This window comes from Bubalus bubalis, chromosome 19 (assembly GCF_019923935.1).
Source record: "Bubalus bubalis isolate 160015118507 breed Murrah chromosome 19, NDDB_SH_1, whole genome shotgun sequence".
Classification (NCBI taxonomy): Eukaryota; Metazoa; Chordata; class Mammalia; order Artiodactyla; family Bovidae; genus Bubalus; species Bubalus bubalis.
In genome coordinates, this window is record NC_059175.1 from 33,465,347 (window position 1) to 33,609,525 (window position 144,179).

The 144,179-nt window shown below is 39.4% G+C and overlaps 3 protein-coding genes across 9 annotated transcripts; 2 read left to right on the forward strand and 1 right to left on the reverse strand.

The window, feature by feature from the left end:
* Positions 1 to 12,273: 12,273 nt before the first annotated feature.
* Positions 12,274 to 40,918, forward strand: PRKAA1 (protein kinase AMP-activated catalytic subunit alpha 1). 5 transcript variants are annotated; one of them, XM_044932556.2, is made up of 10 exons: positions 12,297 to 12,430; positions 13,646 to 13,801; positions 23,167 to 23,308; positions 24,979 to 25,072; positions 29,094 to 29,238; positions 31,422 to 31,509; positions 33,504 to 33,728; positions 35,676 to 36,162; positions 36,273 to 36,399; positions 37,935 to 40,918. In XM_044932556.2, the coding sequence occupies exons 4-10, from the start codon at positions 25,013 to 25,015 to the stop codon at positions 38,177 to 38,179; spliced, it is 1,377 nt and encodes a 458-aa protein (XP_044788491.1). In that variant the 5' UTR covers positions 12,297 to 12,430; positions 13,646 to 13,801; positions 23,167 to 23,308; positions 24,979 to 25,012; the 3' UTR covers positions 38,180 to 40,918. The 5 variants fall into 5 exon arrangements, with proteins under 5 accessions (XP_006053899.1, XP_044788491.1, XP_006053901.1 ...); XM_006053839.4 differs by having other exon boundaries at positions 13,646 to 13,777; XM_006053838.4 differs by having other exon boundaries at positions 13,646 to 13,769.
* A 5,229-nt stretch (positions 40,919 to 46,147) lies between these two features.
* Positions 46,148 to 73,853, forward strand: TTC33 (tetratricopeptide repeat domain 33). Of its 3 annotated transcripts, none has more exons than XM_006053841.3 (5): positions 46,148 to 46,295; positions 49,392 to 49,613; positions 65,129 to 65,210; positions 66,877 to 67,008; positions 69,991 to 73,853. In XM_006053841.3, the coding sequence occupies exons 2-5, from the start codon at positions 49,393 to 49,395 to the stop codon at positions 70,342 to 70,344; spliced, it is 789 nt and encodes a 262-aa protein (XP_006053903.1). In that variant the 5' UTR covers positions 46,148 to 46,295; position 49,392; the 3' UTR covers positions 70,345 to 73,853. The 3 variants fall into 3 exon arrangements, with proteins under 3 accessions (XP_006053903.1, XP_006053904.1, XP_006053902.1); XM_006053842.3 differs by lacking the exon at positions 46,148 to 46,295 and adding an exon at positions 46,300 to 46,364; XM_006053840.3 differs by lacking the exon at positions 46,148 to 46,295 and adding an exon at positions 46,302 to 46,490.
* Positions 73,854 to 85,055: 11,202 nt separating this feature from the next.
* On the reverse strand, positions 85,056 to 98,198 carry PTGER4 (prostaglandin E receptor 4). Its single transcript, XM_006053843.3, has 3 exons — positions 97,628 to 98,198; positions 96,243 to 97,170; positions 85,056 to 86,987 (listed from the first exon to the last, which is right to left on the reverse strand). Exons 2-3 carry the CDS (start codon positions 97,125 to 97,127, stop codon positions 86,394 to 86,396), a joined length of 1,479 nt encoding a protein of 492 aa, XP_006053905.1. The 5' UTR covers positions 97,128 to 97,170; positions 97,628 to 98,198; the 3' UTR covers positions 85,056 to 86,393.
* Positions 98,199 to 144,179: the final 45,981 nt, after the last annotated feature.

The window sequence follows — 144,179 nt, forward strand, 5'->3', positions numbered from 1 at the left end:
TAGCTCCTATAAGTTAGAGCAGGTGGAAGAGGTGACTGAGGAGGAAGCAAATGGATACCAGGTGATAAATGGTACTGTTTTAGAAACATCACCGTCTTGGGCAAATGGGAGGAGGGAAGGCTTGTCAGTAAATGGTTCATCCAGCTCAGAGTGGAAAGTGTAGAGAGCAGAAACTGTTCATGGTCCCTGTGTTGTAGGGCAGCAGCCCTAAGAGAAGTAGCTCCCCAGGGCAGGAGAGACAGGAAGCCTCAGAGGGAAGTACTGTCCAATTAGGGATGACTCTGGAGAGAAGCCTCTGGGAACATGCGCCTCTGAGGGAGCACAGCATGGTGCTCTGCGTTTCAAGTTGCAAGAGGCTTGAGATGGTGTAATTAAATTTCCTTATTTTAGAGAGGAACAAACTAAGGCACAGATTTATTGTAGATATATATATATATATTTCTTTGCTAATAAGGATTCTGACAACAGTGAGTGTTGGAATGCAGTGCTTTAAATATTACATTGTACAATGTAAGGTTCCTTTTGTAGAAATTTGTCTATTAAATAGAACTCTAATTCATCTATAGCCTAGATGTGGAAACAGTGCTAATCATACATTATATAGTACAGAGATCTAAGATACCATTCACATTCATGACTTTAGCACTGGATTCTCTAAAGATAATAGCAAGCCATTTTCTGGTCATCTGAGAGCAAATCTGCCCTTTTCTGATTCCTCCTCTCCTCCCAAGAAAGTGTTATGAGAATATACTATGGAGTAAAATCCTCAATAGTTTAAAATTTTTGAACAGTTTTAAATTTTGAGTAAATTTCATATTCAGATACAGCTCTTCAAACCTGCATAGGTGAACTCTAGGCAGATTTTATCACACTGTGCCTTCTGGTATTTTTCAATTACTTGGCATTTAGATCAGTTATAAAATTTAGTTGTAGATGCAAGCATCAGATCATATCAGTCGCTCAGTCGTGACTGACTCTTTGCGACCCCATGAATCGCAGCACGCCAGGCCTCCCTATTCATCACCAACTCCTGGAGTTCACTGAGACTCGTCCATCGAGTCAGTGATGCCATCCAGCCATCTCATCCTCTGTTGTCCCCTTCTCCTCCTGCCCCCAATCCCTCCCAGCATCAGAGTCTTTTCCAATGAGTCAACTCTTTGCATGAGGTGGCCAAAGTACTGGAGTTTCAGCTTTAGCATCATTCCTTCCAGAGAAATCCCAGGGCTGATCTCCTTCAGAGTGGACTGGTTGGATCTCCTTGCAGTCCAAGGGACTCTCAACAGTCTTCTCCAACACCACAGTTCAAAAGCATCAATTCTTCGGTGCTCAGCCTTCTTCACAGTCCAACTCTCACATCCATACATGACCACAGGAAAAACCATAGCCTTGACTAGACGAACCTTTGTTGGCAAAGTAATGTCTCTGCTTTTGAATATGCTATCTAGGTTGGTCATAACTTTCCTTCCAAGGATTAAGCGTCTTTTAATTTCATGGCTGCAGTCACCATCTGTAGTGATTTTGGAGCCCAGAAAAATAAAGTCTGACACTGTTTCCACTGTTTCCCCATCTATTTCCCATGAAGTGATGGGACCGGATGCCATGATCTTCATTTTCTGAATGTTGAGCTTTAAGCCAACTTGATGCAAGCATAGACAGGAATTTAGTATTTGCAAAATAAAAACCAGCTACTGCTCAAAACATGGTAATTATGTATAAATACCAGAAATAACAGGAATACAAGCATCCAATTAAAATAGCTGGTATATCAGTGATGGCTCAATGAAGAGACAGAAATCACATGGTAAACTTGAACAGGAAAAGATTAAGGGATTAAGGTAATAAGGGACTGGTAAGGAAAAACTGAAGTGAACTCTATAGGAAGAACAGAAAGAAGCAGCAGTCACTTCCCCTAGAGCTGAGAGAAAGCGCCCAAGGAAGAGGTGGCCTCAACCCCCGCAGTTGAGAGCCAGATGTTGGAGAAGGTGCAGCATAGTTCACTGGATATTGAAGTGTCTTGTTTCTGGAACTTGACGGGAAGCCACCAGAGGCATGATGCTGGGGAAGTCATTCCTGAGGATGTGCCTTGCCTAACAATGTTTTGAAGCTGCCTGAAGGGAAAGCTTCTGGAAAGCCTTTTGTAAAAGTCAACTATAATGTACATAATCCAATAAGTCACTTAGAGCATTCTCCATATTAAAACTTCAGAGTCAAGTAATCTAGAAGCATTTCAATGAAAACAAAATATACTAGAGTTAGGGCTTCTCTGATGGCTCAGACGGTAAAGAATCTGCCTGTAATGCAGGAGACCTGGGTTCGATCCCTGGTTCAGGAAGATCCCCTGGACAAGGGAAAGGCTACCCACTCCAGTATTCTTGTTTGGAAAATTACATGGACAGCGGAGCCTGGCAGACTACAGTCCATGGAGTTACTAGAGTTAGAACAAATTCCTAATATAAAAAACTCCCAATCCCAAATAAAATCAACATAATTTTTTAAATTAAACACTATACATTTCCTGATGTACTTGAATTTAATTGTATTTCATTTTACATAAAATAATAGATATAAATAATATGAGAATTAGTAATTTCACATAATCACATGTAAGAAATAATATTCCTTACTAAAAAATAATCAGGTCTTTAACTTACGTAATTCATTAGTTATTAAAGAATCCACCAAAGCATATAACAGCTCAGTTCTTTAGAGTATATCCTCAATACATTTAACATAACTTAGTAAATCTCTAGCATATTAAGATTCTTTTAGAAAGTATAAAATATCTCAAAATATTTGGGGACCTCCCTGGTGGTCCAGTGGTTAAGAATCTGCCTTCCAATGCAGGGGACGAAGGATTGATTCCTGGTCTGGGAACTAAGATCCCACATGCCTTGGAGCAACTAAGCCCCCGGGACACAACTAGAGAGAGATCCAAGGGCTGCAAAGAAAGATCATGTGTGTCACAACTAAGACCTTGATGCAGCCAAATTAAGTATTTTAAAAGTATCTCAAAATATTTGAAGAAAAATATTTTAAGATAGAGACCAATATACATTTTAAAAATGGTTTATATTTTCCTGTTTCAAAAGCATTTAAGGGTGACAAAAAAGATACAGATGAACCTTAGTGGAAATTGCTAAGGGAAAGAGCCAGTTTGAAAATACTACATGCTGTATGAGTCCAATTACATGATATTCTGAAACAGACAAAATTACAGACAGGAAAAAGAATGGTTGAATATGTGAAGCAACAGGACAATTTTTAGGGTACTGAAACTATCTGTATGATATGGTAATAGTGGATACAAAAAAAATAGGGGATACATGACACTCTTAAAACCCACAAAAATTTATAGCACAGAGTGAATCTTTTTTTAAAAAAATATTTATGGACTACACTGGGCTTCCTTGCTCACGACTTTCTCCAGTTGCAGAAAGCAGGGCTACTCTTCACTGAGATGCACAGGCTTCTCATTCTGGCACTTCTCTCGTTGCAGAGCATGGGCTCTAGGGTGCGCAGGCTTAGTTGTCCTGCTGCATGTGGGATCTTCCCAGAGCAGGGATCAAACCCGTGTCCCCTGCATTGGCAGGCAGACTCTTTTTCGGCTGTGCTAGGTCTTCGCTGCTGCACAGGCTTTCTCTAGTTGCAGAGAGCGGAGGCCACTCTGTCTGCAGTGCATGAGCTGCTGCTTATGGTGGCTTCTCCTGTTGCAGAACACAGGCTGTAGGGCACATGGGCTTCAGTAATTGCAGCGCGCAGGCTTAGGAGTTGCAGCTCCCGGGCTCTGGAGCACGGGCTCAATAGTCATGGCACATGGGCTTAGTTGCCCTGCAGCATGTGAGATATTCCCAGTTCAAGGATGGAACCTGTGTCTCCTGCCTTAGCAGGCAGATTCTTAACCACTGGACCACCTGGGAAGTCTCAGAGTGAATCTTAATTATGCAAATTTATTTGGGAAGTTGTAGTATATGGCCTAATATTAAGGCTCAATATTATGTGTTGCCTTAATAGTTATGTTTATTACCTGGTAAAACTGGAAGGGCCTAGAATGGCTTAACTGTATGTCCTTCTCCTCAGTCTTCCCATAAATTAGTTCCTCTAGCTAAATCTCTAGTTTTCCTTATTGAAGGGACCAGGCACAGTCAGTGCTAGTCCCTGAGAAGTGGGTTTCAGTTCCCTGCCAACTATTCAACCATATTCTTAACATTCAAATCAAATAATCATATTCTTTACAGGAACCGGGGGCACTGTGCCCTCTTGGTACTACAAATCTGTCTTCCATAGCCTCTGGTTGCTGCTTCTCTTCTTGAGTGTGACTTCCCTGTGGCCCTGAGTGGTATTGTGGTGTCCATGGCTACAAGTATATGTGACCACAGACTGATGTTGATATCATTTGTCCTGTGTCAGGAATTGCTTGCCTACTCCTATAGCCTTAGGGAGGGAACTCCTCTCTCACCAACAGAGTGAATAGGAGGCAATTAATAGGGGGACCTGAGGATGGACTGCAGATTGTGACAACATAATCTATGTGTATTATACACATATGAAATTACCTCACTGAAGAGGGTGGAAGAAATAGGTGATTATCTAAGGAAATGGTAAAGAGCAAAATTACCATCTGGAAGGGACTTCCCTGGTGCTCCAGGGGCTAAGACTTGAAAAGGAGTGAAGCCTATAAAACTAAAGACAAAAGGAACTGCACACAAGCACTGGATTCAAATTGATAAAATTGTTATCCACAGGGGTAAGGTTAATAATTCTGATACTTCCATAAATGTAAACTCAAACTGAGCAGTTAGGTAAATGGATATTAGAAAATGAAAGCTAGGTTTCTTAGTGTTGGAGCAGGAGTTTACAGATAAGCAAAGGGAAAGGCTAGAATAATCTATGCAGCAACAAATTAAGAGTTGTTTGTATGGATTAGTATGAAGTCAGGTTTAGCTTAATGTAGATAGGGGTGATTCTACACAGAGAAATAGAGATATGGGTATATTTATTAGTTAGAATACACACATATATTTATTTGCTCTGTCAGCTGAGAGAGTCTCAGTTCAGTCACTCAGTCGTGTTCGACTCTTTGCTACCCCATGGACTGTAGCACGCCAGGCCTCCCTGTCCATCACCTACTCCGGGAATTTACCCAAACTCTAGAAGCAATTATACTCCAAACAGCAAATTTTGGTTTCTAGTATCACTCTCCGATAAAAGTAACAAGGACACCTTCGAGAAATGACTGATCCTAGGACCAGGACAGGACAAGTTGAGTAGCTTGTAGTGTCAGAAAGTGACAAAAAAAGAATAAAAACTACATTAATGGAGGCATATCAAAGGGATACAGGAGCCAACTCAAAGGGCACCTAATGACCAAAGCTGGAACAATCTGCGCAATGAAATGAAGGTGTATCAGATTATAACTTGGTGTATAAAAAATAAATATTCATGAGTCCATACTGCTATAAGCAAATGAAACATCCTCCCCACCCCACAAAATGCATGCTTAGCTGGCCTGTGAGCTGCTGCCAAAAAGCTAGGGTCTGGTAACCACAGGGTCCTTGTTTCCTGGGACATCTCTCCAGCTGTTCTCTTTCTCTGCCTTTCCACTTAAATTCTGAATCAATTTTTTAAGAATAATGTTTTGAAGGAGACCAAATTACTAGTACAAATAGCCCAATTATTAGCCTATTCAAGGCATCCACATGTCATCAACCCCTTTTATTACCAAACTTCATAAAAACAAATCTTAACAGTGACCAGAAACAGTCCAATGATTTCTCTCTCTGATAGTCTCAGCTGATCCAAGGGCACAGTTTAGATGATCAGCCTACTCTTCATGCAATGATCCAAGGCCATTATTTCCCTTAACTGATAAGAACAGGGCAGCAAACAGTTTGGAGTTACATTGTTTTGGTGAATGACTATTCTTTGTGCCACTGATCATGGACAGATCCACATGCCTGATACTCAGTAAATCAACTGAGCGGTGGGGAGGGTTGACATCTTCTTATTAAAAGTAAGGAACCCATCCAGGACTAAGCAAGCACAGTTACCTAGAGATAGACCGAGGGGGTCCTTGTGAACAGTGCTGATTTTCTCTAGAAAACAGCTCTGGGCCTATTTCAACACGGGTGATTGAACGTTAAAATTCATCATCATGTGGGGTTGCAAACATTTTAACCTAAAAATATTTCAAACCAGGAATTGGGAATCATCTACCCTAGATAAACAGAGGGACAATTATCCACAAACAAATTTTAATCACTCTAATTTCCTGGAGAACATCTAACTTTATGACTATTTTTTCCCTATTTCTTTCATAGGCTCATATTGCTTCTGGGTCTTCTTAAGTATTCATGTTTTCTAAGTAAATGTCCTGTCCTTGGGTCCCTTAACTCCACAACTTGGGGAGATCGCACCCAAATTCCCTGCCCTACTATGCCATTTGTTTGATGAGGACACCCAATCTGTATCTCTAGACTGACCTTTCTTTGGGCTAGTGAACCTGTATTACCAGTATATTTCTGGATTCCTTTTGTGACTGTCTCTCAGATGCCTTGATGTTATAGACAGAATTTATTATTTCTGTGGAACCTCCATTCCCCACCCTCCTACAGACCTCTCCAGAAACCTGGGAGGTTAGTGTGGACTCTCTGTATCTTGCTAATTTCATATCTAAATAGGTCTTGAGTTTTTCCTTTACATATATGGTGCCTGTGTCATTTCTTCACTAGATGATTGCAAGTCTCTTGTTTTACCACACTTTCGTCTCGCTCTTCTGCAATCTATCCTCCGTACTAATGGCAGAGTCAAAAACATTTTTTTTCTAACAGTTGATTTTTTTTCTAATACATGCTTGAGGTTTAAATCCAAAACATTATACAAGAGTACTAGGGCAGAGTTTACACTTTGCACCTGACTCTAAGTCACCCAGTTTGCCTTCCCAAAGGCACCCAAAGCTATCAATTCCTTTGGTAAAGAATGTGTTTATTTCTCAAATGCATCTACTTTGAGACTTCCTGGTGGTCCAGTGGTTGGGACTCAGCACTTCCATTGCAGGCGGCAGGAGAACTAAGATCCTGAATGGCACGCTGTGCAGCCAAAAATAAATAAAATGCATCTACGTCACATCTTCCCTTGGCTCACCACTGTCTGTAAGAAAATGGTGACATTGAGAAGCACAATCCCTCAGGATTTTGTCCTATTTCTCATTCCTTTCAGCCATTCCCTCTATCAATCCAAATTTTGTCCCCTGTAAACATTTTTCTTCTCTAAAAAGTCTAAGGCTTCCTTCCCTCTGTGATTTTGCATATCCTGTTTCTCCCACCAGGGTTGCCTTCTCCAAGTTCTTTCATCCCCATGCCATCCTTTTTTTTTGAGTACAGAGTACCACCTCTTAATACTTCTCTAAATATATTCAAGTTCAAAAGACTGAACCTCCACAGATAAAGGTTATACCCTCCTCTCATGAAGCCCTTTTAGGACCATATATATGTGTGTGTATCTATATATGTGTGTGTGTGTGTGTGTGTGTATATATATATATATATATATAATTATAGCACCTATCACACTGCTTGGCCATGTTAAAAGCAGTACTGTAGGTTCCTTTGTTTTCTGAGTCCTCAGAGTCAATTTGCATAATACCTAGTTGTTGTTTAACAGATAATGAATATTAGTTACAATGTAACTGCAACTAAGGAAATATTAGGCTGCATTACTAGCAAAGTACTTAAAATTTTTAGTTCTGGCCACCATGTATACAGATAGACACTAAGGAAGAGTACTATCTCTCTGACAGTATAGTGTAAAATGTATTAAGAAGAGGTGGAAAGAATATACAGAAGAACTATCCAAAAAAGATCTTCATGACCCAGATAACCATGATGGTGTGATCACTCACCTAGAGCCAGACATCCTGGAATGAGAAGTCAAGTGGGCCTTGCCTTAGGAAGCATCACTATGAACAAAGCTAGTGGAGGTGATGGAATTCCAGTTGAGCTATTTCAAATCCTAAAAGATGATGCAGTGAAAGTGCTGCACTCAGTATTCCAGCAAATTTGGAAAACTCAGCAGTGGCCACAGGACTGGAAAAGGTCAGTTTTCATTCCAATCCCAAAGAAAGGCAATGCCAAAGAATGTTCAAACTACAGTACAATTGCACTCATCTCACATGCTAGCAAAGTAATGCTCAAAATTCTCCAAGTCAGGCTTCAACAGTACGTGAACCATGAACTTCCAGATGTTCAAACTGGTTTTAGAAAAGGCAAAAGAACCAGAGATCAAATTGCCAACATCCACTGGATCATCGAAAAAGCAAAAGAGTTCCAGAAAAACATCTACTTTTGCTTTACTGACTACGCCAAAGCCTTTGCATAGATCACAACAAACTGTGGGGAATTCTTTAAGAGATGGAAATATCAGACCATCTTACCTGCTTCCTGAGTAATCTGTATGCAGGTCAAGAAGCAACAGTTAGAACTGGACATGGAACAACAGACTGGTTCCAAATCAGGAAAGGAGTACATCAAGGCTGTATATTGTCACCCTGCTTATTTAACTTATATGCAGAGTACATCATGCTAAATACCAGGCTGAATGAAGTGCAGCTGGAATCAAGATTGCTGGGAGAAATATCAATAACCTCAGATATGCAGATGACACCACCGTTATGGCAGAAAGCGAAGAAGTAAAGAGCCTCTTGATGAAAGTGAAAAAGGAGAATGAAAAAGTTGGCTTAAAACTCAACATTCAGAAAACAAAGATCATGGCATTTGGTCCCATCACTTCATGGCAAATAGAATGGGTAAACAATAGAAACAGTGACAGACTTTATTTTTGGGGGGCTCCAAAATCACTGCAGATGGTGACTGTAGTCATGAAATTAAAAGACGTTTGCTCCTTGGAAGAAAAGCTATGACAAACCTAAATAGCATATTAAAAAGCAGAGACATCAATTTGCCAACAAAGGTCTGTCTAGTCAAAGCTATGGTTTTCCAGTAGTCATGTATGGATGTGAGAGTTGGACTATAAAGAAAGCTGAGCGCCGAAGAATTGATGCTTTTGAACTGTGGTGTTGGAGAAGACTCTTGAGAGTCCCCTGGACTGCAAGAAGATCCAGCCAGTCCATCCTAAAGGAAATGAGTCCTGAATATTCATTGGAAGGACTGATGCTAAAGGTGAAACTCCAATACTTTGGCCACCTGATGTTAAGAACCAACTCATTTGAAAAGACTCTGATGCTGGGAGGGATTGGAGGCAGGAGGTGAAGGGGACGACAGAGGATGAGATGGTTGGATGGCATCACCAACACGATGGACATGAGTTTGAGCAGGCTCCAGGACTTGGTGATGGACGGGGAAGCCTGGCATGCTGCCGTCAATGGGGTGGCAAAGAGTCAGATACGACTGAATGACTGAACTGAACTGAACGCTGTAATGGCCTTAAGAAGAAATGACTAGGAGGATACAGAGCTCCCTTAGAATCTGAAGGACTAAAGAGGAAGCATCTGACAACTAACTAGTGAGTTTTCCCATGAGACCCAAGATTCTCCACCACAGTTCATCTTCATCATTGCTGAAATGTATTGTAACTTATTTGCATTAATAGAAGTGGAAGAACTGAAGTTTGAAAACAATTTACTTCCCTCCCTCTTCTTAAACTAGGCTGGATTCTAGGTTACTTCTACAAAGTCACTCCTGCCCACTTATATTCCAATATACTTTGTTGAGATAGGGGTACAACTGATGGGTCTGGAAGCTGGGCATAAGTCCCAGTTTACCTTATCTTCACTTCCACCCTGGAAGAAAGATGAGCTTGTGAATATTATTTATTGTGAGGTTGGGAGGATACAGAGAACTGCCCTCCTAGACTATAAGCTAGTCCAGAGTAGGGACCATGACTTTTCATTTTGTGTCTACCCAGTGTCTAGGTGGAAGGAAATGTGACAAAAACTTTTAAAAAGGACTGAAGGAAACAGAAAAACCAAGGGAATAAAGGAAGTTTATTATTTACTTTCTTAGAAACTGCTGACTTAATTTGGTTTTTAACTCAGATAAGGGGGGGGGGGGAACATCAAGAATAGCTGTTTAAAGACTGTGGGAGAGTGGATGAGTTCTAAGTTCCTATTCAATTCTTTGATCTATGATTATCAGTTTTATTTACCTATGGCACCCCACTCTAGTACTCTTGCCTGGAAAATCCCATGGACGGAGGAGCCTGGTAGGCTGCAGTCCATGGGGTCGCTAAGAGACGGACACGACTGAGCTGAGCGACTTCACTTTCACTTTCACTTGCATGCATTGGAGGAGGAAATGGCAACCTACTCCAGTGTTCTTGCCTGGAGAATCCCAGGGATGGCGGGGCCTGATGGGCTGCCGTCTATGGGGTCGCACAGAGTCGGACACGACTGAAGCAACTTAGCAGCAGCAGCAACAATACGTTTAAGTGATTAATGGCATTTAATGAATATGTATTAAATAGAATCATAATCTAAAATAACACCATGGCAGAAATGAACTGATGTTTCTGCTAAAAATTGAACTGGTAGTTTTATGAAGACACTGGTAACAGGTTTGCAAAATGCAGCTTCAGACTGCTGCCCTGCTGGATGCTCTGTGGCTTAAATGGCCTGGTACAGGTACCTTGCAATTTTTTTCCTTTCAGAGCAAAAGAAATCACAGAACCTTGCTGGGCTAACTTCTAGACAAAACTCAAATTTAAAGTAATTTATTGGGGGTGGATTAAAGGGTTTTTTGTTGTTGTTGTTTTGTTTTAGTTTTTCCCTAAGAGAATCCAGAGAGCTATTTCTGTTTTGTAGAGATCACAAAAGCCAGAGCTGCAGAAACTCAAAATTCAAACAGATAAAGGTGAAGAAAGGAGAGAGGAAACATTACAACAATAACCTATGCTTGCCTCCCAGTATGTCAGTAATGAAAGATTTCTTAACTTTTTGGCTCTTCAAACTATACTGCAGTCAATACTACAGTAGGAACTGACTTATCCAAGATTAGTTGTTAATGTCTTCTGATTATTTGATGTAGTTCTAAGCTCAAAGGCTTTTTTGCCTCCTCTGCAGTACCTTGCTTGGAACAAAGCTGTGCTTAATGCACATTACCTTGATTTCACCAAGTATATAAAAACCAGAACAGTTGAGTAACTTTTATTGGGAAGGAAAAATAACATTTTTAGTCTTTTTTTTTTTTTACATGATTTTCATGAAGAGGCCAACTCTTTGCCCATTGATACCTATCCAAATGCTATGACACGGCAAAACTGAGATCACATAAACTGGTTTGTTTGCCCGTTTAATTTTGCCCACGATGCAGGAATATAATTGGGTAACACCCTTAAAATCCTACTGCAAGTAAGCATACTTTCTCTACTCCCCCTGTGATATGCCATGAACCCATTTGTATAGACTTTTACTCACTGAAAGTACAATAAATATTTGTCGATTGATTTGGTTGATGCAACTGTAAGCCTTGTTTTCAGTTCAAAGTCTTCATTTTACTGATGATCTAAAAATACTAACTCCTGTACATCCAATGTCTGGATAATGTCCTGCTTCTCGAACACACACCCATTCACCCTTTACCCCAACCCGCTCTTCGCAACGGAGCTTGTTGTGGGGAGGACGTTTCAGGAGGGTATTCAGCAGGAGGAAAGACCGACAGCGCTACAGGAGCTGTCGAGGTGCTCGATAGCAGCTTTCCGGCTCAAAAAAGAGCAGCGCGTGCGGGGGGTGGGGTGGAGAAAGAGGAAACTTCATCAAAGATACAAGTGACAACTCCCAGTGGCGTCTAGCTAGATTCCGATCCGAAGCGGAAAAATGAAAAGGTTAGAAAATACTGGCAAGGTGGTATCTCCAGCCATATTTAAATTCACGCTGTACTAGTAACAACCTTACCCAAGCAAGCCCATCTTGCCTCTTGGAGTCGGGAGAGGGGCCCCCACGAGTCCGGAGTAATAACTAGGGGAGCCTACTGTCTGCGTAGACTTCGCCAGAGGAAAGGAGCCGAGGGGTCCGGCCCTCCTCGGCAATCCAGGAAACACCCTCCCGCGCGCAGGTGGGCGGGCGCCCCTGGCCACGCGGAGGCAGAGCGAGGAGAAGGGGTACCGGTGGCCCTCCCAGCGACCCCCGCCAGTCCCGCCAGGGGGAGCGTCTGCGCCCGACGGCCGGCGGCTGGGACCCGGCGGGCGGTGCAGGGCGGCGGCTCGGCGGCGCGGCTCCCCTCCCGCGTCCCCACCCCCTCCCCGCCCGCCCCCGGCGCGGCCCTGCCCGCCCCCTCCGCCCCCTCCCGCGGCGCCATGCGCAGACTCAGTTCCTGGAGAAAGATGGCGACAGCCGAGAAGCAGAAACACGACGGACGGGTGAAGATCGGTCACTACATCCTGGGGGATACGCTGGGGGTCGGGACCTTCGGCAAAGTGAAGGGTGAGGACCCCCGGGGCAAGGCTCGGCCCCCCGCCCAGGATCCAGGAGATTTCCGCCTTTCGCACCTCTTCATCCTCCCCCGCCCCTTGCGTTCCTGGTCTCCCGGGCTCCGCAGCCCCTGTCCTGCTCCGGCGCGAGCAGAACCCGAGGCCGCCGCGGGACTGCGGCGCAGCCCCCCGCCCGCTGTCCGCGGCGGGTGGGGGTGAGGTGCGGACTGGTCGCCATGGCGACGGTGCGGCGGCTGGAGGGGCTTGTACGTGAGAGGGGCGGGGATGCGGAGGTGCTAACTTTCCCAGGCCCGACAGTCGCGGGCAGCGCTGAGTGCTCCCTTTGCTGGGTCCGGGCGCTGGGGTCTCGGCGGGGAACACGGGAGAGGCGGCCTCCTATTCGACCCGGCTGTGGTTCCTCGGATCAGGGCCAGCCCATCGCCTCCCTGGCCGTCCTCGGCACTGTCCGTATTTCTGTCCTCTTCAGGAGACTGTTGGCTTACCTGCCCTAGCTGGCTGACAGGTGTGAAATGTGTACGCCCCCGAAGTAAGGTTGCTTTGGAGGTAGTTCACAGAATTTATTAAAAAAAAAAAAAAAAAAAGGCCGTCTCGTCGGAAAGAATCACTGATTCTTTTTTTCGCAGCGGTTAATGATTATAAATTGGTCCTATATGTATTTGCGATCTATGGTTTATGGTCTGAATGCACACCCGGTGTCCTCAGTGTTTCTTAATTACCAAACCCGGTAGGCAGATTTTTCCTCCGGATAGTGTTTATTCATTGATGCAATTCGCTTCCGTTTATTTTCACAAGATATTTATATTTTAATGAGTAGTTTAATGTTCATCTGAATTTTTTTTTTTTTTCTTTTTTGAAGAAAAGTGGAATCGCTTTTTCTTGTGTTTCAGTACTGTATTCTGGAAATAACAAACTTGCCCTTCAAGTCACCAGTTCTGGCACAAAGAGTTTAATTGCAAATTTTGTGAGGCATAAATATTTTTTCTTTGAAATAGTTGACTCTGCTATTAGGAATGTAGAGGAAGGAAGTATGGAACTGATAAAAATTATTATTCATTGGCTTTGAATAAAGAATAGCCTGTGACTTGCATATAATAAGCTCTTGGTAAATATTTGAAAGAGAAAATAGTTTGTGAAAGTCTGTACAGTGAATTAACTAACCGAGCCTTGCTCTATCGGAGCTAAATAAACATTTTCTGATTTTATCTAGGGATGGAAGAGGAGAGCCCTTTCTTCTCTTGCTCTTCCTGAGTCATAGAACTGGAAAATTGCTGTATAGCCCACAGGGAAGCAACTGCCTAAACCTTCTTAAGAAAATCAGCAAGGCCAACAATGTAAGAAAGTAAGAAGCAAATGCCAGAATAGGGTAATTACAGCTATTAGGGTGGGTTTGTTTTGGGGGCCAGTAAGATGTTTCTGTGCTTTTGAAGTTACTTATTTTTGACGATGTTGTTTCTTTACTTGTTAGCCATTACAGACTGCTTTCAGTTTGTAAATACTGAAGTACTCACTATTGCCCCCCAAATAGTAATGACAGCTTTGTTGCCTTCACTCCACCCAGGGTTCTGCTTGGATTAGCGTGCTCATTGTTCTCCTAATTCAGACCTGAGTAGAGTCAGGTCTCACGTTCTTATGTGCTAGGTGGCTTTTGGCAAGGTAGATGGTAGATAGGAAAGCCAGAGGATATTCCTCATTTCCTGGGTTTGATCTGTGATGTGGTAGTGACATGAATCCCTCCAGTGACTGCTATTCCTTAACCTTCACTCCCCACACCTGCCTCTCTTGAAATAACACACGCTGTCAGAGTCAACCATCTCTCCAAATATAGAAAGGCCAGTGTTAGTCAGAGGATCATAGGTTTCATGGATCGGGTTCCTTTGTTCATAAATACATTAACTGATGGTGGTCAAAGTCTTCAATCACAGCCTTTTTAAAGTTGTTAAAACAGTTGAAATGCTTCCTGCCCCCAAATAATAGAAAATTCAACACAGCCCAGCCAAGAACATCTTTTCTGTGGTTGTGTCCAGGGCGAGGAAGCCCCAGCATCGCCCTCAAGAGTCTTACTGGCTCAGTCAGTCCATCTGGCCAGGATTATTATGTGCTAATTGGTTTAGGCTTGTGTTCCTATAGGGCAGATGGCATTACCCTTGAAGGAAGAGCGCCCCCTCTCCGACGTATGGGTGGGAGGGCATCTTCTGAAGTACTTGACTAGTATGGGGAGATAGGGTAGACACCTGCACAGAAACGGGGTTTTTTTTTGGAAGAGAGAAAGGGGGACCTAGATGCTTGGTGAACATGCATAAATAACCACTATAGTGATGACATGTTAACTTACGGTAGCCAAGAATTTGACCGGAATTCTTACAAATTATATGATTAGCCACATATTTCAAAGGAGGCAGTTTGGAGGAGATAGAGCTTTTTAGTCATACACACTGGTAAATTTAACATAGAAAGAGAGTCTAATAAAAGATGTGATATCATATCATTCCCAATATGATATTCTTATAGGAAACTTATTGAGGGGATGGGGAGGACTGCAGATTCATAGGCATTATTTTGTTTCTTGTTAAGGTTTAAAAAATCCTTTGGTAACTTAATGGGAACATTTTGAGGGGAAACTTTAGACAACTAGGGTTAGTTTGGAATTATGCTTGAATTATTGTTTCCAAGATACCTTTTTTCCACCCCCTTGATTGTCGAGGGGTTGGTCTCCACTCCCTTGTGGGTCTACTCCCCTTTCCTCCCAGGAAGAACATTTATAAAAGCATGGATGAATAGAGTTATTATTGCAGTAAATATAAGTGGAAGTTTTTGCTCATTTTCTAAGAGAAGATACTTCTTCAGTAGGATGGGTAATCTTTCCCAAATGAGTTTTTATACATATAATCTGTTTATTAAGTTGATGAGTATTTTATACATGAAACTGAAAGTTTAGGTAAATAGGTGACTTCTCTTTGAAGTTATTAAAAAAAAAAAGTTATTTAAAAACTTTTAAGTAAAAAAGTCTAGATATGAATTAGAGCTATATATACCAGTATGGGTGAATCTCAAGTATATAAGGTTAGGCCACAAAAACAGAAGAAGTTGAAGAATATGTCCAGTCATGTTATTCATATAAAATTTAAAAACATGAAAAAAGACTCATACATTGCTGACAGGAGTACAAATCGGTACCACCTCTACAGAATATGACAGTATTTCTAAAACTAACCCAGCAATTCAGCTTCTAGGAATTTATCCTGTAGGTATATGGAATAATGAGTTATTCATTGCCATATTGTTTGTCAGTACAAAAGACTGGAAGTAACCTTGCTAGCAGGACAATAGTTAAATTATGGTTTACCCATACAGTGGTATATACCTTGGAAACATTAAGAAAAAAAAAAAAAAAAAAGGAAGACTTCATATAATATAGGGAACAATTTCCAAGGTGTATTTTTAAGAGAGAAAAAAAATAAAGATAATCAACAAAGTGTATAGCATACCTGCCATTTGTGTATAAAGAGCAGGGGCAAATTAAAGTATCTGAGTGTAACCATGTGCATCTGTATACAGTGTTTCTTTAAAGACACACATGAAACTGTGTTTCAGTAGAAACAACATTACACATGTTCAGGGGAGGGGAACTAGGTTGTAGGAGGACATGTCACTGTATATCTTTTTATATTTTTGAATCTGCATGAATTCATTATGAATTCAAAAGAATATATAAATTGTTTGTGAAAATAAACATATGAAAAAATTGTTACTATATCATCATATATGTGGGAAAAACAAACCACATTCAAGATAATGGTAACCTCTAGGGAGAAGGAAAGGAGGAAGGAATCTGGGAGGAGTCAGACTGGGCTTCAGTTGCATCTTTAATGTTTATTGCTTAAGTGGCTATTGGGTGGAACATGGGTGTTTGCTTTGCCTTTTGGGATGCCTGAAATGTTTTGTTAAGAAAAGGTACCTTTCTCAAATTTCCACCTATAGTTTTAAAATTCATCCCTCTCCAGCCAGAATTCAGTTATTTCACTGATACTTTTAGCAGTGAGGGGTTTTTTTTTTTGTTTTTCAATTTTAGAGTGAAAATGAAATGGTTGGGTGATTAGAATATCTTTAGTAGACATTTCTATCTTTGTGGCAACTCTTTATCAGTGTTTAAAATTCTCTCTTTCAACGTATGATCTTACTTTACTTGAGGATTACATATCTGATTAGAAGAGCATGTTTACAGAGTTCTACAGTTAGACAAAGTTCCTTTTAGAAAGCAGTAACAGGTTGTTAGCTAATGTTTAGTTGACTCATCTGTTGCTGTTGTTGTGAGGGAGATAGTGTGAATTGTGGTAACCTTTGCTGTGAGTGACTCAGGTCTTCCATGGCAGAAATACCTGTCTTCCATTTCACCCAAAAGCCACATCTTGCTATTACTGTAAAACAGTGACGTCTGAAGAGTAAAGTTTTAAGCTTTGGACCAAGGGAGAAATATTTCAGAAGTGCATATATCCTTGACAAAGTCCATGTACTGCACTGATTGACTTATGGAGCAGCAGTTAATTTGGCTGCAACTGAGTTTAGTCACTGGAGAATCTTTAGCTTAGTTTTGAGGAAACAGTTCAGATTTTGATATTGTTGTCAAGGCTTCTTTCCCTTCACAGTGCACACTGATGGTGCTGTACAGTGGATAGGTCCCAGACTTGGAATTCTTCCAACTAGAAGACCTGTTCTGCCTTGATCACTTAATAACTTTATTTCAATGAGTTAATCTCTCAGAGCCTCATATTACCTGGATCATAGGTTTATTGTGAAAACCCACAGCCTTGACTAGATGGACCTTTGTTGACAAAGTAATATCTCTGCTTTTTTTATGTTGTCTAGGTTGGTCATAACTTTCCTTCTAAGGATTAAGTGCCTTTTTATTTCATGGCTGCAGTCACCATCTGCAGTGAGGCTCAAATGTGATCTTGTGTTTCCTAAGCTATAATAAAATAACTATATTTTCAAAAGTATTATGCTACTGAAATTCTAATATTGAACTATGTTGGCAGTGGGTTCAAGGCAGATATCGTTGTTCCTATAAGTAAGGAAAGCATAACATATTAATCATATGATGGCTGGAAAATTAGCGAGATTTTGCTGGGAAGAAAAAGGGAAAAAAATAATAGGAGATACTGCCTTCTCTTAAAAAGAAAACATTTGGAGTCCTCAGTGTTCAAGTTCAGTTCAGTCACTTAGTCGTATCCGACTATTTGTGACCCCATGGACTGCAGCATGTCAGGCCTCCCTGTCGATCACCAACTCCCAGAGTTCACCCAAACTCAAGTCCATGAGTCGGTGATGCCATCCAACCATCTTATCCTCTGTTGTCCCCTTCTCCTCCTGCCCTCAATCTTTCCCAGCATCAGGGTCTTTTCCAATGTGTGAGCTCTTCACATCAGATGGCCAAAGTATTGGAGTTTCAGCTTCAGCATCTGTCCTTCCAATGAACACCCAGGACTGATCTCCTTTAAGATGGACTGGTTGGATATCCTTGCAGTCCAAGGGACTCTCAAGAGTCTTCTCTAACACCACAGTTCAAAAGCATCAGTTCTTCGGCACTCAGCTTTCTTTACAGTCCAACTCTCGCATCCATACATGACTACTGGAAAAATCATAGCCTTGACTAGATGGACCTTTGTTGACAAAGTAATGTCTCTGCTTTTTTTATGCTGTCTAGGTTGGTCATAACTTTCCTTCTAAGGATTAAGTGCCTTTTTATTTCATGGCTGCAGTCACCATCTGCAGTGATTTTGCAGCTGCTGTTTCCACTATTTCCCCATTTATTTGCCATGTAGTGATGGGACCAGATGAGATGTCTGGATGGCATCACTGACTCGATGGACTTGAGTCTCAGTGAACTCCAGGAGTTGGTGATGGACAGGGAGGCCTGGCGTGCTGCAATTCATGTGGTCGCAAAGAGTCGGACACGACGGACACGACTGAGCGACTGATCTGATCTGATCTGATCTGATGGGACCAGATGCCACGATCTTAGTTTTCTGAATGTTGAACTTTAAGCCAACTTTTTCATTCTTCTCTTTCTCAGTGTTGGGACATTGTTTTCAAACCTTGGAGGAAAAAACCTGTATCCAGTTAAGACTGGGAAATACCAGATTAAACACTTGATGGGTTTCTTTCCAGTAGGGCTCTATCAGTGTTACTGTGTTAATATGCATAATAAGTTTCTAAAAAGGAGAGGAGACATCCTTTCCGAGACCACTTGATTTTGAAATCTTTTCCCATGAAGAGTCTCCAGTCCTAGTGTTTTGTAAAGCATACTTCAGAAAATTTATTCTAATAATTTTAGCTTTATGATTTTTCTAGCCCATTGAAAATTAGAATTCCTGAAATTAGAACATTGGAGAAGAGGCTGTGAATTGACTCCTGATAGACCGTGAAGGATGAAACACAACTTCAAAAAGTAGAAAACCCTAGGATCTGGCACATAATAGCCTGGAAGTAAGAAGTGCTATCTAGAGAAGTAACTCCCATGATGTCCCTGTGGTTCCCTGTCATCATGTGTTCCATTTAAGAATGCTTGGACACATGTAGTGCAGTTCAGAAAAATCTGTTTTCAAAAAAGATTACTTTTGTTAACTTGTTGATTTTGATGTGACTATCATAAACCTAGGGATTCCCATGTGGCTTGTGGTAGAGAATCTGCCTGAAATGCAAGAGACTCAGGGAATGCGGGTTTGATCCCTGGGTTGAGAAGATCCCTTAGAGGAGGAAATGGCAACCCACTCCATTTCTTGCCTAGAGAATCCCCATGGAGAGAGGAGCCTGGTGGGCTACAGTCCGTGGGGTTGCAAAGAGTCGGGCATGACTGAGCGACTAAACACAACAGAGCACACGTCCTAAACCTGTCAGTTTCTTAGGGCTGTGGTAACAGTACCACAAAGCTGGGTGACTTAAAACAAGTTATTTTGGAGTTCTGGAGGCCAGAAGTCCTGAAAGCAAGGGTTTAGTAGAGGCGCACTCCCTCTGAAGGCTTTAGGGGAGAAGCTTTCTTCCTCTTCCAGCCTCTGGTGACTCCTGGTGTTCCTTGGCACGTAGAAGCAAAACTCCAGTCTCTGCCTGTCTTCACGTGGTCACCTCTGTGTGTGCGTGCCTGTGTTCTCTCCTTTTCTTATAAGGACACCAGTCATTAGATATAGAGCCCACCCTAAATCTAGGATGATTTTATCCTGAGATCCTTAACTAACTATACCCCCCAAAACCCTGGTTTCAAATAAGATCCCATTCTGTGGTGATGGTAGATGTGAATTTGTGGGGAAGAGGGGACACTCTTTAACCCAGTACACTTGCATTATATTTTATGTGCTTTTATTTATTTATTTGGCTGCAGTGCATTGCTCGCAGGATCTTAATTCCCTGACCAGGGATCAAACCCAGGCCCAGCAGTGAAAGCCCTGAGTCCTAACAGCTGGATCGCTGGGGAATTCCCTATGTGCTTAGTTTTATGCTCTTCATTTCTGTCTTATGATGCAGTCACCCCTCAGAATACCTGAGGGGTTGTTTCTAGGAGCCCCCGAGGATCCCAAAAGGCCCAGATGTTCAAGTCCTTTTTATTAAGTGACATAGTATAGTGGGCCCTCCATACCCTCAGGTTCTACATCTAGGGATAAGGGGGCTAAATGTTTATCTGCTGAAAAAAATTCTAGTATTAGTGGACTCTTGCAGTTCAAACCCGAGTTGTTCAAGGATCAGTTGTAGATTTTTGAGTAACTTTTAAACAGATTTAATAGAATGAATAAAATATCTTTTTTGGTCTCTTGTTATAAAACATTAAAATTGATAAGCAGGTTTTTACTGCATGTGCATGTATTCTTAGTTGCTCTGCTGCTGCCGCTAAGTCGCTTCAGTTGTGTCCGACCTGAACCCCGTGCGATCCCAGAGACAGCAGCCCACCAGGCTCCCCCATCCCTGGGATTCTCTAGGCAAGAACACTGGAGTGGGTTGCCATTTCCTTTTCCAATGCACGAAAGTGAAAAGTCAAAGTGAAGTCGCTCAGTTGTGTCCAACTCTTAGTGACCCCATGGACTGCAGCCCACCAGGTCCTCCGTCCATGGGATTTTCCTTAGTGGTGTCCAATTCTTTGTGACCCCATGAACTGTATCCTGTCAGCCTCCTCTGTCCAAGGAATTTTCCAGGCAAGAATACTGGAGTGGATTGCCAGTTTTCTACTTGAGGGGATCTTCCCAACCCAGGGATTGAACTTGCGTCTCCTGCATTAACAGACAGATTTTTTTTTTTTTTACCTCTGAGCCACCTGCGAAGCCTATTAGAGTGGATTTATTTTCTCATACAGGAGAAAGGTCATAGTAGCAAGTGCCTGGCACATAGTGGGTGCAGGTACTCAATAACTATTTCTTAAATAAATGAATGAAGTTTTAGAGTAAGTCTTATTAGTTTGGAGAATTCAGTCTGTTATTCTTTTCAAAATTATAAGACTATGAATCAAGGGTTCCTCTTACATGTTCAACTTCTATATCTTTTATTAAAAGGATATTTATTTAGTATTATTATATATGTAATATTCTTTTGAAGATCATCTTTTAAAAAATAATCACATTTCACATACCATTTTTGGAAAAAGGACAAGTTTTTGAGACAGACATGGGTTCCTATTTTTGTTTTGTCAGTCACTAGCTATGTAACTTTGGGCAAGTTATTTCATCTTGGTTATTTCATCTTCCTGTACCTCAGTTACTTGTAAAGTGTTGCTAATAGTGCTAGTCTTCCAGGCTTGGGAGAGTTAGAGGCAGTATGTTTGGGTATAACGTGGGTATGTCATGAATATTAACTACTGAGTTGTATACTTAATTATGTTATGTATTATAAATCAACTAGATTTATATTTTTTTAAAATCGTAATCACTTAAAAAATATGATTTCAAATTAAGTCAGATAAACCTATTTTTACCTCTGTGCTCTTCTGTGACTGAATAAGTGTTTCTATAGTTTTTGGGTAGTAGGTGAAATCTTACTATGCGTATATACATCTAGCAATATCATGTTGAAAATTAACCAAAGTCAGGAAATGGGTTGAACTTTGGAAGCTAGGAATCTCTGGTGTTGACGGGAGGGGGGATGGAGCAGGTTAGTGAGATTGAAGCTTATGGGGATAGAAGCCAGGTGCATAGAAATTACAGCTATTTGAAAAACAAATGATAGTGTTAGTTGCTCAATTGTGTCCGACTCTGTGACCCCTTGGACTGTAGCCTGCCAGGCTCCTCTGTCCATGGAATTCTCCAGTCAGGAATACTAGGGTGGGGAGCGATTCCCTTCTCCAGGGGATCTTCCTGATCCCACCCAGGGATCGAACCCCAGGTCTCCTGCATTGCAGGCAGATGTCTCAGCCACCAGGGAAGCTATTGTTTAGTACTTATTGTGGACCTGGAAAAAGGCATTGTACTGAATCTAACTATAAAAGGGACAAATCAAAAAGCGGAGATAAAATTGGCTATACAGGGTTAATCAGAAACTTTAGGACTGGTTAGCTAGGAACGGGGGAGACATTTGGGAGCAATGGAAAATAACCTTAAATAGTAATAGTCATCGTTTTTTCATGAAGAAATTACTGTGCTGGGCATGATGGAAAGTGCTTTACAAGCCCTACTTCATGTCACCCTATGGGGTATGCGGTATTGTTATTTTGACTACAAAGTTGAAATAATTTAACTTGTTCAAGTCAAAGTTTAGTAACTAGAGAGCTTTCCACATGGCTGTTGCTTCAGACTTTGCTTCATTAACTTACTGGGAGTCATCTTTTTCTCCTATATTGGACCCCTTCTTAACTGAATACCATCTTGGCTTACTTCTTGATTTTGTTGGAATATAAATTCTCCACTGGACCCTTAGAAAAGACTTTGCCACTATTAAAAAATGTCTAAATTCTGTTATAACCATTGATTATCTGGGTATAATATTCAAAATTGAAAGGCAATTGCTTAAATTTTTTTCTTATTTTTAAAAATAGAAACTACATGCTCATGAACCAAAATTTAAAAGGTTCAAGGGTTTATAGAGAAAGTGTGTCTAACATGAGGGAGGTTTTTGGAATGAGGAAACTGTCCTGTATCTGATTATAACAGCGATGACACCAATTTCCACGTGTTACAATCCATAGAACTGCACACTGAAAGAGAAAAGCCCAGTTTGTATGTGTGACAGATTAAAAAGTGCAAAGTAAATTAAGAGAATTTAAAAGTATAAAAAGATAGAGAACAATAAAGAAGTTGCTTTCTTTCTCTCTGCCTTGGCCCTCCAACTTTCCTTTCTGGAAAAAACCACAGTAGTTTCTTATGTGTCTTCCCACTTGAAAGTGAAAGTATTAGTTATTCAGTCATGTCTGACTCTTTGCAACCCATGGACTCTAATCTGCCAAACTCCTCTGACTATGGACTTCTCCAGGCAAGAATTCTGGAGTGGGTAGCCATTCCCTTCTCCAGGGGATCTTCCCAACCCAGGGATTGAGCCTGAGTCTCCTACATTGTGGGCAGATTCTTTACTATCTGAGCCACAAGGGAAGCCCATACTTAATCACTCTTAAACACTCAGGGGTAAATCAGGCAGAATTGGAAGGAACTTGGACTTGCTTAAGTATTTTTGGAGAATGCTAAGATTTCTACTCTTAGAATAGTTCTAAATATGTTATTAACCAAACCTGGCACTAATTTATTAAAATTATTTCTCCTACAGTTGGCAAACATGAATTGACTGGGCATAAAGTTGCTGTGAAGATACTGAATCGGCAGAAGATTCGAAGCCTTGATGTAGTAGGAAAAATCCGCAGAGAAATTCAGAACCTCAAGCTTTTCAGGCATCCTCATATAATTAAACTGTAAGATCTGATTATATTAAATATAGTCATATCATTTTTCCATCATTTTTGTTAACCTACTTAATCTGACAAGTGAGAAAAATGAGTGATATTTCTTCAGTTTATTCCTGAGAGTTTTAGAAGTTCTTCCTATTCATGTATTTATCTAACCCCATTCATGGTCACTTACGCCTGAGTCCACATTTTGTCCTTGTGTTTATCAGCTGTTATATTTCTTACTTTCTGAGCTGATGCCCTTTTGATAGATGACTTTCAGTGCCCCCCTAATGCTATAGAACCAACAATGATTCACAAAACAAAAACTCCTGACCCCCAAATTTCCATGTGATATCAGTTAGCCTCACTAGAGACAACACAGTAGAAATTGTCCCTCACTCCCCTACACTGGTTCTATCTGATAAAACAAATAATAAATAGAATTTTAGAAATCCAGATTTCAAAAGGCAGTAGTACTACTGTTGTTTTACAGTTGCCAGTTGTAGGGTCTACAGATAACTTATTTACTGCTCGGCTTTATTATGCAGACTATAAATTAAAACCGTGTAGGCTTTTGTATTGAACTGGCTGACTCAAAATTTGTTTCACTCTCACCTCTTCTAATCTGTTGAAGTACCATAGTTTTAAATACCATCTTTGTGCCAACAGCCCTTAAGTATACATCTCCTGCTTTGAAACCCATTCCCTGGATTTCAGACTCCTATTCCTGCTATATTTTACATCTCCATTTGGGTGTCCACGAGGCACGTGAAACTCGGTATGGGTAAACCTGAACTCTTTATTACCCTCTTACATCTTCCACAGTTTTTACCATCTCAGGTGATAATCTGGTTTCTGAGGGCAGAAACTTAGGAACTATCCTTAACTTTACTATTTCTCTCACTTCCCAACCTCCATTCCATCTCTTCCTGCAAAAGTATATCTAGGATCTGATTCCAGTTCCTTCATTGTCATCAACCCGGTGTGGGCCCCTTCATTTCTCTCATGGACTACTGCAATAGCCACCTGCTTCTACCCTACTGCCCAGTCAGTTCTTCACATTGCCACCGTCAGCCAAAGTTATTACCCTTCTAACCGGCCAGGCCACTTGACTGCTTTGCTTAAAACCTTCATTAGCTGTCTCTCTGCCAGAGAATAAAAGCCACAGCCTCATCATGGCTTTGTAAGGTTCTGTGTCCTCTGGTACCAGTTGCCTCTTTGACCCCACATCCTGTCTTCTCTCTCCCAGCTTACTCAGCTCTAGCCTTCCTACTATTGCTCAGCCATGCCAGGCAGGCTTCCCCCTGCGGGCCTTTGCACTTGCTCTTCCCTCTGCTTGGTTCACCTTCTTGGTAATGGCATAGTTTGTTCCCTGATTTGCATTAGGCTCTGTTACATGTTACTTTATCAGAGAGGCCTTCCTTGAACACCCTGTATGAAAGATTTCCTTCCCTTAGTTTGCTTTATTTCTCTTCATAACATGTTCTACCACCTGAGATATTGCTTTTTTATTTAGTGTCTGTTTCCTGGCTCCTGGAAAATAAACTCCGTGAGAGCAGAGAATCTGTTTTGTTCACTGCAGTTTTCCCAGCTTCTAGCACAGTGCCTGGTGTATTATAGACACTTAGTAGATATTTATTGAGTGAATGAATATACATGTTTTAATACTGGTAGATAATGTTTTCTCTCACCAGGTACCAGGTCATCAGTACACCATCTGATATTTTCATGGTGATGGAATATGTCTCAGGAGGAGAGCTATTTGATTATATCTGTAAAAATGGAAGGGTAAGCAGTTCTGATTTAATCCTGTATATATTTTGTAACTCCCCTTATCCTTTATGAGCATCAGAATATTAGAAAGCAATTCTGTTAAGAGTTCTATTTAATAACCAGTCCCCTTAGTCACATATTTGCCTAGAATCATAGACTTGTTAGAGCTAGGAAGGATCTTAAAGGTTATATCCTTAGCCTACTTACACATATATGGAAACTGAGACAGATTTTTTTTTTTGCTCAAGGTCACTTGATTTATCAGTAATAGGATTAGATTGAGACCCTAGAACTCAGGATCTTCAGACTTAGCTTCTGGGGAATATGAATACTTGTAATATATATCTTAAAGTATGTATTAATCCTTAAAAAACATATTATTTAATACTTAGAAATCTGGGCCTTGCTAGTCAACCCCTGCTGCTGCTGCTAAGTCGCTTCAGTTGTGTCCGACTCTGTGCAACCCCAGAGACGGCAGCCCACCAGGCTCCTCTGTCCCTGGGATTCTCCAGGCAAGAACACTGGAGTGGGTTCCCATTTCCTTCTCCAGTAGTCAACCCCTAGCCACATTTAAATTGCATTCATTTTTGGTTTCAGAAATCTAATGTACCTGGAGTAGTAAAAACAGGCTCCATTAAGGAGGTAGGAATTAGACTTAAAGAATTTAGAGTTGGAAGGAACTTTAGAAGACATTTTGAACAGTATCTTAAGTTACAGATACAAAAACAGAACATTGCCCCTACCATACTTTTTCTCATACCCAGAGTATGTGGTATGCAAAAACCTCTTCTGGAGGAGCCTCATCAAGCACTGAGAAGCCAATTGTTTTCCCTCCCAATCTAAAGTTCTTTATATCATTCATTCATTTGTTCTGCGTAGCATATCTGTTCACTTTCATCAAAATCAAAATCATTAACCAAGTTAATTTTGATTTTACCATTTCTTAACATGATTCATTTCAATTTCAAGTCTTTCACTTGTCTTTTTCACCCCCTGCTTCCTCCACCAACCCCCTGCCCCCATCCCTGGCACCAATGTTCTGCCTAAAAAATGGGAAAAGACACAAGTTGAATTGGTGTCTTGCCTTCTTATCTTTTCCATTTTTCATGTCCTGATCATTTTGCTTTACATTATGGGAACTGTGCTCAATTTTACCCATTGCATATTAAAATTCCAGCTGTCATTTTTTATTTCTTGTTTTCTGAAGTCATCTTTCTTTAAATAGCCTATTTTTTTGTTCCACAGAGATAATAAACATCTGTTTGAGGATGCCAATTTCCTTAAAATTTTTTTTCTTTTCTTTCCTTCATTGCTTCTGTACCTTCTGTGTTCCCTGCTTTTTTCTGTTCATTTTATTGGTGTTTGTCTTTTGTGCATGACCCTTGCTTAGATATCTGGTGATTGTGGGTTGTCCACTCATATTTGAGAGTGAAATTCTAAATGCCAAGGTCTGGAGGGTGGAATTTATTAATTGATGGATCTTCCCATCGGTTGAATGGGTAGGGACCTGTCGTTTACTAGGGAACACCAAATGTCAATAATAAACAATATTTTTTCCTTGCTGAGATAGTTGCTCCAGAAGAAATCTTCCAGTTGCCTTGAGGGTGTGAGCTTAGCTGCCAGGGCTTTGTGAGCTAAATGGGGAAAGGTCCAGAAGGCTCACTGATTCCTATGCTGACTTTCATTTAAGCCCCATATTCTCCATGTGGTGCCTCATTCCTGCTCTAGTGTCCTTGAGGAGCAGGGCTGGTTTAGCCTTCAGTTCAGTTGAGTTCAGTTCAGTCGCTCAGTCGTGTCCCTCTTTGTAACCCCATGAATTGCAGCACTCCAGGCCTCCCTGTCCATTACCAACTCCCTGAGTTCACTCAAACTCATGTCCATTGAGGCAGTGATGCCATCCAGCCATACATCATCCTCTGGCATCCCCTTCTCCTCCTGTGCCCAATCCCTCCAAGCATCAGAGTCTTTTCCAGTGAGTCAACTCTTCGCATGAGGTGGCCAAAGTATTGGAGTTTCAGCTTTAGCATCAGTCCTTCCAAAGAACACCCAGGACTGATCTCCTTTAGAATGGACTGGTTGGATCTCCTTGCAGTCCCAGGGACTCTCAAGAGTCTTCTCCAACACCACAGTTCAAAAGCATCAATTCTTCAGCACTCAGCTTTCCTTACTAAAGAGTAAATCATGGCTCTTATTCCCCAGTAAGGGTGGCGAGCTTAAAATTTCTTTCTTCAATCAGCTGTCCTGTTTTCAGTCCATTTCTCACTTATACCATCAGAAATTCCCAACACTTCTAATATCTAAGCCCTTCAAGAAGTCTGTGTGCAGATGAGTTTATCATTGAGTTCCACCCCTAGAGGCTTAGGTTTCAGCTTTCTATGGTTAGCCAAATCTTTATCGCTGTTCATCTACCGTCTTGCTTAGTGACTCCCCTCAATTACTGCCGTCTCTTCTCTTGCTCTTTTGTCTTTATATGCTGTCATCTTAGTGATGTTCCATCATGTTTAAATGGAAATATGCTTTCACTTTTCTAGTCTTTCTTTATAGACTTCCCCTCCTTGATCCTTTGTACTGTATTTATTAATATAGTATTGAATACAATTTTCATTTTTGTAGCCTAGTTATTTTACTGCTTGTATTTTGTTTACTCCGTTAATTTTCTTCTCTTTCACATTTAGAACACATTGTTCTTTTCATTTAGTATATTTATATATGGAGTTGTATTAGAAAATGAACTTATATTTCTTCTAGAAGTAAATTAGATTGCTAATCATTATTACCTGCTCTTGAGGAAGGGTATCTCTTATCTCTTTGATAGTTTTGGTTTTGCTTTCAAAAGAATTTACTGGTTCATCTTCCAGATTATCTATTACCATTTAAGGTATAGGAACCTGGTTTTAGAATGCTAATTTGTGACCTGTGTTAAAGAACTGCATGTTAGTGTCCTTTACCTAGAGGATTAATAGCTTATTTATTAAATATGACTTCTTGGGAGCAGGCATATCCAAGTAATGGTTTTCACTTATGGAAAAAAAATCATAAAATAAGAAAATGTGGATAAATGGAAAGAGAAGTTTTTAAAAAATATTTTTAAAAATGTAGTACAGCATAAGATATAATTTTTTCAGTAAGTGGAGTAAAGATAAATGCTATTATATTTTATAAAGGCTTCCCTGCTGGCTCAGCTAGTAAAGAATCTGCCTGCGATGCAGGAGACCTGGGTTTGATCCCTGGGTTGGGAGGATGTCCTAGAGAGGGAACAGCTACCCGCTCCACTATTCTGGCCTGGAGAATTCCAGGGACTGTATATGGTCCATGGGGTCGCAAAGAGGCAGACACTGAGCAACCTTCACTTTCACTCTATTTTATAAAACAAACGAATTAGGGTTTTTCTTTTTTTTTTTTTAATTAAAATACCTTTTATTTCAGAAGCTAGGATAACATGGTTGCTTGCTAATTCATTAACGATGCTTAAATGTTGCTTTCTCATATGGTTCAAACCAGTATTCCCCACCCCAACATAATTCTCTGTGCCTTTGTCCTGCTTTGTTTTTCTCCAGAACACTCTTATTCTTTTTATTTATGTGTCTATTGTCTTTAACTAGATTAGGGCCTCTTTTTATCATTGCTATATCACGAATGTCTAAAACAGTGCATGGCACATTGAAGGTATTCAAAAAATATTTTTTTAAAGAATCAGAGTAAGTATTTGTAATTTATAGGAGAAAACATGCCCAGTTTCAAGTAAAAATTGAAATTATTCGCAATAGCACATGATATTTAGATGAGAACAAGCTATTAGAGTATAGTCATGAGAGTGATAATATGAGAAAATTGAGTTACCAATTTGAGTTCTAAGATCCTCCTAGCATTTCTGTTTTGTGCGGCCTGTACCAGCTCCCCATTTGAAAAGCATCTCATGAGTGAGGTTCATTGGGAAGGTTCTTGCATTTTCACAGTTTTATAGGCTAGAGAATTATAGATAGACTACTTTCTTTTGAAAGATACACCTTTAAGTTGCCTCTCTGCTTTTTCTTAGCTGGATGAAAAAGAAAGTCGACGACTGTTCCAACAAATCCTTTCTGGTGTGGATTACTGTCACAGGCATATGGTGGTCCACAGAGATTTGAAACCTGAAAACGTCCTGCTTGATGCACACATGAATGCAAAGATAGCTGATTTTGGTAAGGAGATTTTTATGGTTTCATATATTCATTTAACAGACATCAGTAGGTTTCTTCAGGTAACTTGAATATAATCAATTGAATATCCCAAAGTAGTATATCCTCACTGTTAGTCTAGGAGCATATGAAAAGGAGTAAAAATAAGGAATTCTCTTTTCATAGCTTTATGTCTTTAAAACTGACTTTTATTACATTAGGCAGACAATTTAAATTGGCAGCATTAGCGACATCATCTGAAAAAAGACCATTATTTGTGAAGGAGAAGTTAGCAACCTATTTCCATGTGTTCTTTTGATCAACTATGGAGCAAGAGGAAAGAGACTGGGATGAAGTTACTCGGACTTTGAAAGCCAGAAGGCAAACTATGTGAACAAAATTATTTTTAAAAAATGAAAGTAAAGTATTTAAATGATAGAAAAGCATAATTTCAGCTTGAGGAAAATGTAATAAATTTGTTTTCCTATATAAATTGCCATTGATATTAAACCTAAGATAAAAATGAATCTCTGCAACTTTCTCTTGCTTAGTTTCAGTTCAGATCAGAGGAGATGCTTATAAATTTTATTTTCTTCAGTTTTGTATATATGATCTATTTTAGAGATTCACTAAATAGTTCGCAACAGCTCTGAGCTACTGAGATTTTTTTAAATAACTGGCTAAATTATTTGACTTCCTTATTCTTTAGTTGTCATTATTTTTATTCATTGTATTTTTGAGGAAGCAGAGTTTTCTTTTTTTGGCTGCACCTGTGATTTCCAAAATCACTGCAGATGGTGACTGCAGCCATGAAATTAAAAGATGCTTACTCCTTGGAAGGAAAGTTATGACCAACCTAGACAGCATATTAAAAAGCAGAGACATTACTTTGCCAACAAAGGTCCATCTAGTCAAGGCTATGGTTTTTCCAGTAGTCATGTATGGATGTGAGAGTTGGACTATAAAGAAAGCTGAGCGCCGAAGAATTGATGCTTTTGAACTGTGGTGTTGGAGAAGACTCTTGAGAGTCCCTTGGACTGCAAGGAGATCCAACCAGCCCATCCTAAAGGAGATCAGTCCTGGGTGTTCATTGGAAGGACTGATGTTGAAGCTGAAACTCCAATATTTTGGCCACCTAATGTGAAGAGCTGACTCATTTGAAAAGACCCTGATGTTGGGAAAGATTGAAGGCAGGAGGAGAAGGGATGATAGAGGATAAGATGGTTAGATGGCATCACCAACTCAATGGACATGAATTTGGGTAAACTCCGGGAGTTGGTGATGGACAGAGAGGCCTGGTGTGCTGTGGTTCATGGGGTCGCAAATAGTCGGACACGACTGAGCAACTGAACTGAGCTGAACTGAACTGTGATTTGTGGGATCTTAGTTTCCTGACCAGGAATTGAACCTGAGCCATAGCAGTGAAAGCGCTGAGTCCTAACTACTGGACTGCTAGGGAATTCCTGAGTTTTTTATTTTTGTAGTAGAACTATGAAGGAACTTGGATATTAAAAATTACTATTTTTTTTTTTTAAGAATCAGATCAGGGGTTAATAGAAACTTTGAATTTTAATTCTAGTCTACATTTTTTTCCCTAGTAATTTCTTTATTAATAAAACATGTCATTTTTTTTAAAAGTTTTTTATTTTATATTAGAGTATAGTCAATTGACAATATTGTGATAGTTTCAAGTGGACAGCAAAGGGACTCAGCCACACATATACATGTATCCATTCTACCCCAAACTCCCTTCTCATTCAGCTACCACATGACACTGAGCAGAGTTCCCTATGCTGCAGTAGGATCTGTTGGTTATCCATTATAAATATAGCAAGAGCATACATGTTGCTCTCAAACTCCCTATCTCTACCCACTCTTCTACCCCACCTGGCAACCATAAGTTTGTTGTCTAAGTCTGTGAATCTCAAACTTGCCCAGTTTATTCTAATAAGCAAAATCACTAATAGCTTAATATGTATTCACTGAACTCCTGACCTTGCACTAACTTAACTGTTGAAACAGATTACAAGTTTTATGGCATAAAGGCACAATATTTGGGAACAATAAAGGATGTAGGATTCTGTTGAAAGAAAGAACAAAATGATGATTTATCACTTTAATGCAAACTCAGTTTTATTGTTTAATGGAATTTTGTTTTTATTTTTGTCCTTGGGAAATCTTGAGCGGTGAATTTTGTGCATTTTCAGGTCTTTCAAACATGATGTCAGATGGTGAATTTTTAAGAACAAGTTGTGGCTCACCCAACTATGCTGCACCAGAAGTAATTTCAGGAAGGTAGTGTTTGACACCTCCTCCCTGCCCAGTATATCTGTAATCATATTTTTCTCCTGGACTTCGTTAGTCTATAGTATAATACTCAATTCTAGTGAAAGAAATTTAAAGCTTATTCTTTTCTCATCCAAAAAGTGTTCTATTATAAGAATAAAACATTATAAGTGAATAAGGATTAAGAACTCCATTTATAAAGGGGGATATTGGTTTGCAAGTTAATATAATATTAGTTAAATGAGAGTACTCTCATTTTTTTCCCTGGTGGAAGAAATTGAAGGCTTAAAAACTAGCAAGTTTAAAAGTAAGACATTAAAAACTTGACTAATGCAGAAATATCTAGTAGTAAGAAATGGTTTACTATTTGCTTAGATGAGGAATTAAAAGTGTAATGTGTAGCTTTAATTTTTCAAATTAGCTTTAGCTTTTATGATAAGGTACTTTGGGGAATTGGACTGAAATATTGATAAAATCTTCACATTTCATTTATTTTTAATTTTCATTCTTTAAATCTTCTAGAGACTGAAATAAGAATTCTAGTCTCTCAGTTTATTTATACTAACTACCAGCATTAAGAACACGAAGATCTTAGTATAAGGCAGCTTTTTGAATAGTTTAGATGACAGTAAAATTTACTTTTTTGAAGAGGAATTGTTCTTCATTATACTACTGAAATAGAAAACAGAAGCTAAAGTTTGTTTACTAGTTTTTATAATTAACTTTTAATAACTTTTCATTCAAACCTCATTTCTTTGTTTGAATGTCTTACATCCTGATTTAGAATGCAGAAATGTTGTAGTATTTTCTTTCTATTTTCATAAGCCAGATAGCCTAGACTACTCAGAGAAATTATGTTTGTGTTAAGGCATGGATATGAGTAAGGCAAAAATATCTAATTTTAGATTTATCAAGGTTCATCATTATCTTTTTATATTAGCAGGTAAATGTTAAAATTATTTCATGTGGGCTGTGTAAATTATTTGGGGAAGAAGACAAGTCAGGACCTGGATACTGGGGGCGTTGTTAATTAACTAAACAAAAAGATATGTAATTGTGCATATATATATAATGGGCCGTTACTGAAGTCTGTTTTCCCAGTTTGGATAAGGTCTTTCTGTGTGGTCTAGATGTATGGAAACCTTTACTTTCAAAACAGTATTTATTAGTCAGTTCAATAATTTATTTGACCAATTTAAAGAAACCCTTTCACTGAAGCCAGACTTTGAATGGGTTACCTAATTAGTCTGCAGCTAGTTATGTCAGTAGGGCTTCTCTACTGGCTCAGCGGTAAAGAATCCACCTGCTATGCAGGAGACCTGAGTTCGATCTTTGGGTCAGGAAGATCCCTTGGAGTAGGAAATGGTAACCCAGTCCAGTATTCTTGCCTGGGGAATTCCATGGACAGAGGAGCCTGACGGGCTACAGTCCATTGGGTCGCAGAAGAGTTGGACACGACTTAGTGACTAAATAACAACAACAGTTAAGTCAGCAGGCTATAGAACAATGCAAATAAGAGTTTAAAGTCCTCTGCAAATCAGTTAGCTGGGCTTCATTCCACAGCTTCAGGCCCCTTTTACCTTGGTATAAGGTCTTGGGTAATTGGGGAGAGTGGGTTTATAGTCCATCACTATAGAACATTCCCAGTTTAGGAAAGATCACTTAATCTGTAACCAAAAAACAGTGGTTTTAAATTCCGTAATGATATGTTTGTTCAAAGTTTGGCCCTATTAGTTGGATATCATGAGGACAATTGTAAGGTAGTAAGGAGAAAATTTTAGCTATAGTCTGTAACTTTAAAAAAATTCTTAATTTTTGTTTCCCAAGATACTACTGATAGAATTAGTGCAGAATCTCTATGTGTAGTACATAGCAGTGACTTATAGAAACCATATTCTGACTAATAATTCTTTATAAAATACCTGTATTTAAAATGTATGATTAATTAATTGACTCTTAAGTTACTAATGATTGTTTAACCCAGTTGGTATTTCCTGTTGCAGATTGTATGCTGGTCCAGAGGTAGATATATGGAGCAGTGGGGTTATTCTGTATGCTTTATTATGTGGAACCCTTCCGTTTGATGATGATCACGTGCCAACTCTTTTTAAGAAGATATGTGATGGGATCTTTTATACCCCTCAATATTTAAATCCTTCTGTGATTAGCCTTTTGAAACATATGCTGCAGGTGGATCCCATGAAGAGAGCCACAATCAAAGATATCAGGTGATAAAGCAATCTGATTGTCAGATCTAACATTATCAGTCATATAAGTCAAGTGAAAGAGAAATTTGCAGAACAGTTTGTACAATGCAATCCCGTTTTTATATTAAAAATAGTGTATAGACTCAAACTTATTTTATCTTGATATTTAAAAATACTAAACTGGCTACCATTGGAAGTAAGATTAGGAGGAGGAAAGGCTTTCACTTTTTGCTTATGCTTCTTTATTTGTTTTGAAATTGTAACTGTGAACATTATATTACTTTTTAAATTAAAAAAAAAAAAGATGTAATGAAAAATAAAAAGGACCCTAGTTGGGTATTAGATTTGGTAGTGATTCTTTAAGATTTTCTGTACTATGCTTCATGTTTGACTATTACACATTCTCATACTTTTTCATAATAAATTTGGATGTTGCTGTTTGAGTTCTCATCTTACAAGTTACTGTATTTTTTCCTTTTGTACATCTCAAGGAATGAGAAAATTTTAATTCAGTCAATGACATGTTTGTTTTTGTAGTAGTATACATTGAATTACATATGAAATTACTGTTTTATAAGTAGAAAAGTCTACCAATATTGCCAGTTTCATGTGGTTCAACCTAATAGTTTGAATAAGGCAAAAGTGATGATGACAGATCTCAAATTTGAGCGGGTCACTTCTGATGACTATAACACTGCAAACTTTGCTTCTTCTACCATTGTTTTTCTTTCCTTTTTTCGTTAATGGAAATTTCTCTTTTGGTCTTCTAATGGCTATATAGAACATTTCTCTGAGATGGAAGGAGAAGGATGAAAGAAATCAGATGTGTATCTGGGACTAGTAAAGAAAAAAATATTACGGCAATGAAGAAGAAAGTGCATATGTAGAACTTAAAGTTTGATTGCTAAAATAGATAAACAATAAGGACCTACGTTATAAGCACAGGGGACCCTATTCAATACTGTGTAATGACCTATATGGGGAAGGAGTCTAAGAAAGAGTGGATATATGTGTAACTGACTCACTGTGCTGTACAGCAGGAAGTAACACAGCGTTGTAAACCAACTATACTCCAGTAAAAATAAAGCTTAATTCCTTTCCATTTAGTCCATATTCTGCAGACTGAAAAAGAGAATGAATGGCAGGTCATGACTTTACTACTAGAGAAGGACTGATCCATCTCTAAAATTTATATTTTAGAATATCTTAGTTAGAGGTGGTTTTTCTTGTGTTTTACATATTTTTTTCCAATTTAAATGAAATATGTGACAATTGGAAAAGATTTAGAAAACACCAAAAACATTAGAGAATTTAAATGATCTTTAATTCCAATATCCAGAAGATAATCTTTGTTCTTTGGGGTGTTTCCTCTCAATATTTTTAGTTTTAGCATATTTTTATATAATTCAAGTCAAAAAAATCCCTTTATATATATGAAATTAGGAAATCCTCAGTTCCTTCATTAATATAAGGGGATATTATTATTATCTTATTGGAGTTGTTTGAAAATGAGGTGAGATAACAGATATGAAGCGTTCAGCCTAAAATCTACCACATAGTAAGCATTCGATGAGTGAAAGCTGTCTATTTTTGTTATATATTTTTTTCACTTAACATTATATCCCAAGAGGAAGCCACAGACTAATTTTGTTCTTTTCTGAGCTGGAAATAAGATGGTCTTTACCATTAGCATGTCATTGCCATTTGTTCCAAAAATTTAAAGTTTAGGCACTTCTTCCTGGTTGCTTCAGCAGTGTTGTCTCCCTTTTACTATCAAAGTAAGGCTGGAGCATTTCTGTTATACAGTGAAACATGAGCCAAAAGAGAAAAATCTGTTTAAAAAAAATGATGACACAGTATGAATATAAATATAAATGATAAAACTGTATGAGTATAAATTCCCCCAAACAGTTACTTTCAGTCTCATCTCTCCTCCAAACCCTTCTGACAGCTACCATTTTCTCTCAGGGAACATGAATGGTTTAAACAGGACCTTCCAAAATATCTCTTTCCTGAGGATCCATCATATAGCTCAACCATGATTGATGATGAAGCCTTAAAAGAAGTATGTGAAAAATTTGAATGCTCAGAGGAGGAGGTTCTCAGCTGCCTTTATAACAGAAATCACCAGGACCCTTTGGCAGTTGCCTACCACCTTATAATAGATAACAGGAGGATAATGAACGAGGCCAAAGATTTTTACTTGGCAACAAGCCCACCAGATTCATTTCTCGACGATCACCACTTGACCCGGCCCCATCCTGAAAGAGTACCATTCTTGGTTGCTGAAACTCCCAGGGCGCGCCATACCCTCGATGAATTAAATCCACAGAAATCCAAACACCAAGGTGTAAGGAAAGCAAAATGGCATTTGGGAATTAGAAGTCAAAGTCGGCCAAATGATATCATGGCAGAAGTTTGTAGAGCAATTAAACAACTGGATTATGAATGGAAGGTAAGAAAGAAAGAGCATTCTGAATATTAGCACATTTGACAAACCTGTAGTCTATCATGTTTTATAGAAGAATTCCTTTTCACTTTGTTTTTGTCCATACCACGCGCTAGGTTGTAAACCCGTATTATTTGCGTGTTCGGAGGAAGAATCCTGTGACAAGTACATACTCCAAAATGAGTCTGCAGTTATACCAAGTGGATAGTAGAACGTATTTATTGGATTTCCGAAGTATTGATGGTATGTACACACAGAACAACGTAGATAACATATTAGACCTTGTTACTTAATTTGGCATTTTAGTAAATCTTTGAGTCTTTTGAAGCTTCTTGAATTGTACCTTGTAATTCAATAGCAAAAGAACATAAAAGCACCTTTTAGATTTGAATATTTGAGAATCTAGGAAATAGTTTATTGTCCTTTTAAGACTATCTTCTAAAATCCTTAAAGCCTTATACAGCTTTATCCTAAAGTGATAGTTTGTTACATTTTTGTTTCTTGTAGTTCATTTTGGTAAGATGAAATGCTTTATTTAGAATAAATGTTGACTTTGCTGTTAAAGTCAATAGCATTAAACTTAAAAAATATCTGATATTTAATAAAATTAAGTACAGCACAGTGCTTCCCTGGTGGCTCAGAGGTAAAGAATCCACCTGCCAATGCAGGGTTATTTCCCTGGGTCAGGAAGATCCCTTGGAGAAGGAAATGGCAACCCCCTCCAGCATTCTTGCCTGGGAAATCCCATGGACAGAGAAGCCTGCTGGGCTACAGTCCATGGGGTCACAAAGAGTTGGATGTGACTAAGCATGCATGCACACAGCTGTGTATATATAAATGTTCTCTCACAAACAGAATCTTTACCTAAGTAGATGTATTTATGGCTATTCTTCATTGGCCAAGTCAATTAAGATATGTTGCCACTTTTGTTCACTTATGAGATTTACCCATGGCTTTGTCTTTATAAACTCAAAGATAGTACCTATAGTATCAGAAAAGACACAGCTTTAAGCTATGATATGTTGGCCAAACCTGTTTGTCTGTTTATGTCCAGATGGTAGTAACAATGCAGTTTGAGATACAGAATGGGTTTAACTTTTTTTCCATTGTATTTGGATTAAATTTGTCACCTTAGGTTTATTAGTACTAGGGTTTACCAACTGAATGACCACTTACTGTTTTTATGTTGTATTCCTAATTTTAGTTTTTCCTTGATTTTTTTCATTGGAATTGTTGCTCTTTTATAAGATCTTAAATATGAAGACAAAGTAAGAGCACTGAGATGAGCGTTAGTAGACTTAATTTCAAGATTTACCTCTCTGTTCACTTGTTACCTTAAGTCACTTGTTAAGCAAGCCACTTAACTGTTAGGGCTTTATGCTTTCTTATCAATAAAGCAATGAGTTAGATGAGATGATTTCCAAGATTCAAATTTTAAGTGCATTTATTTTATTATTGTAATATAGAAAGGTTGACTTTTGTTGCTAGTGAATGATGTTTATTAAGCCTCATTATTAGTTCATTGAGCTCTTAATCCTGGATTGCAAGACTGATGAGTAGCCAAATATGTACGCAATCTTAATAAGTCATCAGGGGACTACATTACTGTGTGTAAAAGAGGCAAGTGGCATAACACAGATTCATTGCCTCTGTTATAGGGAGTATTCAAAACAAACATGCTCTTGATAGCTGGTCTCACTTAAGCAAATTGAATACTGTTAAAATTTTGGGAAGAGTGTCATGGATTAGAATAAATTGAATTTTTTTTTTTTACCCAGATGAAATTACTGAAGCCAAATCAGGGACTGCTACGCCACAGAGATCGGGCTCAGTTAGCAACTATCGAGCTTGCCAAAGGAATGATTCAGATGCTGAGGCTCAAGGAAAATCCTCAGAAGCTTCTCTTACCTCATCTGTAACCTCACTTGACTCTTCTCCTGTTGAATTAACTCCAAGACCTGGAAGTCACACAATAGAATTTTTTGAGATGTGCGCGAATCTAATTAAAATTCTTGCACAGTAAACCTAAAACTTTGCTTATTTCTTTGATAGCAATAAGCATGCATAATAAATCATAGCCAAATGCTTCCATGTATAATCAAGTTATACGTAATTATAACTGAGGGTTGGCCTTTTGGAATGCAGTTTGCACAGAGGTTGAAACATGATTAATAGTTAAAAGCATAATGTGCAAAAATGAATTAAGACAATTTTGTTCATTGTTCAGTAGGCATATAGAATAATATACTATGCGCAATGAATTATAGGTCTCTCAGGCTCACTTGATTTTTTTGGCTATTTTATATTTAGTGTATACAGGGCTTTGTAGAATATTAATTTACCATAAAGGCCTTCATATGTTAATTACATGTTGATGTGTTATATATTTGCTTCAAAGATTTATTCAATAAATATTTGCCTAGAGACTTCCCTGGCAGTCCAGTGGTTAAGACTCTGTGCTTCCAACATAGGGAGGTGCAGGTTCGATCCCTGGTGGGGGAACTCAGATCCCTCATGCCGTGTGGTACGGCCAAAAAGGGAATAAAGAAATAAATATTTGACTAGAATCCCCAGAGACTTGTAGAGGTGATTTTGTTTTCTGGGCTCCTTAATTTAGCAAGTATTTTCAACATTAGGGACAGCCTGGATGATTCTTCCATATCCTCTCCTTAATATTCTATAGTATATGGTAAGTCACATTAAAGATACCTGACACAGTTAAATTTTTTTCTTTTAGTTTGGTAAGTGCAAAAACATACAGAACTTATATATTCAGATACTCCAGGCACTAATTTTAATTCTGCAATTTGCCCCACTATATTCTGTATATAAATTGCTCTTTTTGTCACAAGAGCTGCATTGCATATACTGTAAATAAATCATTGGTTGGTTTGACATTTGACAGAGTCCTCCTAATCATGTCGGTCAGTATTAAATGTATGCAGGAATGTCTGGTCATTCAATCATGTACCTTTTAAATTGATTCAGTGCATAGGACATGTCTTACAAACTATTAACTGCTTAAACAGGATTTTTTTCTCCTAAATTTCAATATGGCCATTTTTTAGAAGAAAAATTGAAAGGCTGTAAGATGATCACGTGTGTTATCTACCACTTAGATTCAATACTTGTTAACATTTTGCCATATTTATCTATATATCTGTATGTAGATACAGTTATATATATATGTGTGTATATGTATGTGTGTATATATGCTTTTTTCCCCTGAACAATTTGGACATTGCAGATAGACTCATCACTCCTCAAAACTTAAAGCATCTCCTAAAAAATAATGACATTCTCCTAAAAAACCATAATACTATTCTCTAATGCCATCTAATCATGCATATTTAGATTTCCCTTATTGTCATACAAATTTATTTCAAACCAGGCTCCAACTAAAGTTTACACATTGCATTTGGTTGTCTCTTAGCTATCACCTTATTGTTTTGATAAAATATGGAACAAATCAGTTCTAACTAGTCACATTTGCTTTGGATTTTCATTACTTAAAGTAGCATTATGGGAACTTCCCAAAGTTGCTTAATCCTCCTAAGAACTCAGATTTATAATTTCTTTTTCTTGCTCTTAGTGTAATGCATTACATACTAGGTGTAAGAAAAAATTTAGCCACCTCAGATAAAATTTGTGTCATGTGTATGCTAATAAAAAAATACTGTGTCATTCATAATTGCCTTATATTTTAACTTGAAAGTTTTTTTGGTATTCTCTTTCCATTGCAACAGAACTCTTCCCCCCCACCCCCCACCCCCCTTTTAAGACTCTTGGTATTATAGTATTGTTTTTGGCACCTATGTAACTTGATAATAATGCTCTCAAATGTCATGATAGCTTGTATAGTTGTAGATGTAGCTCCAGCATCCCTAGAAACATGCACTGAATTCAGGAGAAAACCTTGCTTCCTTCTGTCCAGGGCTTATTCTATTCAACTTAGAATCGGAAAGCTGTATAAAATTATAGGAGTTCCATTTAAATATAAGTTCAAACTGTATTTATAACTTGTATGTGGCCCTCTGTTTTGGAGATACTGACTTCACGTAGGCTCTCTTAAGTGCAGCATTATATTCCTAATGTTAAGAACAGAAGACTGTATTTTTAAAGCTACCGATTTGTATATAGAGCTAAGACGTAATGTCTCTGACCTGTTGTGGGGAGTGGGGAACAAAAAGAGGAACCAATTAAATAGGACCTTCTAAAAATTGTTAATTTTGTAAACGGCTTCTTTTTAAGTTATTGTGATTTAAGTTACTGAGTTTTATTTTGGATACTTAAATATTGCACTTGTACAAATAACATGATAAATACACAGACTATTGCAAGTAGGTTCTTTTTAAGCTGGGATATTTGAAATGACAACTTTTGGTTGAGAATGTCAAGGTTTCATCACAGTTTCCACAAATTTACTGTTGTTTGCAAATTCATACTAATTGAAGATGTAAGAGAGTCAATGCAAATGATTTTTAATCTTTTTTTATTATCTTTTCAGCAATTTATATTTTTTGTGATTTTATGCAACCACATTTTTACTTTGTCTTGACAACTGAAAGATGTAAGGCTTTTGCCAGAAATGTACTGTACACAGTTTTAAATAACAGATTTTACTGATATGTAAAATTTTTGCCATTAAAATAAATGATTTCTCACTGAGAGGAACTTTTCTACCAGGTTGGGGGACTGGGGAGCTTAATATATCTAATTTAAGGTAATGTCACTGAAATAAACTCGGTTGCTTTTACTTTGATTATATTTTTTCTTTGGATGGCTTTGTAGTTTTTCAGAGTTTTAAATCATTTTATACAGAAAATCCTGACCTCTCACCCTGCCACCTACCCCCACCTCCCCTTTTGGCCTTTCAGTGATACCATTCACACTGACTATGGGTGGACTATGGGTGGATGGAGAACTCCATGCACCTTTGGAATGAAAGAAAAAAATATGCTTTAAATCTTTTCCCCTTAACTCCTTCCGAGTCCCCCCATCCGTAACAGAAATCCTATTTTCATTGTGAGTTTTCTTCACTAGATGAATCAAAGCCTACATACAACATAACTATAAATTGGTAGTATGGTAGAAATCAATCTTTGTGGTACAAGATTTTTGAGGCTTGTTCACGTTTGTCTTGACCAGGGTATACTTAAGGATACAATTTCAAATACTTTGACTTGGAAAATGGATAATAAAAAATATGATTTTTCATTGGTTTACAATGTGGTTAACTTCTGAGAAAACTATGTGGGAAAAAAAAAAGTTACTTGTTATGGCCAACCATCTGTGTACCTTTTAAACAGTGTGCCTAAATATAAAGTATAGTGCTTGAGCAGATTTTGGCACTTGAATGTTATAATTTTTGTTTCATCTAAATTAGTGAGCTTTTGTTTAATCTAAAAATTAAACACCTGAACAAAATATTAAGTTATATATAACGGAAGAGCAGTTACCTTTGGCTGCTAACATTGGATTTGGTTAGAATTCCACTACTGTTAGAATTCAATCAGTAAAAAATCTTATATCCCATATAGCATTGTTGGCTTGTGTTAGATTGTCGACATTCTGAATCTTTAAAATAACTTGATAATTGAACAACAGAAAACAGTCCTAAAGAGTGTTATGAACAATACATGGGTTGTTCTTTTAGGGAACTTATAAATTAGATGTTTACCCTGACTGAACAAAATTGTACGAGAAATTCTCTTGCCTGAAAAATCAATATTTATTGAACTGTTCTATTGTAAAAAGATTGTTCATTTATTGTGAATGACAATAAATGTTAACTATGACAAATTTAGAGGATTTCCAACAACTTGGAAGATGATCATGTTGTCTATATAGGCAGCATGGGAAATTATTAAATATATCAATAGATGCATTACCATAGAGCAAAGTAAGTAGGGAAGTGGTGGGGGTTTTGAGAGGTTTGATACAGACTCCTAGAAAGGTGTACAGCTTCAAGCACCATTGACTTATTCACTCTGCAAACTATATCTTCTTGTATATCTTCTACTATGAACCAAGCACTATGAATGTGACCATAAGGCATAAATCCTGCTCTGAGTCCCTAGATACGTACATTTTAAAGATATTTATAGAGGTCTACCATATGCAGAAAAGTGCTCAAATCAAGTATTTCCCTTGATGAATTTTCAGTGTTTTAGGTTTGCAATGAACATGGCCATGTAAACCTCTACCCAGATGAAGAAACACTGCCACCTCTATGCTATGCTATGCTAAGTCACTTCAGTCGTGTCCGACTCTGTGTGACCCCATACACGGCAGCCACCAAGCTCCCCCGTCCCTGGGGTTCTCCAGGCAAGAACACTGGAGTGGGTTGCCATTTCCTTCTCCAATGCATGAAAGTGAAAAGTGAAGTGAAGTCGCTCAGTCGTGTCCGACTCTTAGCGACCCCATGCACTGCAGCCTACCAGGCTCCTCCGTCCATGGGATTTTCCAGGCAAGAGTGCTGGAGTGGGGTGCCATTGCCACCACTATAGTAGTATCTTTTTATTAATACCAGAAGTGATATAATAAGTGATATACTATCACTTCTGCTATATCCTTGAGGCAACAGAGAACAATCCTGGTATGATGTGGGAAGTAACTACACAAGAGTGTGAGTGCAAGGGGTAGGGCTCATAGGTGGCTATCTTGGAGGTTGGCTACCACGATTGCGTACTGATTATTTTGAAAAAAACTGGTTCACTTCCGCAGTTCTCATAAATGTTGGAAACATCTAATCCAACAATAAAAAAGAAAATCACATTTGATACCACCACTGGTCTCATCAGAAAAGTCTGGGGACTTCCCTGACAGTCTAGAGGAAAAGACTGTGCTTCCACTGCAGGGATTGTGGGTGCATTCCTTGGTTGGGAACTAAGACCCCACATGCCCTGCAGTGTGGCCAAAAAAAAAAAAAAAAAAGTCTGGAAGCACCAGGAAGCTGGCAAGATAATTATGGCAAATACAAGTATTCCAAAATGGTTTGTTGTTGTTTAGTCACTAAGTTGTGTCCGACTCTGTGACTCCATGGATATAAAATTTTGCAATAACGAGCTCATGGAAAACCACTCCAGGTTTTCTTTTTGCCGACTGTATAGAGCTTCTCCATTGTCCACTGCAAACAATACAATCAATCTGATTTCGGTATTGACCATTTGGTGTTGTCCACACATAGAGTCATCTCTTGTGCAAAGGAGTGTGCGCTATGACCAGTGTGCTCTCTTGAAAAAACGGTTAGCCTTTGCCCTGCTTCATTTTGTACTCCAAGGTCAAACTTGGCTGTTACTCCAGCTATCTCTTGCTTAAATTCTTGAATTTTATTTTTGGCAACACTGTCAATTGTTTTCCTTGATGTAGCAGGTGCCTTTCCTTCATTTTCAAACTGTTTGTCAGACCCAAGCCTGGATAATCAGCAGGTGTGTCAGTTCTTCTAAGTAAAAGTTGTATTCCACAAAAAAGTTTGTTTATAATGTAATCTCACAAGTGTTTTTATAATGTAATCTCACAGAGCTTTTATCTTGAGACATCATACTTCAATATAGAGTAAAAGTACTTTGTACCTCCCATTTTTGTCACACAGAATACTAAAAAGAAATGTGTATACTCAGGGTTAATAAATTGATTTTTACTGCTTCTTCAAGGACACTCAGTGACTGAATCTTCTTTTTCTTACAATGAATGTGTACTGAGGAGAGAATACAATGACCACTAGTACAGCTTGGTATCACCACCTTGATTTGTACTGAGGTCCCAGTGGTTTTAGCCACCATTGCTTTTCTATTCTTACTGCAAATGTCGACATTATGAAAAAGGTAAATGATGTCATGATAGTATGAAAATATAGATTTGTTTTTAAATTTACTTATTTGGCTGCATTGGGGTCTCTGTTGCAGCAAGTAAGATCTTCATTTCCTCATGTGGTATCTGTCGTCGTCACGCTTGCACTCCAGAGCAGGCAGGCTTCAGTCGTGCAGTGCACAGACTCTGTGGTGTGCGGGTTTAGTTGCTTTGTGGCATGACAGATTTTTAGTTTCCCAATCAGGTATGGAACCTGTGTCCCCTGCATTTCAAGGCATATTCTAACCCATAGAGAAGTCCCCCAAATACTTCTGACTCTGAAAGGATCTTGAGGACCCTCAGGGGTCTGAGGCTCATCTTTGGAGAATCATTGTTTCCCATCAGTGGTTCTCAATGAAGCAGAGGAGGGGGACCCATCTTCCTTCCAGGGACTTTGGGCAACTTCTGGAGACATTTTTGGTTGTCACCACTGGTGGGGTGGTTCAGTTCAGTTCAGTTCAGTTCAGTCGCTCAGTCATGTCCGACTCTTTGCGACCCCATGAATCGCAGCACGCCAGGCCTCCCTGTCCATCCCCAACTCCCGGAGTTCACTCAAACTCACGTCCATCGAGTCAGTGATGCCATCCAGCCATCTCATCCTCTGTCGTCCCCTTCTCCTCCTGCCCCCAATCCCTCCCAGCATCAGAGTCTTTTCCAATGAGTCAACTTTTTGCATGAGGTGGCCAAAGTATTGGAGTTTCAGCTTTAGCATCATTCCTTCCAAAGAAATTCCAGGGTTGATCTCCTTTAGAATGGACTGGTTGGATCTCCTTGCAGTCCAAGGGACTCTCAACAGTCTTCTCCAACACCACAGTTAAAAGGCACCAATTCTTCGGTGCTCAGCTTTCTTCACAGTCCAACTCTCATATCCATACATGACCACTGGAAAAACCATAGCCTTGACTAGACGGACCTTTGTTGGCAAAGTAATGTCTCTGCTTTTGAGTATGCTATCTAGGTTGGTCATAACTTTCCTTTCAAGCAGTAAGCGTCTTTTAAATTTCATGGCTGCAGTCATCATCTGCAGTGATTTTGGAGCCCAAAAAGATAAAGTCTGACACTGTTTCCACTGTTTCCCCATCTATTTCCCATGAAGTGATGGGACCGGATGCCATGATTTTCGTTTTCTGAATGTTGAGCTTTAAGTCAACCTTTTCCCTCTCCTTTTCCACTTTCATCAAGAGGCTTTTCAGTTCCTCTTCACTTTCTGCCATAAGGGTGGTGTCATCTGCATATCTAAGGTTATTGATATTTCTCCCGGAAATCTTGATTCCAGCTTGTGCTTCTTCCAGCCCAGCGTTTCTCATGATGTCCTCTGCATATAAGTTAAATAAGAGGGGGACAATATACAGCCTTGACGGACTCCTTTTCCTATTTGAAACCAGTCTGTGGGGTGGTAGTGGATGCTAATGGCATCTAGTGCTCAGGGATACTGCTGAACACCCTGCTGCGCACAGGGGAGTCACCCCCCACCCCCACCCTCCCGCTGCCTCAAAGAATGATCCAGTTGGAAACGTTACACCCTTGAGGTTGAGAAAACTTGGTCTACAAAAATGAAACCACAACAACACTGAAAACAATCTCAATTTTTCAATTTCCTACACACTTCCCTGTGTTACACGTTCCCACTTTATTTTTCAAAACAGCTACTTTCGGGTCATAGTTCTTTCTTCTTTAGAGACGCTGCATCCAACTTTTTTGCCCCCTAGGCCGCCCTCGCCCGCCGACCCATCCCCCCGAGTTGCGCTAGGGCCCTCCCTGGTCCTCTCCCCACCCTCATACACTTTTATAGTCGGGTTTGCCTCTGTCCTCAGCGCCTGGCTGATCTCAACTAGAGTGTAAATTCCTTCAGGGAGGGCCGCGTGTCAATGCCCTCGATTTCCCCCTATGTCGTTTTCCGCCCTCTACCTGCTGACTGGATTGGCCTCGCGATACCACCAGCGAAGTCCTCTCCACGCGCACTCAGCCTGCGCAGACGTAGTTTCCCTCGCTCCCGAGCTGTGGGCACCAGCGCTCAGATGCTCTCGTCTGCCGCTAGAGGGCGTGCCCGGTGCGAGCGGCCCGGACTACCAGCCTCGGAGGGTAATAATGGGGTGGGGGCGGCCGCAATGACTTCTGGGACTTGTAGTCCCAGGGAAAGGATTGCGGATGAAAGGCACTGAGTCGCCTCTTCCCAGCTCGCTGCTCCGGACGGTTCGGACGCCCTAGGTCGACCACCGCACTATCTTGGAAGACCCGACACCTACGGCAAGCGGGAAGGAGGTGGCGCACGATAATTTCCGTTTCCGGTGGGTAAAGGGCAAGCGGAATGTAAACAGGGGACCCGGGGAGTGGTCTTCGGGTAACACAGGCTACCGGTCAGTGGTGGAAGTCGGCGGAAGTGGGAGAAAACGAGGCTGGTGGGTCTTGGGGTGACGGGAGTAAGGAGCCTCAGAAGTCGGAGTTGAGGCCCACCGCGGGTGTGGCAGAGCCGGGACGCTAAGGTTGGTCTCTAGGGACCAGCAGTTTTGGGGTTCAGGCCCTCCTTGGTGCTCGCACCCCGGGCGGGAGGAGCAGAAGGTAGCTGATTTTGCACCCCGGGGACGGGGCCCGTGTCTGGGGCGGGACTCTGAACTCGCGGGTGACGTCCTGGGCAGCCCTTGTGAACTTCGCGGTTTGTGTGTGTGTGTGTTTTCAAAATGAGGGGAAGTCGCTAGTACTGGTTTCTCTCTTGCGGTAACGTGTTCTGGTAAATCGTTTCTTGCGGAATCCCTCACCTCCGAATACATCCATATACGCAGAAGGATGCTGTTTTGCTTCCTTGTTTGTGTTCTTCGGTTTCCTCGCCATCGTTGCTTCATTTTCCGACGCAGTGAAGAGAAACATTCTCTAGCTTGTGGCAGGGTAAAATGCCTGTGTTATTCGGGTTCCCACACTATGTTGGCTTCCCTGGTGGCTCAGTGGTAAAGAATCTGCCTGCAATGAAGGAGACCAGGGTTCGATCCCGGCGTCGGGAAGATCCCCTGGAGAAGGGAATGGCAATCCACTCCAGTATTTTGCCTGGTGAACCCCCAGGGACAGAGGAGCCTGGCGGGCTGCAGTCTATGGGGTCGCAAAGAGTCGGACACGACTGAATGGCTAACACACACTGTTTCGTCCCTCACATTGCCGATTTGGAAACTTGAACCCAGAAAACTTAATCATCCTAATTCTTGTCACGTTTAGGGACAGTGGTAAATGCAAGACTTTTTGACATGACTTATTCTAATACCTTGTGAGACCTTTCTAACGATCCCTTCTTATGTTCTCTTTCTGTACTTCTGGACTTCCGTTCCATAGTAAACACACTTACATTTTCAGGCTTTTTGTTGTTGTTCTTTCCCTATGTTACTTGCAGTAATCTTCAAACATAGGAAACTCATTCTCCCCTATTATCATGGGTCTGGGAAGAGGATTTGGCTTTGTCCTCATTCCCTAGTATAGTTTATAATCCATTACTCCTGCAGGCTTTTCTAAAAATCTCTGCTCCTGTGGGAAGTGTGTGGTTTACCCCTGTCAGCCTATCCATTCTTTTTTGGTTTGTTTTGGGGTTGTTGTTGTTTTCTGGCCTCCCTTCTCAGCATGTGAGATCCTAGTTCCCCAACTAGGGATGGATCCCATGCCCCCTGCAGTGGAAGCATGCAGTCCCAACCACTGGACCCCCAGGGAAGTCCCACCCAGTACATTTCTTGATTGCTGTAGTTTATTGACACTTCATTAAGGACTTAGGCACATGAACCACAATTTTCTTACCTCTCCAAAATCTGCCATTGTCTTGGGCCTTTCCATGTTAGTGACCTCATAGCCACCCACACTTTTTTTTTGGTCTCTTTCATCCTAGTGGTTACTTATACTTTATTTCAGTGTGCATTGGTGTTGAAGAGCTTGGTATGTGCTGGAACTTATTATTTCATTTCTCTCCCTCTGGTACTCCCACAGTGCCCGTTCTCTGATAGTTGTGTGTAGACCTCTGGTCCATTGCTTTTCCTTATCCCAATAGTTGATCCGTCAGTTGATACTCTCTTTGGGGTTGTAGGCTCCTTTAAGAATGGAATGAAAGCTTAGAGACTCTTGTGCAGGGTGCATACAAACATATAAAAATTCATTTACAATTCCAAAGGTATCTCAGTATCTATAAACCTTTCCATGTAACTAGCAAGAGATCTTGCTCCCTCAGTAAATCCCTCCTCCAAATAAATATTTGTTGAATTCTTCCAGGGTTTTCTTTAACTTTGTTCCATCAGTTATGCTTGCTCACTCAGCCCTTGTATTTTGTATTATTATTGCAGATTTACAAAGCAGTTTAACATTTGTTATCATTCTGATTAACCGTATAGTTCTGTGAATTAAATCATTTACCAATTTTGAATCTTTCAAAAACTTTTTATGATGGAAAATTTCAAACATATATGCAAAGAGAGAAGAAAGTACAAAGACTCCATGTACTTATCACCTAACTTGATCACCTATCAACCCATAGCAATCCTTTAATCTGCATGTCTTATATCACACTCATCATGCCTGCTATTACTTTGAAACAATGTGTAATTTCATGTAAAATATTTTAATATGTATTCCCAAAAGATGAGCATACTTTTTGTCAACATAATACTATTATACCTGAAAAAGCAGGAATTTCTTAATGTCATCAAATATGAAGGCATTGTTCTGATCCCCCCTATTATTTCATAAATTTTTCCTCCCCATTGGCTTGTTTGATTCTGTAACTAAACAAGATCCACACGTTGTGTTTGGTTTGTTTTTTAAGTCTCTCTTAATCTAGGGGATACCTCCCAACTTTTCCTTTTTTCTTGAAGAAACCAGTTTTATTTTTCCTTAGTTTCTGTTTCTTTTCTGTCTTGTCAGACATGTTATTTAGCAGTCTCCTCTGTATCCCTTATTTCTTATAAACTGGTAGAGATATGAGGTGATTTAGTGTTAATTTTGGCAGGAATACTTCATGGCTGCTGTGTCACTTCCATCAAGAGGTACATATTGTGAACTTGTCTTTCTTTACTGTGTTGGGCTTCCCTGGTGGCTCAGGCAGTAAAGAATCTGCCTGCAATCCAGGAGACCTGGGTTCAATCCCTGAGTTAGGAAGATCCCCTGGAGAAGGAAATGGCTACCCACCCCAGTATTCTTGCCTGGAGAATCCCACGGACAGAGGAAACTGGCAGGCTGTAGTCCATGGGGTCACAGAGTCAGACACGATGAGTGACTAACACTTGCACTTTAGGATGTTAGCAGCCATAGATGATTATCGCCTAGATCCGCTATTTTAATTAGGGGCCAAAAAATGGTGACAGCTTTATCCTTATAAAGGGCCAAGTATGAAGTTTAAAGCTCTCTCTTTGTAATTTTTCCAGAATGGCTTCCTTTGGATGGAAAAGGAAGATTGGCGAGAAGGTCTCAAAGGTCACATCCCAGCAGTTTGAAGCTGAAGCTGCTGATGAGAAGGATGCAGTCGGGAAAGATGAAGGCAACTGGCTTCACGCTGCTAAACGGAGGAAAGAAAGTCTCCTGGAAGGCTGTGCCGAAAAAAGCAAACAGCTTAAGGATGAAGGAGCCACTCTGGCTGAAAATAAAAGGTATGTTTTTAGAGTTTTCTTTTAGAGGATGGCTTTGGTCTTGGGTAGGATGGAATGCTCTTCAGATCATCCAGAGGTCTGCAGTTGGGCCTGTGTGGCGCTGACTGATATCCTTTGTGGTGCTGAAGCGTTGGAGACATTAGAAGTAGCAGTGCTGACAAGAAGCACTTTTAAAAAATGCTTTTCTTTATTCTTTTTCTTCTTGTTTTCCCACTGTTGGTAAGGATGATTATAAAAGATTCCTTCTTTATCATTTTTGTCTTAATTGAGTCAAAGTTGAGGAACCAGCCTTTTTGTTTCTAGGAATGTTATTTTGATTCTGGAAGTAATCTTATTGAATTTTAATGTAAAACATGAAGTAATGCTTAAACTATAAAATATTAGCACCTCAAATTGGAAGTGAAGGGAAGACAGTCAACAGCAACTGACAGCTTTGTGTCCTAATGTTAGATTGTGAATTCTCATTTGTAGCGTTTAAGCACAAAGATTTTTCTCTTGTAGGACTTCTCAAGATTGGCTATTCTATCTTAGAAGAAAATCAACTATAAATTTTCCACATTTATGAAATCATTTTGAAAACATCCATAAAACATCTTTAGAAATTCCTGTAAATGCCTGTTAAAGGTTCATTAATTTTGTCGTTTTTATCTTTTACTCTAGACCACACTAGTGTGTAGAAGGGAAGAGCTATTCAATTATTGCCATGAGATTCCCTCTGAATTTCCTGTGGTAAATGAGAGATATCAACTTTGTGGATAAACAAATAGCTTTTATTTTTTCTTGCATGTCAAAACATTGAGTCATTTCACTGAAATTAGCTGGATAGGATGCTTTATTTTGAATGGAGAATACTGTGAGATAATTAAGTATTTTAGCTCTTTAGCATATGTTTTTGGATTACTGTATACACAGCTTTGAAGGATCACTAAACAGAATTAAAGGAATCTGAGTTCTGTGAGTCATCTGGCTACTCTAAGCCAAAAAAATAGAAATAATGGTTTAAAAATATCTAAGAGAATATTCAACATGATTGAAAGTAATATGAGGAGTAGGAAATAATATAAGGAAGAATAGTAAAGACTAGAACTCAATCCTTTCCCTGTCAACTTCATCTTAAATCACTATGATTTTCGGTACATTTTAAGCCACAGTGTCCTTCAGTGTGTTTTTGAAGACAGTTCTTGATGCACCTTTGTCTCATGACTCTTATCTGAAAACCTGTTAGTTCCTGTGTTCTGATGTTTATCGTCTTGTCCTTCAGATCTCTGCTCATCAGTCCTCTTCTCAGCAAACCACTCCCTGACTACACAGCATCCTGTACTTCCTTGTTTTCCATCACATCAGCTTTTTTTTAAAGAAAGAATTTTAAATGTCTATTTTGTGATTAGGTGAAAGCATGCTAATTGAATAAACCTTACAAAAGATTGAAAAACTTCTTTACTCATGACTTATATTTCTAAATCTGTGTTTCAGAGAAAATCATTAAATTGATCTTTACAAAGGTAAGAGATCAGAAAGTGAATTAGTTGTTAGGGTGGCAGTTATTTCAAGTGCTGTAAGGCTTGTTGATGTACCAAGGTGTAGGAATAGTGTTAGACATTTATTGATGTACTAATTTCTTTAAAATGTGTTCAGTTTTAAGAAATGTGTAACGTCATCATTAAAATCTAACATCAAATAGCCATTTTCATCCATTCATCCTTCTTTTAAAAAACATTCAAAGAGAGGTAAGATATATTAATAAATTTTAAGGAGCTCAGCTTTTGATAAGATGCTGCTGCTGCTGCTGCTGCTAAGTTGCTTCAATCGTGTCCAACTCTGTGCGACCCCATAGACGGCAGCCCACCAGGTTCCCCCATCCCTGGGATTCTCCAGGCAAGAACACTGGACTGGGTTGCCATTTCCTTCTCCAATGGATGAAAGTGAAAAGTAAAAGTGAAGTCGCTCAGTCGTGTCCGACTCTTAGTGACCCCATGGACTGCAGCCCACCAGGCTGCTCCGTCTGTGGGATTTTCCAGGCAAGAGTACTGGAGTGGGGTGCCATTGCCTTCTGCACAAGAATACAAATAATTAGAGTAGTGTGTGCAGTAAGACAGGTCCATAGAAAATATTTTAGAATCACAGGAAATCACAACCACCAATTCTACCTGTGTATATCAAGGAAGTTCTGACAGATAAATTCAATCTTCAGTTGGGTTTCAAAGAAGGAGTAGTATTTGCCAAACCAATAGTGGTGGGAAGTATTTCAGCAAAGTGGGAACAGAACATGGAAGTAGAAAGAGTCATGAAATTGTTTTACCTGTTTAGGAAAATTCTACCAAGTTGGTATTGCTGGAGCAAAGAAATACAAAAAAGTTTGCAGTACACACTCCTGAAGAGAGAAAACTAGGTTGTGATCTCTCTGTATGCAACAATAAGACCCTTTTCATTGTATTTTGTTAACAATGGTGAGAAGTAATTTTATGACTTAAAGTAAGAAAAACCACAATCACATCAGCTTTTTAAATTTTCTTTTAGTATTTCTCCCTTTTTGAAGTTACATTTTTCACTTATTTAGTGCTTTTTATTTCTTTGCCTTCTATAGAAATGTAAGCTCCAGGAATGTAGGGACTTTGTCTAAAGAGACTTTTGTACCCTACCTTTAGCTCTTAGAACAACTTGTGTCATTTACAAGGCCAGTCAGTAGATATTTACTGAATATTTGTAAGGCTGTTGTGTTATGGTATATTGTGGCTAAATAGGTTTTTGTGGATTAACTACCATATATTACCTTGTACCTATAGGAATATATATTTTTAAACTCCAGATTGGAACACCATTCTGAGAACATATTTTATTTCATATTCCAACCACAGAGGGCCTTTGGGAATAGAATTTTCCTGTCTTCCTCCTGCCTGAGAATATGACACTTGAGAATTATTGTTCTTTTCTGAGTCCAATTCCTTTCCCCAAAAGCTATGATGGTAAGGATTAAGTAACAAAATATGAAACAGCTTTGAACTTGGAATGAGTAATAATCCTAAGAGTGTAGAGAAGTAGGGGTGCCGCTGGAGGCATTGCTAGAGAAGGAGGGAGGGAAGGTTGATGGAAAGGAGGGAGCTCCTTCAATTTCCTGGGATACATTGTTTTGCCTCCTTGAGATTTTTTTTACCCTGCAGGTTTTCTCATTTCGTTTTATTTAGCACTTAGGGAATTGTCTGAGTACATTGAATATGTATGATCCAAGTGTGTTAATGTCATTCTTCCTCCAAAGGAGGCACAGTTCTTGAGCATCACAGACTCTACCCTGTCCAGTTTACTTCATTAGTAACAAACTATTAACTACTCTCAGGAAAATGTGGTTTGCAGCAGAATAGCTTTTAAATTTTGAAGTTCGACCTTGTAGTCTTCATGATTCTGTCTAACAGAAAACTGGTTTACTTTTCTACTGAAGCCCTAAATAATGTTAGTGCCTTATGGTTGGGTGTGCTCAGTCCCTCAGTCTTTGCGACCCCTCTGTCTATGGAATTTTCCAGACAAGAATACTGGAGTGGGTTGCCATTTCCTACTCCAGGGGATCTTTCCAACTCAGGAATTGAACCTGCGTCTCTTGCATCTCCTGCACTGGCAGGCAGATTCTTTACCACTGTGCCACCTGGGAAGCCCCTGATGCCTTACAGAGACAGTATAGTAAGTCTGGTGGTTTTGAGTGTGGATTTTGAAGTCATTTTAATTCCATTCAGATGCTAGCTTTATCATTTTTACTGTAAAAATTTTGGGCAGTTTCTTAATCCTTTAAGTGTCAATTTATAGTTTCCTTATATGTAAAATGAAGATGACATTTATCTCATTAACTATTGGGGGATTAAAGAGCAAGTCCATGTATAAACACTTAGCATGCCACATAGCACCTAGTACGCACTGGTGAATATACTTTAGATAATGTAAGATTTTATATGTGATTGATACATTTCATGAAGTATTAAATTTTTTTTTATCAATTATTTTGTTCAAGCATCTTTTTCTCGAATTAATACTAACCAGGACATACCGTAGACTTCCAAGGTGGTTCAGCAGTGAAGAATCTGCCTGCAATGCAGGAGATGTGGAGTCAGTCCTTGGGTCAGGAAGATCCCCTGGAGGAGGAAATGGCAATCCACCCAGTATTATTTTTTTTTTTTTTAAAACTACTCCGGTATTCTTGCCTGGAAAATTCCATGGACAGAGGAGCCTGGCGGGCTACAGAAGTCGGGCATGACTTAGCACGCACACACTTGCACAGGCCACACGCATGCACAGGCCATGCATACTTTTTTAAGAATCACAGTATGGGTTCAAACTTTTATACACTGGCTTTTAAGATTTCAGCCACTAGATGGTGATATTTAATTGTGTAGCTAAATGGTCCCATTTTTCCTTGTATTAGTGTGTATATTTGGAAAGCTGGAATAATTTATAATTTGCCATGAATTTTGTTCCTTGTCTAGAAAAGCATACTACCAAAGTGAACTTGAGGGTGACCTGGCTGTGTGAAATGCATTCTGTTGAGTGCCAGCCTGGATGTATTTAATGATAGTGATCTTGCCTCTTATTCTGTAGAAGAGAATAGATGCAGTCAGTGTAGAATGCCTTTTATTTTCTCACCCCATGTCTTCCAGTCTGAATGTGTCTGCATCCAGGCCACTTAACTTTCACTGTGTTGTAATGAAGTGCCCCTGCTTTTATCAAAGGCCTATCTCATCCCTTTTTGCCTTATCAGGAATCTTGTTCCTAAAACCACCCTCATTTTTTAAAAAGGTTTTTTTTTTTTTTAATCTATTTAATGAATTTTTGGCTTCGCCAGGTCTTAGTTATGGCATATGGGATCTTAGTTCCCTGACTAGGGATTGAACTCAGGCGCCCTGCATTGGGAGCATGGAGTCTTAGCCACTAGACTACCAGGGAAGTCTCCCCTCCTTTTGTTTTGATATCATCTGTTCTTCTCTCTCTCTTTTTTACCCTTTTTAAAATTTAACTATAGTTGATGTATAATATTATATAAGTTATAGGTATACAATATAGTGATTCACAATTTTTGACGGTAAAGAACTCACCTGCAATGTAGGAGATGTGGGTTCGATCCCTGGGTGGGGAAGGTCCCATGGAGGAGGAAATGAAAACCCACTCCAGTACGCTTGCCGGAAAAATTAGGTGGACAGAGGAGCCTGATGGGCTATCATCCATGGGGTCACAGAGTTGAACACGACTTAGCAACTACAACAAACAAACTGGAAGCGTGAAGTCATCTCTGCTGGTTGATGTGCCATTCCAGAACTAATCAGCCCCCCTCACCCTCAGATCCCTGCCCTTGAGAAAGCTCATGATATTCTTTTTTTTTTTTATAGTTTTTTTAAAATTGATGTGTAGTTGATTTACAGTATTGTGTCAGTTTTAGGTATACAGCAAAGTGATTCAGTTACATATATATATTTTTTCAGATTATTTTTCATAATAGGTTATTACAGCTATTCTTATTACCATAAGGTCCCGGCAGACGCTGCTGTCAGAACAGACTAGAGAGCCGCCATGTATGGTGCTGATAATGCAAAGACCATCACACCTTGATGCTGGCTAGGTTGGACCTTATGGGTGCTTCAGAGGGACTGGGTGACATACCCAGAAGCGTGAATGGGTTAAAGCCTTGTGGGACTGACTTTGATCAATGGGAGGCAGGATATGGGAGGGAGACTGCAAATAAATTCTTTTTCCTCCATTCCCCACTGGACTGTTTCCAGTACAAAGAGGTTTCACACTGTGTCTGAAGAAGTTCTCCAAGGTTAACAATCATCTGTGTTTGTTTTTGAAGCTGTTGTCAGCTTAACATATGCCTTGTGTTTATTCTCCCAAACTGCCTCACTTTTCTCTTTTTTCCTCAGTCTTTCCTTGGATCCTATCTGTCACAAAGAGTTAGCCTGTAAGCTTAGGCTTCATATCATCAGGCTAACATATCATCCTGGATTCCTTTCTTTTTTCACTGCTCTTATCTGGCCCACGTTGAGATGATTTCACTTCTTCATGTATTCTGAGTCACTTTTATCCCCCCTTCTATCTTCATTGCTGTCATCCTAGTCTAATTTATTGTCATCTTACCTAAATTACTCTGGTAGTCTCCTAACAGGCCTCCCTGTGCTCACTCTTACACCCTTACAGTTAATTTTCCTCCACTGGGCCCAACTGATGTTTTCAAAATGCAAAGCGATTCATGACTGTATTGCTTGGAAACTGTGGATTCCCCATCCCTCACACAAGAAAATCTACACTCATAACCATGGCCTACTAGTTCCATAACCATGGCTTCAGACTACTTCTCTTACCTGTCAGTTCCCTTCTTTCCTCCTCCTCCTACCAGCCATGCTGGTTTTCTTTTCTTGCCTCAAAAAAAAAAAAAAAAAAAAAAAAAATAGGGTGTTTAAGCCTCGCTTGGCCTTTTCCTTTGTCTGGAATGAACCTCTCCAGATTTTCCATTGGCTGGCCGCTTTCTGTCACTCAGCTCTCAGCTCAGATGCCTTCCCAGAGAGACTTTTCCTCACCCCTGTCATAGCCCTCCGTTTGTCTGTCATCATGGTACTTAACCATGTTTTAATTTATATTTGTTGTCTTTTTGTGCCGACTTCCCACACACATACATTCTAGAATGTAAATTCGAGAAGAATGGTAGGTCCTTTTATATTTTGTTGAATGCTGCATCCTCAGTACGTAGAATACTACCTGGCCCAGTAGTTTTCTGCTCTGGTGCTCAGTAAATGCTTACTAAATGAATAAGCTGGTAACTATATAGCTCATTAAACTTGATGCTATAGCAAATTACAAATCTAATTGGGAGCAAAGTAGCTAAACCCTGTGACATTTCTATCTGGTAATAAGTGTGCTGATTTGCTTGGCTTGGTCACCAGCTGTTCCTATACCTCAGTGTCAGGTCGTATCTTACCCAGCCCTTGGGCAGTCCCTGGAACTATTCACTCTGCTTCCTTCTTTGTGCTAGTTCAGTGGCATACTGTTAAGGTTGTCTTTAAACTGGCTGAATCAGACTTTGGACACTTATTAACCATAGTGACTTTAAAGCAAGTTTTTATCTTTTAATGCTTCCTATCCAGCAGCTGCAGTAGGGCCATGTCTGTTCAGTCTGTTCCAAACCAAAGTTGAATTAAGAGATATGCTGTAGAGTTTATGAGTGACCATTGATTTATTAGGTGCCAAGTTTCCTGTGATCCAAAAATGGAGGAGCTTGGTGGTACCACCTTTTATTCATAGGCCAAGAGAAGGGGAGAAATGAGAAAAAGCAAAAGGAGAAATGAGAAATGAGGTAGGGGAGGGAATTCCACAAGCTGATGGTAGGGAAGTGAATGCCCACCAGTTCTTGGCTCTCTTCAGCCAGTGGAAAGCAGTTGTTCCTTTAAACCTATGTGTGCCTTTAGCAACAGTGCACATTTCATTTAGCAGTGCCTCTGCTGACAGGAGTGGCTGTTTTCCAAATCAAAGCAATGCAGCTGGGGAAGAGGACATTTTTCTTTCTGCCTCAAATCTGCATGCCTGTGTTTGCATGTGTGCGTTTTTGTACGCGTGGGCATGTTTGCGTGCCTGCCTTAATGAAAGGAGAAAACAGAACTAGTGATGATCAGTATCATCTTAAACTTCTTGGTTTATTTTGTACTTTGGGAGGACTTAAACTTTAGTGCATAAGCAGCTTTGTGGGGGTGGATGGGAAGAGCCATCCTGACTTTTTAGGAATAATGCTGTTGGCATTTTGGGCAGGAGAGTCTCTTGTGCATGATTGCCCTTTGCTTTGCAGGCTGCTAATCCTTGATCCTCTTGCCACTAGTGTCTCCAAGTCTTAGTGACAACCAAAAAGTCCTCCATAAATGCCCTCCATGGGGTGATGACTGCCCTTGCTTGAGTTAGGAAGAAACTAGGACTGAAAGTAAAAAGGACACGTGACAAAGTTTATCAGTGGTTGGATCAAGTTGGGGCTTTCCAGGTGGCGCTCATGGGAAAGAACCCACCTGCCAGTGCAGGAGACATAAGAGACACGGGTTTTTTCCCCTGGGTTGGGAAGATCCCCTCGAGGGAAGACATGGCAGCCCTCTCCGGTATTCTTGCTGAGAGAATCCAATGGACAGAGGAGCCTGTCAGGCTGCAGTCCATAGGGTTGCAAAGAGTTGGACATGACTGAAGTGACTTGGCATGCACGGGCCAACTAGAGTAGGGGTTGGCACACCAAAGTCTGCTTTTATAAATAAACGTACTGGGACACAAGCAGGTACTTTTCTTTGTGTATTGCCTGTGACTGATTTTGTGCTACAGCAGACTGAGTAGTTGTGTCAGAGACTGTGGCTCACCAAGCCCGAAATATTCACTGTATGGACCATTACTACGCTGACCTTGGCCTCCAGACCCTTCCCCAAAGCCACAATGGCTCTTCCCAGAGTCTTAAGATACCCCTACTTCTAATCTCTTGATTCTTTCTACCCATATTTCCATTCACCTGGTCTTGGGAATTTCTTGTAATTTCTGTACCTGGAATGGTGAGATGAAACAAAAAAGAATTAAGGTGTCTGCTACTTTTGTCTTAGGGTAGAATTTTTTTTTTACTTCTTTCCTTTTTTTTTTTAAATGTTTTGGAAGCATGCTAGCTCCTGTCCCTTCTTGCTATCTTCCATGCTTCTCTCTGCTGCTTTCCAAGACTTCTCTTGGAGAAGGAAAGGACAAATTAGTTAGGCAGAATCAGTGATGTTAGCACCTTTTCTGTGCCCAGCCATGTTCTGGGTGTTGTAGAGAATATAAGCAAACCCAGCCTTTGGTCCTTGAATTCATTAGTAAAGAGAAGAGAAAAATACATGGAAGAATTAGAGAAAAATTAAATGAAAACAACATTGGGGTCATCGGAGAAAGCATTGGTCATGTAGTTCTAAGAGCGTGCTTCAAGTCCTGGTTTCTCATGTGTTTTTGGACCACTTCTGTAACTACTCTCTGGTCACTGGTCTCAGTAAAATGAGAACAAATAATGCCAGTCTTATAGAACTTGGTGAGTATTAAGTGAATTAACTTTCTATGAAAATAATGGTGTGTTAAGTAATTATATGGAAAGTGTTTAGTAAAACATAAAGTCCTTAGAAGTGTGACTTTGTGGCCAATTAAATGGTACTCATGGTTTTCATGAGAAAAGAGGATTTTTACTTGGTCTCAGAGGACAGAGAGCCTTTGACTAGGTGAGGAGGGGGAGGAATGGGAACCGTAATGTGCACATTTGTACACTAAGGGTAGACATGTGGGTAGAGACGAGGCAGAGATGCAGCTTAGGAACTTCTCTGGTGGTCCAGTGGTTAAGACTTTGCACTTCCACTGCAGCGGGTGTGGGTTTGATCCCTGGTCTGGGAAGATGCCACATGGCATGGCCAAAAAGTAAAAAAAAAAAAAGAAAAAAGACACAGCTGAGGGAAGCAGAGGTGTGGTGGTGAGTAGGAGAAAAAAGATTGGACAGATAGGCTAAGACTGGGAGAGATCAACTTGCTACAGTTAAATCCTGTGGAATTTACTACTATACTATAAATTAGAAAATTATGAGTATAAGAATTATTAAGAAGGAATAATTTAACTTTCAAGAGAAAGATGATAGAACATAGCATACTTCCAAAGTTTTTCATATTGTGTCTATAATAACATTTGGAAATGTTAGAGAAAAGCTTATAATCAATCACTCATGCCACTTTTTTGGGGTGTTGTAGTTAATGCTTTTAGAGATAATGTCAGTATGATTAATATTTAGTGTATAATAGCACCAAGGAGGAGAAGGAAATGGCAACCTACTCCAGTATTCTTGCCTAGAGAATCCTGTGGACAGAGGAGCCTGGTGGGCTGCTCTCCATAGAGTCGCACAGAGTTGGACACAACTGAAGTGGCTTAGGATGCATGCATGCATTGGAGAAGGAAATGGCAGCCCACTCCAGTGTTCTTGCCTGGAGAATCCCAGGGACAGAGGAGCCTGGCAGGCCACAGTCCACGAGGTTGTGAAGAATCAGACATGGCACTGAAATTCATTAGGACCCATTTTGTTTTTGGTCATTAGGACTCTTAAGACTACGTTTCTAATTACGCCATTTACAGTTTTGAATCAGGCAGTGGCTGATATTTTCTGGTCAGGCCCCTTCCATAGAGTTCCAGTTCACCCTATAGTTGATACAGCTGCATATACTTTGGTGAGCAAAATACCTATTACACTGTCTACATAGAGCTTTTAGTTTAAATAAACACGGAAATAAATGTAAAGTTTCAAATAGGTTTTTTTTTTTAAGTTATTTATTTATTTTTGGCTGGATGAGCTTTTCTCTAGTTGCATCAAGCAGAGGCTACTCTAGTCGCTGTGCATGGACTTCTCACTGAGGTGGCTTCTCTTATTGCGGATCACAGGCAGGTTCTGGAGAACAGTCTTGACAGTTGTGGCGCACAGGCTTAAATGCCCCAAGGCATGTGGGGTCTCCGGATCAGGGATCGAATTCTTGTCTCCTGCTTTGGTAGACGGATTCTTTACTACTGAGCCATCAGGGAAGCACCCGTCAAATAGTTTTACAAAGACACCGTGAGCCAGTATTCAGCAGAAGGCTTCTCCAAGAAAGCAAGAAGACAAGTGATTGAGTTCATCCAGGTGAAGAGAATTACTGTTTATTGTTGTCTTTATTATGATTTTATCATGTTTGTCATTTAAGTATGCTGCTGCTGCTAAGTCGCTTCAGTCATGTCTGACTCTGTGTGACCCCAGAGACGGCAGCCCACCAGGCTCCCCCGTCCCTGGGATTCTCCAGGCAAGAACACTGGAGTGGGTTGCCATTTCCTTCTCCAATGCATGAAAGTGAAAAGTGAAAGTGAAGTCGCTCAGTCGGGTCCAACTCTTAGCGACCCCGTGAACTGCAGCCTACCAGGCTCCTCCACCCATGGGATTTTCCAGGCAAGAGTACTGGAGTGGGTTGCCATTGCCCTCTCCATCATTTAAGTATAGAAACTTACTATAGTCCAGCCCATTTATTTGTGAATGTTTTTATTGGATCCAAATTATACTGGAATTAATTGCCAGTGAATTTTATTTTGTGACATGTATGTGTAAGCTAAATGAATGGAGTAATAGAGATAGTAAAATATTTTAAGTGATTTTTATATCTGAAGTAAAACACTGATATTAAAGGAAGAACCTGATATTAAAATCATGACTTTTTAGAAGTTTTTCAGAAAATTCTCATCATCTAGTGTTACAATGGGTAGAATAGAGCGACTGCGTTCAATACAATAACTAAGAAATGTCCTTTACTAATAGAAGTTGGCATTATTGTTTTTATATGCTTTTGAAAATGATCTTTATTCAATGTGTTTGCACCTCTAAGTAATTTCAGAGCTCCTTCCTGTTTCCAGAGTGAATTGATCCTTTATAAATTGTTAGTTCTTATCTCTAATAAATTAGAAACTTTTAAAGACCTGTTTCTTCTTTTGTGTAAGTAGATAGTTTAAATTATTACTGAAAGTAGACTTTATGACCTAATCCTTGTCCACATAGTTTCAATAAAGAATGGTGACTAAAATTCAGAGCCGTTTAGTATTGGATTGGCCAAAAAGTTCATTTGGGTTTTCCCATGAGATTTTATGGGAAAAAAGGAAGGAACTTTTTGGCCAACCCAGCGTTTCTAATTATTAAAAAAATTTTTTTTAATTTATTTTTAGCTTAATTTAATTTTACTTTATGTTATTTATTTTTGACCGTGCTAGGTCTTTGTTGCTGCAAGCGGCCTTTCTCTAGTTGCAGTGAGTAGAGGCGATTCTTGAGTTGTGGTGTGCTTTGCATTGCGGGGGCTTCTCTCCGTGCAGAGCATAGACTCCAGGGTGCGTGGGCTGAGAAACTGCAGCTCGCTTCAGAACACGAGGCTCTAGAGCACAGGCCCAATAGCTGTGGTGCGTGGGTTTAGTTCTCTGCGGCTTGTGGATCTTCCTAGACCAGGGATCAAATCTGTGTCGCTGCCTTGGTGGGTGGATTCTTAACCACTGGACCACCAGGGAAGGTCCCTCAACATTTCTTTTTAAAGTATATTTATATTGTATCTCTATACAGTATATACTGTAGTCTGAGCATCATTTCAGTACTTCTTCCTGTTCCAGATCCCCTCTCCTTCAGTATGACTGTCTTGAGAGAATATGTAGTTAGGAAGTATACTTTTTCTCTTCCATTGTTTTTACTCCTTTTTTTTCTTTCTCTCTGAGCCTTCCTGAAGTTTTGGGAAGTTAGGTTCCTTACTATGAGTGCTCATTATATGGAACTATACATTATTTTTTCCTTGATTTCTTCAGAATGTTATTCTAAATTCTAGACAGGAAAACTCAAAATAATTTATAGAATTTTTTTGTTTTGGCTTAATTTAGTGTATTGAGCATTATCTAAAACTTGAAATCTGATCTACCAGCATTGGAAATCACACACGTTTCAGTCAAATCAGTCTAAAGCTACTTTTAACATTTTTATAATTTCTCTGTAAAAGCTCTCCCAAAATCAAGGAAGCAAACTCTAATTTCAAAAATTATATACTTAACAGTGGTAAGCCACTTCTGATAAACTAAGCTGGAAAAGTTACTTCTATCATTAAGCACTTTGGGAAAACAATGATTCTAAATATTAGGAACACAATATAAAACAAGGTGAAAACTTTAATGTTTTTGATAATAGAGTTTTAAAAGGAAATAAAGTGATAAATCCTGCATTAGCTACTGATGTACTAAAATGTGTCTGTATAGGAGGGACTTCCCAGGTGGCACTAGTGGTAAAGAATCCGCCTGTCAATGCAAGACTCACAAGAGATGCGGGTTTGATCCCTGGGTTGGGAAGATCCCCTGGAGAAGGAAATGGCACCCCACTCCGGTATTCTTGCCTGGAAAATTCTGTGGGCAGAGGAGCCTGGAGGGCCGTAGTCCATGGGGCTGCAAAGAGTCAGACATGACTAAACACATGAAGCGCAGAGCTGTATAGGAGTAGCTTTTATATTTGTTTTGGTATTTCCGCATGAGCACATAAAATTGTATGATAGAAATCTACCATAATTTTAGTGAAAAGTAATTACCATTTGTATTTAGTGACATTTTATTTGACATTGACAAAATGCTGTAACATTGCTTCTTAAATACAGTCTTCATTCATGGATTCTGTATTTGTGAGCTCACTTACTCATTTTAAATATATTTGTAAGCCCCAAATCAGTTTCCAGGTGCTTTCCCAGCTGAGTTCTCAGCTGAGTCAAAAGACTCCTTCTGCCTTTGTGTTTTAGCTCTCACAGTGAAAACAAGCATCCTCTCTGTGGTCTCTTTTGTATTATGTTTTCCACATTTTTTGCTTTTTCTTGGTGGTTTTGCTGTTTTAAAAGGCCCCCAAGTGTAGTGCAGAGGAGCTTTGTAGTGTTTGTGTTAAGTCCAAGAAGGCTGTGACGTGCCTTACAGAGAAAATACTCAGGCAGAGGCAGGGGAGCAGAGCACTGGAGGCGCATCATAAAATGAGGTGAACAATGGTCTGTCTTCAAATCATTAGTAGTTCCTAAAATCGAGTGGTCTTCCTCCCAGAGTTAAACAGTCTTCAAACAGATATCTTCTCAGAGCTCAACAGGGGACCCTGTAAGTATAGAAGATATTAATTGTAGTTCTGATCATCATTTCTGCATATTCAGATGTGGTTTGCCTAGAAACAAAGACTGCTAGCCATTGTGGGGTGAATCTTCAGCTTATCCTTGTATGTAGACTGCTGCTACGAAGTAATAGTAGCCATTGATACAACCCATATGGCAGTTAAGGCAGACTTTCTAAAGTTCCCTGCCACCCTGTCCACCCTCACGCCTGCTGCCAGGCATGGAGTTGGCTATGTGGCAGATGTAGTCTAGGATTTGCCACACTGGCATGAGACCTTGGAAATGGTATTGCCATTTGTATTATTGACTAGTAAAGGGATGCTATAGCATGGTGAAAATGTTTTTACTTTTTTAATGTTATTTAACTTTGTGTTTTCTACCTAATTTTGTCTTTAGTTTTCTGCTCCCTGCTTAAATCAGTGTGCAGGTCAGCCCACATTTTTGGTTGTTACGATTGGCCTGGATGTTCACGTAGTAGGTAGGAAATTATGTGCAAGAATACACAGAGGAAATGAAGGGTAGCTGGAAGTGATTCAGAAGGCAGCACGTGATAGGGCTTAATATACCAAGAGAGAGATTATCAGTGGTTCACAACCCTGGTTTTTACTAGTATAACCTAGGGAACTTTTTAAAAATACAGATGCTTGGGCCCTACTCCAGAAATGTCTCATTGATCTGAGGCAGGGACCAGTGTGTGTGTGTGCGCGTGTGCATGCATTTTTTTCTCCTCCAAAACCTCCCTAGATCACCCACCATCCACCATCAAAACTGGTGGATTATATATTTTCTGTTTAGCTCTAGAAGAGAGGATGAGTAGCATTGATGGAAAGGTACAGAAAGTTTCAGCTTGTTATAATGAAGAATATTCTGGTAATTTGAACTTTGTCCTCCTAGAAATATTAAAGTATACATGAGTTAACTGCTTGGGAAGAATGCTGTGAGGATGACTGCTTTGGATAATGTGTAGGACTTAATCTTTGCTTAATTTTATTTAAAAAAGAAAGTGCTGCTGTATTTCTGCAGATTTATAAAATTGGAGGATAATTGTTTTACAGTATTGTATTGGCTTCTGCTGTACAACAGTGTAAATCAGCCATAAGGATATATGTATATACATACGCTTCTGCAGATTTAGTGTGGAGTATGCTAAGATCAGTTTGGGGCATATTGAGTCTGAGGTGTCTATAGGGAATCTAGGTGGAGATGTTGACTCAGAAGAGAGTCATGACTGGGAGAACATCAGTGAAAAGATGATGGTGGAAATCACTGTCTCCGTACTGGTTTTCTTTCATATGGCCCACGTCTTATAAACTTACCGTATATTGATAGTGATAAATAAAATATGATCCCTGGACTCATGGAGCTTATAGACAGAGAAACTAAATACTGAAGAATGTTTACAGAATGACCTGGCAGCATCTAAATTGTCATCTCTGTCAGCTAGATTGCTGCAGTAGGGTCAGGGGTTGCAACTGAATTATAAATTCTTGAGAGAAGTCCTTTGTAATCCATTTGAAATGAGTGACAACATATGCAGACACTGAGATTGGAGGAAAAAAGAAATTCTGTGGTGCTTTCTTAGCCCAGAAAATAAATTTTCAGGGAAAATTTCCAGTCTTTTTTAATTTATATTTTGCTTTTGCTGTCCTTTTTTAAAAAAAATATTTTGTTATTTGCTGTCCTTTCCCTTCATTTCTTAAATTTTTCTGCTTGTGTAACATCATCATTATCAATTATTGAATAGAGATATTTCTTGGTAAACAGTTATTTCTTATTTTCTGACTTTTAAATTTGATCTTGTATTCTCAAAGACTTACTGAAAATAGAATACTAATGTAACTTTAACAACTATAGATACCGAGAGGCCATTCAGAAGTGGGATGAAGCACTACAGTTAACCCCAAATGATGCTACCCTGTATGAGATGAAATCACAGGTAATGGTTATGAAGAATTTCCCTTTGATTGTGAAATTGCACTGTTTGTGATGTGAGCAGTGATAAGCCAAAAGAATATTTCCTCCCATTTTCTTTTGTTAAGTACAATTTGTTTATTTGGGGAAAACATATGTCACCTTATTATTTATGGCTCTTTCCTCATGCATCAAATTAGAAATTTGTTTACCTTAATATTGAAACTGATTTTTATTTCAACCTAACTATGCTTAAGATATGAGTGATGGGTATCTTTTAAAAAGTTACTGGTGATCTCTTAAATAGATGAAATGTGTTAGTTAGCTTTCCTTGGAAATTAATTGTAGTGGACTTAACAGTAACTCAGTCTCTTCAGAATGAGGATGAATTGGACTCTGGATGAAGTTATTTCTCTTAGAACAGCCTGGTCCATAGCAAAAGGTCAGAATAGACTCCGTTTATTAATAGTGTAAAAATAACATTTGTACTTATAAATACATTTTTAATGTTTTGTGGGAAAGTTCATAAAGAAAACCTCTGGAGTACTTCTATTAGATTATTCAAGAGACTTTTAAAATCTCAGACAGAGCACTAATATACTTCTGGCATCGAATAGTTGCAATTCAGCCTGATGCGCCCACCTAGCATGTCTTTTAGATGATGATCCAAAACATAGGGCACATCCTTTTTCAGATCTGATTTTAATTTATCCAGGAAAAACCCAAATTGTTTTCTACTGAATGAAATGCTATGAGGACCTTCATTTGGATAAGCCTTTAATTTTTAATCTTAAACATGTATATATTAAAGGTAGGGTTTGTGGCAAGCTGTATGAAATGAGTTGTTTTATTTGGAACTTGATAATGGTAGTGTCGTAAATCTTGTGAAATGCAAATGGTCAAAATTTTATAGATAAAAGCCAGCACTTCCCCATAAATTGAAATAGAGGGTCCTGAAACGCCTTGATTTTTCTGGTGTGTATGATTTGGAGAACCTAATTGTGGGCGGGCTGGTGGTGTGTTTAAATGATTTTTATAGCAGGAAGATGTTCACGTAGGACAAGATGGGTGGTTGAACCAAAATTTAAATTTACCTAGTTTGACAGAAGGACCTGGGGTTCCCTAAAAAACACAGTGTAAGTTGAGTAAATAGAAGGGGAGTTGGAGTTCAAATAGCTGTGAGCCATCATGGCCAGAATATGGCTATCTGGTTTAGTTGGGGCTTTCCAGGTGGCGCTATTGTTAAAGAACTTGCCTGTGAATGCAGGAAACATAAGAGACATGGGTTTGATCCCTGGGTTGGAAAGAACCCCTGGAGGAGGAAGTGGCAACCCTCTCCAGTGTTGTTGCCTGGAGAATTTCATGGACAGAGAAGCCTGGTGGGCTATAGTCCATAGGGTTGCAGAGAGTTGGACACAACTGAAGCAGCTTAGCATGTATGCATGCAGTAGGGTTCAACAGTTGCAAAGAGAATATATTTTTCATAATTATTTCAGGAATAGGAAGAATATAACTTTTAACCCTGAGTAGCAGAGGAGGGGGTTAAAACCACTAAAATGTTATATTTTCCAGACTAAAAATATATTTTCAAAAATGGAGAGTTGTTTATATATGATTGTCTATTTTTTTTTGGCTAGTTTTTAGTTTGCTAATTTATGAATGTTACTGATGGGTTTCTTTTTTGGCCATAGGTCCTAATGTCTCTTCATGAAATGTTCCCAGCAGTTCATGCTGCAGAAATGGCTGTCCAGAGAAATCCACATTCATGGGAATCTTGGCAGACTTTGGGGCGTGCTCAACTTGGATTAGGAGAGATAGTCTTGGTAAGGAAGTCAGATTATTACAGTGATGACATTTTATTTTGACATGTTTTTCATCCGTTGAACCAAAAATAAATAGTCATTTATCAGATCTACACAAAAGGTAAATAGCAAATAATCTTTTAAAGGTATTAACCCATAAACACTGCTCGCTTATTACTGATCATCTTTTTTCCATTACAAACGTCAATTACAATATATCAGGATCAGAATATTTTTCAGGTATTTGGCATCATGGGAATTTAAAAAAAAATAACAATAAATGTTGGCATTTGGTAAACCTTATTTAAATATAAAATAACTTTTAGATTAGTTCATTGCATCAGTTTACCCCCATTATAAAGTGATATCAGTAGCACTATGGAGACAAAACCACTAAAAGATTGTGTTGAAGAAGGAAGAAAGTAGAATACGGAAGAATAATGGTGATAAATACTTTAGACTGAAAAGTTGCTAAGATTGGTGAGCAGAGAAATGGAAAAGGGTAGAAGCTTATGAAATTGAAGTATTCATTGTGTAAAGTTTACTATAAACTGGTACTTAATGAATTTCTCACCTTATCTGGACTATACCTTGTATGTAGCAAAGGCTCAGTAGGTCAGAGTTGGCTGTGAGCATTGTCTTCTTTTCATTTTTGTTTTGACTGAACTACATATACCTAACAGCTAATTTCCTAACAGGTGTTTGCAAATCTAATATAGTGGTGCCAGATTTCCTCTGTGTCATCAAGTAAATTAAAATTTTTCATACTTTTATTAGACTTTTATAGTTGAAAACAAAACAAGCAAAAAATCCCAAAGAAGTTACTTCTAAAATTCTTGGTAAATCTTGAGTTTTAACATTACTAGTAATAGTTTTAGTAAGTTGTGGATAACTTAGATTTTTCTGGTACTCTTGTAAATATATGATTATTTCTAATTACCAAATAGGGTATTTATCAAATTCTCAAAAATCGTATAGAATCTTGATGAGAAAAGGATTGAAATAATTTCAAAATTATAGTCTGAAGGAAGATTCATAGCGATGGAAACAAGTTTAACCAGAGATTGTTTTTTTTCCTTGCCATTTGACATAGTCATCTTTTCTCTCTTTTGTCTGAAGACTTAAATCATATCACAGTTGGAAAAAGAAATTAAAGGAATTTAGTTTTCTAACAGGTTAATTGCAAAACAAACAGAAGTCTAGCTTATAATACTTTTTACCCATTTCTCTTTTAATAAAACCTTACATCATTTTACGTATAAGTTTTTATGTGTTTTACGTATAAGTGTTTACGGTAATGGAGAAAATCTCTAGGACATATAGCAAAGATTGTCCTATAAAGAAAGAAAATAAAGTGCAGATGAAACAACAGAGCTATTTTGAACCAGCTAATGAAAGTAAAATTATTCCGTATTTTAAGTTTTCAAAATAAGAGTACCAGTGGTTCAACTGTTACATTTTTCCCCTTGGTAAATTTCTTTCTTATTTATATTGTGAAATTATTGGAGGAATCAAAAGTGGTTTTTTCCCCCCCCATTTAGTATGATTTTAGGACTCTATTTGGAAAAAATCTAAATTTTTGATTTTTAGGTAAGCTTAAGCTGTTATTTTGAAACATTGGAATAGAAAAAATAACTTTATTCATTGTCATAATGAAGGGAATACTGTAAAAAATATATTGAAAACAAGCTAAAATTTTTAACATCTAACAGTTCTTAATATATCCATATGGACAAAAACATAAGAAAATACATAGGTAAATTAAACAGGGAGTAAGTTAAAAGTCAATAGTTGGATATATATCTATGAGTGATATTTAGATTTTTATGTGGAGCTGAGTGTGTATGTTAGAAAATGGTCACAGGCTTACTTTGTTTTTCATTTTCTAATTCTTTGAGGTGTAAAGTTAGGTTTTTGCTTGAGATCTTTTCTGTTTTAAACATAACATTTATCACTATAAACTTATAGTAAGTTTTGCTTTTGCAAATATACCATCCTGTAGTGTCAGGATGTTATAGTTTGATTTTCATTTCAAGATACATTTTAATTTCTCTTTTGAGTTCTTCTTTGACTCACTGGTTGTTCAAGAGTGTGCTGCTTAATTTCCACGTATTTGTGAGTTTTTCCAGTTCTATTGATTTCTAACTTTATTCTCTTGTAGTTCAGAAAAGATACTTGGTATGTCTTTTCAAATTTAAGACTTGTTTTGTGACCTGAGATGTGATCTGTCCTGGAAAACGTTCTGTGTGTTCTTGAGAATAATGTGTATTCTGCTGCTGTTGGATGAGTCTTTCTATATTTGTCTGTTAGGTCCCTTTGGTCTGTAGTGTTATTCAGGTCTTCTGTTTCCTTATTGATCTTATGTTGGAATGTTCTATCCATTATTGAAAGTAGGACATTGAAGTCTCCTACTAATACTTTATTGCTATATGTTTCTCCCTTCAGTTCTGTCAGTGTTTACTTTATATACTTAAATGTTCTGATGTTGGGTATGTATATATTTATAATTATTATATTTTTCTGGTGAATTGATTCTTTTATCATTATATATAATGTTCTTTGCCCTCTTGTGACACTTAAGACATGTTATCATTATTATGATCTAAACTTTTGGCTTCAAAGACAGGCATTCCTGATGCCTTTCTGATCATGAGCTGGCCCAAGAAATCCCCAGATTTACATGTTTGCTGATTTCCAGAAGCTGAACAATGCATTTGACTTGTTTTGAGCCATCATATCAATACCTCTATTTTAATGGACTTTTTGGTCCTTATCAACAGTTTTGTCAGCTACTTTCTTTTATACTATTTGACTGTTTTTTAAATCATTCCAATACATTTACCATTTTTTTAAACCATAACCATCATATCCAGCACAGCTCTAACTTCCATCTTTACATTGTAATACGGTGAGAAAAAGAGAGAGAGAGACATATTGTGGATTATATTAAATACATTCCTTATTAAAACTAAGCAAAGAAGTCTGACCTTTTCTCCCCTGTAGGCAATTCGAAGTTTTCAAGTAGCCCTTCACATCTATCCAATGAACCCTGAGATATGGAAAGAAGACCTTTCTTGGGCAAGAACACTCCAGGAGCAGCAGAAAGTAGCAGAGAGGATTAAAAAGAGTGAAGTACCAGCAGAAGTAACACATTTCTCACCCAAGTCAATTCCTGACTATGACTTTGAAAGTGATGAGATTGTTGCTGTTTGTGCAGCTATTGCTGAAAAACAGAAGACAGTTGCAGCAAATAAAACAATGGTTATTGTGTCAGCTTCTGGGACTGTAGAGACGGTGACCGAGAAGGAAGATGGTGCTGCACCACCGGATGGCTCTGTTTTTATCAAAGCCCGATGAAGCTTAGCAAGAGTCATATGAATCCATCTTTGATTACCACTTAAATTTTAGGCGTGGGGGCATTTAGTCTGGAGAAACAGGGTAAAATTCCTGCTTGTTAAATAAGTTTTTCAGATGAGACATATAAAACTTAAGTGAAAGAATTATTGTATAGTTTTTGGACTGTACTTTGATAAGGCATGATTTCAGCTCAAGATTAAAATTGAGTACATGGTTTTTTGCTTAAGAAGCTTAATTTAATAAAAATATACAAGTGAATGCATTTTCAAGATACCACTTGAAAAGCAAGTTCTCAAATAGTGAATAACTTGATGGCCAGTGTTATTAAAATATTGACTTGTTGATTTTTGTTTTATAATAAAGGAAGTAGGATTCTTTCCCTGCTAGAAATACATTGCTATTCCTATTCACTCTGCTTTTTCTCTTGTTTCATTAGAGTAAGTCTGTCACGAAGCTTGAATCTTTTTGATACTCATTTTGATTCAGAGTTGTCATTTGGTCCTATGTAGGATCTTGAAAGTTTGAAAATGCATGCAAATGTGTATGCTGAACATTTTCTGAAGTTTCTCTTAATTTTGATTTGTGCTTTTAACTTTATAATTATTATAACAATGATAGTTGCCACTTTCAGTATTTGTTAGATGTGTGAGATACTGACAAATGTCAGAATCATGGTTTATTTTTTAAATTATTAAGGTAGATAGAGTAATCCTTAGCACCAAGTGAGTCATTTTAAAGATGTGCATTTTTTTAAAAAATCAGTGGCTCTTATAGATACATCATAACAAATTACACTACTGTTTTCCCAGTCAAAAGCAGTATTTTCTTTTCCTTATTTTTAAAAGATTAAAAACATTAAAAACAATTTATTTCTTGCTGTAATTTCCTAGCTGATGGTTTAGAATTCCTTTTCTAGTTAACTTTTATGGAACTGCTCAGTGAAATGAGAAACAATCACAGTTTTAAATGACTCAATTATACTTTTCTAAAAATTGAGGGGGAAAAGTAGATATGTTATTGAAATAAAGGAGTGAATAGCATTAGGCGCAACATACACAGAAATTGAAGTGTGATTTATGGTTTAATCCCATGAGTAGAAAGGATATATTGAAGGATATATTTTATTGAAAGGTCACCATCACATCCACAAATCAATACTGACATTGCTAATGTTAATTATTATTTTAGTACAGTTATATAGAACTGCTGGGTACTGTTACTTCTGAAACTCAGGAAGCTAGTATTGGTATTTTATCCTTGTTAGAGAGGAAGTAAGTTACTTTTTATTTTAAGGAATTTTATCTTGCCCACTGGGAGCATGTACGTGTAATGGTCTGAGATGACTGAAAAACATTTTTTTTAGTGGAATGCTTCTTTTTTTCAGAGTTGGAGAAGCCAGGATTTGCCTTGAAAAGTACTATTTTTTCCCCCCAAAGTTGTATCAGGTAGTTAGCTCTGGTTAGAGAAGTTTGTTTTAGAAAGATCCAAAAAAAAAAAAAAATTTAATTATATTTTATTTTGTTAAATAATGCATATTCTTCAAGGGCAGGTAGATGGATGTGTAGAGAAATGTGCACTTACTGTTTCATATGTTGCTTTGAGTAATGGATATTGATTGTATAGTTTGTGAATAAATAGGTTTTTTTGCTTTTAAAGGTTTGCCTATTTGTGTTGTTAGCTTTTGAAAAAATTAGATTGATTAATTTATTTCTTATGTGAAGATAAAATATATAAGCACCTTGTATGGTGTCTTGTGTATGAAGTACTCAGTAAATGCTGTTTCTATGAAGCACTTGAATTGGTTTTATTTAACCTCACTTTCTTCTGATTTTAAGAAAGGAGGAAAACGTCTTTGTAATTTTTTCCATACTTGGAAGTGAGAAGTCACTACTTCTTATACTATAGGACAGATGGCTTTCAGTTGGGGAATGTTGTTGGTATAAGGTTTATGAAGTGAAGTGAAGTGAAGTGAAGTGAAGTCGCTCAGTCGTGTCTGACTCTTTGCGACCCCATGGACTGTAGCCCACCAGGCTCCTCCGTCCATGGGATTCTCCATGCAAGAATACTGGAGTGGGTTGCCATTTCCTTCTCCAGGGGATCTTCCCAACCCAGGGATCAAACCCTGGTCTCCCACATTGCAGGCAGATGCTTTAACCTCTGAGCCACCATACCTCAACCCAAAAGAAACAAGATCCAGGATGGGAGTGCGTGTAGCTACTAGATTCTGTTTATGAACCTACCGTTGCCTCTGTACTGACATCAGTAGGCCAGGTTAGTCTCTTTCTTACACAGAAATAAGACATAAGATGGTTTAGATACAAGATGGAGGAGAGAACGAAATAGTGAATTATGGAGGAGAAAGGGATCCCATTTCTTCAGGCCCCCAAAACTGCTTAGCACTCTTTTGTGTACGAAGGGAAAAATGCATACATTATTTTATAAGGATGTGAATACTGATATCTGTACTAAGCTTGGTAACTGTAATAGCAAATTCTTTCAATCTGAGGGAAATAATTGATGTTCATGATAATGATATAATTAAAGATATTTAATATACTTTCTGAAACAACACTAAACACTAATACTATATTGAACATAATTTGTAGTATTCTTATCTGAAAATGTGTGTGGCATAGATACTCATTAGTCAGAACACTGTACAATCCAGACCATGTCTGATAATTTGAGAATCATTATTCTCTAGACAACAGGTTCTTAGATTATAAAGTATTTATCTTAAATGTGCTAACAAATACTACATAAACACATGCAAAGTTTAGACCACGAAACCTGGATCTATTTTATTTTCTTGTAATTCTTTTTTTCTTAAAAAAAAATTTTTTTTATATATTTTTAAATAGGATAATAATTGCTTCAAATATTGTGATGGTTTCTGCCATACATCAACATGAATCAGCCACAGGTATACATGTTTCCTCTCTTGAACCAAGATCTACTTTAATTGGAGCCTATGTGAAGGGTTTTATGGTACACTTCAGTATGAAATTAGCTTTTAAATTGATGTTATATGTCAAAACTGTAAAGAAGAGTTTAAATTAAAAAAGCTTTGGCTCAGAAAGCTAGTGTTTTCATGATTATAACTGACCAAGATAGCCTTTTTCAGTTTGAAAATTGTGCTTTGTGTAATGACGTCAAAAGCTCGTTTCCCTGCCTTTCTCAGCAGCAGGAAATTGTTAATAATTTCTTTAATCTCAGACTTCATGAGTCAGAAGCCTTTTAAAATTGATTTGGACTTTGATTTCATGACATACATATATCTAAATGAGTTGTACATTGACACAAGAACCATAGTTCTATAATTATCTTCAAATCAATAGGTATATTAAGTGTGTTTTTCCTTAGGGATTATTATGAAACTGATGTTGTGTTTTGTAATTGATGACATTTTAGGATTGAAAAAATAATGTTTTTTTTAAGCCAATAATAAAAATACACAAGTTTGTAAATGATTCACTCGTTACTAAAGTAAAATGAAATATGTCACTTTACCTGCGTGCAATTAAATACGCCTACTTGAGTGGAAGAGGGGATGGCCCTATAGCCAGTGTACCACAAACTGTGCCTTAATGTGTGTTATGTGTGAACCTCACTTGCTGTGTGTGCCAGAGTGGAAGAAAGGGTGAGAAATAATAGTCTATACTTGGCTGAGAAGGCAGAAGGATGGGGAAGGGGATGGCTTTTTTTCCATGGTGCTTTGACATCCATCAACCAAGGAATTCTGGTCTCTCTCTTTGTTCCTCCCTGCCATCTCCCCAGTAAAGGGAGTTTAAGATAGAAAACTGGACATGCAAACCTCTTTCTGCGTTTGTTTTTTTGAAATGTGTCATACCTACAGACAGCCTGTGTTGTGGTCTCTTGCTGGAAATGTATGTTTTGCAGCGAAGACTGTCTGTCCCTGCAAGAGGAAACCTGTAGTTGTTCAGGACTGCCAATGCCTTGGTGAGCAGATCTGTCTAATTCTGGGTTTGATACTAGGTGGCCATTGTTGACACAAACCTCAATCATATCCTTTAACCTAGACTTTTTCATCAATAAATCTGACTTAAATCTCTGCATCACATTTTGTCTCTGAAGTGGTTCAGAAGTCAGGAAGGGAAAATGGGTATTATTTTGAGTCCCTCATAACAAAGATTACTGTAGATTATTTCAATGTAAGCATGAGACAAAAACCAAATTTCTTTCTAATTTTAGATTTTTTTTTTAAATCATGGAAATTCTATTGAAAATGGGCAGTGTTTAATTACAAGGCAGTATGCAAACATTTGTTTGGCATATTTAAAAGGTCTACTGACTTAGCGTTGTGCTAGACCACAATACTGATTCTAGATTTAATTTGAAGGAGAGGATATAAAAACAGTATCTCTGCCCATCCTGTCAACTTTCTTGAGTGTAATTTTACATATGATAAAATGCACTTACGGTAAGTGTAAGAGTTTTGACACTATGGTAAGTTGAAGAGTTTTGACAGTACCATCAAGATGCAGAATATTTCTATCACCCAGAAAGTTCTCTAAAGTTTATTTATATTCAGTTCCCTTCCACCCCACAAACACTGTTCAACTAGTGATTTGCTTTCTGTGACTACACACTGATTTGACTTTTCTAGAATTTCAAATAAATAGATCATACAATATATACTCTTTCTGATCTTCTTCACTTAGCATAATACTTTTGAAATCCATCCATGTTGAGATTCACCCATGCTGTTGTGTAGTGTGTTCCTTTTTGTTGCTGAGCACTAGTCTGTTGTATGGATATATCACAATTTGCTCTTCATATCTATTGACAGACATCTAGGTTGTAGATGAACATCTAAGTTTTGATCTGCTGTGAATAAAGTTGCTGTATGCATATGTCACAAGTCTGTGTATGAATATATATGTTTACCTGGGGATTGAATTGCTGTATTTTATGGTAAGTATATGTGTAGCTTTAGAGGAAACTGAATCTTCTAAAGTACTTGTACTGTTTTGCATTCTGACCAGCAATGTATTAATTTTCTGTTGTGCCATATCCTTGCCAATGCTTGGTACTGCTGTTGGTTTTCATTTTAGTGACTTTAGGGCTTCTCTGGTAACTCAATTGGTAAAGATTCCACCTGCAATACAGGAGACCCCATTTGATTCCTGGGTCAGCCAGATCCGCTGGAGAAGGGATCCGCTACCCACTCCAATTTCTTGGCCTGAAGAATTCCATGGACTGTATAGTCCATGGAGTCACAAAGAGTCAGACATGACTGAGCAACTTTCACTTCAGTGATTTTAGTGGATGTGTAATGGTATCTCATTGTGGTTTTAATATGTATTTTCCTGATGATGTTGAGCATCTTTTATATGCTTATTTGACATTTGTATATCTTTTGGGAAGTACCTTTCAAAATATTTTGTCCATTTTTTATTTGGGTTATCTTATTTTTGAGTAATAAAAGTTTTTATATATTCTGGCTAAAAATCTTGAGATATATGTATTGTGAATACTTTGTTCCCATGGTGTGGCTTCCTTTTTTGGTTTTCATTTAAAAAAAATTATCTATTTATTTATAACCATTGAGTTTTAGTTGTAGCACACAGGCTCTTTGCTGCAGTGCTAGGGGTTTTCTCTAGTTGTGGTATGTAGGCTACAGACAGCATGTGCTTGGTAGCTGTGGTGCATAGGCTTAGTTGCCCCTCCACATGTGGGATCTTAGTTCCCTGAACAGGGATCGAACCTGTGTGTGTCCTACATTGGAAAGTGGATTCTTAACCACTGGACCACCAAGTCCCTGCTTTTTTGTCTTCTCAGTGATATCTTTTGAAGAGTGGAAGTTTCTAATTTTGATGAAGTCCATTATATTTCCCTTATGGTTGTATTTTTTGTGTACTTACAAGATCAGAAAGAATTTCTCCTTTCTTGTAGAAGTTTTACAGTTTTAGCTTTTATACTTAGGTCTGATTTAAGTTAATTTTTATGAAAGGTATGAGGTAAAGGGCTAGGTTTCTTTTTTGGTTTTCAGTTATTCAGGTACTATTAATTAAAAAAAGACAATTACCCTTTCCAATTAAAATACCTTCACCATGTATTTGAGGGTCTGAGTTCTGTATTCTGTTACGCCGATCTATATGTCTATTACTTTTTTTTTTCGGCTGTGTCTTGTAGCTTGTGTTATCTTATGCTGTTCTACATATACCATCAAGTTGTGAATGAAGACAGTTTTCCTTCTTTTCAAACTGAATGTTTTTTATTTCCATTTCTCACCTTATTACACTGGCTAGAACCTCTAGTACAAAAGTTCCCCAATCAAGGATTGATCCTGGGCCCTCAGTAGTGAAAAAGTACCAAGTCCTAATCACTGGACTACCAGGAAATTTCCCTGTTCTTAAAAATCAGCATGATTTTTCTAACTTTGTTCTTTATTTCCTAAAGAATTCTTGAGCTGTTCTGATTTCTTCCATGTACATTTTAGAATCATTTGTCTTAATCTACATGTAAATCTGCTGGAATTTTGATTGGAATTGTATTGAGTCTGTAAATCAGTTTGGGAAGAACTGCCGTCTTAACCACCCACTCCAGTGTTCTTGCCTTGAGAATCCCAGGGACAGGGGAGCCTGGTGGGCTGCCGTCTATGGGGTCGCACAGAGTTGGACACGACTGAAGCGACTTAGCAGCAGCAGCCATCTTAACCATGTCACATCTTTGAATCCATGGTCATGGCATAATTGTCATTGTTTTAGATCTTTAATTTCTTCGTCGTGATTTTTAGTTTTCTGTGAATGAATCTTGCCTATATTTTTGTTGTTTATCCCTAGGTATTTCATATTTTTCTAATGCTGTAAGTATGTTTAAAATTTCATTTTCCAGTTTGATACTATTACATAGAAATACCTATTTTTGTATGCTGAGCTCGTAGCCTACAACCTTGATAACACATTTTTTAGTTGCATTAGCTTTTTTACAGATTCTTTAGGCTGTTCATATATATTATCAAGCTGTGAATGAAGACAGTTTTCCTTCTTTTCAAACTGAATGCTTTTTATTTCCATTTCTCACCTTAGGTACTGGCTAGAACTTATAATACAGTGTTAAATAGAAGCTGTGAGACTGGACATTCTTGCCTTATTTATAATCTTTTGGTCTTTCACTGTTAAGTATGGTGGTATCTGTAGTTTTTATATACATCCTTTATTAAATTGAGGAAGTTCTTTCCCTAGTCTGCTAACTATTTGATAAATGTATTTCCTGCATCCATCTGAAGATCATATGATTTTTGTTTTTTATTCTCTTAATATGATGAATTACATGTATTTTTCAGATGTCAATTGCATTTTGGGGATAAACCCTATTTAGTTATGATGGAATATGCTTTTTAGATCTTTTTTTATTCAATTTGGAATAAGGATTTATATGACTGTGTTCATGAAAAATATTGGTCTGTAGTTTTCTTTTTGTTGTTTTTTTGGTCTGTAGTTTTCTTGTACTATATTTTTTTTTTTAGTTCTTGAGTCAGAGTAATGCTGACCTCTTTAAAAATAGAGGTTGAAAAGTATTTCCACCTATTCTTTTCTCAAAGAATTCCTGTAGATTCGGTATCTTGTTCAATAGTGTTTATTAGAACTAACAAATGTTGTCACTTAGACCTAACAGTATCCTTTTTGGGAAGGTTTAAAATGACAAATTAAGTTTCAAAAGTAGGTACAACATAGACTTTTGTCTGTTGTGTCACATTGAGTGATAGTATCGTTAGATTAAATTAGAATCCCCCCCCCAAAAAAGCCCATTCATTGCATTCTTGATGTCTTAGACTTTTATAATCTATAGATTCCCTTTCATTTTTTTCTTTGCAATTTATTTATTTTTTAACTGAGTTGCCTGTCCTTTAGAATTTTCTACTTTTTGTGCCCTGTCTCTTGCATCCCACCTAATGTCATTAATGTTCCTCTTGACCTACATTTCTTATAAAATGACTTGTTGTTCAGTCACTCAGTCATGTCCAACGACTCCATGGACTGCAGCACACCAGGCTTCCCTGTCCTTCACCATCTCCCCCAGAGCTTGCTCCAACTCATGTCCATTGAGTCGGTGATGCCATCCAACCATCTCGTCCACTGTAGTCCCCTTTTCCTCCTGTCTTCAATCTTTCCCAGCATTAGGGTCTTTTCCAGTGAGTCAGCTATTTGCATCAGGTGGCCAAGCTATTGGAGCTTGAGCTTTAACATCAGTTTTCTGGTAAGAATATATTACGGGTGGCTTTGGATACTTAGACCGAAAGTTAAATATTTCTGGCTATCTGTTTGTAATGTCAGCAGACATTGATTATTATTGCCTAGATTTATTGTTTAATTAGAGGCCAAAAAATGGTGATAATTGTTAGAATTTTGGTGCTAGAAAACATCTTTAAAGAAAAACTTCTCATCAATTATTTTATACCATAGAAGTGATTTATGTAGTACAGGCAGTTTATGTATTGGAGGCTTTGTTCTCCCCCTTTATTTAGTACTTTTCAAAATAATAGGTTGGTTGTACAATATCCTCCAGAGGTGACTAGTAAGTGTTCTGTTCTATTTTTGTATCATTATGAAGTCATGCATTGAGATATATATATGCTGTGTTTCAGTCCTTGCAGTTGTTGTTCATATTGACGAATATTATCCCGAACTTCAGTAGATCGTGCCAAGTTCATTTTTTTCAATGGTTCTAATTTTGTATCAGAGTTTCTAAAACATACTTGGTATTTTCAGGCTGTAAAATTTTTATGAATATGATCGGTATATAAGGATATATATATACATATATATACATTCAGTGAAATTACAATAATTGTGATTTCAGTGTTTAACTCATTTTTTAAAATTTGCAGTATTAAATATTGATTTTTTTATTATGGAGGAATATGATTTGGCTCTCTTTCATTTCCTCAATATATTTACTTACTACTCCTGCATCCATTTCCAATACAGTTGATTGTAATTTTGGCCTCAATCTATATTCATTGTTAATATGACTATGTAATTATTACACATAGTGGATCTCACTGGGTCTATTATTTTCGTTTTACTTTTCGAGTACGTCTCTGTCTTTCATGGAGTCAATAACTGCCTTGTTTTTACATTTCTTAGTTTTCTATGTAGTATATATTACAAACATCCCCTCTGACTAATAGAAATAGAATACTCCCCTCAATATTCCAAATATAAAACAATCCATTAATTTTCTTCTCTTTCTTTCTTGGTTTTAATCTAGAGACATCCTGAGCCCCCTCTACTGCCTTTTACACAGTTTTACTGTGTTTCTCTGTGGATCTGTTGCCTTGAGTTCTCTTTCATCATTATTCTTGGAATTCTCTTGGCTTCCTCCTTGTATTGAACTCAAGACAGAGAAATACTTACCCAGTTGTTCAGATTTCAGTGTAGGGACTTGCTGTGGCTGAAAGTTGTTATGACACAGGTATGTTTGCCGTGCCCTGCCCTTCTCTTCTGTGGTGGAATGGGGTAGATGACCTAAAAGGGTAAATACAAGGTTATGGATGAATGGTAGAGATACTGATGTGAATACAAGGACAAGAAGCCCAACTATATTTCTCTCTTTTCTTCCGAAGTCCTTCCAGCTTAGAGTTAAAGCCCCATGTGTGACCCAGGGCAGCTCCAGGTTAAACAGTAGGGTCAAATGTTCTCTCTTGCTCTGAGTCTCTCTTTTTCCTGATTCCATTTTTGGTGTACCTGGAGAGCAATCATGAGATAATACTTACAGCATCCTAGACTCAGGTTCAGTTGTAGTGGGAAAGTGAAAGTGAAAGTCATTCAGTCGTGTCCGACTCTTTGTGATCCTATGGACTATACAATCCATGGAATTCTCCAGGCCAGCATACTGGAGTGGGTAGCCTTTTCCTTCTCCAGGGGATCCTCCCAACCAGTGGATCAAACCCAGGTCTCCCACATTGCAGGTGGATTCTTTACCAACTGAGCCACAAGGGAAGCCCAAGAATACTGGAGTGAGTAGCCTATCCCTTCTCCAGCAGATTTTCCCTACCCAGGAATTGAACCAGGGTCTCCTGCATTGCAGGCAGATTCTTTACCAACTGAGCTATGAGGGAAGTTATGAGGGTGGTGGGAAGGGGGAACTATGAAAGCAGCAAAGTTCATGGCTTGTTTTATTTTGAAACTGACAAGCACTTTAGGAAAAAAAATCACTGTTTTGTGTAGTGCAGATATTCTGCACTCAGTCCAAGGCCAAAGGTATAGTTCACAGGGAATACTACTGTGCCTTGAGTTTTCCATGGCCCCCTGTGGCTATGGCTCCAATAAGGAACTTGTGGAGACAAGTGGCTGTAATTTGGGAAATGATTCTTGCATTCCATGGTTTTCTAGTCAAAGTACCATTTGAATTGCTGTATCAGTATCACAGTTTTTTCTGACTTGACCTGGTTGGTTAGATTATGAGATTGTCTTAAAGATTATGAAAGTAAAAACAAAAAAAGGGAAAGTTAGTTGTTGCTCAGTCATATCCGACTCTTTGTGACCCCATGGACTGTAGCCTACCAGGTTTCTCAGTTCATGGAGTTCTCCAGGCAAGAATACTAGAGCAGGTAGCCATTCCCTTCTCTAGGGGATCTTCCTGACCCAGATAATGAAGCTGGGTCTCCTGCACTTCAGGTGGATTCTTTACTGTTTGAGCCACCAGGGAAGCCAGTGGTGTTACAGTTATGTTCCTGTCTACTGTATCCTATTGGAACCAGATAGGGTTTAATACTAACCGTTTAGATAATGAGAACTGACCTACAGAAAAAGTTAGGGACTCTGAATGGTCAGAAACAAGTTTACCACCAAAAACTGTCTTTGCACAGCATAGTTGGTAAAGCTTATAAATAAACATGGAATAGATGGTGAACAGTGCTGAATGTTCTTTTTAGAATAAGCCAGACTCAACAATAAAAAGACATTGTTTTGGACTGAACTGTATCCTCTGAAATTCACATGGTAAAGCCCTAACTCCCAGTGTGACAGTATTTAGAGGTGGGCCTTTAAGGAGGTAATTAAGGTTGAATGAGGTCGTAAGAGTGGGCCTTAATCCAGTGTGACCAGTGTCCTCTTAAGAGACACCAGGGATGCATGTGTACAGAGAAGCCCATGTGGTAAGACAGGAAAAAGGTAGCCATTGCAAGCCAAGGGGAGAGGCCTTTGGAGAAACCACATCTGCCAGTGCCTTGATCTTGGACTTTGAATTTCCAGAACTGTGAGAAAATAAATTTCTGTTATTGAAGTTAGCAATTCATGGTATTTTGTTATGGCAGCCCTAGCAAACTAATACGGACATATAAACCAATTTAAAAATGCATAGATGATTTGAATGGCCATTTCTCCAGAGAAAATCTACAAATGGCCAGTATGTATATGAAAAGATTCTCAACATTATTTGTCACTGCTGCTGCTGCGGCTGCTAAGTCGCTTCAGTCGTGTCCGACTCGGTGCGACCCATAGACGGCAGCCCACCAGGCTCCCCCGTCCCTGGGATTCTCCAGGCAAGAACACTGGAGTGGGTTGCCATTTCCTTTTCCAGTGCATAAAAGTGAAAAGTGAAAGTGAAGTCTCTCAGTCGTGTCCGACTCTTAGCGACCCCATGGACTGCAGCCAACCAGGCTCCTCCGCCCATGGGATTCTCCAGGCAAGAGTACTGGAGTGGGGTGCCATTGCCTTCTATTTGTCACTAGGTAAATGCAAATCAAAACCTCAGTGAGACACCGCTTCATACCCATCGTGTGCTCAGTCATCATCATGTTTGACTCTCTTGTGATCCCATAGACTGTAGCTCATTAGGCTCCTCTGTCCATGGGATTTTCCAGGCAAGAATACTGGAGTGGGTTGCCGTTTCCTCCTCCAGGGGATTCTCCCTGATGCAGGGGTAGAGGCCCATCTTGTACCTCGGCAAGCAGGTTGTTGACCATTGCGCCACCTGGGACAGTGACATTCAGATGGGTGGATTTGCTTGCATCAAATGCATCTGACAGAAATATATGGATCACAAACTTTGAGCGTGAACAAGGGGTGACTCTTGAGGGCCCAACTGAGTTATACTTCATTAATCCAAGAGAGTGAGGAAGTGAATGGATCAGGATCATGGGGAAAGGAAACCCTTCTGGGGTACTGACCTGATCAGGATGGACCCTCTGTGTGCATCATACCCATTAGGATGACTATAATTTAGAAGACAATAACAAGTATTGAGGATGTGGAGAACTTGACATTGCTGGTGGGAATATAAAATGTTGCAGTCACTTGGGAAAACCTGTGGCAGTTCCTCAAAAAATTAAATGTGTAGTTAATTTATGACTCAGCACTTTCACTCCCAGATATATAGAGAAATATCTCTCCCAGATATAAAGCAGTATCTACCCCCCCCCCCAAAAAAAGTTGTACACAACTGTGCTATCAGCATTATTAATAACAGCCAAATTAGGGAATCAGTTCAAATGCCCATCAACTGATGCATGGATAAACAAAATGTGGTATATTCACACAAATGAAATATTCAGTTCAGTTCAGTCGCTTAGTCGTGTCCAACTCTTTGCCACCCCATGAACCGCAGCATGCCAGGCTTCCCTGTCCATCACCAACTCCCGGAGTTTACAGCTATAAATCAGAAAGTACTTATTCATGCTATGTGAGTGAAACTTGAAAATATTATGCAGACAGTAAAGGCCACATATTGTATGATTTCATTTATGTCCAGAATAGGCAAATCCATAGTATTGTAGTGGTTGCCCTGGTCTAGGGGGAAAGATGAATTGGGAGTGACTGCAAATGGGTCTGTGCTTTCTTTTATTCTGGAATTAGGAATGATGGTTGCACTCTGTGAAAATGCTACAATACTTTACAAGGAAAATTTTATTGTGTGTGAGATTTATTTCAATTAAAAAAAAGAATCAGCTAGAATCAGCATTCTGGGTGGTGAATCTGAAGTAAAGGATGAGTGAGTATACCTTGACTAGTATTGCAAACTTCTGAATAAGCCTTTGTTTCTCCTCCCATGAACATGGGTGATGAATATATTCATTTATATGTAAATCTCCATGTCGTCTTTGCCGACAAAGGTCTGTCTAGTCAAAGCTATGGTTTTTCCAGTAGTCATGTATAGATGTGAGTTGGACCATAAAGAAATCTGAGTGCCAAAGAATTGATGTTTTTGAACTGTGGTGTTGGAGAAGACTCTTGAGAGTCCCTTGGACTGCAAGGAGATCCAACCAGTCCGTCCTAAAGGAAAGCAGTCCTAAATATTCATTGGAAGGACTGATGCTGAAGCTGAAACTCCAGTACTTTGGCCACCTGATGTGAAGAACTGACTCATTGGAAAAGACCCTGATTTGGGGAAAGAGTGAAGGCAGGAGGAGACGGGGATGACAGAGGATGAGACGGTTGGGTGACATCACCAACTCAATGGACATGAGTTTGAGTAAGCTCCGGGAGTTGGTGATGGACAGGGAAGACTGGCGTGCTACAGTCCATGGAGTCGGACATGACTGAGCAACTGAACTGAACTGAAATGTTGTTTCATTGTCCATATACATGGAAGAAAAATAACAAGTAAAATAGTCTCTGAAAACATTGTGTTTAGTCTTTGGTTGCTGTTCAGTTGCACAGTCGTGTCTGACTCTTTGCCACCCCATGGACTGCAGCACACCAGGCCTCCCTGTCCCTGACCATCTTCTAAAGTCTTTGGTTAGCATGGTAAAATAGAACACTTTAGAAGGTTTTGTTTTGTTTTTTCCTTTTCCATTATGGTTGATTACAGGATATTTTTTTTAAGGTATTTATTTTTTAATTGAAGGATAATTGCTTTATAGAATTTTGTTGTTTTCTGTTAAATCTCAACATGAATCAGCCATAGGTATACATATATCCCTTCCCTTTTGAACCTCCCTCCCATCTCCCCTCCCCAACCTACCCCTCTAGGTTGATACAGAGCCCTTGTTTGAGTTTCTTGAGCCATACAGCAAATTTCCGTTGGCTATCTATTTTACATATGGTAATGTAAGTTTCTGTGTTACTCTCTCCGTACATCTCACCCTGTCCTTCCCTCTCCCCACTGTCTCCATACATCTCACCCTGTTCTTCCCTCTCCCCATGTCCAACAGATCTTCTTTTCTAAGCTAGCTGAAAATCACTAAGCTGTCAGGTCTGTGAAAATGACAGTCTTGATTTTCTGGTATCATTCAAAAATATCTTTTAAAAATTGCAAAAAAAAAATTATAACCCCACTCCTGGAGATTATTGCTGCTCAAAGTATGTTCTCATACTGGCAGCATCACTATACCTAGGATACAGCGCAGAGCTACTGAATCAGAAAGTTAGTGTTTCCACGAGCTTTCCAGATGACTGATGCATGGTAAAGTTTGAAAAGCAGAAGACTAGAGAATTTACAAGTAGGAAAGGCCACAAGTCTATGCTAATGTTTCAATAATAAATATTTAGATTCTTTACATGTAGCAGGTTAAGCATAATACTGTCTCCGCCACCATCCATACAGACTGGTAATTTCGAGCACACTTTGCACCCAGATCTTGGTTTCTAAATGCCATTCTTTATTAAGTGGCTCCAAGGCTTTGTGCTATTCTTGCAACTTTGCATTGGACATTATTTGTAAAATAAAGAAGTTAAAATATTTCAATTTCAAAAGATAGAAGATGACCTGAAACACACAAAAATCACACAAGTTTCCAAAACTGATTGGAACTCCAATTGAGTGTATTTATTTATTATAATCTCCAAAATAATTTCAGTTGGCACAACTGCTTCTTAAAACCACATTACTATCAGGCTCAATTTAATTACAACCAAGCAATTCACAAAGACATTGTAAGCAACAAAACATGCTCAATATTTCTTTGAGAAAGGTGCTTCAGATATGTGTACAGCATGCCTGGGCATTACACAAAACTTTTAGAAGATGATTCTTACATGCCCAAGTTTTGTACCTCTTCTGTTGTGACATCTGTGAAAGGCTAATCCTTCCACACCTCCCGTAAAACCCTTCATGGTGCAATCTGCCTTTCTCTTAAATTTTAAAGAATATTCTAAGTCATTCCTTAGGAAAGTAAAACTATACACATTTCCAAGGGGGAAAACAAGCTGCTTACTTTTTATACTATACACTTCAATTATGGGTTACTAACACTTTTTAAAAGCTTTGTTACATTTTAAAAAGTACCAGCTAATGAAGACAAAAGTACAAAATATTTATCAGCACATTAGGTTCTCCTGAAATCACAGTTTTCTGGATAGATACATGCAGCATCACTAAACATTTTTCACTATGTATTACACATAGCTTGGAAAGAATTTTAATATTTCAGCCTGTAATGTCCATGTCTTAAATAGCATTTTGCTTTATTCCTTTAATAGTGCTAAACTCTTTTAAAAATTTGTATTTATTTTATAGATCTGACTCACTGAATTTTCAACACCATGGTCTCACCTTGGTTATGAAAAAATATCTTAACATCTGCAACTTCAGCTGGTTATACTAGGGGGAGAGGGATTACCACAACTTTATTATACCTCGTATTAACAATAAACCTTCTCACAGAGAAGAAAATACTTTAAATATCTTGAATCATATTTACAACAATAAAATTCACATTTCATGCTTTAGTGAGACCCTTAAATCATCCACAAGACAGTCCTTTATGGTTTATTGGAATAGAGCCCTTCTGTACATGGACTTCTGCTGTGTGCCACATATCAAGCTCTTGATTTTATGAAAACAGCAAAACTTATGTTGTCCTCCTGTCAAGTAGAAAAACTGAGGGTACATCTTCCCAGCCATCAGGTTGTCACCGAAACGCTATTATCACAGCGAGGTGGCAGCCAAGGCTTCGGACCTCAGGACCCAGAAGGAGCAACTCGTCTGTCCGCAAAGTGCTCAGAAGCCCGGGTGTTCTCTAATGTGCGTGATAGGATGAAAAGAGCCCTCTCAGCACTGGCCAAACAGCTCACTGATGTGTCTATTGCACGGGATCTTCGAAGCTTCCAGAAATAGTGCTGTATGTCTTCCCTTTACTACTATATACATTTTTCTGATAAGTTCAGCGTTTCACTGGGAAACGTGACTTGCAGGGAGCTCCCCTTGGGGGCGGGCCCAGCCCTGCAGCTCCCGCCAACCTCGTCCACCAGTAAGAAGCTCTCCGAGTCCTGCCCCTGTGAGGAGTCTGAGGTCTCCGATATCCGCAGAGTCCTAAGCGACGTGCTGTCTATTTGGTTCAGGCCCACGCCGGGCACACCTGGCAGCAGATTCCTGCCTCCCCCGAGGCCGTTTTCACTGAGTTCTGGCGTGTACAGGAGGGTCTGCGACGTGCTGCTGATCTCCTTCAGCTCCCGGGAAAGGAAGGAGCGGGAGTGGCCGGACACGGCGGAGGACGTCCTTCTGCTGTCTGAGCAGTGCGGTCCCGAACGCTCCCTGCGCGACCCGCCGATGCGGCAGAAGAGGCATTTGATCTTCTCTATGGCTTTACTGAGCACTGTCTTCCGCAGGAGGATGTATATCCAGGGGTCCAGGATGGGGTTCACGGAAGCAATTCGGATGGCCTGCAAATCCGGGTTTTTGCTGATGACTGGCTCCAGTTGTGGCCGATATAACTGGTTGACGAACACCCGCACCTGCGAAAAGGAGATGTCCACGTTTAGTGTTTAGCATTCATTCATCAACTGGGAAAAATTTTGCATGCAACGTCTAACTTAGTAACCTTGCTGTGAGTGCTTAGTCGCTGTCTGTCCGACTCTTTGCGACCCCATGGACGGTAGCCCGCCAAGCTCCTCTGTCCAGGGGATTCTCCAGACAAGAATACTGGAGTGGGTTGCTACGACCTCCTCCAGGGGATCTTCCCGCCCCAGGGATCTAACCCAGGTCTCCCGCATTGCGGGTGGATTCTTTACCGACTGAGCCATTAGTAACATTAGCTGCCCTCTTTTCTGTTAGTAAGTGCCAAGAGGGGACTTCCCTGGTGGTTCAGTGGTTAAGACTGGTATTTACAATGGAGAGGCCTGGGTTCAATCTTTGGATGGGGGAACTAAGATCCCACATGCCTTGGAGCACGGTCAAAAAAATTTAAAAAGTTTAAAAAAGTGCCAAGAGCAGCATATATAGAACCAGGAAGACCACCGATTACCATTTATCGAGTTAGTATAACTTTAATATATCAGTAACCACCTTATGAATATCTTCTCTGGGTCAAAGATGGATAAAAGAATGCAATGTGTGTATAGGTGACATAGGCATAAAGAATTTTATTAACTTCATTTCTGTGCTTTCTCACAGAATAGTGAGAAACTTTTAAACTTGGAAATTTAAACCAATATTTGAATCTATTATTATCTAGAATGGCCAGAGAATAGTTTTTATTTAATCTAGTGTTATCAACTCTTACTTCAAAAACCTTTTCCATAAACCAATTATGTGTCAATAGTTTTTTCCCCCTCTAACTGCATTCCTCACCTAGATTATTGCATCAACCACCAAACTAGCTTTCCCATCTCCACTTCCTGTTCTCTCCAAACCATCCTCCAAACTGCCACCAGAAGATTATTTCTCAAATGCAGATTTGATTATGCTACTCGGCTGCTAAACCTTCAATGGCTTCCTGCTGCTTGGGAACCATAGTTCTGTTCAACATCTGTCACTGTGAATCCATCCTGAAGCCTCCACTGGAATCCACCCCTCCTTTGTATCTCTGGAGCATTTTAGAATAAACAGCCAGGAGCACTCTGGAGAGACCAGACTCACTGAAGAGAGTATAAATTTGTAAATTTGAGGAAAACTATCATTTTATTCCTTAGTGGAAAGGCACTTCTTATTTTCTCTGTTTTTAAAAATTAAAGTACAGTATTATGTAAATGACAGGTGTACAGTATAGTGATTCACAATTATTAAAGGTAATACTCCATTTATAGTTATTATATAATACTGGCTATATTCTCTGTGTTGTACAATATATCCTTGTATCTTATTTAATACCTAATAGTTTTACCTCTTAATTCCCTACCTCTATATTGTACCCCCTTCTCTTTCCCCACTGGCAACCACTTGTTTGTTGTCTATATCTGTGAGTCTATTTCAAAAAGGCACTTGTAAAACATACACTTCCATATTTACTCCTAAAGAGTAGATCTTAAAAGCTCTCGTCATGAGAAAGACATCTTGTAACTAAGTGTGGGGATGGATGTTAATTAGACTTATAGTAGTGATTATTTTGCAATATATACAAATATCAAATCATTATGCTATGCACTTGAAATAAATATAATGTTACATGTCAATTATATCTAAATAAATATATGTGTATATAAATACACACACACACAAGACACACACCAAAAAACCCAAAATTTTACTGTTAAAGGATGATGATGCTATCTGAGTCTTACTTCTAATTCCACCAGGATCATTATATAATAATCTCACAATAATTCATATAAAAACAGTGGTTTTTAAGATAATATAATTATTTGATAATTATTACTTGCCATTAGTAATTATTTTAGGTCAGGGAGAAGTAAGAGGTGAGTCTCACGGCCAAGAAAGATGCATTAAAAACCATAAAAAGAAGAAAGAACTATAGAAGCATAGCTGGAGCCATTTAACCAAGGGCAAATATGTCTAATATTAAGAAGAGTTGATGACACCGCCACTTTGTCAAACAGGATAATAATATTTATGGGGTATGAATCACTAAGAAAGAATAGGGATATTTTAGATTTATAACAGACTGGATAAAAAGAAGTCTAAAACATGTAAATAATTCTCATTAATCTGCAAAAGTCAACTTATATGAAACATTTCTAAATGATGCTAGATCAGTGGGGTGTAACTGTATTTCTACTTCTTCCTATACTGGAAGACCTCAATCAACTACAGGTATATAATCCTTTATCAAGAAGTTGCTGTTGTTTTGATATTCATTTGTTTTGTTTTCAGTTGCAAAACCTGAACTCACTAGACCATGATGCTATTTATAATTATATTTATTCCTCTTGATGTGAATATTCCCATGTTTTGCTCCAGAGGTCCCTTTCCAGTTTCTGATGGGGATATTACATATTATATGTGGATTACTAAATTACTTTTCTAAAAGCCAAGAAATTCTGAATTTAAAACACACTTGGTCCTAAATATTTTGGATAAGCAATTACATACAGCCCTGTAACTCTCATAGAATAAAATGGTGAAATGGCTCTAAGATGAAATTATTCCCTTGATCTCTGGAAGACAGCTAAATAAAAAGTGTACTAGAATGAACAACAGTATATGATGGCTACTCTTTTTTTTTTTTTTTCTTTTTTTTTTGCCCAAACCACACAGCATGTGAGATCTTAAGTTCCCTGACTAGGGACAGAACTCACACCCCCCTTCAGTGAAGTTCCTATGATAACTCTTAAAATATTTTTAGAAACTATGTTTGTATAAATGATTCTACCAAGACGAAGGATGACTGACGTTCTGTCCTTTCAAAAACCAATGGAACAAAGCATCTTGATTTCTTCCTACCATACTCTTCATTGAGGTTCTCAGCGGTGCCTGGGTACAGAGATTCCCTCAGGTCTACGGACCTTTTCTCAGATGAAGTGTTACTGAAACCAGGAAGTTTTGAGAACCTTATTTAGATCCACCACCCTGTTGGTGGCTGATTCTGGCCTGGGCCTCAGGTCTCCAAATTACTTTCATGTTGCTTTTTCTGTTTTACCAGGCTAGCTAGCTTTCTACTTAAGAATTATCTCCTGACAATGGAAATATTGGTAAAATACAAAGCATGAGGTCTATATTTTACTCACATCACGCAGTAGGTTCTTAAGGGTAAAAGAAATGATGGATTTAAATCTGGACTTAGTATCAGGCCCTCCCCTGAGTGTGCTGCAGCTAACTTGCTTCAGTGGTGTCCGACTCTGTGCGACCCCATAGACGGCAGCCCACCAGGCTTCTCCATCCCTGGGACTCTCCAAGCAAGAATACTGGAGTGGGTTGCCATTTCCTTCTCCCCTCTGAGTGTAGCCTCTAGAAAAAACCCAAGGCAGGATTTGGGTGAATTTGAGACTTTTAGCCAGTAGGTGGCAGTGTTGCTCTACTTGGGAGCTGGTCCCACAGCTCTCCCTAAGAGGTTTGCCCAGCCACTTCAAGACCCTCTTTCAGAACAGAATTTTAAATCTAAAGTTTGCATTTCTTAAAACTTTAACATTGAAATACTTCATTGGTAGTTGTTTCTCCCACCGCTTCCTCGAGGGAAACACATTTACTACTGAAAGGAGTAAATTTTTTTAACACCTGAAATGGCTATAGAAGGAATGAAATTTGTAGCTATTTAAGGGAATAAACTAGGAGTTACCATTTATTTTTTTTAATTCCTATGACCCTTCAGAAAAGTCAGTGTTGTAAAAAAAAATTAATAGTGAAGTTTCATAATCAAGGTGACAAGAGGCAAGGAAAGAATTATTTTGTGGCTCACTTCATGCTCAGTGGTAATTGAAACTATAAGGGCATGAAAAGGAGCCTTATTTCAGTGTTCCATGGTGTGTGTGGGCGGGGTGGGCATACAATTAATATAAGCTAGTGAACCTGGTCATTTCATGTCTTCTCAGGAAAGCAGAGCTCATGGGGTAGCAACAAAGATGAGTATGAAAAGCAATGTTCCAAATTTAGATGAAAACACTCTAAAAAGCTGGTAAAATGATTTGAAAAAAATGAAGACGGAGCTTTCCTTTGCAGCATGATCTCAATGGAGACTGACTTGAATAGAGAAAAAGAAGACAAAAGTGAGCAAAAGCTCCACGCACTTCACTAGATTTCAAAATAACCACAGCCATCTCTGCCTCACTTTAAAGGCTGTACTTGATTTGCTTCCCCAAGGGGGCAGACCCCAGATTAGGATGGGACCATCCACAGCAGGACTCCAGCGTCACGAAGGGAGGAGAGAGCACTTTTCTGCAATTCTTGTCCAACAGGCTCTGTATGTTACACCAATAAACGTGTTCAGGCAGTTTTCAGTGTTGGAAGAGCGTGCTGCTAAGAAAACCGAACCTCTGAGGCGGGTGGGGAAACACCTTAAAAGAATTCACTGAATACAAACAACGTATATAGTCTCTTGCAATTTTATTAGTCTATTTCTTCAGTAGCTGCTGATTTGCACATGTGGCTTATTGTTAGCACTGGCATACATGACAATATTCTAAACTTGTTGAGGACGGCTAGAGATTAGGATTCAGGAACATACCTTGGAAAAAATATGATAAACCCAAAATTAAATGTGATGACGGGAAAGCTATAAGGAAGGCTACATGTTGTAAAGATAAATGCCCAGTTCTGTTCAAATCCTGGCTCTCTGCTCCATATAATTTATGAGCAAAATCATGAAAGGGCTTAGTACAAATATGTGGAAGCTTGGCTACGGTGGAATTTATCAATAATATGAAAACCACAGCTTAGAGGTCGCTTTGGGGTATAGTTAATGACGCGCATGGTCTCTAAAACACATACTTCCTGTTTAATGAATTAACCTGTTGGCAGGGAATGTCTAATTGAAAAGGAATGTTGAAATTTTGATTAGACTGATTTGGGAGTTGACTGTCGACATAGAAATGCTTTCCAATAAATGACGAGAACCTGTGATTGGATTTGTATGTGCTCCTTGTTCTGTTCCGAGCACATGAAAGGAATGTTCTATGTGTGATCAGTTATCTAACTGCCCTGTGAAGGGTCTAAAATTGACACAGCTGTTACTAGAAATTCTTCCCACCTCCTTTTTTTTTTTTTTTTAGTGACAAAAATCTCTAAGTAAAGGAGAGGGGAGAGAGTTCTTGGGTGGGTGGTGGAATGAGAGCTCGGTTTTCCTTCCCTCTGCATTACTGACCGGCCATTTAACTGCAGAGCAACTGCTTTACCTCTACGGGTCAGTGTGTACACTGAAAATTTACTTCTGAAGTGTTTAGTTTCTTTGAATCCTTAACTTTGAACATTCTAACAAGAACCTTCAAGAATCACTTCAGCTCTGGGAGGAAGAGATCTTGTTAGCAGATATTCCATAAAATCAAGCCTTGACAGGTCAGCAAAGCATGGTGAAAAGAGCCTTAGACTAGGACTCACTCCCAGCCACCCAGTAAATAGCATGAAATAAAGTCATTATCTGCAGTTGAGGAATCTGAGGTGCAGAGACAGAGAAAATATTGGTCAGCCCTCCTTTCTTCCTAGAGCTTTTTTAAAGACTCAGAGGAGAAGCAGGGAAAAACAACCTTACTTTTATGTGCTGCTCCAGTCTTCAAGGTACTACTCCTGCGTCTGCAGTTTTATGTTCTGGTTAAAGTTCTGCTTTTGGGAATTGCTACTTTTTAAAAATTTAGCCAAATTTATTTGGAAAAAAAAAATCCTTCAGGTTCTGCTGTAATAGTGCCTGGATTTATGGCATTCTTCATGTACCTATGTGATTTTTAACTCATCTGGAACCCCATCAGTTTCTTTTAGTTTCCACTTCCAGTCTGCCCGCAGTAAACAAAAGTTTATCTATTTACACAGTTTTCCTCTGCTCTAATAAACCTTTGGCGATCAAATGCTGATGAAGGCTTATACAGACAACTAGTTTATAGTAAGGAACCAAATAAACACTTAAAGGAAGCTATTTTCCTAAGTTTCACTCCTCCCAGGCAGAAGATGAATCAAACTGGCCATTCTACTTTTAATAGAGGTGAAGGCTTGCTACTTCAGAGTAAGAAGAAAGAAAATAAAAGAAACAAGTAAGCAATAAATACTGCCATAGCATGCCTGTGCATGGGGGAAAATGCCTTTCAAATCCTGTAGTGTAACTGTTTAGCCCTGAGGCCAAAGACTGGATTACAATAATGTCTAACATTAGTAACAAAATTAGGTACCAGACATTGATCCAGCTGCAGCATTTAACACCAGGACCTTAGGCTGTCTCACTTGCATATTTCTAAAGAATTCATTCCCTTTTATTTATTTTGAGCATAAACTCTTTCATTTCTTTAGCTTCTCTTGTATTTCAAAAACCAGAGACTGCTTATAAACAGAACAGACAAAATGACATTAACCTTGTCCCACTAAACCTTGTCATGCAATGTTCCCTGTTGATTGTATTTACATCTTTTCTCTTCATTGCTTATGACTCACTTTAGAAAATTTTGCAACTTCAGCACAGTTCCTTATATAACTGCAATTAATTTTTCCAACCTTTCTCAAATTTCCATTCCAAAATCTATTTTATGAGATATATATATTTTGGAGAACAAATTAAAATTTACTTTTATACTAAATTCAATACCAACTGCCTTCTAAGAGCCACTGTCGTTTTTCTTTCTCTGATATCCGAAAGTCAAAAATGTGGCCGCTTTGCAGTGATGCTTGTTTTCCTTATGTATTGTAAGTCAAGGTTTGTGAAACTGCACATCAAGTGTATTTGCTCTGTTATTTCCAAGGTATTTTAAGTGTTTGGAAGGGTTTGATTTGCCTCCAATAGGATTACCAACCAACTTGATTTGATCAAGTTAAAAGAGATTCTTCATTAGTTTCCTTGAAACTGAAGATAGATCTGACTGTTTTAAAAGTCAGAGTTCAGAAATTTTCAACTCAAATTACAATATGAATGTGAGAAATGTGGGAAAAAAAAAACAAACAAACCAAGAAAGTTGTAAAAGTGATCCAAGGAAGGCTACAGCTGTGAATGCTTCCCTTTTAATTCTTTCAGTCATTGCTAAACTGTGGGCGGGTGAGTAATATAATGACATCATTCTTATCATTAATTTACAATTAGATCTATTCTGAAGCTACCATTACTTGTATGATTTCTTATTACTTCCAAAGGTATGTCTATGTGATTATTTCTCAGCTGAGCCATTTTCAATTTGCAGGGTAAAAAGGTTAATATCACTACACAACACTGACTTTACAAAGAGGAGACAATCCTTGTTAGTTTAGATGTGGTCAGTCTGCAAACCACAAATATAACTCCTATAATTTCTTGCCTCTTGTTCCTTAAATAATGTCAAAGGCTTTGTGATAAATGGCTTTGCCATCAGATCTACCATTTCAGCCCGTAAGAGGCTTTGAAGAGAACAGTTCATCTGTGACTGTGTGGTCATCAACAGCTTCGCATGCTTGCCTCCAACCAAAACACAGTTTAAAAGTTATGTGCATGTTGCTAAACCTCTAGCTCTGATTCCTCAGTTCTTTAAAGTGGATGTTCTGTAAATAACAACCACTCACTCTGGCATTTACTGTTCTGTAAAACATAAGGCAGAGGCCACAGAAGGAGGCCCCAGCCAGAGCTGTTTCTTCTAAAATCTCCCTCTATTCTAAAGGTGCCATTACAGACAGTAAAATATGTTTATGTGGCTCAATTAACTCTGTAAATTATCCTGGGTCCTGGGAGGGTTTAAAGGCCCTTCTGGCCAATTATATTTACTTCTGTTTATACAAATTGGCAAGAAGCTACTGTACACCGGCTCTCCGCCACCTTGGAGTTCCATTTACAGATGGAAGGAATTTTATCCATCTGTAATTTTATATAATATTTTATATTAAAATATTTTATTAGATATAACATCAATTTTATGATATAATATTTTTAATCTTAAAATCTCTGAATAGTATTAGTAAAGGAAAAGATGGAATAATAGCCTATAACATTTATTTTCTCATGCTCCCAATCAGCATTCAAGAAAAACAAAACCAACTTTTTCAAGTTGATAGTTTAGAATTTCCAGGAATGTGGTGTTTTGAGATATAGAAAACTCAGGACTAGTTGCTTTCATGAGAAACTCTACATGAAGTATTATGTGCATCTGCCCATGGGTTTCTAGTGCAAAGAGAGGAGAGCTAGGCAGACTTTCAAACTTTCTGCTTGTAACATTTTAAAACATTTGAAAAGTTAATGCACAGGCAATGTTAAAGAAGATGGTGTCCTTAAAATAAAGTGTACCAAAACGCAAACTCACACACACTGTTTCGAAGGCCAAAATTAGAAGTGTTCTAGGAGGGAGACATGACGTCATATTACAGAAGCAGCCTTGGGGTTAGATTGGTCTGAGGTTCATCTCAAGTTGCAAAGCTTTGGCTTGGCAATAAATAAGGTGACCATCTCTAAAGCCCCATCTCTCTAGAAAGGCACTCTATCTCTCACAGTTGAGAATGTGAATTCAATACCCCAGGTGCATCAGCCTATCCTCAACAGGTCCCCTGAAACACCTTGCTTTCCTGGCCCCTAGAAAGAATGAAGCTCTGGGCCTTGCCCATGGAGGGCCACATGTGTACCGAGATGTTTTCCTGAGGGACTCACTGCATGGCAAAAAGCAAGGAATTTAGCTTGACAGTCTAGTTCTGCGGGATTATTTTAAGCAAGTAATTCCCAGTGTAAAGTGAAGGAGTTAGACCAAAATGCATCCAATATCCCTTCAAGCTCTAAAATTCGACATAAGCTACCAAAAGAAAAATTTAAAAAAAGGACATAAATCAGAACACTAAAAACCCTACTACTGTAAGGAGTGGACACCAAAGAAATCACCGGCCCCGACGGTTCGGATTCTGCCTGAGGATGGGGCTCAGTCATACTACAGCGGTTTCCTCTCTACATCCGAGGGAGAGCGCGCGTGTTCTCGGAAGGCTCAAGGCCACTGTCAGGCAGCCTGAAGTAGGGGCTGTCCCGGGAGGGAGAGGAAACTAGGCTTTCGGGGAAAGAAACTCGGCGATGTAGGGGAAAAGCACCTGCTGCACCTAGCTAGCGACGGGGCCTAAAAAGAGCCTGGGCGTGGGGACCCCACGGTGGCCTGTGGCCGAGGAGAGGGAGAGCAGGGAGCGGGCGATGGAGGAGGGAGGTGGACGCAGGAAAAGGGCCGAGTAGGGCCCTGGCCCCTGCCACTCACCACAAGCGGGATGGAGCAGATGAGCACCACCAGAGAGGTGGCGATGAGTAAGATGACCATCTGGATCTCGGCGCCCGCGATGCGGCGGAAGCTCCGGCGGCGGCGAAAGTCGCTGAGGCGCGGCAGGGCTGGGGAGGAGGCGGCCGGGGGAGCCCGGCAGGCTGTTGGGGCCAAGGCGACCGCGGCGGCGGCCGCGTGGTGCTGCTGCTCGGTGCCCAGCGAGGTGCGGCGCATGAACTGGCGGTGCATGCGGAGCAGCGCGCCGCACACGAGCACGTTGCAGAGCACGGTGGCGAGGATGAGGAAGGAACTGAAGCCCGCATACATGTAGGAGAAGGCGGCGTGCGCTGTCACGTTGGTGGTCCAGTCGATGAAGCACCAGGTGGCCGGGTACTGCAGCCGCGAACTGCCCAGGCCCATGCTGGGCAGCGCGCAGAAGAGCACGTTGGACGCGTAGACCGCGAAGAGCGTGAGCCCCGCCAGCCGCTTGTCCACGTAGTGGCTGTAGAAGTAGGCGTGGTTGATGGCCAGGTAGCGCTCAATACTCATCGCACAGATGATGCTGAGCCCCGACAGGCCAAAGAAGAGCAGGATGAAGGTGCTGTACTCGCACAGCGCGTGGCCCCCGGGCCACTGGCCCTTCAAGTAGGTGGCGATGGTCACCGGGCTCACCAGCAACGTGCCCAGCAGGTCGGTGACCGCCAGCCCGCATACCAGTGTGTAGAAAGTCGTCTCCTTCTGCTCTTTGCGCGACTTACAGAGCACCACGATGGCCACCAGGTTGCCCACCACCCCGAAGATGAACATCACCGCCGGGATGGTCACTGGGCTGTTCAGTGGGTTGGAGGCCTGGGAGGATGATGCATTGGTCCCAGGGGCGGTCATGGTGGTGGCCGACGGTACACTGCCTTGGAGTGCAAGGCTGGGTCTGTGGAGAATAGGAGAGAGACGAAGAAGCGATGAGGAGAAATTGCCACCTGCAAAAAGGTGTCAGACCCGCTCCCAAGAAACAATATGCTGATGAGAGATCGGGGGAGCAACTCGATCCAACATCGTGGACTGTAGCCACTTATCAACTCAGCTACCTAAATCTCCAGGCTCCGGATAAGTCCTGCCGGCAGCACCACTCTACGGGCATTAATATTTATACGTTGATACGGTCTTTCTCTCCTCTCCCCAACCCAACTCATTCCATTGCCAAGATGAACAAGACCTATCTCAAGGGAAAAGTGGCTTGCTCGTTTTCCCGACAGATTCTGAGTCAATAAAAGTCTCGCTGAAAACAAGTTATAGAAGATAATTTGAAGAGAGCACTCTTCATTTCCTGGCTACGCTCAAGGGGCGCCCGCACCGCTCTCTGCCCAGTGCCCCCAACCCTGTCTCACCTGTGGAAGCCGCGGAGGTTGCAATTACGTAAGCCCCCAGGGTCAAGACTCAGATGTCCTGGACAAGCCTTCAACCTGCCCTCAGCCGTGCCCTGTTCAATGTGGAGCTTGCCAAGCCTCTGCCTTCTCAGAGCCTGCTCTCGGTGGCAGCCAGTTTTCCGGAACTGGGGTCAGTGGTCAGCTTTCAAAAACTTGGAGAAACAGAAGGGCAGCGAAATGGGTCAGTGAAGCCTGATCATGGATTGCTTTTTTCCTTCGTCTTTTCCTTCGTTTCTTCAAAGACGATCCAAGCTTTGCGGAGCCCGCAGGAATCGTCCGTGGGCGGACAGCTCTCAGGTGTGCGGCGGCACGCGCTGGTGGCACCGAGCCTGGGTACCGGGCTCGGGCCGCCCTCCTCCCCAGCCCAGGGCAGCGCGGGCGGCTACCGGGGCTGGTGGCTACAGCTGAGGGCGCTTCTGACGCCCTGGGGGTGGCTTGAGGTCCCCTCGGCCCGAGGCTCTGACCTGGGGCGGTTCATCTTCCTCTCGGGCTGCCGGGTTTCCAGCTCCGCTCTTGCCAGTCCAGCCTCTGTACAAACTTTCCTGCAGCTTCAAGTTTCCCTGGCGGGGGCGGGGCCACACAGCGCGCGGCCTGGGCGCCCATTGGCCAGATGTGAAGTGGGTGGGGCGCTCGCTCGCTCCTGTGCGCGGCGAGGAAGCGCTGAGGGCCGGAGGGCGGGGCCCCGGGCGGCGCGGGTCCCACCACGCCTCTGCCCGCTGCTTGTATGCGGCTTTCCAGCCCACCGCGGGGCTGGGATGGTGGAGGCTTGGCCTCCCTGCTCCAGGCAGGTGGTGCTGAAAGGTCGCGGTCCGCGGGGACCCTGGGGGAATCCCGGTATTCTCCTGTGCACCCTCTTAGCTACTTTGAACTCGGCATCCAGGGCGGACAGCTCTGAAACCCTCATCTTTTCTTCCTCGCTGCCTCCTTCTCCAAGTGGGCTATTTCTCTCACCTTCTTCAGCCGAGTTGCAACATCTGGGTGCTGGGAAGGGAGGTCAGCGGCTTAGGACTCTACCTAGGAGCTATCGAGGTGTGTGTGTGTGCGCGCGCGCGCGGCTCTGGGAGGAGAACGTGTGGGTGCGTGCGCGAGTGGCCCCGGATCAGAAGTAAGGGTGTGCGTGACTGTCGTGGTGGCTGGATGGAAGAGTGGGCATCAGGATTAGGCGGAGAAACGACGAGGAATCCATCCTCTCACCACGAAAGGAGTTCGTTGGCAGTGCCTAGACAAAAAAAAAAAAAAAGGTGAGGGGGTGGGGGGAAGCCGGGACAGCAACGTCTTCCGTCGCAAGTGGCAGAGACCTGCGGCTGCGGAGAGCCGGCGCGCGGCCCTCCAGGGGACGGACAGTGACTGCGGAGGGCTGCTTGTCGAACCGCGGAGACCTTTGTCCTCCTTCGGGGAACTTCTCCGGCCCGTGAGAACGGTTAGACTGAGTTTCGTGTCTGGGCTCGGTTAACAGTCGGATTTAGACACCTTCACCATGAATTCTTGGAAAGGCTGATACTGGGATTGTTTTCAAGTAAAGGAATTGTCCAGTCACTACCTCACTGGTCAACTCTTGGAAAAGCCTATTTGCTCTACCTTTTAACCTTTGAATTACAATTTGGCTTCTCGTTATCCCCTTCTTTCTATTTTACTTGCTACAGTCAGAACTGTTCTATTAATATTTTACTTGCTAAAGTCAAAACTGAAAACTAAAAAAAAAAAAAAAAAGATTGTAAAACTTTATGGCATAATTATAACCGCTTCACCATTTTTTTTAAACCGTAAAGTGAGATTGTGTGAGCCTTCATAATTTCAGTTCCTAGGATCTCTTTCCAGAGGTCGATACATGCATTTTAAAATAATGCATCTCCTCACAGGATAAATAACTTGATCCTTTTATATGCTAAAGCGGGCACTCATGCCTTTATTATTTCGTGAATGTACAAAACTAAGAATTTATCTGGTGCTCCAGTTATTCTCAAGTGACACAGTAACAAATGAGTAATAGGAGAAACAAAGCATTCCAGTTTTCAGCTAATTACAGGACATAATTGTATAAGACACCATGTGGATATATTGATATAACATCAATCTGTTGTTTGTATTGTTTCCACATGAATATCAGGGGTTCGGAAAGAAACACATTTGGTAGCTGATACAAAAAGAACTGATGAAGATCCATCAGTTTCTCAGAGCCCGAATCCAGTATAACCACTTCTGTTGTCTGTGCTTCCTGTTAAGTAGTAAGCTCTAGGATTGTGTCAGCATTGAAAAAGGAAACTGCACGTTCTACCCCCAGTCTTTTGTGACCACATTGCATCACAGTCACCCTGTCAGGTGGATGTTAGTAAGAGTTTGAAGGGGAGGTGGGAAGTTCCACTTACAATCACCCTCTGCTAATAAAATTTTTTTTCCAGTTCTCTTTGCATTTGAAGTTCCTAAAATGGAGAACAATTTTAGTTGGTCCTTGTTAACTTTTCATGATGAAGAGTATTTTATATAAAAGTTGAGGCACTCTGTTGAGAGAATTAGGATTAGAGATTTTAGCACATTGCTGATAAACTGGACTTGTTACCAATAGAGCTGTTTTTCTTACTACGCATTTGCACTTACTTTCCAAAGTAGCTTTACGAAAATGAAAATAAATAAGAATCCAGAACATTAGACTGAAAAAATGTTAGGAGGTTTACCTCTACCGTCTCTTGGTACATGATTCTTAAAACTTAAGTTTAAGCCTTCAAAAGTAGAAGTTGAAAATTTGGAAACAAATATTTTATTTTCTTTATTTGAAAAACTGGGACACTGTTGTTCAGTGTCCCTCACACTGTCCTGGGAATGTACATTGCAAAAGAAAACAAAGAATCACCATGATTCTTTGTCATTTGATTCTTTGACAATTCTTGTCATTGTTTGTGTATTTTATGAAAAAAATTTATTCTAAGCATTGATTTATTTCCTCTCTTGCAATTTCTGCCTCAATCCCTACTCTACACTGCAAGTCCCTGTTTCAATTCTGTCATCAAATCCTCCCTGAAGGTTTGCACTAGTCCAAGAATGGCCTCATGATCCTTTTGATTGCTCTCTGCTAGCTAATTACTGGACTATTCTTTTAGGTCAACATCATAAGGCAGGAACTCTTAAAAGCAGAGTCCACTTGGAGGCTACCAACTACATTCCCTTTGACTAGGTTGAATCTTCCTTGGGTCAAAAGAATGGGTAACAAAGGGGCTAGTCCTGGGAGGAAGGTAGCAGGATGAATCAGATCTGGCCTGGACCATATACTGAGGCAAAGCTGGCCAGATCTTAGAGCATTCCTAAACAGCTAATATTCACGTATCAAAGCCCACACAAAACCTGCTCTGTGTCATTCAGGACTGGCCATATAGATACTCAAAAAGGTGAAAAAGGTGTTGATCTGGTGCAGATAACCCAGTGCCCATGGCCACATCTGTCTTCCACGTGCTCACCCAACTGGTTTAGTAAATTACAAGCATGACATTAACCTGATGTTGGGCATGAAAAAAGGTCCATGATTGTGGCTTTGGTCCCTCCCTTTTTAGCAGTGCATTTTAAATGTGCACCTAATTATTTTCATTTTCCAAGCATAAGTTTTGTGCTGATTCTGCTGCTTAGGGCTGTTATACATGTTAATACTGTGATTGACTCCTCAGCATCTTCATGTGGGCCTAAATTACCACTGTGGAGGCTGGTCACCACCAAGTGATTGCTTCAGGCTTGCTTCTTCTCTGACAGTTTCACTCATCAAAGTGACAGCTTTCTACCTTTTTATTCTTCCCCTCTTCTTTCTCCAGACAGATATTTCCAATGCACTCCCATTGTAAACTGGGCTAATGGACAAAGAAAGAAGATTATTTAATTAATATTGATCATTTTGAAAAAGAAACTTTTTATTTTGTATTGGAGTATAGCCAATTAACAAACAATGTTGTGATTGTTTCAGGTGAACAGTGAAGGGACTCAGCCATACATATATTAGTGTCCATTCTCCCCCTCAAACTCCTCTTCCATCCAGGCTGCCATACCACATTGAGCAGAGTTCCATGTACTATTCAGTAGGTCCTTGCTGGTTATCCATTTTAAATATAGCAGTGTGTACATGTCAATCCCAAACTCCCTAACTATCTTGCTCATTTTGGAAGGTACAGGTGGAGAGATAAAGTCTTATAAGTCCAGGTGTCTCTTCTACAGGAAGATGGACATGCTGATTATATTTTAGTTTCTTCTCACTTCCCCCAAATTGCTGTATATTTTAGCACTTCAGAAAATACACAGAGACTCCCTGGTTTAGTCATCAACACCCTCATTTTCTATAGCTTGTTGACTGCTTTCCACGGAACTTTCACAATTGCATTCAAAAGTGAAAGAAGAAAATGAAAAAGTTCGCTTAAAGCTCAACACTCAGAAAACTAAGATCATGGCATCTAGTCCCATCACTTCATGGAAAATAGATGGAGAAACAGTGGAAACAGTGGATGACTTTATTTTTGGGGCTCCAAAATCACTGCAGATGGTGACTTCAGCCATGAAATAAAAAAGACGCTTTCTCCTTGGAAGAAAAGTTATGACCAACAGCATATTAAAAAGCAGAGACATTACTTTGCCAACAAAGGTCCGTCTAGTCAAGGCTATGGTTTTTCCAGCAGTCATGTACGGATCTGAGAGTTGGAGTATAAAGAAAGCTGAGCGCCGTAGAGATGCTTTTGAACTGTGGTATTGGAGAAGACTCTTGAGAGTCTCTTGGACTGCAAGGAGATCCAACATAAAGAAAATCAGTCCTGAATATTCATTGGAAGGACTGATGCTGAAGCTGAAACTCCAGTACTTTGGCCACCTGATGCAAAGAGCTGACTCATTGGAAAAGACCTTGATGCTGGGAAAGATTGAAGGCAGGAGGAGAAGGGGACAGCAGAAGATGAGATGGTTGGATGGTATCACCGACTCAATGGACATGAGTTTGAGTAAACTCCAGGAGTTGGTGATGGACAGGGAGGCCTGGTGTGCTGCAGTCCATGGGGTCACAAAGAGTCAGACACGAATGAGCAACTGAACTGAACTGTGCTCATCTTAGTAACCCCCTTGAAGGTGTTAGGTGGGTGTGATGGAGACCCATGCTTTACCAAATCCTGTTTTCATTTTTTTCCTGAACACATAGCTGGATGGCATTTCCCAGACTTCTTGTGACTAGCTGAGGCTCATGTGGCTGTATTCTGGCCAGTGGAAATAGGAGGAAGTGATGTGTGTCACTTTCAGGCCTGGTCCCTAAAGGACCCTGATCCTCTGTGCTCTCTATCTTCCCTTTTCTGCCAACAGGATACAAGGCCCTGGTGTATGGCAGAACAACTAGGTAGAAGGTAACTGGGTCCCTGTATACCTGCATGGAGTGAGGACCTCATTCTAATCCCAGTGACCTTCACTGGACAATGAAATGAAGAGAAATAATCCCCTGAGATTTGAGGGGCTGCTTGGTTGGGCAGTTACCCTGTGCTGACAAAACAGTATGATTGGAATCATCGGTCTTCAGTAATGAGACTATGGACACAGAAAAGCTATGTGACTTGCTCAAAGGCACAAAAATTAGGCCAGCTGAAATTTATCCAGTGCTTAGCTTGTGTGAGACAGTGTGCTGAATGATTTATGCATATGTCATCTAACCACACAAGAAACCTATGAAGAAGGTACTACATAGTAGTAGGCCATTTACAGGTGAGCTAACTGATATTTGGTTGAGGAATGTGGAGGAGGACATTGTCATTTCTTAAAAGACTACAAAGCATTTGGGGATGGCAATGTGAAGGGTCCCACTGGCTGCTGGTTGAGGCTTTCTGACCATCTTGATTCAGTGTGACCCTGGCTGTTTGCTCTGCCTGTCTTCCAGTTGATACCTTGTCTGTTGATTGTCTTTCCAATAAATTATTTTCCTACTTAAATTGATCGTGCTCAGTTTCTATTGCTTGCAAATAATCACCCCACCTAGCACAGAGAGGTTGAGTAAATTACAGATCACAGTATTGATAAATGGCAGAACAAAGATTTAAATCTAGGTCTGTCTAATCCCCAAACCTCTATCTCTAACCTCTGTATTTCTTAGCCCAGGAACTACAGCCACATGACTGTTAGTCTTCTTTTTTTCTTTCTCAGTATCATTGGCTTTGGGATAAAGAAAGTCTGGATTCAAGGTCATAGTAAATAAGTGAAGTTGCCTAAACCTTACTGAAAAGGAGTTTTTACTACATTGATTCTTTTGAAGTTTAAGTAATATAGTAATCCACATGAAGAAAATTTCTGGCACATATTAAAAATAATTATTTTTACATAGTTATGTTCCCCAAATTTATGCATATAGCATTTATCCTCCCTGATGTTTTAGAGGGCATCATAATATATTAAGTATATATTACTTTGATAGAACTTATTTTTGCCTCTGCCTTGCCCAAAATATCTAAAGACTGGTTGTATATATAATCACAGAAAGAGAATTAAGGTATTTATTAGATAATTTTGGGCTTTCCTGGTGGCTCAGTGGTAAAGAATCCACCTGTTAATCAATGGAGGAGATGTGAGTTCAATCCCTGGGTCAGGAAGCTCCCCTGGAGGAGGAATGGCAACCCACTCCAGTATTCTTGCCTGGGAAATCCCATGGACAGAGGAGCCTGGTGGGGCTATAGTCCATGGGGTCACAAAAGAGTTGGACATGACTTAGCAACTAAGCAATAACAATAACAAATAAGATAGTTTAGTCAATCCCCTTTCCTTCCCTTCGTGAGAATGAAAGAATTACTTTCAAAGTGATGATTCCTATTGCCTACTTATGTTAACTTTATTAGATAATTTCTCAAGAGTACACCTAATATTGACTGTAATCACAGTATAGCTATTGAGCTGATATTAGTAAATTTTACTCAGACACAGAATTTACCTGGTTTTCTTCCAAAATAAGTTTCCTTTTTTTTTTTTAAATTTTGAGATATATTTTCTTTTTTTCTTCTTTTTCTTCCTTCTTTTTTTGGTGTGCTTATTATTATTATTATTTACTTTACAATAAAAAAATAAAATATGTGCACACAGTGCATTTGTTTATTGACTTTAACAAAAAAGAAAAAAGTTGATTTGTGTTTGGAGAGACTTTATTCTTTGGAAGATCAGAAATGTAACATTTTACTGGAACTAATATCCTTTCTAAAAACCATCTTCTGATGGATAAATGCTTTAGAAAATGATGATCTATGTATCTTAAAAAATATTAATATATATGTATATATATACATATATATGAAAAATGTGTATAGATAATTTAGAAACTAAAGGACAGTATAAAGAAGAAAGTAAAAAAACCTGTAATCCCACAACTTAGAAATAATCAATGTTAATATTTTCTTGAATTTTGATTATCTTTTTTCTAAACATATGTAAGTTTTTATTGCTCTATTGAAAACTTGGAACTGTATTGTATATATAAGTTCTGTATTCTCTACTCTATAACCTAAAATTACATCAGAAGAATTTTCCAATTTAATGAAATCATTTCCTTTTAAATGGCTTAATTAATTTCTAGTAATGTTTGTAATTTATTTAATAGTTCCTTTAATGTTCAACTTTTAGGATGTTTCCAATTTTTGCTGTTACAGATAATAAACATGCTTAAACATAAAAAAAAATTTTTTTTGAGATATTTATAAGAAGAACCAAGGCACTTTTATTTGGAAGAAATGAATGCAACTCTCCCTGGAAGCAGGGAGCCAATGTGGGGAACTTGCAGAGGGGAGGAAGACTGGGAGGGGGACATTTTCAATCAAAAATGGATAGAAAAAAAGCAAGCATCTTTGTGAGCAAAGATATGATGGGGAAAGTAGCTGTTCTTGGACAGGGCTCAGCCTGTTCTGCCAAGTACTGTCTATAGCTATGAGGTCCCTTGACCTGCATCAGCTTATCCAGGGCGCCACTGGAACCCTGTCCTGCAAAAACTGCTAGTCTGCTAGCACAATGCATGGCATATCCAGAGTAACATGAGTGTTCAGAACTTACCCTCTTGACCTTTGTCATCCATACAAATTCCACTCTGCATCTAGTCTCACAGTAGTCTCTTCATTTCCGATACTTATATGCAGACACATCCAACCTAAAGAGATATACACACAAGTTGCTGCCCCCAGCCTACCAATAAACGCATCCCTGTGTGCATCCTCAGACACAGATCTCTCAGTTGACCCAGGACGTGGACAAACATGATGCTTTCATTCTTCTGTGAGTGAGGTGCTTTACCTGGTGAACTCATTGCACTTGAACTGCCCAGTCACAAACATTTCTTCCTCCTTTCAGCCTGCCATTCATTCATCCATTGAACAAGTACTTGTGTAAAGGACTAGGATAAACTCTGAGTGCATCCTTTGAACAAAATAAACAGTTCCTGCCCTTATGTAACTTTGTGTAATGGGAAAAAGCTTACTGTCCAGAAAGGGAAACATTCAAATAAGCACATACACTTAGATATTTACAACCTGGCATCAATGCTTCATTTAGATTTGAGAGCAGGAATGGCCATTCTGAAGAGGTGGTATCTTCTAACCAGAGTCTAGTTTGTTTCCCTTCAAGATGGCTCTTTAGTTAACAACAGGTTATCTTCCACTCACAGTACAGGAAGCTTTAAGCATATTCTGGCTCAGAGCTTCTCAAGCACTCTGTTTGATGCTTCAGAAAAGATAGCTGCACATTCTATAGGCCAATGGCTAGATCAGGGAAGGTTTCTGAGAATTCAGAGAATGGATCTTGAGGAAACTGTTGTTGTTCAGTTGCTAAATTGTGTCTGACTCTTTGCGACCCCATGCGCTACAACACACCAGGCTTCACTGTCTTTCACTAAGTCCCAGAGTTTGCTCAAACTCATGTCCGTTGTGTCAATTATGCCATCCAATCAGCTCATCCTCTGTCGCCCCTTTCTCCTCCTGCCCTGAATCTTTCGCATCATCAGCTTCTTTTCCAATGAGTTGGTTCTGTGAATATTCAGGCTTAATTTACTTTAGGACTGAGAAAACTAGGAGCTGAATAAACCCAACTGAGGTGCATTGAAGTAAAGGAAATCATTGAAATTTGAAAAGAGGAACCTATGACCTGAGAAAATCTACCACTTTACTGGGAACTTCTGCAACAGAAGTTCAAAGCTCTTCGTTGTGGAGGGTGAGGTAGAGGAGAAGTGAAGTGGGATTGCTTTCTGAGGATAGTAATACCAACTTCTCCGACTATTAAAATTCAAGTCAAAATTAGTATCAGGCCTGCCCAGCTCCGTGCATTTCATGTTAAAAAGTATTGGTCACAAAGGAAACTAAAGGTATAACCAAGACTTTGCTATAGTTTAAGAAGGTCTAAGAGTATGAAAGTCAAAGTCAATGAATAAGGCTGTTTGTTTTATAGGAAAACTTAAAAAAAGCTGTAGTACTTAATTTAACAAGAAATGAGATTTGATTGTATAAATAGCAGTTTTAAAAATATGACTTTCTGATGCTAAATAGTTTTGTGTTTTCTATAAACTACATTTTCTATAATCTATTAAATAATAGATTATATATTAAAAGAGCTATATAATTTGCCTAAGGTGTTTCTGCAGCAAGATTCAATCATTTAATCTAGCAGAAGAAAAGCAAGTACATCTTTTTAAATTGAAACATAGTTGATGTACAATTTTATGTCAGTATCAGGTGTACAACAATGATTTGACACTTGTGTACATTATAAAATGACGACAGATCTAGTAACCATCTGTCTCCAGAGTTATTACAATATTACTGACCATATTTCTTTTACTGTATATTATATCCCATGGCTTATTTGTTTTCTTTTTTTTAGCATGTCTTAATTTATTTATTTTTAATTGGAACTTTACAGTGTTGTACCAGTTTCTGCCATACATCAACATGAATTAGTGTATGTATGTTCCCTCCCTCCTGAACCTCCTTCCCACCTCCCACCCCATCCCACCCCTCTAGGTTGTCAGAGAGCACTGGGTTGAGCTGTCTGCATTGTAGAGCAAATTCCCACTGGCTATGTGGTAATATATATGCTTCAATGCTACTCTCTTAATTCATCCCAATCTCTCCTTCCCCTTGCTATGACCACAAGTCTGTTCTGTATGTCTGTGTCTCTATTCCTGCTCTGCAAATAGGTTCATCAGTATCAGTACCGTTTTTCTAAATTCCATATATATGCATTAATATATGATATTTGTTTTTCTCTTTGTGACTTACTTCACTCTGTATAACAGGCTCTAGGTTCATCCAACTCACTAGAACTGACTCAAATGCATTCTTTTTTGTGGCTGAGTAATAATCCATTGTATATATGTACCACAAGCTCCTTTATCCATTCATCTGTTGATGGACATCCAGATTGCTTCCATGTCCTAGCTATTTTAAATAGCACTGCAATGAATATTGGGGTACCTGTGTCTTTTTCAATTATGGTTTCCTTAGGGTATATGCCTAGTAGTGGGATTGCTGGGTAATATGGTAGTTTTATTCCTAATATTTTAGGAATCTCCATGTTGTTCTCCATAGTGGCTGTTACTAATTTACATTGCTACCAGCAGTGCAAGAGGGTTCCCATTTCTCCACATCCTCTCCAGCATTTATGGTTTGTAGATTTTTTGATGATGGCCATTCTCAATGCTGTAAGGCGATACCTCGCTGTGGTTTTGATTTGCATTTCTCTAATAATAAGCAATGTTGAGTATTTTTTCATGTGTTTATTAGCCACCTGTATGGAGGTAGAGAAATGTCTGTTTAGGTCTTCTGCCAACTTTTTGATTGGGTTGTTTGTTTTGGGTATTGAGCTGCTTGTGTATTTTGAAGATGAATCCTTTATCATTTGCTTCATTTGCTATTATTTTCTTCCTTTTTGAGGGTTGTCTTTTCATCTTGTTTGTGGCTTCCTTTGCTGTGCGAAAGCTTTTAAGTTTAATCAGATCCATTTCTTTTTTTTTTCTTTCTTATTTTCATTACTCTAGGAGGTGGGTCATAGAGGATCTTGCTGTCATTTTTGTCAGAGTGTTCTTCCTACGTGTTCTTCTAAGAGTTTTATAGTTTCTGGCTTTATATTTAGGTCTTTAATCCATTTTGAATATATCTTTATGTATGGTGTTAGGAAGTATTCTAATTTCATTCTTTTACACATAGCTGTTTAGTTTCCCAGCATCACTTACTGAAGAGACTGTCTTTTCTCCACTGTATATTCTTGCCTCCTTTGTCAAAGATAAGGTGCCCAAAGGTGCTTCGGTTTATCTCTGGGCTTTCTATCTTGTTCCATTGGTCTATATTCTGTTTTTGTGCCACTACCATACTATCTTGATGACTGTAGCTTTGTAGTATAGTCTGAAGTCAGAAAGGTTTATTTTTCCGGCCCCATTCTTCTTTCTCAAGATTGCTTTGGCCATTTGGGGTCTTTTGTGTTTCCATATAAATTGGAAAAGTTTTTGTTCTAGGGAAAATGCCATTGGTAATTTGATAGAGATTGCATTGAATCAGTAGATTCAATGATTGCTTTGGGTACTCTAGTCATTTTCACAAAATTGATTCTTCCAATCCAGGAACATGATATATCTCTCCATCTGTTTATATCATCCTTGATTTATATCATCAGTGTCTTATAGTTTTATGTATACAACTCTTTTGTCTCTGTAGGTAGTTTTATTTCTAGGTATTTTATTCTTTTTGTTGCAATTGTGAATGAGATTAATTCCTTAACTTTCTGATTTTTCATTGTTCGTGTAAAGAAATGCAAAAGATTTCTGTGTATTGACTTTATATTCTATGACTTTACTAAATTCACTGATTAGCTCTAGTAATTTTCTGAGAGTATCTTTAGAGTTTTCTATGTATAGTATCATGTTGTCTGCAAACAGTGAGAGTTTTACTTCTTTTTTGCCAATCTGGATTCCTTTTCTTTTTCTTCTCTGATTGCTGTGGCTAGGACTTCCAAAACTATGTTGAATATATATATCACACCTTTTTTTTTTTAATCTATTCATCTATCAATGGACAGTTGAAGAAGCAAGTACCTTTTGAAGATATTGAATGTGAGGACTGTGAATTGAATATATATTCTTTTTCTCTCAAATCGTGAATTAGTATAAAAGTGTCAGTTGCTGAGAAGTAAAATTTTGTGAATTTTTTGTGACTGAAAAATAACATACACTTATCAAAAGTGTCTTGCTGTGTTAATGATTTGACTTTATCTCTGATCCTATTCCATTAGTGCTGAAGGGACTTTAAAAGAGCTGCTGACAGTCTAAAGTTTAGGGTAATTCACTCTAAACTATGTATGTTCAATTTAAGCTTTGATAGCAGTCAGTTCTTACTTTAGTATTCTACCTATGGATTGCTGCTGCTGCTAAGTTGCTTCAGTCGTGTCCGACTCTGTGCGACCCCAGAGTTGGCAGCCCACCAGGCTCCCCCATCCCTGGGACTCTCCAGGCAAGAACACTGGAGTGGGTTGCCATTTCCTTCTCCAATGCATGAAAGTGAAAAGTGAAAGTGAAGTCGCTCAGTTGTGTCCGACTCTTAGCGACCCCATGGACTGCAGCCCACCTGGATCCTCCGTCCTTGGGATTTTCCAGGCAGGAGTACTGGAGTGGGGTGCCATTGCCTTCTCTGACCTATGGATTAAAACGTTTTTTTTGGATGCATTGTAAGGCATGCAGGATTTTAGTTCCCTGACCAGGACTGAAAGGAAGCACAGAATCTTAACCACTGGACCACCAGGGAAGTTCCAAAACACTTTTTAATAGCCAAACAAACCATAAAAGAAAAAGTATTATTTAGTTTTGTTTTCCTTTTCCTGACTTGAATCTCATTTAAAATTTTGTTTTCCAAATTGAACATTAACAAAAATACTACCAAATATAGAAATAAAATACATTTCCCTCTTGAAGAAGAGGCCATCCTCCAGATGAGGTTTTACCTGGACTTATATAATTTTGGAGATCCTGTTTACAGACTTCTTTGGGTTCTTACACACCACACAGTCACCTGGGCTTGAAGGTGTGGCACTAGAAATGCCCAGTTTATGAAGTGTCCATAAGTCTTAGACTGTTAAAGGAAGTCCAAAGTTCTCTCTTTTTGGCCCAAATGACAGACCAGTCAGCTTTGAACACCAAATCGAATCTTTTAGCCCTTGCCAAGGACTGGTCTTACGAAAGATTTAAAAATACATTTTTAAACAATTCAGTACCCTCTATATTTTTTTTTGAAGACTTCCCTTTCTTGTTTTTAAAAGGTTAGTTTATTCTCTTTGAATTTTGACAGAATGTGCCTTTGCATTTGACTTTTTTCCGAGATTCAGTTTGTGCAGGAGAATTGGAGAATTGGATGTGCTGTTTTACAGATCTGCATAAGCATTCACTTTTAGAGAAAGACACCTGAGATCTCTGTTGCTTTTAAAAGCTCTATTTATTAGAAAGTGGTCAGTTCTGTCCAGGTGATCCCTACATCGATCTGTAGGGGTTAGTGGCACACTTTTGTTGGGCTTTTGTTTGTTTGTTTTTTAGGAGTTTGAGGAAATCATTTCTCTTGCAAAGCCGGTATGGAGCTTATGATCCCTGTACTAACGTGTTAATTGTGGCATTTTAAGCTTGGGCAAATGCTGACTTCTCTTTTCTCATTTACATCCATAATAATGATAAAAGCTTTCCTATAATTCAAATTAAGACTCTCTTGGGAGCTTCCTTTAAATTTTTTTTTTTTAATTTATTTACTTTTGGCTGTGCTGGGTCTTCATTGCCTTGTGGACTTTTCTCTAGTTGCAGAGAGTGGAGGCTGCTCTCTAGTTGCTGTGAGAGGGCTTCTCACTGTGGTGGCTTCTCATTGCAGAGCACAGGCTCTAGGGCACGCAGGCTTCAGTAGTTGTGGCTTCTGGGCTCCAGAGCACAGGCTCAGTAGTTGTGATGCTGGGTTTAGTTGCTCTGTGGCATGTAGGGTGGAACCCATATCTCCTACATTGGCAGGCGAATTCTTTACCACTGAGCCTCAAGGGAAGCCCAGGAGATTCCTTTTTATACCTCTTTCTGTTCTGCAAACCAGGGTTCCCTGGTAGCTCAGTTGGTAAAAAATCTACCTGCAATGCAGGAGACCCCAGTATGATTCCTGAGTCGGGAAGATTCCCCTGGAGAAGGGATAAGCTACCCACTCCAGTGTTTTTGGGCTTCCCTGGTGGCTCAGACTGTAAAGAATCTGCCTGCAAAGTGGGAGACCTGGGTTTGATCCCTGGGTTGGAAAGATCCCCTGGAGAAGGAAATGGCAACCCACTCCAATATTCTTGCCTGGAGAATCCCTATGGACTGAGAAGCCTGCTGGGCTATAGTCTGACATGAGTTGGACATGACTGAATGACTAAGCACAGTGCTCCTTAACACTTCCCTCCACCCATTAAAACACAAAAGAAGAGGTCACCACACTTCAAAAGGACAGAGGTAAAACTTCTCTGAGCAATAATAGTAAATTTAGATTAGCCACTTACCACCCACCCTTGGGTGCTCAGGAAGCAGATACAAAAAGCAGAAAGTAGAAAATTCTTCACAGTATTTCTGATTGGAACTTCTTGCCACTTATTTTAATTTTCTATTTTATGCAGAGTAGTTTTCCATTTCTGGAACTACCAAGGGTATATATAATAGCTTCTATGACATTTAAATGATCATATACTTCCTTATTTGTCTTATTCTGTTCACAAGCACCCAGCCAAAATCAAATTTCCTGCTTAAGTTGATTCTGCTGCTGCTGCTGCTGCTAAGTCGCTTCAGTTGTGTCCGACTCTGTGCGACCCCAAAGACGGCAGCCCACCAGGCTCCCCCGTCCCTGGTATTCTCCAGGCAAGAATTCTGGAGTGGGCTGCCATTTTCTTATGCACAGATAAAATGGAGAGTGAAGTCAATAACATGAAAAAGCATCGACTGAGTATAAACCTCGTGCCAGGGATTAGGCTAAACCCTTTGTATTTATCTTAGATAAGCCTATAGTAAACCTACAGAAGAGATAGCATTATTGCTTCTGCAGCTCTATCAGGATGTAAAGTCAGGTAAAAAATCCGCAGTCATTTGGTCCCTCTCTTTTCTGGAAGATGGGGCAGGAGTGGACATATACAAGAACGATTAGCATAAGCTGAGATAAAAATGGGGGGAGTGGGAGACACATAGCTACTTTTTTTGTCTCTCAGTTCTCATCACAGACATTGCTAAACCACAACATCATTCTTCCTTCAAGGGCTCACCACCATCTGCTAATGCTGATGCAAGAAATGGAAATTATTTGCTATGCTTGGTTTAGCATATGCTATGTATAGAACTGATTCGAAGAGATCCTAATACAAGGAGGTTTTGTAAACTTGCAAGGTATGTTGGTAAGGTTGTCCTTGTCTAGGTGATTATGGAAGGGCTCTGAAGATCCTTCTTCAGGATTTTTTTGCTTTGGAGGGCAAACTTTTTGCCAAGAGAGTAGGAAAGGGGTACAGTAGACAAGAGATCATGATCATTAAATATGTGACTAGAAAAAAAGTTTCACCTAGGACAGAGGGTCCTGCTTTTAAAGCATATTCACCTACTTTAAAAAAGTACTTCAAGAATGTCTAGAATGTATCTAACAGTATCATACATGCCTTTCTGCAAAACACCCTTATTTGCAATTCAGGGAGAATCCATGGAATTCTTCAGGTCCAAATACTGGAACGGGTAGCCTTTCCCTTCTCCAGGGGGTCTTCCCAACCCAGGGATTGAACCCAGTTCTCCCACATTGCAGGCAGATTCTTCACCAGCTGAGCCACAAGGGAAGCCCAAGAATACTGGAGTTGGTAGCCTATCCCTTCTCCAGGGGATCTTCCTGACCCAGGAATCAAACCAGGGTCGCCTGCATTACAGGCAGATTCTTTACCAACTAAGCTATCAGGGAAGCCCTATTCAGGGAGCAGCAGGACAGAAATTAGAGGTAGGAACAGATTGTATTTGGGTCCAACCATGACATTTAAGTTTTCAACTCTTATGAACCATTTAAATCTTCTAGTACCTTAAATGGAATTTTGGAAGCCAAGTAAGGGGCAAGTAATTGAAGAAAAAAAGATTAATTGCAATCATTAAAACCTAACTTTAGTGAACTTTATGATGTTTAAACATACACAAAAATGAGTATTTGAATTGAGTTATTTGAAACCTATGGCTATAATAACAGAGCCCTTTGGGGAATATTTCCCTAAAGGATCAAATATTTATTTATTTTCTCTACTTTATCTTTTGTTCTTTGTGCTTGTGTATTTTAATAATTCTGACTCATATAAAAAAAATAGGAGAAGGCAATGGCACCCCACTCCAGTATTCTTGCCTGGAAAATCCCATGGACGGAAGAGCCTGGTGGGCTGCAGTCCATGGGGTCTCTGTCGGACACGACTGAGCGACTTCACTTTCACTTTTCACTTTCATGGATTGGAGGAGGAAATGGTAACCCACTCCAGTGTTCTTCCCTGGAGAATCCCAGGGGTGGGAGAGCCTGGTGGGCTGCCGTCTATGGGATCACACAGACTCGGACACGAACTGAAGCAGCAGTAGCTGCAGAAGCAGCAGTAGCAGCAGCATATAAAATAGGAGGCATTTTAAATTGCATTTATACACTTTGAACTCTTTTTTTAATCTCCTTTACTGAAAAAGTGAAACACTATTTCTTTATTATGAGTGCAGTGCAGAACTGACTCTAGAACCAGAGAAAAGAGGAAACTCAATTTTTAGTCTCTTTGTATCTGCCTTAACTATTTCAGAGAATTGACTTTATTCAGGCCAGTTCTGTTACAATGCACTAGTATTTAATGTGGACACTCACAAGAGCTGAGTCATTTTTCTGAATGTTTTCCTGGCCTCCAGCATTCAGTGAGGAATCTCAGTAAACAATTTTCTAGTTAATACATATTTTCAAATGAGAACATAGAAAGCATTCTATAGAATAAAAATTCACTGGATAATTTGATTACCTCCATGGGGTGTGGAGAAAGAATATATTGAGATTTTGGTTGTTGGGGGAAAAAAGTATTTAAGAATAATATATTCAAGCTAGTGTGTGACTTGGTGCATGGTTGGATGAAGGAATATCTTATCATAATAAATCAGCATTCTTCCTTACTAATGTTTAATTTCATTGACAGGAAGACTGAAGAAGGGGCATTACAGCATTTTCTCTGTCTTGAATGTTAGTTTTAATTTTATTTGAAAATGCAGGAAAAGAAATATTTGTAAACTTTGGCTTTATAGCATTAGTTTAGTAACTGTGGTATGTTTTCCCCAATGATAACAAAAATACTTAAAAATGCCTAAAGATGAAAAATCCTTTTTAGTTGTTTATCAAAGCATTTGAAAGGGAGGAGAGTGGGGAAGAGAAAAAGGAAGGAGGAAAGGAAGGAAGGGCCAGGAGACAGAGAGAGAAAGAAAATGCCTGTGTGGTAAATCAGGTACACATTTTCTCATGGTCACACCCACAGACGTATGTGATGTTATGGATCTGTCACTCTTTAAGTTCCACCTAGAAGTCCCCAACGCAGCTAAAACAAATCTTCATAAAGAGCCTATATGTCATCGACTACAATCAATAATGTAGGTGATTTGGATGACTTATTAGAAGTGATAAATATATTTTTAGAATGCCCAACGTTATTGCATGGTTTCATTATCAGCAAGGTAAGTTAGCTTTACCCAAGAGACTGAACTTTTAAAAATGACAAGAGGAAAAAAGATTTTCTACCCACTCTTTTTCTGACCATAAAAATGTTCTAAATGTTCTAATAGGGATACAGGGTAAATTATTATGTGCAATATCTATTTTTTATAACATGAGCTCAAAAATGCTGTTGCCTTTTGAAAATTAATACAGCTTAGAATATGTTTTCAATACTGATTCTGCCTAGGAAAAAAGATTTCACGATCAGGCAAATTTTGGAAATATAGCACCATATTCCCTCTTTGTAAAGTTTCATTCTATATTTTATGAAAAGCTCTGAGGTGTCTAACCATTAATAAAACTCAAAGCTCTTTAATTTCATTTTAGTTAGCATCCCTTAAGTTTATTTGATCATGCACACTAGTAATCTGATACAGATTAGAATTCCTTGGAACACATGTGGGAGATCTCTCCAGATGCAGCAAAAGATGCTTTACTCTTCTGAGGAATAGTTGAGAGACAAATGTTGTAATTCCAGTAGATACATATTTATTTCAATGTGTTAGGGAAAATGCACATTTCTTTCATGACTGAGTGGATATTGTTGCTCAGAATGAAGCTAAATTAATGTATGAAAAAGGAACATATTCAAAGAATATATAAAATAAATAATAGTAAAGATAATATATAGTGTAGCAAAATCATGAAGCTGGTAGGTGAATGTCTGAAGTTTGGGAAATGCTACTTTCATCCATAGACAGATTGGATCTGCAGACTCAGACTGGTCATCAGGAAACTTGGGGGAAGAGGGGAGTTAACATTCTGGTTCTAGTTTAAAATAATTTTGTTACCTGGGAGGAGAAGTCCGTTCTAGACCTCAGTTTCTTTATCTATAAGTAGGGAGAGCTGGATTGGAGATCCATGGTTGACTTCAACTTAACTGTCGTTGTGACAGAAGATTGTGGTGGTTTGATCTGCTAGCCCCTTTCATGCACTCTGGGACTCAGGAGGGTTCTTTTATCCCTGTCTAGCTGGAAAATTACAACCTGCATTGCTGTCTTTACCAGGAAAACGGTGGCCAAATGTTGCCCTGACCATGCCTTGGTGAATGCATGTTGACCAAGCTGTCTGGCTGATGCCTCGGATCCTGGATGGCAGTGGAGCCGAATGCTTCATTCTATGGCATGCTGTTGAGACCTCCTTGTGCCTTTTTCTCAAAGTAGCCAAACCAGACCTGCTGGATTTGAGATACCTTTGTGTGAATAGAGAACTTTGGAGTTCAAGCTTCAGAGAGTTCCTTAAGTGACTGGCTAGAGAACTAAGATAAGGTTTAACACTTTTTTTCTTTTAATGCCCCTTGCCTCCCAGTTTTTTGTTATTTTGGAATCACATTTTAAAATGACATCCATTTAATTTATTGAGTCTTTTCTGTCTGGTCTTGTTTTAAATTTTTTTAAATGTGACTTTTTGGTTAGATTTATTGCTAGGATTTTGTTTTGATTTTTGTTTGTGTTTGTAATGATCTTTTCTTGTTTTATGAATGAGATCCTGTGATCCATTACATTTTCTAACTGCTTATTGTTAGTGCAATATAATATATTGGTTATATGATCAAACTCTGCCAGGCTCCATCACTTATTAGCTGTGTGACCTCACATAGTTACTTATCTTTTCCTTAGGATTTTTTTTTAATCTTTAAAATCAGGATAATAATGCTAATCTCCTTCAGGATTAAAGGAGTTGATATACTAAACAGTATTTAGTGTAGTGCTCAGTACATAGTCCTCAAAAATTGTTAGTTGTTACTACCACTGGTGTCTAGCACAATCTTGTCCCCTCTCACATCAATTCTGTGCTTGTTGTTATCCTAAAGGACATCAGTCCTGGGTGTTCATTGGAAGGACTGATGTTGAAGCTGAAACTCCAATCCTTTGGCCGCCTGATGTGAAGAGCTGACTCATTTGAAAAGACTCTGATGATGGGAAAGATTGAGGGCAGGAGGAGAAGGGGACAACAGAGGATGAGATGGTGGGATGGCATCACCGACTCAATGGACGTGGGTTTGGGTAAACTCTAGTAGTTGGTGATGGACATTGAGGCCTGGCGTGCTGTGGTTCATGGGGTCAAAGAGTGGTTCAAAGAGTCAGCCACAACTGAACGACTGAACTGAACTGAACTGAACTGAACTGAACTGTTATTGTTCAGTCATTAAGTTGCGTCCAACTTTTTGCTACTCCGTGGATGGAAGCGTGCAAGGTTTCTATGCCCTCCGTTATCTCTTGGAGTTTGCTCAAGTTCATGTCCATTGAGTTGGTGATGTTTTCTGACATCTCATCCTCTGCTGCCCTCTTATCCTCTTGCTTTCAATCTTTCCCAGCAACACGGTTTTTTTCAGTGAGTTGGCTCTTCGCATCAGGTGGCCAAAGTATTGAAGCTTCAGCTTCAGCATCGGTCCTTCCAATGAATATTCAGGGTTGATTTCCTTTAGATTGACTGGTTTGATCTCCTTGCTAATTCTGTGCTGATTGAACACTAATCAACCAGAGTTAGGTGACTAAAACTGCTGGTATAGTCATCATCATTAATGAACACATTCAGGTAGTTGCTCCAGGGCAAGATGAACCAACGCATCCCCAAGCCACGATGAGATGATTTAGTCACTAAGTCATGTCCAACTCTTGCGACCCCATGGACAGTAGCCTGCCAGGTTCCTCTGTCCTTGGGATTCTCCAGGCAAGAATGCTGGATGCTGGAGTGGGTTGCCATTTCCTTCTCCAGCGGATCTTCCCAACCCGGGTCCCCTGAATTGCAGGCAAATTCTTTACCAAGAACCATAGACATACTGACTCTTGAAACTACAATGAAGAAATGTCAGAAATGTCACAAAATGACGCTAATCCCAGTCTCTCTTTTCATCCCCTTTTAAACACCTAACACAGAGCAAGTTGGAGTGAATGTGAGACCTGTCTCCCACTCCATTGCTTGATGGTGGTGGTGGTGGTTTAGTTGCTAAGTCACATCCAATTCTTGCGATCCCAAGGACTGTAGCCTGTCAGGCTCCTCTGTCCATGGGATTCTCCAGGCAAGAATACTGGAGTAGGTTGCCATTTCCTTCTCCACTCCCTTGCTTGATGCCCTGCAATAAATGCTACCCTTTCCTTTGCCACAACCTGGCTTTTCTGGGTGTCAGGCAAGCAGACCCCAGTTTGGTTCTATAACATTGTCAGTTGACTGTTTTGAAAGTTCTAGGTATGTCATTATATCACATGAAAAAAATATCAGTTTAGGTGCATTCTTCCCTTCTTTTGTTTTGAGATGATTTCAACTTACCATTATACCTGAACATGTTTCATATTGATAAACTTTAGGTAAATATGATTTGTTATGAATTTTATAAAAATGTGTATATTGTTAAGTATAACATATATTTGTGTATATTAGTGTATAAAGTCAATGTGACAGTTAAATAATGATGATAATTGGACTATCTATATATGTATCAAACGTGGATATTAATAGGCACTTAGGAGTCCCTTGTGCCTTTTTCCAGCTGCATCAAAAATTTTGTATCAGATGCAAACTATTATATATAGTATGGATAAACAACAAGATCCTACTATATAGCACAGGTAACTATATCCAGTATCCTGTGATAAACCTAATGGAAAAGAATATGAAATATGTATATATATATATATGAGTCACTTTATAGCAGAAATTAATACAATATTTTAAATCAACTATACATCAATAAAATTGAAGAAGGAATTTTGTATTAATTATTTACTTGCTTTTCTTTTTACTTTTATCACCAGTGTATACTTACCCCCGTATAGATATATTAAGATTTGAATAAAAGTTCCTCTATTGTGATTATTTTGTTGGGTTTATATTTTGGAATTTGGGAATAGAGCTTTTCTTATGCTGAAGACTTGCTTCCTTGGGATATATTCTAGAAGTAGAATTACTAGGTCAATGGATTTGCTTTAAAGTTTTGGACAAATATTGATTGTCAAAATGCTTTCCAGGAGGCTTACATCAATTTGTATTTCCAAAAGTCATGTATATGAGAATGACCATTTCAGTTTTATAGCTAAGGGTTATTAGCTTGAAAGACAAGAAAATCATGTTAAAGTATTTTCATATAATTTGGATTAATTATTTTTAAAGACTGGTTACGTTTTTTGAAGAAAACTTTGTATAGAGAAGTGTCCACATATCAAGTGGTTAGCTTGAAGAGCTTTTATAAAGGGAACACAGCTTTGTAACTAACATCTAGATCAAAATACAGAACGTTGTCTGCAGATAAAAAAGAGCATTAACTGTCCTTGTGCTCACTTTCAGTTTGAAGACCATTTTGTATGCAAAAACCTCTAAAGAAAGAAAATTGATGTTGCTTTGACCCATTTAGTTTTGACAGCCAACAGTAAGTTTTCAAATTATGAAGAATGGAGGATTTTGAAAGATTTAAATGTGCTTAACACTGTTACTGTCCTCAAAGTAAAAAGTGGATTTATATTTCTGACCGAAAATCTCTCTTTCTGTTGAAATGGTTTAATGCCATTTGGCTATTAAACCAGACATCTCTGGATATACTTAGAGTTTTTATCAAGCCATGATAGTGTATCCTGTAGTGGAGGTACATAAATTCTAGTGTATATAAATCAGGTTTCCCTGAATGCTTGTTTAAGACACAGGTTCAAGGGCTTAGCTCATACTCAGTTGTGTTCAGCTCTTTGAGACCCCATGGACTGTAGCCCACCAGGTTCCTTCGTCCGTGGGATTTCCTAGGCAAGAACACTGGAGTGGGTTGCCATTTCCTCCTCCAGGGGACTTTCTAGACCCAGGGATGGAACTCACGTAGCTTCTGTATAGGCAGGCAGTTTCCTTACTGCTGAGCCACTTGGGAAGCCTCTCAAGGACTCAGCTAAGACTCACTAAATTAGCACTTGTATTTTCATGAGCATTCTGGTGGTGCTGATGCACTCACATGGCCCCTGGACCACACTTTGAGGAATGTTGTTCTAGAGGATTGTGCTGTACTCAGTTATGTCCAACTCTTTGCAACCCTTTGGACTTTAGTCCTCCAGTCTCCTCTGTTCACAGGATTTTTCAAACATGAATACTGAAGTGAATTGTGATTTCCTTCTCCAGGGGGTCTTCCCAACCTCGGGATGGAACCCACGTCTCCACGTCTCCTGCATCTCCTGCTTTGCAGGTGGATTCTTTACCATTGGGCCATCAGGGAAGCCCTGCAGCAGAGGACAAACATCTCTAATTGAAGAAAGGCATTTCTGGAGTAGTTACCATCTAAGAAAATCCTTCTACATTGCATGACCTCAGTTTTAAAAATATGCAGTCAAGTGTGTTTCGTCCTTTTTTCCATTCTAGCCTCTCCTAGTGTAGATGTCGACAACGTGGTATTTAACATAGGGGTGGTGCAGTTTATGTAACCACAACAGGAAACATCCCACTCAAAACACACCCCTTGATTGCAACATCTTTGAAACTGACCTGATAGAATAGGCCTAGCTTTTGAAAGAATTACCCTTAGTTTATTTACCTTGGCAATCTTATGGGCATATTATCAGTATAATTGTGGTAGCTAGGTGAAAACACTATAACTTAAGATTTTTACATGACTATACAAGTAACAATAAAATGGAAACAAATCAACAACAGACTCCCTCCCATATAGTATTTTATCACACCTCAGTTCACCTCTTTGATGCTATAGTTATGTAAGGGAAGTGAAGAAGTGTTAGTCACTCAGTCGTGTCCGATTCTTTGTGACCCCATGGACAGTAGCCTGCCAGGCTCCTCTATTCATGACATTTTTCAGGCAAGAATACTGGAGTGGGTTGCCATTCTCTTCTCCAGGGGATCTTCCCGACCCAGAAATTGAACCCAGGTTTCCCACACTGTAGGCAGATTCTTTGCCATCTGAGCTACCAGGGAAGCCTCCGTAGTTATATAAGGGATTGTTTTATAAAAAGCTTGATAATTCACACATTTAGTCAAAAGAAAAGTTCAGAAAATTGTTCCTCTGTTTTCTTTCTCTGGACACTGAGAAACAGTAGGGTTCATATGTTTGTGGAGAGTCATTTTAGAAAAAGTGAAATGGTTATTAAGCAGTAAGTGTGTGTGCTCTGCTGCTGCTGCTGCTGCTAAGTCGCTTCAGTCGTGTCCAACTCTGTGCGACCCTATAGACGGCAGCCCACCAGGCTCCCCTGTCCCTGGGATTCTCCAGGCAAGAACACTGGAGTGGGTTGCCATTTCCTTCTCCAATGCATGAAAGTGAAAAGTGAAAGTGAAGTCGCTCAGTCGTGTCCGACTCTAGCAACTCCTTGGACTGCAGCCTACCAGGCTCCTCCATCCATGGGATTTTCAAGGCAAGAGTACTGGAGTGGGGTGCCATTGCCTTCTCCGGTGTGCTCAGTCATATCCAACTCTTTGCAACCCCATGGACTGTACCCCGCCAAGCTCCTCTGTCCATGGAATTTTCCAGGCAAGAATACTGGAGCAGGTTGCCATATCTTCTTCCAGGGGATTTTTCTGACCCAGAGATCGAAACTGTGTCTCTTGCATCTCCTGCATTGGCAGGCAGATTCTTTACCACTGGGTTGCTTGGGAAGCACATATTAAGCAGTCAAATATTAGGTAATAACTCATAGAAGAATTTATGTGGGATTTGACTTTTGCTTTAAATTTATTAATTTGAATTTCTGCTGGACTTGATGGATGAAAGTCATATTGATTCTGACTCCATTGGCTTTGCTTGAATCCCTTTATTTCTCCCCATCTCCACTACCTAAGCTGACCCACTTTCTTCCCCTCCTCATCTACATTCAGAGTCTCCTAACAGTTCTCCATTCTATTCATGTCCCTTTCCAATCAATTCTGCATATGAATTTCAGAGTAGTCATTTTAATAAAATACATTGAGTCATGTAATTCTTCTGACTCAGTGGCTTTCCTCAGCTAAAAAGTCCTCAGAATGGCCACAGCTTTCTGCATGATCTACTTCTGGCCTCCCTTTACAGCCTCAACTCAATCCCAACTCCCTCTTGCTCATGACACTGGAGTCACACTGCCTGTTTCCCTCACACCCTCACGGTTCTTTGACCCACCCATGTCCTTCCCTAACTCTAAGGCACTAACAAGCTTTAGTGCAAACTGTTTGCTCTGCCTTGAAGTTTCTTCCCACAGTTTCAGCTGGTTAAAGCCTGCCTTTCTTTCAGATCTGTTCTTTAATACCACTTGCTTAGATGGTGGTGGTTTAGTCACTCAGTCATGTTCCACTCTTGCGACCCCATGGACTATAGCCTGCCAGGCTTCTCTGTCCATGGGATTTCCCAGGCAAGAATACTGGAGTGGGCTGCTGCCTCCTTCTCCAGAGACTTGCTTAGGGAGAGCCTCTAAAACTAAATTGTATCTCTCAGTTTTCCCCTCATGGCATACTCTTTTCTCTCAGTACTTATTGCAGTCGGTATATATAGATGCATGTGTTTGTTAATATCTGCCTTTCCCACTAGTCTATCTTAAGAGAAAAATTACACTCATGTTCAGTTCAGTTACTCAGTCGTGTCTGATTCTTTGCGTTCCCATGAATTGCAGCATGCCAGGCCTCCCTGTTCATCACCAACTCCCGGAGTTCACCCAAACTCATGTGCATCGAGTTGGTGATGCCATCCAGCCATCTCATCCTCACTCATGTTATTCATTACTATATCCAAGTGCCAACCAGGTCAGTCGTGTCCGACTCTGTGCGATCCCATAGACGGCAGCCCACCAGGCTTCCCCATCCCTGGGATTCTCCAGGCAAGAACACTGGAGTGGCTTGCCATTTCCTTCTCCAATGTGTGAAAGTGAAAAGCGAAAGGGAAGTCGCTCAGTCGTGTCCGACTCCTAGTGACCCCATGAACTGCAGCCCACCAGGCTCCTCCGTCCATGGGATTTTCCAGGCAAGAGTACTGGAGTGGCTTGCCATTGCCTTCTCTGTCTTCACATGCAAAATATACTAAACTCTTCCCCTTTCCCTAAAAGTCCCTCTAAGGGTCTCATTCACTTATTTTATCAGTTTAAAATCCATGACTTTGGCTTCCAAATCAGATCCAAGTGTGAAGAGACTCCTTTAAGTGTACTTCTTTAATACCATTTATCAGAAGACCTAGAAACTGAGGAGCCATGTTATCTACTCCTCCAGCAGCCAATATGCAGTGGTGAGATGGGCCTGGCATAACCACTGTAGAGCTTCCCGTTAAGAAAGGGGAACATGTAGTGTGCACAGAAGTCCCTGGTCCATGGCAGTTCTGAAACCCAGCTGAGCATAGGTTGAAGTTCTTGATTAAGAAGCAAGGCCTGGAAATGATTTTTCATGACTCTTGGCTCCACCCTCTGCTCTTATTTCCAACCTGTGACTGTTGGTTTTGTTTGTTTAGTTAAAGTTTAGTGTATGTCTGTAGCTGAGTAGTTTTTTGCAGCTTGCTTCCTGCTCATAGAAGTTTGGGGGTGTCTAATGATCTCTTTTCATTTTTCACAATCTTTGTCCCTCTCAGTCCAGGCGGGTTGTGTCTCTGCCAATGTGTTACACATAGAAACATAAGTATTTATAAGGTATAAGAATTATCTGGAGGAAGAGATAAATTCTGTTTGGGCAAGGAGGGACTAGGAAGGCTCCAGTATGGATGAGGTCTAAGTAGCATTTAGAAATCCATTAGGAAGACCACATAGAGAGGAACAATCTAAGTATAAGGAAGAATATGTGCAGAAGTACAGTGGACTCAAAATGCATATCTACAGGGACATGAACATAACATTATTAATAGAACATATGATATAGCAAGACCTTGGATTTATCCTATAACAAATTTTTTCTCAAAATATGGTCTATCAATCTCCTACATGTAAATCATTTGGGCACTTTTTCCCCCCAAACTTTAAACTTTTTCTTTTGCATTAGGGTATAGCTGATTAACAGTGATAGTTTCAGGCAGACAGCAAAGGGACTCAGCCATACATATACATGTGTCCATATTCCCCCAGACTCCCTACGCATCCAGACAGACTGCCACATAACACTCAGCAGAACTCCATTCATTTGGGCACTTATTAAAACCATAGCTTTTTGATGCTACTCTAGACTTGCAGCATGAAACCCTCTGGAGAAGAGAGAACCTCTGGAGGAGGGACTCAGGGATCCCTGTGTTTTAAGATCTGCTCTGCAGGCCATGGGAGAAGGTAATGGCAACCCACTCCAGTACTCTTGCCTGGAAAATCCCATAGATGGAGGAGCCTGATAGGCTGCAGCCATGGGGTCACCAAGAGTCAGACACGACTGAGCGACTTTTTCACTTTCATGCATTGGAGAAGGAAATGGCAACCCACTCCAGTGTTCTTGCCTGGAGAATACCAGGGATGGGGGAGCCTGGTGGGCTGCCGTCTATGGGGTCTCACAGAGTCGGACACGACTGAAGTGACTTAGCAGCAGCTGCAGGCCATGGGTCTTACGAGGTTTTCAGTAGGAGGTGGCATCCACAGAATGATTTGCGTTTCAATGAATTACGCATTCAGGGTGGTATGGTCATAAAGGGTAAATTACTTCAGGTACCGTGTGGAGGGTGGAAGATGGTCAGAAAGGGAGATCAGTATGGAGGCTTTTGTGATGGTCCAATAAGACATATTAAAGGCCTGTAGAGATGAAAAAAAGGAACACTGAGATTTTTAAATATAATGAAGAGGAACTCTGGTGGTATAATGGTTAAGACTCTGTTCTTCCATTTCAGGGGGCACAGGTTTGATCCATGGTTGGTGAACTAAGATTCCACATGCTGCATGGCGCAACTGAAAGATAAGAAAATAATAATGAAGATAATGACAAGAACATGAATATGAGTATATGTGCTGCCAAAGTGAGCACTGAACATGAGTATAATACAATGGATTTTTTATGTATACACATATAGATATGTAAAATTTTACAATGCGTGTTTCAAGTTTTGTGAGAAGACAGCAGAGTTGGAAAATAACACTAGTTGTCAGGGGAATGAAAGATGAGGAAGTGTAGGGAGAGACATTTGAACTAGGATTTGAAGTAGAAATAGGATTTTACAAAACAAAGAAGGGAACTTAGATACAGCAAAGAAGCATACATAAAGCAAAGAGAGGACCTATCATGCTTTAGAATAATAGGAAGTGGAGATGGATTTAAATATAGTTGCTTGAGGGAAAGTGGTGGTGCATGAGGCAAAGAGAAGGCACGGTCTCCAGAGAGTGGTCAGCTGCTCACCAGGCTGTTTCTTCCTCTTCCTGAGTGAACACATTTCCTTTGCACTTTAAATGAAGCCGTGTGGTAGAGTCCTCGCAATTACCATGTGGGTGGAAGTTATCTGCACCTTTCTAGGTCTACAACTCCTACGTGCTAATCTCCATTTACAGCATGGCCACCTTAGAAGCCACTTGTTGAAGATGGACAAAGCCCAGTAAATAATAAAGAGACGTCTCAAGGGGTAATGTGAGAGTCTTCCACAAACGTTCAAAAGCTGACTTGGGCATGTGCCCACTGCTGCTGCTGCTGCTGCTAAGTCACTTCAGTCGTGTCCGACTCCGTGAGACCCCGTAGACGGCAGCCCACCAGGCTTCCCCGTCCCTGGGATTCTCCAGGCAAGAACACTGGAGTGGGTTGCCATTTCCTTCTCCAATGTGTGAAAGTGAAAAGTGAAAGTGAAGTCGCTCAGTTGTGTCCGACTCTAGCAACCCCATGGACTGCAGTCTACCAGGCTCCTCCATCCATGGGATTTTCCAGGCAAGAGTACTGGAGTGGGGTGCCATTGCCTTCTCCGATGTGCCCACTACAGTATTTAAAATAGATAACCAACAAGAGCCTACAGCACAGGGAATTTGGTTCAATGCTCTGTAATAACCTAAATGGGAAAAGAATTTGAAAAAGAATGGATATGTGTATTCATTATAATTGGATACTGAATCCCTTTGCTATATACCTGTAACTAACTCCAGTACTTTGGCCACCTCATGCGAAGAGTTGACTCATTGGAAAAGACTCTGATGCTGGGAGGGATTGGGGGCAGGAGGAGAAGGGGACGACAGAGGATGAGATGGCTGGATGGCATCACCGACTCGATGGACATGAGTCTGAGTGAACTCCAGGAGTTGGTGATGGATAGGGAGGCCTGGCGTGCTGCGATTCATGGGGTCACAAAGAGTAAGACACGACTGAGCGACTGATCTGATCTAATCTGAACTCATCATTGTTAATTAACTATACTCCAATATAAAAAAAAAAAAAGCTGTCTTGTGAATGAAGGGATTCACTCTACTAGGGGTAGGGCTCAAAGCAGACACTAAAGGAATAAGTAAAAGTTGCAAGGGGAAACAAGTACAACTCAAACTAGAGGGAAGAAATTTCTAAGAGAGCTGCTTTTACAGGGCTTTCCTCAGTGAACTTCCTCTTTCTGAAGAGCTGTCTCGCAGGAGGCTGGGGGACTTCCTGTTCAAGTTTTTGGTGGAGGACTGAAGAATACTTTTAAGATGTTTTTCAATTTGGGGATTTCAAGACCTGAAGATAAATTGAAACTTGGTATCAAATGGCCAGCTCACCAACTGAATCCACACTTGTTAATAGTGTCTTGGGACAAGTCACAGCCTTTCTGGCCTTGATATTCTCATCAGTAAAATGGGGACAATAGTAGAATCTACCTAACAGGGCTATTATGGGAGTTAAATAGTTAATAATACCTGGTGTATAATGATCACTTAATAAATATTAGCTGTTATTGCTATAGTCTTTAAGGGTGTGTCCTCCCCACCCCACATGAGGCATGTAAGTGATCTCTTCCTTATGTATATCATTATCCATGTTTTCCCATTAATTATATAAACGTTGACTTTGAATTCTGTTTCATTTTGTGTGTATGGCCACAGTCACCCTTTCCATGTACATAAGTTTGAATCTGCAAACAAAATTTAGCAGTTACAAAATTTGCATTAATTTCTTATCTACTTATTAATACTTTCTATTTCCTCAGGGTCATCTCCAATAACTTGTTAAACAGGCTCAGCTACCACATGATTATGAGAATGAACACAGAAAATTTAAACACTTAATTACATACAGTCACAATATATATGCAATTCTCAGGAAAAATAACCCTTAAGTTAACTTTAAGGAAAAGGGAACTTAATTTTCTTAATGACTTTGTATCTTTTCCTGAAACCTGTCTTTCTTTTAGTTCCTGGGAGTATGGCCTATATCAACTTGCATAATTATGTGAAATATTATTAGAGAGCTTTAGAGAACCCAACCAGATTATAATGCCGTAGTCTCTCGATTCCCAGGAATATAACTCTTGACTATTAAAAAAAAAAAAGGTGATTAACATGATATCTATTACTTCCTATTTTCTGTGATCTGGCTGGCCGCCTTGGCTTTAATGAGAAGGCTGGACTTGACCTTACATGGCTGGGAAAGTTTATTAGCTTTGCCTTAATTAAACTGGTGCCGTATAGTAGGAGCGAGGCTATCACTGCCCCTTTGTTACTTTTGGCGATCCTCCTGTTTCTCTTTTGTGATAAATTACCCACCCTTTGGCCCCTGATTATCCACCAGGGAAACAGGTTATTGCTTTGTAGAACCGAGGGGGAAGTATATTATCATTTAATTTTCAACTGCAAGGGTTGGTATACTGTGTCAGGAACAAATAAATCTGAACAATTACTCATCTAATGTTTAAGCAATTCTGGGCTCCTTTCATTAGGACTTTATGGAAGCCTGTCTGCAAAGGTTCACAGTCTGCTCTTGTTGGCAGATATCCAGGTGGTGAGGCCCTGACTGGTTCTCCAGCCCCAGAAACAAAGATGGTCTCTTGTCTTCTAGGGAGTCAGACATTTGCTGGAGTGGTGCTCACAAAATAAGAAGGTAGCTTTTACAAGTACTACAGATGTGTTTAAAGGAGAATCCTCCATTCAAAGCAGGGGTTTTTACACATCAAATTATCAACAGTGAATATTTCGTTGGAGAAGGATTTGGTGGATGGTCAGCGATTAGGGACAGCTTCCTTTTTTACCTTTATATATACTTACATTGTTTGATTAAAAAAATCAAATTGGTGCAAATTACATTCACAATAAAAATGAGAACAAGAACTTGTGGCTCTTAAAATTAAAAATGTTTTTAATTTTGGGGAGATACTCTGACCCCATATACTGTCCTTGCTAAAAATCAAGAAGTTGTCAGTTTTTGTATGTATTTCGGAAATCACCCTCTCACCAGGGCTAGAGTGTGTATTTTAGAATTAGGCTTGATTGAATAGAGAAAAAGAGAAGAAATATGACATGGGGAGGAAGGTAGAAAATGAGGTAATATGTGCAAACCAGGGTTCTCGAGTCACTAATTCTAAGAAAATGACTTTGTGGGAGAGGAAAGTAAACCTCTCAAAATGAGTATATTAATTTGCTAGGGTGGCCATAACGAAATACCACAGACTGGGTGGCTTAAACAAGGGAAATTTATTTTCTCATGGTTCTAGGTGCCAGCCAATTCAAGTCCTCGTGAGGGCCCTCTTCCTGGCTTGCGGACGGCTGCCTTCTTTCTCACACTGTCCTCGCATAACGAAATACCACAGACTGGGTGGCTTAAACAAGGGAAATTTATTTTCTCATGGTTCTAGGTGCCAGCCAATTCAAGTCCTCGTGAGGGCCCTCTTCCTGGCTTGCGGACGGCTGCCTTCTTTCTCACACTGTCCTCGCGTGGTCTTTTCTCTGTTGGCGCACATCCTGGTGTGTTCTAATCTCTTCTTATAAGGCTACCAATCACACTGGATTAGGGCATGCCTTAATGGCCTCACTTTAACCTAATTACCTCTTTAAAGAGTCTTATCTACCTCTTTAAAGTCGCATTCTGAGGTTCAGGCTTCAACATACGAATTTAGTGGGGAGGACACAATTCAGTCCATAACAATCAATAGATTCTCCCAGCTTTTTGTTATTCTTACAGATTTCAGTGAGAATGAGTTGGGAATAAAATGACTATAACTATTCAAACTAATTGTAGTTTTTTGAAGAACAATGGATAATCGCTAACCCATAGTGCAAAATAAAGACAATTAAAACTGAAAATCACATTGAGATGTACACAAAGTTAGTCTACACATTTAATGAATGAAAAGCAATTAAGAAATTGTTCATTTACAGGGAAGGGAAATTAACTTACTGGTATTTCTGATATTTTTATGGTTGAAAACTTGTTACCATTATAGGCAAGGGACTTATGTTGCTTTGTTATTTTTTAAAGAAAAGCAGACATGGAAAGAAGCTATAAACATTAAACATACTGAAGCTTTAATAGAAGATGTTATTCAATAATAAAGAAAATATTCACCTGGTATCAATTCAATGTCCTTTAAAATCCTATTAACTTATATTAACGAATATATATTTAGTAGTCTTCCCTGGTGGCTAAGTAGGTAAAGAATCTGCCTGCGATGCGGGAGACCCAGGTTCAATCCCTGGGTCAGGAAAATCCCCTGGAGAGGGAAATGGCAACCCACTCTGGTATTCTTGCCTGGAGAATTCCATGGACAGAGGAACCTGGTGGGCTACAGTCCATGGGGTCACAAAGAGCTGGACATGACTGAGTGACTAACTCTTTCACACTTCATATTTAGTAAAATGCTTATTTGATTATACCAAGATTTGAAAAGCAATAGCACCACAAGTTATAATAGAAAATAAAACGCTTTTCACAATTTTCTTTTTTAAAAATTAATTAATTAAAAAAATTTGGCTGTACTTTGTTGCTGCGAGCAGACTTTATCTAAACTTCTCTCTTTGTTCAGTAAGCAGGGGCTCCGCTCTAGTGGCAGTGCTCGGGCTTCTCATCGCTGTGGTTTCTTTCGTTGTGGAGCATGGGCTCCAGGACACGTGGTCTCAGCAGTTGTGGCATGCAGGCTCAGGTGCTCTGTGGCATGTTGAATCCTCCCAGACTAGGGCTCGAACCCACGTCCCCTGCACTGGCAGGTGGATTCTTAACCACTGGACCACCAGAGAAGTCCTCACAATTTTCTAACTTTGAGTTAGTCCAGGAGGCTTTTATATTCTTTAGTGTTTAAAATGCTGAATGTTCAAATTATTTCTAGAGGGATTTTTTTTTTTTTTTGCACTTGCCGTCAGCCTCCCAGTTTGACACATACCATGTACTGCCGATGTTGTTGCATTTTTCTATGTTCAAATAATGTCTTTGCCAAGAAGATAGTAAGCATCTTGAAAAGAACTGTGATTAATTCATGGTTATTGCACTAAAGCCTTGCACATAGTAGGTAGCTAGTGAAATGTTTTATTTATCAAGGTCAAGTAGTATAGAAATGTTTTAACACGTTTGTCTATATTTTGTAAAACTGTGAAAATGTAAACTGAATTATGATAAAAATGATCAGATGATTTGTATGGTAGTGTCTTTAGCTCTTGGGTCAGTTGTCCAAATAATTATCTCAGATACCTAAATAATTTAACCTGAAATGCTTAAAAAATGGAGGTTAAAAGGTTGTTTTAATTTCCTTTCTCAAGTTTCTTGTGTTAGGTATAACATAGTGGTGAAACATGAATTGCTGAGTTCATAATCCTGGCCTTGCCACTTACTAGCTGAGTAACAATGTGCAAATTACTGTATCTGTGCTGAGTTTCTCTTCTATACAATGGGAGAATATTAACACCTACCTCTTAAGAGTTTTTCTGGAAAAAAAAAAAAGATTAAATGAGTCGAAAGGGTAAAGCTCTTAGAAGAGTGCCTGGGGCATTCTAAGTGCTATAACTGTTTGCATTTTGAGTTGTTGCTATTCAGTTCAGTTCAGTCGCTCAGTCATGTCCAACTCTTTGCGACCCCATGAATCATAGTACACCAGGCCTCCCTGTCCATCACCAACTCCCGCAGTTCACTCAAACTCATGTCCATCGAGTCGGTGATGCCATCAAGCTATCTCATCCTCTGTCGTCCCCTCCTCTTCCTGCTCCTAATCCCTCCCAGCATCAGGGTCTTTTTCAATGAGTCAACTCTTCGCATGAGGTGACCAAAGTATTGGAGTTTCAGCTTCAGCATCAGTCCTTCCAATGAACACCCAGGACTGATCTCCTTTAGGATGGGCTGGTTGGATCTCCTTGCAGTCCAAGGGACTCTCAAGAGTCTTCTCCAACACCACAGTTCAAAAGCATCAATTCTTCGGTGCTCAGCTTTCTTCACAGTCCAACCCTCACATCCATACATGACCACTGGAAAAACCATAGCTTTGACTAAATGGACCTTTGTTGGCAAAGTAATGTCTCTGCTTTTCAATATACTGTCTAGGTTGGTCATGACTTTCCTTCCAAGGAGTAAGCATCTTTAATTTCATGGCTGCAGTCACCATCTGCAGTGATTTTGGAGCCCCCCAAAATAAAGTCTGACACTGTTTCCCCATCTATTTGCCATGAAGTGATGGGACCAGATGCCATGATCTTCTTTTTCTGAATGTTGAGCTTTAAGCCAACTTTTTCACTCTCCTCTTTCACTTTCATCAGAAGGCATTTTAGATCTTCTTCACTTTCTGCCATAAGGGTGGTGTCATCTGCATATCTGAGGTTATTGATATTTCTCCCAGCAATCTTGATTCCAGCTTGTGCTTCTTCCAGCCCAGTGTTTCTCATGCAAAGAAGTTAAATAAGCAGGGTGACAATATACAGTCTTGATGTGCCCTTTTCCTATTTGGAACCAGTCTGTTGTTCCATGTCCAGTTCTAACTGTTGCTTCCTGACCTGCATACAGGTTTCTCAAGAGGCAGGTCAGGTGGTCTGGTGTTCCCATCTCTTTCAGAATTTTCCACAGTTTATTGTGATCCACACAGTCAAAGGCTTTGGCATAGTCAATAAAGCAGAAATAGATGTTTTTTCTATTTCTAACTCTCTTGCTTTTTTGATGATCCAGCAAATGTTGGCAATTTGATCTCTGGTTCCTCTGCGTTTTCTAAAACCAGCTTGAACATCTGGAAGTTCACAGTTCACGTACTGCTGAAGCCTGGCTTGGAGAATTTTGAGCATTACTTTACTAGCATGTGAGATGAGTGCAATTGTGCAGTAGTTTGAGCATTCTTTGGCATTGCCTTTCTTTGGGATTGTAGACACTTTCTCCACCTCCAACCCAACTAATTTGTTTGTCTTCTGCACTTGTGATGTTACTCAGTTAAACAGACAAAATAAAATTCTTCCATTGATACATGCACTTTACAAGTAAGGTAAAATTTTAACCTAGGATGTTAAATGTATGCTTCCCAGACCAAATTTGAGAGAGTTTACCAGTGTAGCAAACACCACATCCATTCATTCAGAAACCATGTTTCCCTTGGTCTTTACAGTTGTGTTACATGTTATGAATGCTCAGAAAATATGAGTGGATTAAAGTGAAATCCAGAAAGGATTGATCAGAATTCCTTAGTAAGGAATCTAGTCAGAAATTGTATTAGGGTACAGAATCAGCTTTTTCAGGTGTGGCTTCCATGCTATGGGTCACTTACAGAAAGGATGGAGGACTTGGCACAACTTCAGGAGCCCTCACTTAGCAACCATTCTAGGGCCAATGGGGCAATGTCCAGCAATTAAGGAGAATATTCTCAACAATAGCTCTATGGAATCACAGGGATGTTATGTGTGTGGTTCTGGATTTATAGCAACTGAGAGATACTGGAGTGTGTGGGAAGTTGCATCCGCTAGCAACTAGAATGCTTTTGGTTACAGTCCTGAAGTTAACACCAGGATTTTGTAAGAGGTCCTACCACTAACTGGTTGTATAGCTTTGGGTTTGTCACTCAGCTTTTTTGGATCTCCATTACTTCTTGGGGATAGGGCAAGGTGTTCTTTAAATTCTCTTCCAAATCCAAGGTTTTATGATTCTGCATTGGAAATAGAAGCATAGTCAATAAGGATTTACTTACTAACACCTCTTCATAAAGGCAAAATCAGAGTTTCTGCAATGATATAGTTAATTAATATTTAAAAAAAACAGCCCTGTCTGGTGATTATAAAATGAGAACTAGAAATGATCTAATTTGGCCTTCTAATTTAGTGATTTTTCAATTTATTTTTTTTAGCATTTGACTTTTAGGAGAAAAAAGTAAATTCAAAGAAAACAATTTGTTCTAAAAACCAGTATCACCAAATCCATTGTCAGAGCCTAGCAAGTTCTTGCTCCTATAATTTTCACATCTTTAATGTGGTACAGTTAGAGTTGGTGCTCAGTAATATGTATGTCCTTGAAATATCAAAGGGAGACTCAGTTATTTAAACTACACTGTACTTAGAAGTAAGATGTTCCAATATACTGTGTATCTTTGCAGATATACTCTAGAAAGCATTTTGGTCATACCTATAAATCAAAATGTTCAATTTACCAGATCAGATTTTGATGAGCAGTGTTGCATTGTACTTTCACTAATAATGTGTGTATGTTTTTGCAAGCCACTTCACTTGGATTATCCTCAATTTTCTCAGACAAACAAGGGGTAAGAGACAATGTCTAAGATGATTTTTTTAATCTCCGAATTCTATTTTATATTCTACCTCTGTAAATTCTAATTCTGTTCAATCTCTAAAATTTGAATTTAAGTCCTCTAAGACTTCTTTCTCCTTTTTGAGAGCTCCTTCCAGGTATTTTTATTCTGTTTCTCCCCACAAAACTCTGCCCCCTTTAGTCTGTCTATTACCTGCAGAGACGATTACATGCTTTCATGGACAGTGACTGGCACAGGAAAATGTTGACTGCTCTTCTCCTTTGCTGCCTGCAGAGATGTATCTTGGGTGCTTTGTTTAGAAAGCTCTGTTTAGAGAATAGATTTAGAGATTAGATGATAAGAGGTGCAGATGACTAAAATCTGAGTTATTTTCCTAACCCAAGGCTGACACTTTCCATCAATTCAATCAAATACCTAGCAAATGTATGATAGACTAGGCATAGCCCTTGACTCTAAGAAATGTATATTCTCTATTTAAATAGTTGATGCTGATATATATGGAATATTCAGAGCATTCTTAAATGCCAAACCCTCTAGCCCTAACTATAATTGTGTTAGAAGTGCATGGAAGGGAGATTTGGGTTTGGAGGAGTCAGCAGAATCTGATGGAGGAGCTCTTATTTGCAGAGCATATTTAAGGAAGAATAATATGTATGATTCTTTAATGCATTAACTCAATCAACAAAGATTTATTTAGTGGCTACGATGCATTGAACTTCTCTAAATGCTGGGAATACAGCAGTGAACAAGATGGGAAAAAACTTTGCCCACACAGAGATTTCATTCTAATAGATGTAGGTAAGAAAAAATAAATAAGTAAAAATGCATATTCTATTCCTTGGACAGCAAGGAGATCAAACCAGTTAATCCTAAAGGAAATCAACCCTGAATATACATTGGAAGGACTGAGGCTGAAGCTGAAGCTCCAATACTTTGGCCACCTGATGTGAAGAACTAACTCACTGGGAAAGACCTTGATGCTGGGAAAGATTGAAGGCAGGAGAAGTGGGCGGCAGAGGATGAGATGGTTAGATAACATCACTGATTCAGTGGACATGAGTTTGAGCAAACTCCAGGAGATAATAAAGATAGGGAAGCCTGACTTGCTGTAGTCCAAGGGGTGGCAAAGAACTGGACACAACTTAGTGACTGAACAACAGCGAATAGTATATCAAATGATGATAAGAACTATAGAATTAAAAGCATACTTTGGTTGTAAGATAGCTATAGAGAATGATCTAAGGAGTGATATAATCTGACCATATCAAGCTAGCACTCTCATTTTATAAATGAACAAACTAGCACTCAGAGGGGTTAAGTAGCATAACTAAGGTCACCCAGTTTATTAGGAAGAAAGGAATAAAATCCAGGCTCACCAGTTCCCGCGTAACGTTCTTTGCAATTATGCACATATGTTTCAGATGGTCAGACCACACAGTTCAAGAGGTGGGAGTGAGCAGAACTTGTGTGGGAGCCAAGGGGGTAGATGCTTTGTATTGGTGGGAAGAGGAAGATATGATTAGATGAAAAAGAAAGAAAAGTGAAGCCACTCAGTCGTGTCTGACTCTTTGTGACCCCATGGACTGTAGCCTACCAGGTTCCTCCGTCCATGGGATTTTCAATGCAAGAGTACTGGAGTGGGTTGCCATTTACTTCTCTAGGGGATCTTCCTGACCCAGGGATTGAATCCCCGTCTCCTGCATTGCAGGCAGACGCTTTATCGTCTGAGCCACCAGGGAAGCTAAGATAAAAAATGATAATGGCAAATTTGGAAAGCCATACAGGGAAGCTGAGATTTGATGTGGGATAAGAAATAAATGGGGTTTCCCCGGTGGCTCAGCTGGTAAAGAATCCGTCTTTAAGGCAAGAGACTTGGGCTTAATCCCTTGGTTGGAAAGATATCCTGGAGAAGGAAATGGCACCCATTCCAGTATGCTTGCCTGGAAAATCTCGTGGACAGAGGAGTCTGGCAGGCTATAGTCCATGGGGTCACAAGAAGTCAGGCACGACTGAACAGCTTCATTTTCTTTCTTTTTAAGAAAGAAATGAATAAAGTGTCCTTTAAAAAAGTTTGACAATACTTAGTTGATTATTTGGAGAAGGCGATGGCACCCCACTCCAGTACTCTTGCTTGGAAAATCCCATGGACGGAGGGGCCTGGTAGGCTGCAGTCCATGGAGTCACTAAGAGTCAGGCATGACTGAGCGACTTCACTTTCACTTTTCACTTTCATGCATTGGAGAAGGAAATGGCAACCTACTCCAGTGTTCTTGCCTGGAGAATCCCAGGGACAGGAGAGCCTGATGGGCTGCCGTCTATGGGGTCGCACAGAGTCAGACACGACTGAAGTGACTTAGCAGCAGCAGCAGCAGTTGATTATTAATACATCAGGTTAACAAATACCTGTCTACATGACTGCCCTCTTTTCCCTTTCCTTTTCTCCCTCATAATACCTTGCAAAATAATTCCTATGTCTAATGTTATTTTCCAGCAGGTAGAGCAGTTATGTGTTCTGAGAATATCAAAGACACCATGCTATGGTTTATCCTGAAACTAGAAAGAAGGCATTTTGGGTAAACACAAATATTTGATTGCAATTCCACATTTAGAGATTAAACTGCAGGTGAAATGAAAATATAATGAGAACTAAATCTAGACATTAGATTTGGATAAAATGAGCAAGTTGAATCAGATGTAAATTGAGACATGCCGTTACTCATATTTTCATCACAAATTGGGAGTTAAGCACTTAAGTTCCTTTAGGAGCTAATTCATAAATTATGAAGCAGATCATACATTTCCTTAAGTGCGGCAGTCATTGTTGCTGATTCATTTTCATTTCAAGTTTCCAATAATTAAGACAGAAAAAGAGAGAGAGAAGCCACCAACAGAATGTACAAATGAGGATTTATTTACAGATCTGAAGATACCATAACAGAAGTGTAGGTTCAGAAATAGTTTTAGTTTTAACTTTTCTTTGAGAAGGAACAGGAGCTTCAAGTAGGAAGAAAATACATGCATTAAAATATCACAAATTCAACAATCAGAAAATTATCAAATAGGGCAAATAAATCTTTTATGGTTGTAGCTGATGATATCATGTTAGATGTGAGTGCTTACTTTGGCCTAAATCTAAGGCATGTCTTATTTTGGATGGTATGGATATTTTGGAAAGACTCCAGGAGTTCTTATATAAAGTTATAACTAGAGAATTGTGAGCCTTTATCATATGAGGGTCACCAAATACATTCGAGGATCTAGTTATGCATTTTGTGGGACAAATTTTTAGGAAATGACCTAAGCCCATAGCTCTCTAATTCCAAGCTGATCTCCAATACAATACAAAGGCTATTTAGATTTTTTTTTTTTATTTTTAAGGCTATTTAGATTATTATGTCTTATGATTGGGGTGGAGGTGGAGACGTTAGCTCCAATATTCACTTGCAGGTCTCTGACTATTGAAATTTTCCCACCAAAAGACCAGAATTATTTACACAATTAATGCAAAGTAACGGTTATGCAAGAGGGTCCCTCCTACGCACTGACTGTATTTCCACCTTCTAGCCATTTTGGGGTTAATGATTCATAAAACAAAAAAGGCTCTAAGCAGTGAGAAAAGTATCTGTCACTGAATGTAAGCCTGCTATTGGGGATCAAAGGGGGGTTACCCTCAGGCTTTCATCCATAATGCATAGAAAATGCACATTCAGTGACAGGCACTTGATCAAAGGTACAGAAAGTTTTAGGTACAAGTTAAATGGTCATTACTTATTTTACTTCATTTCAGTTATTCATGACAGGTGTTGATGTCTGAGATCATTGAATATATATGGGAGGAAAAGTTTCAAAACCTTAAAAACCCTTTCAGGAATCTGTATAATGCTACATAGCTCTCCTGCTGGTTTATAATAATGGTTCTGAGTGGTCAAGAAATTCTTTCTTATTTGGTCATGCTTCATGCCTTGTGGGATTTTAGTTTCCTAACCATGGATTGAACCCAGACTCTGGGCAGTGAGAGCACAGAATCCTAAGCTCTGAACCCCCAGAATTCCTCTAAGAAATTATTTCAGTCCATTTACTCTTTCAGTAAGGTAAGTAAGAAGATAATGTTCAACTAGATTTCTGTCAAAATGGTTAACACAAAAAAATTGTGTCTTCTAAGAGGTAAACTTAAGTTATTTAGAAAATTCATTTGTTACTTTCTGCTGTACAGCAAAGTGAATCAGTTACACACATACATGAAGTGAAGTGAAGTGAAAGTCACTCAATCACGTCCAACTCTTTGCAACCCCATGGACTACAATCCACAGAATTCTCCAGGCCAGAATACTGCAGTGGGTAGCCTTTCCCTTCTCCAGGAGATCTTCCCAACCTAGGGATTGAACCCAGTTTTCTCCGCTGCAGGTGGATTCTTAACCAGCTGAGCCACAAGGGAAGCTCATACATATACATATATCCACTCTTTTTTTAGATTCTATTCCCACATAGGTCATTACAGAGTACTGAGTAGAGTTCCCAGGCTGTACAATGGTTTCTTTTTAGTTGTCTATTTTATATATATATTTGTGTCAAAGCTGTGATTTTTAACCTCTGTGTTATTCTGCCTCTGTCAGATGATTAAATATATAAGAGCTTGGGAACAAGAGCACAACTGTAAGAAGACTGAAAGGAGGGGATATAAGAGAAATAATGGGGGAGTTTTAGGGATTCGAAGATTTTTAAATATGAAAGAATCTTAAAGTTAATGAAGCCCAAGCTCTTCATGGCACAAGTGAAGGAAATTGGTCCGAGAGGTTGAATGCCTGTGTCAAGGCCGCACAGTATTGTTTCGAGCGTGCTGGATCCTAGGGTCCCCAGTTCTGGTCTGGGCCCCCTCTATAGGCAGGGTGGATGGGAGCAAGTTGTTTGGGGCTCAAGGCAAATCCCTTTGGCTCCAAACTCAATTTGAAGACAAAGAGAAAAGAATCTAGGGAGGAATTGCAGTGACTACTGCTGGTATATGAAGGGCTTTATAGACCCTGCTATAGCTCTAATACACCATAACCATCCTTTGTTGTAGCAATCAAATTAGCTTGCCTTTGATGTTGGTGCCTTAGATTCCTTTCACTGTGGTCACTTTGCCAGGGTGATTGGTAGGGAGATAATAGCCATGCCTTTATTCATGAAAACATATGGGACTATTCTAATACTCTGTGTTGTTGTTTCCTAAATGTAGTCCCTACTCCATTCCAAATTGTCCTGGCAATTTTGCCAATGAGGAAATTAAAATAGAGCTTAAGTGACTCATTGTGCCCATCCTTGCATGAGATGCTCCCTTGATATCTCCAATTTTCTTGAAAAGACCTCTAGTCTTTCTCATATTGTTTTCCTTTACTTTTTTGCATTGTTCATTTAAGAAGGACTTATTATCTCTTCTTGCTATTCTATGGAACTCTGCATTCATTTGGGTATATCTCTTGAGAATCCCTAGGATTACAAGGAAATCAAACCAGCCAATAGTAAAGGAAATCAACCCTAATATTCATTGGAAGGACTACTGCTGAAGCTGAAGCTCCAATACTTTGGCCACCTGATGCGAAGAGTCGTCTCATTGAAAAAGACCCTGATGATGGGAAAATATTGAGAGCAGGAGGAGAAAGGGGTGGCAGAGGATAAGATGGTTAGATAGCATCACTGACTCAATGGACATGATCTGAGCAAACTCTGGGAGTTAGAGGAGGACAGCCTGCAGTCCACGGGGTCACAGAGTCTGACATAATTTACATGACCCAGTGACTGAACAACAACAAGTGACTCATCAATTTTGGGTAAGAAAGTAGGGATAGCTAGGAAGTAGTGAAGAGGAAAAGGGAGTTAAGTATTTTAACCTGTTACCAGAATGAAATTTAGGATATATGTTATATATTATATAGGCCCAGGGTGAATATTCATTGGAAGTACGATGCTGAAGCTGAAACTCCAGTACTTTGACCACCTGATGCGAAGAACTGACTCATTAGAAAAGACCCTGATGCTGGGAAATATTGAAGGCAGGAGAAGGGGACAACAGAGGATGAGATAGTTGGATGGCATCACTGACTCGATGGACATGAGTTTGAGCAAACTCCAGGAGTTGGTGATGGACAAGGAAGCCTGGCTTGCTGCAGTCCATGAGGTCACAAAGAGTAGGACAGGACTGAGTGACTGAACTGAACAGAGGGGGACGTAAACCCATTGATAGGACATAAGTTTACAAATTTCTTAAGAGTGGGGCATCCAGCTTCAGACTTTCCCTAGGGTCAGAGGAATGCCTCCAGAAATCTTTAACCTAATTTTAGACTTCTAAAACTGGGTAGGAATTAACTTCACCTTGGGAAGAAGAGAGGTGGTACTTCCTTTCTGGGACCTCCTTCTTAGGGCATCTAGTACATGATTTGGGCTGCTTACATCACTGCTACACCCAGATCAAAAGGAGGATTAGAAATCAGAAGTATATGGTTCAGTGCCCTGACATGAACTTTATTTAGTGCAGTTGCTAGTCGCTCAGTCGTGTCCAACTCTTTGTGACCCCATGCACTGTAGCCCTCCAGGCTCCTCTGTCCATGGGCTTCTCCAGGCAAGAACAGTGGAATGGGTTCCCTTTCCTTTCTTCAGGAGGTATTCCCAACCCAGGGAATGAACCTGGGTCTCCTGCATTGCAGGCAGATTCTTTACCATGTGAGCTACCAGGGAATATCGATACAAATGATGTGTACTCTTCTTACTTTATTTCTCATCAAACTTATTCTCTATGTTCACAACTTGGCTACTCAGGCTGGCCCATCCCTGATGTAATGTTGTAGGCCACCATTTTCTCTGAGGTATTGTCTCCTTATCCACTTTCACGGTGTTGGTGTGAGAGAGCAGATGATTAAAAATCAGGTGGTGCTACTGTGTTATTATCATCATGTGTGTTTCATGGAACCTGAAGTCTAGGATAATTTCCCGGACGTTATGACTAGTGAGAAATTCTCCTACAGTCTGGTTTTTGCAACATTCCTTAAACAAAGCCGGGAATTTATCTGGCATCTGTTTTCCATGGAACTCAAAGTAATTAACAGATGTGATCTAATTATTTTCCTAAATCCCTGGATGTAGCAGGCAGTGGGCCATATCCGCCTCATAGAAAGGTTGGATCACCAGGATTGAGGTGAAAGGTTCCCTCCAGATCATGTCTTTCTGGTAGAAGCTTGAGACTTCTTGCCTTTCATGCAAGTTTCTTGGTGAACTTGACTTCACAGGGCAAGGTGTGGTTGTGGCATATCTCAGTCTCCCAAAGATAAACTTTCCCTCAGGGGATTGTCATTGTATATAATACTATAAAGACAGTGGAACAGGAATGGATTTCTCAAGGTATACACTATTTGCTCACAGAGTAAAATAAAATTGGAAAGTGGAGCCAAATAGTCTAGAATTTCTTACATACACATGTCATTTTAAGTATTGAAAACAGTAGTGGATAAGCAACAAGGTCTTGGTGTATAGCACAGGGAACTATATTCAGTACTTTTTGATAAATCACAATGAAAGAATATGAAAAAGAATATATATGTATAACTGAATCACTTTGCTGTACAGTAGAAATTAACATTGTAAATCAACTATATGTCAATAAAATACATAAATTAAAAAAAAGCAGCTGAGAGGCAGGATGATGTGACTGAGGCTTATAGTTAGGGCAAGCATGTGATTTAACTTGTAAAACCTGACTCTCTGAGGATGGAAAAGGGTCCTATTACCCTATGGAAGGCTTAAAGTGGGACTGCCCTGGGTAAACCAGAGTGGGGTAATCTCTCTGCTTTACGTGGTGGGGGCAGTGGGGTATTGTCTCCCGGAGTTGAGTGTTCAGCAATTTCGTTCATTAAGCTAATAAGGAACGAAGTCCTATTGTAGATGCTGTTGAGAGAAACAAACATATAGTAGTTTTACATCTCTCCTGTCCTCAAGCAGCTGTGAAAGAGTCAGCTGTTACTAAAAGTCAAAATAATAGTGGTATATTCTTATTTATTTCACTCTATTCTCATGGTTTTAATCTCTATCAGCACTTCCTTATCTGAAAGGAAATGCTGTAGCAATGTTGTTAAGCTGATTTAGTGAGATATAGTTTACAGAAAGTCAGTCCTCTTTATACCATATTCTTATATTCCACTTGATTATACAAATGATTTCAATGATATTCTTATGGACTATAACAATCCTATGTCTGATAGAAATATTTTAATGGTAAAATAAGTTTTTTTCAAAATTATCTTCATTCAATATGTTAGCATATTACTTTGTGTAGTGCTTTCAAGTTTACAAATTAAATAACATAAATACTCTCTCAAATATCCACCAGGGCAGGGACCTTCTCTGTCTTATTTATAAGAAGAGCTCTAGGACCTAGAACAATGTCTGGCACATAGAAGCTACTCAGAAAATGTTTGGATACATTTCCTATATTTATTTATTTTGTTCACAGAATCATTCATTCAAATGAAACCTTACACATGTTGAACAAACAAAACTGATTATAGTAGAATTTTCATGGCTAAAAGGAAGGCTTGGTCTTGAGTCCATACTTCCTACTCTTTTAACCCCCGTCTTTTGGAGCAGATATGAAAACGACTCATCAAAGACATGGAATTATGTAGATAGAAAGAATATCAGACCACACAAAGTCAGAGAGCTCATTTCATCTGTAGATGAAGACATTGGAGCCCAATGTGTCTAAATATTGGGTTGGCCAAAAAGTTCATTTGGATTTCTCTGTAAGCTGATACAGAAAAACCAATAAAATGTCAGAAGTCACTTGTTGTGTGACATGGCCAGGATAGGCATTCATGTCTCTTGGCTCCAGGATAGAGGCTTTCCTATTAAAGCCAGAGCTATATTAAGGGCAGTGAGAGGTAAGTTAGCCAGACGGCTCTGGAGCAATCTAATTGATCAGTACATTACTGAAAAAGTAACTCAGATGGAAGAAATCATATGTACCAGAATTCTTCCTAGAATACTATCACATTTAGTTGGAAGAAGGAGGTGGGGAGATAACAGCTATTTTGATAAGTTATGTGTGTGAAAGTTATGTGCTTAGTCACTCAGTTGTGTCCAACTCTATGCGACCTCATGGACTGTAGCCCACCAGGCTCCTCTGTTCATGGGATTCTCCAGGCAAGTATACTGGAGTGGGTAGCCATTCCCTTCTCCAGGCAATCTACCTGAAACTGGGATCAAACCTGCATCTCCTGAACTGCAGGCTAATTCTTTACTGTCTGAGCCACCAGGGAAGCCCAAATGGTGTGTTTGAAAAACTGCCAACAAATAGTCCTGGAACTGTTTTCAAGAGTGCACTGGGATGACCCAGAGGGATGGTATGGGGAGGGAGGTGGGAGCGGGGTTCAGGATGGGGAACACATGTACACCCGTGGTGGATGCATGTTGATGTATGGCAAAACCAATACAATATTGTAAAGTAAAAAAAAAAAAATAATAATAATAAAAAGATAATAGAAGAAAAATTAAGAGTGATGGATCAGGGTTTTTGTGTCATTGGTTTGAGTTTGCAGATTTGGGGACAGACTTACTGATTGAGGAATTGAGGAGAGAGATTTCTTTCAAATAAATGTTAAATAATTGTTTAAAGAATTTTAGTTTAGAAAGGGTGCTAAATAATTAACCACCTAGGACTTAAAAATCTGGGTCCAGTCTAGAAGACTGAACTCTGATTATCTCATTTGTGAATCAGAAATTGAAACTCTTCCCCTTAGAAACAGAAGTATGTCAGATTGTGATACTATAATCATATAAACTGACAAGAATTTAAGGGTTTTTTTTTTTTCCCCCCAATATCACCCTCACTGAAAGAAGGTAAAAATATACAAACCTGGTAATAACTTTAAAAGAATTGGACCAACAATTTGGGCCATTCAAAAAAGTTTAAAATTGACTTCTGTTTGAAAAAATCAATTAATCAATATTACTGTATGCTTCTCATGCTATTATGGTAGTGCTTTTCAACATTATTGATTACAGCAGGCTTTAAGAAATACATTAGCTATCACAACCAGTACTCAAGTATGTACTGGGCCAAAACAAGCATTTGACCAAAACAAACTTTTCAAATGAAACCTTTGAAAATTTATGAAGTGGCCCTTACCTTTACTATGTATTACAATTTTATGGTTCTTATTCTATTCTATTTTGTTTAAAAACTGCTGGTCATGACCCACTAAAGTGATTTTATGACTCTCTAATGGATCATTACATAAAATTTGAGAAACAATAGTGTAAACAATGC

What these genes read in the sequence shown, in the direction of transcription:
- PRKAA1 (XM_006053837.4), top strand. Translation starts at nt 12,304, where the DNA reads ATGCGCAGACTCAGTTCCTGGAGAAAGATGGCGACAGCCGAGAAGCAG. An exon ending in GACCTTCGGCAAAGTGAAGG is followed by an intron (nt 12,431 to 23,166) that starts GTGAGGACCCCC and finishes TTTCTCCTACAG; the next exon opens with TTGGCAAACATGAATTGACT. An exon ending in ATATCTGTAAAAATGGAAGG is followed by an intron (nt 25,073 to 29,093) that starts GTAAGCAGTTCT and finishes GCTTTTTCTTAG; the next exon opens with CTGGATGAAAAAGAAAGTCG.
- TTC33 (XM_006053841.3), top strand. Translation starts at nt 49,393, where the DNA reads ATGGCTTCCTTTGGATGGAAAAGGAAGATTGGCGAGAAGGTCTCAAAG. An exon ending in ACTCTGGCTGAAAATAAAAG is followed by an intron (nt 49,614 to 65,128) that starts GTATGTTTTTAG and finishes TAACAACTATAG; the next exon opens with ATACCGAGAGGCCATTCAGA. An exon ending in GATTAGGAGAGATAGTCTTG is followed by an intron (nt 67,009 to 69,990) that starts GTAAGGAAGTCA and finishes TCTCCCCTGTAG; the next exon opens with GCAATTCGAAGTTTTCAAGT.
- PTGER4 (XM_006053843.3), bottom strand. Translation starts at nt 97,127, where the DNA reads ATGACCGCCCCTGGGACCAATGCATCATCCTCCCAGGCCTCCAACCCA. An exon ending in TCTGCTCCATCCCGCTTGTG is followed by an intron (nt 86,988 to 96,242) that starts GTGAGTGGCAGG and finishes TCCTTTTCGCAG; the next exon opens with GTGCGGGTGTTCGTCAACCA.